The following is a 144179-nucleotide window of genomic DNA, read 5'->3' on the forward strand; positions in this document are numbered from 1 at the left end:
CACCAAGAGACAAGTCACCACACCAAGAGACATGTGACCTCACCAAGAGACATGTCACTATACCACACCAAGAGACATGTCACCACACCACACCAAGAGACATGTCACCACACTACACCAAGAGACATGTCACCACACCAAGAGACATGTCACTACACCACACCAATACACATGTCACCACACCACACCAAGAGACATGTCACCACACCAAGTGACATGCCACCACACCAAGAGACATATCACTACACTACACCAAGAGACATGTCACCACACCACACCAAGTGACATGCCACCACACCAAGAGACAAATCACTACACTACACCAAGAGACATGTCACCACACCAAGAGACATGTCACCACACTACACCAAGAGACATGTCACCACACCAAGAGACTTGTCACCACACAAAACCAAGAGACATGTGACCACACCAAGAGAAATGTCACCACACTACACCAAGAGACATGTCACCACACCAAGAGACTTGTCACCACACAACACCAAGAGACGTGTCACCACACATCACCACACCAAGAGACATGTCACCACACCAAGAGACATATCACTACACTACACCAAGAGACATGTCACCACACTACACCAAGAGACATGTCACTACACCAAGAGATATGTCACCACACCACACCACACCAAGAGACATGTCACCATACCAAGTGACATGCCACCACACCAATAGACATATCACTACACTACACCAAGAGACATGTCACCACACTACACCAAGAGACATGTCACCACACCAAGAGACATGTCACCACACTAAACCAAGAGACATGTCCCCACACCAAGAGACATGTCACCACACCAAGAGACATGTCACCACACTAAACCAGGTGACATGCCACCACACCAAGAGACATATCACTACACTACACCAAGAGACATGTCACCACACCAAGAGACATGTCACCACACTACACCAAGAGACATGTCACCACACTACACAAAGAGACATGTCCCCACACCAAGAGACTTGTCACCATACCAAGAGAAATGTCACCACACTACACCAAGATACATATCACCACACTACACCAAGAGACATGTCACCACACTACACCAAGAGACTTGTCACCACACTACACCAAGTGTCATGTCACCACATTACACCAAGAGACATGTCACCACACCAAGACACATGTCACCACACTACACCAAGAGACATGTCACCACACTACACCAAGAGACAAGTCACCACACCAAGACACATGTCACCACACTACACCAAGACACATGTCACCACACTACACCAAGAGACATGTCACTACACTACACCAACAGACATGTCACCACACTACACCAGGTGACATGCCACCACACCAAGAGACATATCACTACACAACACCAAGAGACATGTCACCACACCAAGAGACGTGTCACTACACCACACCAAGAGACATTTTACCAAACTACACCAAGAGAAATGTCACCACACCAAGAGGCATGTCACCACACCACACCAAGAGACATGTCACTACACCTCACCAAGAGACATGTCACCACACTACACCAAGAGACATGTCACCACCCCAAGAGACATGTCACTACACCACACCAAGAGACATGTCACCACACTACACCAAGAGACATGTCACCACACCAAGAGACATGTCACCACACTACACCAAGAGACATGTCACCACACTACACCAAGAGATATGTCACCACACTACACCAAGAGACATGTCCCCACACCAAGAGACTTGTCACCACACCAAGAGAAATGTCACCAAACTACACCAAGAGACATGTCACCACACTACACCAAGAGACATGTCACCACACTACACCAAGAGACATGTCACCACACTAAACCAAGAGACATGTCACCACACCAAGAGACATGTCACCACACCAAGAGACAAGCCACTACACCAAGAGACAAGTCACCACACTACACCAAGAGACATGTCACCACAATAAACCAAGAGACTTTTCACCACACCAAGAGACATGTCACCACACCAAGAGACATATCACCACACCAATAGACATGTCACCACACCAAGAGACATATCACCACACCAAGTGACATGCCACCACACCAAGAGACATATCACTACACTACACCAAGAGACTTGTCACCACACTACACCAAGAGACATGTCACCACACTACACCAAGAGACAAGTCACCACACCAAGAGACATGTCACCTAACTACACCAAGTGTCATGTCACCACATTACACCAAGAGACATGTCACCACACCAAGAGACATGTCACCACACTACACCAAGTGTAATGTCACCACACCAAGAAATGTGTCACCTCACCAAGAGACATTTCACCACACCAAGAGACAAGTCACCACACTACACCAAGTGTCATGTCACCACATTACACCAAGAGAAATGTCACCACACCAAGACACATGTCATCACACTACACCAAGAGACTTGTCACCACACTACACCAAGTGTCATGTCACCACATTACACAAAGAGACATGTCACCACACCAAGACACATGTCACCACACTACACAAAGAGACATGTCACCACACTACACCAAGAGACAAGTCACCACACCAAGACATATGTCACCACACTACACCAAGACACATGTCACGACACCAAGAGACGTGTCACCTCACCAAGAGACATGTCACCACACTACACCAAGAGACATGTCACCACACTACACCAAGAGACATGTCACCACACCAAGACACATGTCACCACACCAAGAGACGTGTCACCTCACCAAGAGACATGTCACCACACCACACCAAGAGACATGTCACCAAACTACACCAAGAGACATGTCACTACACCACACCAAGAGACATGTCACCACACTACACCAAGAGACATGTCACCACACCAAGAGACATGTCACTACACCACACCAAGAGACATGTCACCACACTACACCAAGAGACATGTCCCTACACCAAGAGACATGTCACCACACTACACCAAGAGACATGTGACCACACCAAGAAACATGTCACTACACCAAGAGACTTGTCACCACACTACACCAAGACACATGTCACTACACCAAGAGACTTGTCACCAAACTACACCAAGAGACATGTCACCACACTACACCAAGAGACATGTCCCCACACTACACCAAGAGACATGTCACCACACAACACCAAGAGACATGTCACTACACCAGGAGACAGATCACCACACCAGGAGACAGATCACCACACCAGGAGACAGATCACCAAACCAGGAGACAGATCACCACACCAGGAGACAGATCACCACACCAAGAGACAGATCACCACACCAGGAGACAGATCACCACACCAGGAGACAGATCACCACACCAGGAGACAGATCACCACACCAGGAGAGAGATCACAACACCAGGAGACAGATCACAACACCAAGAGACAGATCACCACACCACACCAGGAGACAGATCATCACACCAGGAGACAGATCACCACACCAGGAGACAGATCACCACACCAGGAGACAGATCACCACACCAAGAGACAGATCACCACACCAGGAGACAGATCACCACACCAGGAGACAGATCACAACAGCAGGAGACAGATCACAACACCAGGAGACAGATCACAACACCAAGAGACATGTCACCACACTACACCAAGAGACATGTCACCACACCAAGAGACATGTCACCACACCACACCAAGACACATGTCACCACACTACAACAAGAGACATGTCACCACACTACACCAAGAGACATGTCACCACACTACACCAAGAGACATGTCACCACACCAAGAGACATGTCACTACACCACACCAAGAGACATGTCACCACACTACACCAAGAGACATGTCACCACACCAAGAGACATGTCACTACACCACACCAAGAGACATGTCACCACACTACACCAAGAGACATGTCCCCACACCAAGAGACATGTCACCACACTACACCAAGAGACATGTCACCACACCAAGAAACATGTCACTACACCAAGAGACTTGTCACCACACTACACCAAGACACATGTCACTACACCAAGAGACTTGTCACCAAACTACACCAAGAGACATGTCACCACACTACACCAAGAGACATGTCCCCACACTAAACCAAGAGACATGTCCCCACACCAAGAGACGTGTCACCTCACCAAGAGACATGTCACCACACTACACCAAGAGACATGTCACCACACTACACCAAGAGACATGTCACCACACCAAGACACATGTCACCACACTAAACCAACACACATGTCACTACACCAAGAGACTTGTCACCAAACTACACCAAGAGACATGTCACCACACTACACCAAGAGACATGTCCCCACACTACACCAAGAGACATGTCACCACACCACACCAAGAGACATGTCACTACACCAAGAGACATGTCACCACACAACACCAAGAGACATGTCACCACACCAGGAGACAGATCACCACACCAGGAGACAGATCACCACACCAGGAGACAGATCACCACACCAGGAGACAGATCACCAAACCAGGAGACAGATCACCACACCAGGAGACAGATCACCACACCAAGAGACAGATCACCACACCAGGAGACAGATCACCACACCAGGAGACAGATCACCACACCAGGAGACAGATCACAACACCAGGAGACAGATAACAACACCAAGAGACAGATCACCACACCACACCAGGAGACATATCACCACACCAGGAGACAGATCACCACACCAGGAGACAGATCACCACACCAGGAGACATGTCACCACACTACACCAAGACACATGTCACCACACCAAGAGACGTGTCACCTCACCAAGAGACATGTCACCACACTACACCAAGAGACATGTCACCACACCAAGAGACATGTCACTACACCACACTAAGAGACATGTCACCACACCACACCAAGAGACATGTCACCTCACTACACCAAGTGTCATGTCACCACATTACACCAAGAGACATGTCACCACACCAAGACACATGTCACCACACTACACCAAGAGACATGTCACCACACTACACCAAGAGACAAGTCACCACACCAAGACACATGTCACCACACTACACCAAGATACATGTCACCACACCAAGAGACGTGTCACCTCACTACACCAAGAGACATGTCACCACACCAAGAGACATGTCACCACACCAAGAGACAAGCCACTACACCAAGAGACATATCACCACACCAAGTGACATGCCACCACACCAAGACACATATCACTACACTACACCAAGAGACTTGTCACCACACTACACCAAGAGACATGTCACCACACTACACCAAGTGTCATGTCACCACACCAAGAGACATGTCACCACACTACACCAAGTGTAATGTCACCACACCAAGAAATGTGTCACCTCACCAAGAGACATGTCACCACACCAAGAGACAAGTCACCACACTACACCAAGAGACAAGTCACCACACTACACCACGTGTCATGTCACCACATTACACCAAGACACATGTCACCACACTACACCAAGAGACATGTCACCACACTACACCAAGAGACAAGTCACCACACCAAGACATATGTCACCACACTACACCAAGACACATGTCACCACACCAAGAGACGTGTCACCTCACCAAGAGACATGTCACCACACTACACCAAGTGTAATGTCACCACACCAAGAGATGTGTCACCTCACCAAGAGACATGTCACCACACCAAGAGACAAGTCACCACACCACACCAAAAGACATGTCACCACACCAAGAGACATGTCACCACACTACACCAAGAGACAAGTCACCACACTACACCAAAAGACATGTCACCACACTACACCAAGAGACATGTCACCACACTACAACAAGAGACAAGTCACCACACCAAGAGACATGTCACCTCACTACACCAAGTGTCATGTCACCACATTATACCAGGAGACATGTCACCACACCAAGACACATGTCATCACACTACACCAAGAGACTTGTCACCACACTACACCAAGTGTCATGTCACCACATTACACCAAGAGACATGTCACCACACCAAGACACATGTCACCACACTACAACAAGAGACATGTCACCACACTACACCAAGAGACAAGTCACCACACCAAGACACATGTCACCACACTACACCAAGAGACATGTCACCACACCAAGAGACATGTCACCACACCACACCAAGACACATGTCACCACACTACAACAAGAGACATGTCACCACACTACACCAAGAGACATGTCACCACACTACACCAAGAGACATGTCACCACACCAAGAGACATGTCACTACACCACACCAAGAGACATGTCACCACACTGCACCAAGAGACATGTCACCACACCAAGAGACATGTCACTACACCACACCAAGAGACATGTCACCACACTACACCAAGAGACATGTCCCCACACCAAGAGACATGTCACCACACTACACCAAGAGACATGTCACCACACCAAGAAACATGTCACTACACCAAGAGACTTGTCACCACACTACACCAAGACACATGTCACTACACCAAGAGACTTGTCACCAAACTACACCAAGAGACATGTCACCACACTACACCAAGAGACATGTCCCCACACTAAACCAAGAGACATGTCCCCACACCAAGAGACATGTCACCACACCAAGAGACATGTCACCACACTACACCAAGAGACATGTCACCACACTACACCAAGAGACATGTCACCACACCAAGAGACATGTCACTACACCACACCAAGAGACATGTCACCACACTACACCAAGAGACATGTCACCACACCAAGAGACATGTCACTACACCACACCAAGAGACATGTCACCACACTACACCAAGAGACATGTCCCCACACCAAGAGACATGTCACCACACTACACCAAGAGACATGTCACCACACCAAGAAACATGTCACTACACCAAGAGACTTGTCACCACACTACACCAAGACACATGTCACTACACCAAGAGACTTGTCACCAAACTACACCTAGAGACATGTCACCACACTACACCAAGAGACATGTCCCCACACTTAACGAAGAGACATGTCCCCACACCAAGAGACATGTCACCACACCAAGAGACATGTCACCACACTACACCAAGAGACATGTCACCACACCAAGAGACATGTCACCACACCAAGAGACATGTCACCACACTACACCAAGAGACATGTCACCACACTACACCAAGAGACATGTCCCCACACCAAGAGACTTGTCACCACACCAAGAGAAATGTCACCACACTACACCAAGAGACATGTCACCACACTACACCAAGAGACATGTCACCACACTACACCAAGAGACATGTCACCACACTAAACCAAGAGACATGTCACCACACCAAGAGACATGTCACCACACCAAGAGACAAGCCACTACACCAAGAGACAAGTCACCACACTACACCAAGAGACATGTCACCACACTACACCAAGAGACATGTCACCACACCAAGAGACATGTCACCACACCACACCAAGACACATGTCACCACACTACAACAAGAGACATGTCACCACACTACACCAAGAGACATGTCACCACACTACACCAAGAGACATGTCACCACACCAAGAGACATGTCACTACACCACACCAAGAGACATGTCACCACACTGCACCAAGAGACATGTCACCACACCAAGAGACATGTCACTACACCACACCAAGAGACATGTCACCACACTACACCAAGAGACATGTCCCCACACCAAGAGACATGTCACAACACTACACAAAGAGACATGTCACCACACCAAGAAACATGTCACTACACCAAGAGACTTGTCACCACACTACACCAAGACACATGTCACTACACCAAGAGACTTGTCACCAAACTACACCAAGAGACATGTCACCACACTACACCAAGAGACATGTCCCCACACTAAACCAAGAGACATGTCCCCACACCAAGAGACGTGTCACCTCACCAAGAGACATGTCACCACACTACACCAAGAGACATGTCACCACACTACACCAAGAGACATGTCACCACACCAAGAGACATGTCACTACACCACACCAAGAGACATGTCACCACACTACACCAAGAGACATGTCACCACACCAAGAGACATGTCACTACACCACACCAAGAGACATGTCACCACACTACACCAAGAGACATGTCCCCACACCAAGAGACATGTCACCACACTACACCAAGAGACATGTCACCACACCAAGAAACATGTCACTACACCAAGAGACTTGTCACCACACTACACCAAGACACATGTCACTACACCAAGAGACTTGTCACCAAACTACACCTAGAGACATGTCACCACACTACACCAAGAGACATGTCCCCACACTTAACGAAGAGACATGTCCCCACACCAAGAGACATGTCACCACACCAAGAGACATGTCACCACACTACACCAAGAGACATGTCACCACACCAAGAGACATGTCACCACACCAAGAGACATGTCACCACACTACACCAAGAGACATGTCACCACACTACACCAAGAGACATGTCCCCACACCAAGAGACTTGTCACCACACCAAGAGAAATGTCACCACACTACACCAAGAGACATGTCACCACACTACACCAAGAGACATGTCACCACACTACACCAAGAGACATGTCACCACACTAAACCAAGAGACATGTCACCACACCAAGAGACATGTCACCACACCAAGAGACAAGCCACTACACCAAGAGACAAGTCACCACACTACACCAAGAGACATGTCACCACACTAAACCAAGAGACTTTTCACCACACCAATAGACATGTCACCACACCAAGAGACATATCACCACACCAATAGACATGTCACCACACCAAGAGACAAATCACCACACCAAGTGACATGCCACCACACCAAGAGACATATCACTACACTACACCAAGAGACTTGTCACCACACTACATCAAGAGACATGTCACCACACTACACCAAGTGTCATGTCACCACACCAAGAGACATGTCACCACACTACACCAAGTGTAATGTCACCACACCAAGAAATGTGTCACCTCACCAAGAGACATGTCACCACACCAAGAGACAAGTCACCACACTACACCAAGAGACAAGTCACCACACTACACCAAGTGTCATGTCACCACATTACACCAAGAGACATGTCAACACACCAAGACACATGTCATCACACTACACCAAGAGACTTGTCACCACACTACACCAGGTGTCATGTCACCACATTACACCAAGAGACATGTCACCACACCAAGACACATGTCACCACACTACACCAAGAGACATGTCACCACACTACACCAAGAGACAAGTCACCACACCAAGACATATGTCACCACACTACACCAAGACACATGTCACCACACCAAGAGACGTGTCACCTCACCAAGAGACATGTCACCACACTACACCAAGAGACATGTCACCACACCAAGACACATGTCACCACACCAAGAGACGTGTCACCTCACCAAGAGACATGTCACCACACCACACCAAGAGACATGTCACCAAACTACACCAAGAGACATGTCACTACACCACACCAAGAGACATGTCACCACACTACACCAAGAGACATGTCACCACACCAAGAGACATGTCACTACACCACACCAAGAGACATGTCACCACACTACACCAAGAGACATGTCCCCACACCAAGAGACATGTCACCACACTACACCAAGAGACATGTCACCACACCAAGAAACATGTCACTACACCAAGAGACTTGTCACCACACTACACCAAGACACATGTCACTACACCAAGAGACTTGTCACCTAACTACACCAAGAGACATGTCACCACACTACACCAAGAGACATGTCCCCACACTAAACCAAGAGACATGTCCCCACACCAAGAGACATGTCACCACACCAAGAGACATGTCACCACACTACACCAAGAGACATGTCACCACACCAAGAGACATGTCACCACACTACACCAAGAGACATGTCACCACACTACACCAAGAGACATGTCCCCACACTACACCAAGTGTCATGTCACCACACCAAGAGACATGTCACCACACTACACCAAGTGTAATGTCACCACACCAAGAAATGTGTCACCTCACCAAGAGACATGTCACCACACCAAGAGACAAGTCACCACACTACACCAAGAGACAAGTCACCACACTACACCAAGTGTCATGTCACCACATTACACCAAGAGACATGTCACCACACCAAGACACATGTCATCACACTACACCAAGAGACTTGTCACCACACTACACCAAGTGTCATGTCACCACATTACACCAAGAGACATGTCACCACACCAAGACACATGTCACCACACTACAACAAGAGACATGTCACCACACTACACCAAGAGACAAGTCACCACACCAAGACACATGTCACCACACTACACCAAGACACATGTCACCACACCAAGAGACGTGTCACCTCACCAAGAGACATGTCACCACACTACACCAAGAGACATGTCACCACACTACACCAAGAGACATGTCACCACACCAAGAGACATGTCACTACACCACACCAAGAGACATGTCACCAAACTACACCAAGAGACATGTCACCACACCAAGAGGCATGTCACCACACCACACCAAGAGACATGTCACCACACTACACCAAGAGACATGTCACCACACCAAGAGACATGTCACTACACCACAACAAGAGACATGTCACCACACTACACCAAGAGACATGTCCCCACACCAAGAGACATGTCACCACACTACACCAAGAGACATGTCACCACACCAAGAAACATGTCACTACACCAAGAGACTTGTCACCACACTACACCAAGACACATGTCACTACACCAAGAGACTTGTCACCAAACTACACCAAGAGACATGTCACCACACTACACCAAGAGACATGTCCCCACACTAAACCAAGAGACATGTCACCACACCAAGAGACATGTCACCACACTACACCAAGAGACATGTCACCACACCAAGAGACATGTCACCACACTACACCAAGAGACATGTCACCACACTACACCAAGAGATATGTCACCACACTACACCAAGAGACATGTCCCCACACCAAGAGACTTGTCACCACACCAAGAGAAATGTCACCACACTACACCAAGAGACATGTCACCACACTACACCAAGAGACATGTCACCACACTACACCAAGAGACATGTCACCACACTAAACCAAGAGACATGTCACCACACCAAGAGACATGTCACCACACCAAGAGACAAGCCACTACACCAAGAGACAAGTCACCACACTACACCAAGAGACATGTCACCACAATAAACCAAGAGACTTTTCACCACACCAATAGACATGTCACCACACCAAGAGACATATCACCACACCAATAGACATGTCACCACACCAAGAGACATATCACCACACCAAGTGACATGCCACCACACCAAGAGACATATCACTACACTACACCAAGAGACTTGTCACCACACTACACCAAGAGACATGTCACCACACTACACCAAGAGACAAGTCACCACACCAAGAGACATGTCACCTAACTACACCAAGTGTCATGTCACCACATTACACCAAGAGACATGTCACCACACCAAGAGACATGTCACCACACTACACCAAGTGTAATGTCACCACACCAAGAAATGTGTCACCTCACCAAGAGACATTTCACCACACCAAGAGACAAGTCACCACACTACACCAAGAGACAAGTCACCACACTACACCAAGTGTCATGTCACCACATTACACCAAGAGACATGTCACCACACGAAGACACATGTCATCACACTACACCAAGAGACTTGTCACCACACTACACCAAGTGTCATGTCACCACATTACACAAAGAGACATGTCACCACACCAAGACACATGTCACCACACTACACCAAGAGACATGTCACCACACTACACCAAGAGACAAGTCACCACACCAAGACATATGTCACCACACTACACCAAGACACATGTCACGACACCAAGAGACGTGTCACCTCACCAAGAGACATGTCACCACACTACACCAAGAGACATGTCACCACACTACACCAAGAGACATGTCACCACACCAAGACACATGTCACCACACCAACAGACGTGTCACCTCACCAAGAGACATGTCACCACACCACACCAAGAAACATGTCACCAAACTACACCAAGAGACATGTCACTACACCACACCAAGAGACATGTCACCACACTACACCAAGAGACATGTCACCACACCAAGAGACATGTCACTACACCACACCAAGAGACATGTCACCACACTACACCAAGAGACATGTCCCCACACCAAGAGACATGTCACCACACTACACCAAGAGACATGTCACCACACCAAGAAACATGTCACTACACCAAGAGACTTGTCACCACACTACACCAAGACACATGTCACTACACCAAGAGACTTGTCACCAAACTACACCAAGAGACATGTCACCACACTACACCAAGAGACATGTCCCCACACTACACCAAGAGACATGTCACCACACAACACCAAGAGACATGTCACTACACCAGGAGACAGATCACCACACCAGGAGACAGATCACCACACCAGGAGACAGATCACCAAACCAGGAGACAGATCACCACACCAGGAGACAGATCACCACACCAAGAGACAGATCACCACACCAGGAGACAGATCACCACACCAGGAGAGAGATCACCACACCAGGAGACAGATCACCACACCAGGATACAGATCACAACACCAGGAGACAGATCACAACACCAAGAGACAGATCACCACACCACACCAGGAGACAGATCACCACACCAGGAGACAGATCACCACACCAGGAGACAGATCACCACACCAGGAGACAGATCACCACACCAAGAGACAGATCACCACACCAGGAGACAGATCACCACACCAGGAGACAGATCACAACAGCAGGAGACAGATCACAACACCAGGAGACAGATCACAACACCAAGAGACATGTCACCACACTACACCAAGAGACAAGTCACCACACTACACCAAAATACATGTCACCACACTACACCAAGAGACAGATCACCACACCAGGAGACAGATCACCACACCAAGAGACATGTCACCACACCAGGAGACAGATCACAACACCAAGAGACAGATCACCACACCAGGAGACAGATCACAACACCAAGAGACAGATCACTACACTACACCACACCACACCACACCAGAAGACAGATCATCACTCCAAGAGACAGATCACCACATCACACCACACCAGGAGACAGATCACCACACCAGGAGACAGATCACCACACCACACCAGGAGACATATCACCACACCAGGAGATAGATCACCACACCAAGAGACAGATCACCACACCACACCAGGAGACAGATCACCGCACCAGGAGACAGATCACCAGACCAGGAGACAGATCACCACACCACACCAGGAGATAGATCACAACACCAGGAGACAGATCACCACACCAGGAGACATATCACCACACTAGGAGATAGATCACCACACCAAGAGACAGATCACCACACCACACCAGGAGACAGATCACCGCACCAGGAGACAGATCACCACTCCAAGAGACAGATCACCACTCCAAGAGACAGATCACCACACCAAGAGACAGATCACCACTCCAAGAGACAGATCACCACTCCAAGAGACAGATCACCACTCCAAGAGATAGTCAACTAGCTATGCCACCTACACACTATGGAAATATATTTTATGGCTTGATTCCATGATTGCTCAGTTTTGCATTTCTGTCCTGTAGAGAATTGCCTCAACTCAATAGTCATTTTAAAAGAGGCAGAGACTGTCACACACACATACTGTAACATGTACACACACACACACACACACACACACACACACACACACACACACACACACACACACACACACACACACACACACACACACACACACACACACACACACACACACATATATAATAGCATACAGGAAGCAAAAAGCACACAGACTTTTACATATGTGCATTATTTCACATTCCCATAGCTTTGTAATACAGCAGTAATTCAGTCTATGTGGGTGAATATCATTTAGCCCAACAGTGTGTAAGTTACTGTGTGTGTGTATCATCCCACCAGCTCACAGCCACAATGCCTGCCTCTTACCTCAGGCTTCACTGCCAGGGAATGCCATGAGTGGGAAGACAGAACACACACACATTCCTCTAGTGGGATGAACTGACACGCACGAACACACACACACACACACACACAGAGACACACACGCATGTACACACACACACGCATGTACACACACACGCACGCACGGACACACGCACATTCCTAGTGGGATGGAATGATATAAAGGAACAGTTATTTAGAAAAGAAAGGAGAGAAGAACCTCTGGAGAGAGAGAGAGGGTGTGTGTGTGTGTGTGTGTGTGTGTGTGTGTGTGTGTGTGTGTGTGTGTGCTGTTATCACCGTGACAACCCCTGCCCAGCAGCAGTGCTAGGGTCCAGAGAATGCCCAGTGAATGGGTCCTGTGTCTGCTGAGTTGGTAGGCTGGTACCAAGCACTGGGGACCAACCAACAGACAAAGGTTGTGATTTAGCCTTTAGGCCAGGGGATAGTGATGGTGATGGGGGAGTAGGAGGCTGTGAACGGCTGGGCTGTCACTGTGGCACTCCTGGAACGCTGGGGCAGAGGACTGGCATTATGGTTTACAATACAGGGAGGGGACTGAGTCAGAGAGGGGGATGGAGGGAGGGGATGGAGGGGGAGATGGAGAGATACAGAGAGGGAGAGAATACAGGGAGTGGTCTGTCAGAGAGCGAGAGGGGGGGTAGAGAGAGATGTAGAAGGTGGTAGTGGTATGGGTTATAACACAGGGATGTGTCTGTGTGTAATAGTAAGGGGGAAGAGAGAGGGAGGGGATAGAGAGAGAGAGAGAGAGAGAGAGGCAGAGGGTGGTAGTGGTATGGGTTATAAGACAGGGATGTGTCTGTGTGTAATAGTAAGTGGGAAGAGAGAGGGAGGGGATAGAGAGAGAGAGAGGTAGAAGGTGGTAGTGGTATGGGTTATAAGACAGGGATGTGTCTGTGTGTAATAGTAAGGGGGAAGAGAGAGGGAGGGGATAGAGAGAGAGAGAGGTAGAAGGTGGTAGTGGTATGGGTTATAACACAGGGATGTGTCTGTGTGTAATAGTAAGGGGGAAGAGAGAGGGAGGGGATAGAGAGAGAGAGAGGTAGAAGGTGGTAGTGGTATGGGTTATAAGACAGGGATGTGTCTGTGTGTAATAGTAAGGGGGAAGAGAGAGGGAGGGGGTAGAGAGAGAGAGAGGCAGAGGGTGGTAGTGGTATGGGTTATAACACAGGGATGTGTCTGTGTGTAATAGTAAGGGGGAAGAGAGAGGGAGGGGATAGAGAGAGAGAGAGGCAGAGGGTGGTAGTGGTATGGGTTATAACACAGGGATGTGTCTGTGTGTAATAGTAAGGGGGAAGAGAGAGGGAGGGGATAGAGAGAGAGAGGTAGTAACACGTGTTGATGTCACATGCACAACAAGTACAGTGAAATGTCTTTCTATCAAACTCAAAATCCAACAATGCACTAATCAATAGCAATGTAATACTAGAGAAAAACACACACAACATGGCACCAGGACCAACGTAGGAGGAGATGGGCAGGAGAGATGGACAGAGGGGTGGAGGATAGGGTGATGGACAGGAGGGGGAGGGGTAGTTGAGGTGTCTATGACAGAGACCTTTCTCTCTGCATCTCATAGAGCTGTGTGTGTGTGTGTGTGTGTGTGTGTGTGTGTGTGTGTGTGTGTGTGTGTGTGTGTGTGTGTGTGTGTGTGTGTGTGTGTGTGTGTGTGTGTGTGTGTGTGTGTGTGTGTGTGTGTGTGTGTGTGTGTGTGTGTGTGTGTGTGTGGAATGATTCTGCCAGTCCCAGTGACACACAGACAGAAGGCTATTATAATGTGTCTCTTATGTCACTGCTGCTCCTGAGGGAGAACAGTGTGCTGGCATGTCAGACAGTCAGTCAGTCAGACAGTTAGTCAGACAGTTAGTCAGACAGTCAGTCAGACAGACAGTCAGTCAGACAGACAGTCAGACAGACAGTCAGACAGACAGTCAGACAGTCAGTCAGTCAGACAGTCAGTCAGTCAGACAGTCAGTCAGTCAGTCAGACAGTCAGTCAGTCAGACAGTCAGACAGTCAGTCGGGCGACACACTACGGACCTGCCTGGCGGTCGGAGTCGGTTGGACACACAGACAGAGCCATGCGTGACCAGTGTACAGTGTATGCCAGCACACACCCAGTACGCTGTCTGGGTTTGGGAAAGGGAGAGAGATTGGAAGATTAGAAGAGGCGGTTGGTTGGACACACGGACAGAGAGAGAGAGATTCATGCCTGACCAGAACACATGGCGTTGCTGGCCACGGCGCTCAGAGAAGCAGAAGGAGAACATGTCTTCTAGAACCTCACAGAAAGACTCTAGAACCTCACAGAAAAACAGCAGAGCCTCACCAGACAACATCGGGACAGCAGAGGGACTGCTCTTCTGTCTTCTATGTTCCACATACAGAGAAGGACCCTGCTGGTTGAGATTCCTGCTATGCTGCTTCAGACAGAGCTGAGACCCAGTCTATAGAGGAGACAGAGCTGAGACCCAGTCTATAGAGGAGACAGAGCTGAGACCCAGTCTATAGAGGAGACAGAGCTGAGACCCAGTCTATAGAGGAGACAGAGCTGAGAACCAGTCTATAGAGGAGAGACAGAGCTGAGACCCAGTCTATAGAGGAGACAGAGCTGAGACCCAGTCTATAGAGGAGACAGAGCTGAGACCCAGTCTATAGAGGAGACAGAGCTGAAACCCAGTCTATAGAGGAGACAGAGCTGAGACCCAGTCTATAGAGGAGACAGAGCTGAGACCCAGTCTATAGAGGAGACAGAGCTGAGACCCAGTCTATAGAGGAGACAGAGCTGAGACCCAGTCTATAGAAGAGACAGAGCTGAGACCCAGTCTATAGAAGAGACAGAGCTGAGACCCAGTCTATAGAGGAGACAGAGCTGAGACCCAGTCTATAGAGGAGACAGAGCTGAGACCCAGTCTATAGAGGAGAGACAGAGCTGAGACCCAGTCTATAGAGGAGACAGAGCTGAGACCCAGTCTATAGAGGAGGGACAGAGCTGAAACCCAGTCTATAGAGGAGACAGAGCTGAGACTCAGTCTATAGAGGAGACAGAGCTGAGACCCAGTCTATAGAGGAGACAGAGCTGAGACCCAGTCTATAGAGGAGAGACAGAGCTGAGACCCAGTCTATAGAGGAGACAGAGCTGAAACCCAGTCTATTGAGGAGACAGAGCTGAGACCAAGTCTATAGAGGAGACAGAGCTGAGACCCAGTCTATAGAGGAGACAGAGCTGAGACCCAGTCTATAGAGGAGACAGAGCTGAGACCCAGTCTATAGAGGAGACAGAGCTGAGAACCAGTCTATAGAGGAGACCGAGCTGAGACCCAGTCTATAGAGGAGACAGAGCTGAGACCCAGTCTATAGAGGAGACAGAGCTGAGACCCAGTCTATAGAGGAGACAGAGCTGAGACCCAGTCTATAGAGGAGACAGAGCTGAGACCCAGTCTATAGAGGAGACAGAGCTGAGAACCAGTCTATAAAGGAGGGGAGACAGAGCTGAGACCCAGTCTATAGAGGAGACAGAGCTGAGAACCAGTCTATAGAGGAGACAGAGCTGAGAACCAGTCTATAGAGGAGACAGAGCTGAAACCCAGTCTATAGAGGAGACAGAGCTGAGAACCAGTCTATAGAGGAGAGGAGACAGTACAGTCTGTGTGACAGTTGGGAGGAAAGTTCATGGACGGGGTTCTGGAACATGTTTAGTTTTGGAACAGTGTGAGGACGATGCATTGTGATGAGGGAGAGAGGGAGAGAGAGAGAGGGATAGAGAGAGGGAGAGAGAGGGAGAGAGAGAGAGGGAGGGAGACATAGAGAGAGCGAGAGAGAGAGGGGGGGGAGCAGGCAGCTTGTTCAGCTGTGTGAGGGCTCGTAGGGTTAAACCCTGTGGAGGGTTGGCTGACGTGGCCGCAGCAGTCATGGGTTCTTCTCTTCTCTCACACACACACACACACACACACACACCGGGACTGGGGCCATGGACTCTCACACACACTTGCTGTGGCTGGTCTCTCATCACTTCTGTGGACGGGGAGAGGTTTTCTCCACACACTCATACCGTCCTCTCTGGGACCGGACCCATTCACCGCACACAGACCAGCACTGTACACACACACACGGTGCTCTACCTCAGGGTGGACGGCTGGCCGCTCCGCCACTCCAGCTACTCTATCTTCATCACCACCTTCATCATCTCTAAATTATGAGGATTCGTCAAGGTACTTGTTTTTAGTAATATGATGCTCTATTCTGTAGGAGTTGACAGATAGACAGACTGGGGTTATTTAAGAGGAGTTGACAGATAGACAGACTGGGGTTATTTAGGAGGAGTTGACAGATAGACAGACTGGGGTTATTTAAGAGGAGTTGACAGATAGACAGACTCTGGGGTTATTTAGGAGGAGTTGACAGATAGACAGACTGGGGTTATTTAGGAGGAGTTGACAGATAGACAGACTGGGGTTATTTAGGAGGAGTTGACAGATAGACAGACTGGGGTTATTTAGGAGGAGTTGACAGATAGACAGACTCTGGGGTTATTTAGGAGGAGTTGACAGATAGACAGACTCTGGGGTTATTTAAGAGGAGTTGACAGATATACAGACTGGGGTTATTTAGGAGGAGTTGACAGATAGACAGACTGGGGTTATTTAAGAGGAGTTGACAGATAGACAGACTCTGGGGTTATTTAAGAGGAGTTGACAGATAGACAGACTGGGGTTATTTAGGAGGAGTTGACAGATAGACAGACTCTGGGATTATTTAGGAGGAGTTGACAGATAGACAGACTCTGGGGTTATTTAGGAGGAGTTGACAGATAGACAGACTGGGGTTATTTAGGAGGAGTTGACAGATGGACAGACTCTGGGGTTATTTAGGAGGAGTTGACAGATAGACAGACTGGGGTTATTTAAGAGGAGTTGACAGATAGACAGACTCTGGGGTTATTTAGGAGGAGTTGACAGATAGACAGACTGGGGTTATTTAGGAGGAGTTGACAGATAGACAGACTCTGGGATTATTTAGGAGGAGTTGACAGATAGACAGACTGGGGTTATTTAGGAGGAGTTGACAGATAGACAGACTCTGGGGTTATTTAGGAGGAGTTGACAGATAGACAGACTCTGGGGTTATTTAGAAGGAGTTGACAGATAGACAGACTCTGGGGTTATTTAGGAGGAGTTGACAGATAGACAGACTCTGGGGTTATTTAGGAGGAGTTGACAGATAGACAGACTCTGGGGTTATTTAGAAGGAGTTGACAGATAGACAGACTCTGGGGTTATTTAGGAGGAGTTGACAGATAGACAGACTGGGGTTATTTAGGAGGAGTTGACAGAAAGACAGACTGGGGTTATTTAGAAGGAGTTGACAGATAGACAGACTCTGGGGTTATTTAAGAGGAGTTGACAGATAGACAGACTCTGGGGTTATTTAAGAGGAGTTGACAGATAGACAGACTCTGGGGTTATTTAGGAGGAGTTGAACCATGGCTCGAATCCCAAATGGCACCCTATTCCCTACTTAGTGCACTACTTTTGACCAGAGTCCCATGAGCCCTGGTCAAAATTAGTGCACTATATAGAGAATAGGGTGCCAGTTGGGACTAAGACCATGTTAGCTGACAGCATAGTGCCTTCAGAGGAGTTTCTGTCTCTTCAGTTTGTTTGAAGAGGATTATGTGTTTGTTTTCTCTGCTAAACTTTTAGAAGCAACATTTTACTTCCCTAGGAGATATCTCTTTATTATTACTGAGAGTAAGCGCATTTAACTGTATCTCCCTCTCTCTCTCTGATAGATTTTACTGTCTATCTTTATTACTGCCCCTCTCTCCCTCCGTCCCTGTCTCCCTCTCTTCCTGTCTCCCTCTCTCCCTGTCTCCATCTCTCCCTCACTTCCTCTCCCTCCCTCTCCCTCTCTTATGCTCTCCTCTCTCCCTCTCTCCTCCTCTCCCTCTCTTACTCTCCCTTTCTCCCCATCTTACTCATCCTCTCTCCCTCGCTTCCTCTCCCTCCCTCTCCCTCTCTTACGCTCTCCTCTCTCCTCTGTCCTCTCTCCCACTTTTACGCTCTCCTCTCCCTCTCTTACGCTCTCCTTCTCTCCTTTTCTTCCTCTCTTCCTCTGTCCCTCTCTCCCTCTCATCCTCTCTCCCTCTCTTGCTCTCTCATCTCCCTCTTTTCCTCTCTCCTCTCCTTCTCACCCTCTCTTCCTCTCATATTCTCTCCCTCTCTTCCTCTCCCCTTCTCTCTCCTCTCCCTCTCTTACTTCATCCTCTCTTAATTCTAACAATCTAGAAGTCTAACAATTGGAATGTGTCTGACTCTCCCTCTCCCCTCTCTCTCTGCAGTCCAGCTGTTGAAATCGTCAGAGCTGGGTCGCCACAGTCTACTATATGTGAAGGAGATAGGACATGGTTGGTTTGGCAAGGTGAGCTGCTCCCTGGATTATCTTCTTAACACATACTAATGACACAGAAACCACTCCTCCCAAAGTCTGTAGCTGGGTTCGGATTCGCTGCCCTTGTTCCTGAAGTATGCACAAGCTCACTTCCCCTCATGGATGTACAGTAAAGGCATTGTTTAAGCATGGACCAGTTAGAGAGAGGTTTCACCATGTATTATACCAGTCCATTCCTGTATTGTTTAAGCATGGACCAGTTAGAGAGAGGTTTCACCATGTATTATACCAGTCCATTCCTGTAATGTTTAAGCATGGACCAGTTAGAGAGAGGTTTCACCATGTATTATACCAGTCCATTCCTGTATTGTTTAAGCATGGACCAGTTAGAGAGAGGTTTCACCATGTATTATACCAGTCCATTCCTGTATTGTTTAAGCATGGACCAGTTAGAGAGAGGTTTCACCATGTATTATACCAGTCCATTCCTGTAATGTTTAAGCATGGACCAGTTAGAGAGAGGTTTCACCATGTATTATACCAGTCCATTCCTGTAATGTTTAAGCATGGACCAGTTAGAGAGAGGTTTCACCATGTATTATACCAGTCCATTCCTGTAATGTTTAAGCATGGACCAGTTAGAGAGAGGTTTCACCATGTATTATACCAGTCCATTCCTGTATTGTTTAAGCATGGACCAGTTAGAGAGAGGTTTCACCATGTATTATACCAGTCCATTCCTGTATTGTTTAAGCATGGACCAGTTAGAGAGAGGTTTCACCATGTATTATACCAGTCCATTCCTGTAATGTTTAAGCATGGACCAGTTAGAGAGAGGTTTCACCATGTATTATACCAGTCCATTCCTGTAATGTTTAAGCATGGACCAGTTAGAGAGAGGTTTCACCATGTATTATACCAGTCCATTCCTGTAATGTTTAAGCATGGACCAGTTAGAGGGAGGTTTCACCATGTATTATACCAGTCCATTCCTGTAATGTTTAAGCATGGACCAGTCGATCTGGATAAGATCGTCTGCTAAATGACAAAAACTGACAATGTAAAATGTTCTGAGGGTGAGTGAGAGAATGAGTGTACACTTTAGGGAGAATAAGGGTAAAGATTGGGACAAGATGGCAGCCTGTGTCTTTCCCCATGTCCTCCATGTTACTGTCAACATCCCAAATGGCACCATATTCCCTATATAGTGCATTACTTTGGGCCATAGCCTTATGGGCCCTGGTCAAACATGGTGCACTATATAGGGGATAGGGTGCCATTGGAGACACACTACTGTGTGCTGTGAAGTAGTGTGTGTGGAATGTGTGTGTAATGTGGTGTTGATCGTATTAGGGCCACGAGCTGACCTACAGCCTTGTCTGTCTGAGAGCTGGGACTATCTACACGTCACACTGAATTCCATTCCATCTGCATTGCTTCCTGAGACAAAGCTTTTTAGTTAGTGCTGAACTGTACGTTTTGCTCTTCTCCCTGTCTCTCTCTGTCTCTCTCTGTCTCTCCCTGTCTCTTCCTGTCTCTTCCTGTCTCGCTCTGTCTCTCTCGCTCTGTCTCTCTCGCTCTCCCTGTCTCTCCCTGTCTCTCCCTGTCTCTCCCTGTCTCTCCCTGTCTCTCCCTGTCTCTTCCTGTCTCTTCCTGTCTCGCTCTGTCTCTCTCGCTCTGTCTCTCTCGCTCTGTCTCTCTCTGTCTCTCTCTGTCTCTCCCTGTCTCTCCCTGTCTCTTCCTGTCTCTTCCTGTCTCGCTCTGTCTCTCTCGCTCTGTCTCTCTCGCTCTCCCTGTCTCTCCCTGTCTCTCCCTGTCTCTTCCTGTCTCGCTCTGTCTCTCTCGCTCTGTCTCTCTCGCTCTGTCTCTCTCGCTCTGTCTCTCTCGCTCTCCCTGTCTCTCCCTGTCTCTCCCTGTCTCTCCCTGTCTCTCCCTGTCTCTCCCTGTCTCTCCCTGTCTCTTCCTGTCTCTTCCTGTCTCGCTCTGTCTCTCTCGCTCTGTCTCTCTCGCTCTGTCTCTCTCTCTGTCTCTCTCTCTGTCTTTCTCTGTCTCCGTTGCCCCCTGTCTTTACCATGTTAACTACTGTAAATGGTTGTTTTTTTTGTGTGTGTGTCTGTCTGTGTCTCTGTGTGTGTGTGTTTGGGTCCTGTTTTAGGCTATCTTGGGGAACGTGAATGCAGGTCTCAGGTAGTGGTAAAGGAACTGATCTCTGTCTGTGTCTCTGTGGGTCCTGTATAGGTTCTCTTGGGGGAGGTGAATGCAGGTCTCAGCACCACCCAGGTGGTGGTCAAGGAGCTGAAGGCCAGTGCCAGTGTCCAGGACCAGATGCACTTCCTGGAAGAGGCACAGCCATACCGGTCAGAACCACAGCAATATGGATCTCATACCCTGTATACCCCACCCTTTGCATCCAGTACAATTAACTTATTAATTAATTAATCAATCAATTGGTGAATGAATGAATGAATGAATGCCTATACATGGTTACCCTGCTACCTCTTTCCATGTGATCTGACTGTATGTTCACTATAAACTATGACTGTAAACGTGACTGTTGAACTATGACCCATCTCCTCTACCTCCCCGTTCCCCCAGTGCCCTCCAGAACCCAGCCCTCCTGCAGTGCCTGGCACAGTGCTCAGAGGTTACACCCTACCTACTGGTCATGGAGTTCTGTCCTCTGGTGAGAGAAACCTCCCCTAGCCTCCTACCCCCTAAACCCTAACCCCTATCTCAGAGGTCACAACCACCTGCTATATGGAGTTCTCTGGTGAGATGGATACTTGCTCCCCCTGTTGGTGGAATACAGTATTGTTACAGCAGGGACAACCTGCTTTCTACACTTTCCTCTCTGGGTTTGCAGAAGGGTCTGAGCTTCCACCATATTGATAACACCCTTACAGATCAGAACTTCCACCATATTGATAACACCTTACAGATCAGAGCTTCCACCATACTGCTAACACCTTACAGATCAGAGCTTCCACCATACTGCTAACACCTTACAGATCAGAGCTTCCACCATACTGCTAACACCTTACAGATCAGAGCTTCCACCATACTGCTAACACCTTACAGATCAGAGCTTCCACCATACTGCTAACACCTTACAGATCAGAGCTCCCACCATATTGCTAACACCTTACAGATCAGAGCTTCCACCATACTGCTAACACCTTACAGATCAGAGCTTCCACCATACTGCTAACACCTTACAGATCAGAGCTTCCACCATACTGCTAACACCTTACAGATCAGAGCTTCCACCATACTGCTAACACCTTACAGATCAGAGCTTCCACCATACTGCTAACACCTTACAGATCAGAGCTTCCACCATACTGCTAACACCTTACAGATCAGAGCTTCCACCATACTGCTAACACCTTACAGATCAGAGCTTCCACCATACTGCTAACACCTTACAGATCAGAGCTTCCACCATATTGCTAACACCCTAACAGATCAGAGTTTCCACCATATTGCTAACACCTTACAGATCAGTTTCCACCATACTGCTAACACCCTTACAGATCAGTTTCCACCATACTGCTAACAGACATAAAAGGGGAAGTGTCTTCCCTGTGGCTCAGTTGGTAGAGCATGGTGTTTGCAACGCCAGCATGGTGTGTGCAACGCCAGGGTTGTGGGTTCGATTCCCACGGGGGGCCAGTACAACATATTTTTTTTTAAATGCATGAAATGAAATGTATGCATTCACTACTGTAAGTCGCTCTGGATAAGAGCGTCTGCTAAATGACTAAAATGTAAAGTGGATGAGAGCAAGTTGTGACGGGTTATTATACAGACATACATTACAAACATAGGTTTGTGTGTCCCAAATGGCATCCTATATTCATATCTACTGCACTACTTTTGACCATATTCCCTATATAGTGCACTAGGGAAAATGGTGATATAGAGTGCCAAATCATTTTATGACATCACTTCCTGTCCTGGTCATCAGGGCGACCTGAAGAGTTACCTACGCAGCTGTCGGGCGGCTGACTCCGTGACCCCTGATCCCCTGACCCTCCAGCGAATGGCGTGCGAGATCGCCTCGGGCCTGCTGCACCTGCACAAACACAACTTCATTCACAGGTGGGTTAGTGGACACCTTCACAAACACAACTTCATTCACAGGTGGGTTAGTGGACACCTTCACAAACACAACTTCATTCACAGGTGGGTTAGTGGACACCTTCACAAACACAACTTCATTCACAGGTGGGTTAGTGGACACCTTCATAAATACAACTTCATTCACAGGTGGGTTAGTGGACACCTTCACAAACACAACTTCACTCACAGGTGGGTTAGTGGACACCTGCACAAACACAACTTAATTCACAGGTGGGTTAGTGGACACCTGCACAAACACAACTTCACTCACAGGTGGGTTAGTGGACACCTGCACAAACACAACTTCACTCACAGGTGGGTTAGTGGACACCTGCACAAACACAACTTCATTCACAGGTGGGTTAGTGGACACCTGCACAAACACAACTTCCTTACGAACTCGAGTCCAAATGAAAGTCCTAGAACATATCAATCATTCCATAGCAATATGTTTCTGATATGTTGTAGTGAAGAGCAACGATACATACACTGTATGTACGGTAGCATACATGTTGTAGTGAAGAGTAACGATATATACACTGTATGTACGGTAGCATACATGTTGTAGTGAAGAGTAACGATACATACACTGTATGTACGGTAGCATACATGTTGTAGTGAAGAGTAACGATATATACACTGTATGTACGGTAGCATACATGTTGTAGTGAAGAGTAACGATATATACACTGTATGTACGGTAGCATACATGTTGTAGTGAAGAGTAACGATATATACACTGTATGTACGGTAGCATACATGTTGTAGTGAAGAGTAACGATATATACACTGTATGAACGATAGCATACATGTTGTAGTGAAGAGTAACGATATATACACTGTATGAACGGTAGCATACATGTTGTAGTGAAGAGTAACGATATATACACTGTATGAACGGTAGCATACATGTTGTAGTGAAGAGTAACGATATATACACTGTATGAACGGTAGCATACATGTTGTAGTGAAGAGTAACGATATATACACTGTATGAACGATAGCATAGATGTTGTAGTGAAGAGTAACGATATATACACTGTATGAACGGTAGCATACATGTTGTAGTGAAGAGTAACGATATATACACTGTATGAACGGTAGCATACATGTTGTAGTGAAGAGTAACGATATATACACTGTATGAACGATAGCATAGATGTTGTAGTGACATAAAACAGATAGAGGGAACTGAATCAGGATGATCTGGAGGATGTTGAAGGATCTGGTCTCACTCTGACACATCCCACCCTAGATACAACTGGGACTGTGCAGCACTGTCTCCAAATAAACATGATATTGAGGATATTATATACATCACAATCTGTTCTTAATTACCTTACCTGTTTAAATAAATGTTAAATACAAATATGGAAATATGTAAGGATATGACTGAAGCTGTGTTGCTCTGGAGCTCCCCCTGTTGGTCTGTCCCGGTAACAACATCCTGGTGCTGCCTGAGTGACTCTCACCAACTCCAGCATCAGTGATTTTGTTGCCGGGGGGAACCCTTCTCTCCTTGTTACCATGGTAGCAGCCAATCGATGTGCTGAGGAGCTGATGATAGGTAGAGTTAAGATCAACAAAATCTCGCTGCCTGTGTAGTAGTCAGAAATAGCTACAGAGAAAAATGAGAAATCCACGTAGCTACAGTACTTGTGCAGTCATACCAGTAAATTACACCCGTACTTTATGCTATTGAGCGGTAAATGTTGTGAAGCATCATGTTTTCCTGTGGTACAATACATTCAATAACAATGATTGAATGGAATTGGTTTCTTGTGATACGATGTTATTGCAGTCAGAGTAGTATTACATTACAGAGTAGTATTACAAAAATGACTAAAACATATGGTTTAGTCTGGTCTGGTGAATGAGTGGTAGGTAGCCTAGCGGTTAAGACCGTTAGGCCAGTAACTGAAAGGTCGCTGGTTCGAATCCCTGAGCAGACTAGGTGAAAAATCTGTCGATGTGCCCTTAAGCAAGGTACTTAACCCTAAGTGCTGCTGTAAGTCTCTCTGGATAACAGCGTCTGTTAAATGACTATAATGTAACAATGTGATGAACTGTTCCTCCCTCTCCTCTTTACAGTGACCTGGCCTTAAGGAACTGCCTTCTGACCTCAGAGATGACAGTAAAGATAGGAGACTATGGCCTCTCACACAGCAGATACAAGGTGAGCCTGCAGTTTTAACCAGTCTTGATGAGTCTACAGTAATTAACCAGTCTTGATGAGTCTACAGTAATTAACCAGTCTTGATGAGTCTACAGTAATTAACCAGTCTTGATGAGACTACAGTAATTAACCAGTCTTGATGAGTCTACAGTAATTAACCAGTCTTGATGAGTCTACAGTAATTAACCAGTCTTGGTGAATCAACAGTAATAAACCAGTCTTGGTGAATCTACAGTAATAAACCAGTCTTGGTTATATTTTATTGTGTATTTTTCTACATACTGAATAGGGGTGGGGCAGAAGAATAGTTTCCATTGTAACAGACAGACGATAAAGTAGTATTTCCATCAAATTATTCTGCTCTATTCTACTCTACTCTGTAGGATGACTATTTTGTGACTCCAGACCAGATCTGGGTGCCGCTGCGTTGGATCGCCCCAGAGCTCATAGACGAGGTGCATGGTAACCTACTAGTGGTGGACCAGACTAAGGACAGCAACGTCTGGTGAGCAGGGGGGAGGGGTCAGGGGTCAGGGTGTAGATATGAATGGTGTCAGGACCATACACTATGGTTGACTCAGCCCCTACAGTGTTATTGTTAAGGTCAACGATACAGCTCTTCAACCAAACCTAGCCTGGTCCCAGATTTGACTTATGGTGTTATTGATACAACTCTTCAACCAAACCTAGCCTGGTCCCAGATCAGTTTGTGCTCTTTCCAACTCCATAGCTCATTGTCAATCCAGATGTGACATGACAATGAGTGACAAGGAGTTGTCATGACAGCACAAACACACTGGGACTAAATAAAGGCTAATCAAAACCTGCTACATCTAATCAAACCTCTATTGAATAGGGCTCGGTGTTTTCCCTGCCTAAGAGAAACTCTGGGATCTGGTGTCCAGAGTTTTTCCTAGTCAGGCCACATGGTCAACTATGAAGTTCCTCATCGGAAGATGTTACTTCATGGGTTTGTCTCTGTTCTAGGTCTCTGGGAGTGACTATCTGAAGACGTCACTTCATGGGTTTGTCTCTGTTCTAGGTCTCTGGGAGTGACTATCTGAAGACGTCACTTCATGGGTTTGTCTCTGTTCTAGGTCTCTGGGAGTGACTATCTGAAGACGTCACTTCATGGGTTTGTCTCTGTTCTAGGTCTCTGGGAGTGACTATCTGAAGACGTCACTTCATGGGTTTGTCTGTTCTAGGTCTCTGGGAGTGACTATCTGAAGACGTTACTTCATGGGTTTGTCTCTGTTCTAGGTCTCTGGGAGTGACTATCTGAAGACGTTACTTCATGGGTTTGTCTCTGTTCTAGGTCTCTGGGAGTGACTATCTGGGAGTTGTTTGAGTTGGGGAACCAGCCGTACAGACACTACACTGACAGACAGGTCCTGACCTACGCTGTGAAGGAACAGCAGCTCAAACTAACCAGGCCCCGGCTCAAAGTACCCCTGGCTGAGCGCTGGTGAGTACACACACACAGACAAACACACACACACATGCACACATACACACACATATGCACGAATGCACTAATGCGCACGCACACACACTCGCACAAGTGTACAAACGCATGCGCACTCGGGCGCCTATGCAGGATACACCACAATCCTTTGGTCTGTAACCAATCATTAGTACTCCCTATCCTCATATCAACCAATCAATGCCTTTTATACTGGCGCACTAACCAACCATTAGTCTTCTTCTCCTGACATGGGTTGTAATCAATACCTCATTTACCTGGCTATGCGCCTCTCATTTTGTCAGGACCATATAATACATATTTCTGGCATCTCACACATACAGTACACAACACTTTTGTATTCATCCTTCTCTGGACGTCTGGCAAATAGTGTTCCTTTTATCAAGCATGTTACTCATTTACAACAACCTGAGTATTTAATGCTGACACACACAGGCACACACCTTCCTATATGCTAACCAATCTTTCCAATCACAGTTTCTGTATCTGGCTTGTATATATCCTTGTCAGATTGTAAGACTAGCGGCCAGTAACAGCTGGACAAAGGACTTCCTCATCATATTGCTGTTTCCTAAATCAATTCCATGGTAGCTGCCTCATTTCAGTGTGATACAGCAATTTTTAATAATAAATGGACTAACCTCCAGAATTACAGAGTAACACTTTTTCATCCCTTCCCCAACCCTCTTTTCTCTCTCTCTCTCTCTCTCTCTCTCTCTCTCTCTCTCCCTCCCTCCCTCCCTCCCTCGCTCCCCCTCCCTCCCTCCCTCCCTCGCTCTCCCTCCCTCCCTCCCTCCCTCTCTCTGTCTGTCGCTCCCTCCCACTCTCCCTCTCTCACTCCCTCCCTCTCGCTGTCTGTCGCTCTCTCCCCCTCTCCCTCTCTCACTCCCTCTGTCTGTCGCTCCCTCCCTCCGTCTGTCCGTCCGTCCGTCTGTCCCTCCCTCCCTCCCTCCTTATGTCTGTCGCTCCCTCCCCCCTCTTTCTTTCTCTCCTTCCCTCCCTCCCTCTCTGTCGCTCCCTCCTCCCTCCCACTCTCCCTCCCTCCGTCGCTCCCTCCCACTCTCCCTCTCTCACTCCCTCTGTCCCTTCCTCCCTCTGCTGTTGCTCCCTCTGTCTATCTATCTCCCTCCCTCTGTCTGTCGCTCCCTCCGTCCATCCGTCCCTCCCTCCCTCCCCCCCTCCTCCCTCTCTCCCTCCCACATCCCTCCCTCTCTCTGTTACACCCCCCCAGGTATGAAGTGATGCAGTTCTGCTGGCTGCAGCCAGAGCAGAGACCCAACAGTGAAGAGGTACACCTCCTCCTCACCTACCTGTGTGCCAAGGGGGCCAGTGCAGTCCAGGAGGACTTTGAACAGCGCTGGAACTCCCTGAGACCCAACCTGACTGGCAGCACCACCCACAGCCACACCGGCCCAGCCCCTCCACCACTAGCCCAGACCACTGTCGCTGCCCCAGCCCGACCACCTATCCCTGGGGACGTGGAGTTGGAGCCGGCCTCCACCTCCCGCAACTCCTTCCCCCTCCTAGAACACTTCTCCCAGGACAGCTTCCACTCCGACAGCGGTGATGACATCCTGACCGTGACAGAGACCAGCTATGGTGGGCTCAACTTTGAGTACAAGTGGGAGCAGGCGAGAACCGAGCAGCCATACTGTTCCTCATCCACCAGCGGGCCTCTGGGCCAGGGCAACCCTCACTACCAGGATGTATACTACCCCGTCGGGAACACCTCCACCTCAGGCAGCTGTAAAGGGGATGGAGGGGGTGGAGGGCTCGCTCTGGGGGTCTCCCCATCCTACTACGAGTCCGACCACTCCGGGTCGGGGTCAGGGTCGGGGGTAGGGGTGGTTCCGGTGTTGAGCGCTCACAGCCCTTCGGTCGGCAGTGAGTACTACATCCGTATTGAGGAGCCGGTGGTGTGTAATATCAACCTGGATGATAGTGTGGTTGACTACAGCCCCGGGTTGGAGGCTGAGGATGGCAGCCTCTCCTCAGGGAGCAGAACCCCACAGCCCCAGTCCCAGCCCAGTGCCTACTGGTCAGCAGCAGCAGGCGACAGCAGTGGGGGTAAACACAGTACCTATGACTCTGACAATAGCCCGGCCGTGTCCCTGACCATGGAGCCTCTCCTGAGACAGACAGCCAGTACAGCCAGTCCCGTGGAGCTGGGGCGGTCCCACCAGTACTTCTCACCCAATCAGAGACAGGCTTTCTACTGTGAACAGTCGCCCATTCGAGAGACATGTTGCCAATCACCAGAGGACACGCCCATAATGTCCCAGCTGAACCTGCATCATCCAATGGGGAGGCTGGAAACCCCTCTGGGGGTGGGGTCCTCCCACTCCCAGTGCCTGAGTAGCCCTAGTCTGGGACACTGTGACCCCTACCTGGAGGCTAGCCAAGGCTTCACCACCACAGCCAGGAGGACGGTTAGTGAAGGCTACTATGACATGATGGGTCCCCTCAGAAAGACTCTACCCATGGCTAACCATATTAGCATCGACGTGGAGACAGGGGACGGGGGACTTTTGGTGGGGGGCAGGAGGAGAGGAGAAAGTGACAATGGGGACATCGACGATGGTGATCTCTTCTCTGAGAGAGAAGCCACCAACTGGACCTCCAACCACTCGGCCAATAACAACAGCATGACTTTTGACCTTAGGCAGACGGGCCAATCACAGGACAGCTATCTGGACCTCCATTACAACAACACCACGACACACTCCTCTACTGTAACAGGCTTGTGTAACAGTAGCAACATGTGCCAGCAGCACAGCTCCAGAGCCTTCAGCTATATGGAGGCCACAGGGAGAGAGAGCGCTGTCTGCTCTTCCTCTAGCAGACCCAGTGAGGGCAATAGTGCTACTACATATAGTCACCTGTGTCACGGAGCTAGAGATAAACCTGTGTGTCTCTCAGACCACTCTACTCTAGATCATCTAAGAGGTGTTGCTGTTGACTCTCTCTCCAGCTCTTCTGTTGCTGTCAAGTGTGTTAACCTCAAAGGTGGTGTAAAGGACAGCGTCCCCACCACCAAAACTACAACTACGGTGTCTGTAGAGGGACACAGTAAAAACCCATCTCTGATTACAGGAGAGAGGCAATTCTCCCAACCCAAGATGATCCCAGAACCAGGCTATATCCAATCCCCATCCACATACATGGAGCTTGACACTGGCACAGGCCTCAACACTAAGGCAGCCCTGACAGAGAAACAGGGGGGTAATGTTTGGGAGATACCTTCACATGTTAAAGACATTAGAGGTCCAGCGGAGGTGATGTCTGGTGGTGTGGGGGACAGGAGGCTGGGGATGGGGTTGGCCCACCCTGAAGGGGTACTGCTGGAGCCGGTCGGGTCCTTGTTTGAGGCTAGCAGAGGGCTGGACAGTGGGTTGGAGATGGCCGGTCATTCCAGCATCAGCCTAGTGGACATCAGCAACTGTAGCTACGACGATGAGGACGATGACATAACAGATATCACTTCTGGAATCTTGGCCGACTACTCCCTGGACTATGCTGACGAGGTCGGAGACGATCTAAGCCCCGCCCACCACCCCCACGGACGCTCCCTGCAGAACCCAGTGGGAACCCCCGACTCCGTGGACACCCTGAACATGCTGTCGCTGTCATTGTCGGTTACCACCGCCAGCCCCTGTGAGGCCTTCAGCCTTGATGACGTCTTTCTCCATCCCTCCTCCTCCCTCTCCTCCTCTTTCACCTCCTCTTCTTTCACCTCCTCATCTCTCCTCCCCAAGTCCCTGGACAGTGGCTACGACACAGAGAACAATGAAAGCCCAGAGTTCATCCTAAAGGAGGGAGGTGGGAATGGGGAGTTCCTATTGGACTGCGAAGGAAACCACCAACAACACCCAGTCCTCGGTGGGAGCCACCCAGTCCGCGGTGGGGTTAGACTGGGGCCGAGGTCGGACCAGATGGTCCTTCAGCAGGTGGACCTGGGTGATGGGGTTGGGGTCTCTCTGTGTACCTCTTCCTCCTCTGGCTGCACTGAGCTGCAGCTAAAGGGACTAAGTGACAAGAATCCGTTCATGGACTCTGCCTACTTCTCTGACTACGACGCGGAGAACGAGAGGAGTCCCCCGGATGAAGGGAGTAACTTCTTCTCCAGTCCAGGAGATAAGAAGGACTTTGTGGGGCACACGGCCTCGAAACAGAGGATAAGGTCGGCGAGGAGAGATGAACTCCAACCACAGACGGAGAGAGAGGACGGTTATCGTGACCTGACAGACCTGACAGGAAACACAAACACAAATGGAGTGGTGGTGTTTGACACTACCACAGGTTCCTCTCCCTCCTCGGCCCCCGGCCCACGCCTCTCCATGCTGGCCCCCTTCCCCCCTCAGATGGGGGGCTGTCTGGCCAAAGAGTCCGCCCCTGATGATGCTGTAGGCCTGGAGTCTGAGCACAGCGGCGAGGAGCCGGCATCTGGGTGCAGCTCCACCATGGTGTCTGAGGGTTCCTCCACGGTGCAGGAGGCTTCAGCCAGACACCCCGACCAGGATAACCATCACAGGGCCTCAGAGGATGACTACTCCCCCATCCAGTCCCTGGGCTCCGACTCTACCATAGACTACAGAGAGGAGGTGATGAAAGAGAAGGAGGAGGACGGGGAGGGAGAGCAGGGATCTACTGAGGAGGACATGCCAGAGTTTAATCAGGTCGACGAGGATGGAGAGAATGGAGAGAGAGGAGGAGAAGAGGAGGAGTATGAGGAGTTAGAGGAGGAGAACGAAGAGGAGGAGAAGGCGGGCTACAGCAGACACCAGAACGGTCCTGTTGGCCTCCTCACCTCCTCTCCGTCGCTCCTCTCCTGCTCCCCCTCCCTCCAGGAGCTGTGTCGGGAGGTGGAGAGGCGAGCTCCTCTAACAGAGGGGGAGGAGTCAGACGACAGTGAGTCAGAGGAGGAGCTGCGGAGCTACAACCTGCAGGAGGAGCTGAGCGAGGAGGACAGTGAGGGGGAGGTTGGTTATATATTGGTTATATTCACGTTCCCCATTTTCCTACATGATTTTAATCTATTTTAAACCTGAGATCCGCAATAGGAGCAGCAGCTCCACTGGTCGCCCCAGGCACATTTCTTATCGTTTTAGTTCAGAGGAAATGAGCATCCAGCGTTGTGGTAAAACAGAATGGTAGTATATACTCTGCTGTTCTATCTGGCATGTAATGATGTGCAATGATGTCAGAGAGGTGTCAGAGATGTCAGAGTTTGTAGTATCACAAACCGGCCACAGGAGTCTGGTGTCACCTTAATTTGGGAGGACAGGCTCGTGGTAATGGCTGGAGCTAAATAAGTGGAATAGTATCAAATACATCAAACACATGATTCCATGTGTTTGGTGCCATTCCATTAGCTCCGTTTCAGACATTATTATGAGCCGTTCTCCCCTCAGCAGCCTCCTGTGAAACGGAGGTGGCCGTTTCACCGCTGTAGATTGGAGCTTTAATCATGTAAAGCAGTGTTTCCCAAACCTGAGGAACATTATGTGTTTCTGGCCAAGTACTAACACAGTTAATTCAACGAATCAACTCATCATGAAGAGTGGAATCAGGTGTGTTATAGGGTTAAAAACTACAATGTGCTCCACTCTGGGTCCCCAGGACCAGGATTAAGACACACTGATGTAAAGTGTGTTGTGACTGACTCACTTGACTTGACTAGGTGATGGGGGTGCCGGTGGTGGTGAGCGATAGTAGTGGGGCCAGAAACCTCCGCAGCCTCCTCAAGATGCCTACGCTCCTCACACAGTCCTTCTGTGACGAGCTGGACAGGAAGAAGAAAGCCGTGTCCTTCTTTGATGACGTCACCGTCTTCCTGTTCGACCAGGTCAGTCACTCTGCAAGCATAGTGACATCACTATGGTCAATCAATGACAATACTTCATTCTGGATGAAAAAGGCACCACGCATTATAGAGCATTCATAGTCTTTATAACCGCTGCATAGATGCATCACAAATCATTTACAAGCAGTCACACAACATAAAAGTGGTGTTTAAAGTTGGGCCAGTTGAATTATTTTTTTCTGGACTAGTAGATGTATTTGAGACTTTCTAACTGATTTCACTTTCACCTCCAGGAGAGCCCCACAGGAGAGCTGGCTGACTTCACGTTTCCCCCAGGAGCAGAGTCCAGCGGTCAGGCCTCGGGCGGGGAGAACCCCCAACCGGACCTCCAGCCCCACCCCACCATGGGCCACCACTACCACCCCACCATGGGCCACCACCTCCACCCCCCGGACAGGGCACCACACGCCTCAGAGGACTCTGATGGCAACATGTCAGAAGAAGGTAAGAGTGAAAAATACTTTCAGTTACAAGAACAGTTAGAGACCAAGAAGGTTAAGAATGGATCCCTGAGGGATACAAGAACAGTAAGAGACCAAGAGGGTTAAGAATGGATCCCTGAGGGATACAAGAACAGTAAGAGACCAAGAGGGTTAAGAATGGATCCCTGAGGGATACAAGAACAGTAAGAGACCAAGAGGGTTAAGAATGGATCCCTGAGGGAATCCACAAGCTATAGTCAGGTATACTGTATCAGTTCTAAACCCCCTCTCCTCTGTGTGTGTTTGTGTGTGTGTCGTGTGTGTGTGTGTGTGTGTGCACGCATATTCAGGTGGAGGGTTTGAGTGGGAGGATGACATCCCATTGATGACCAGCCCGTTGTCCAGCCCATCTACAGCTGAGCCACCGGTCTCCGATCCCATCCCGGTCCCTGCTGCCAAGCCTCCCGATGACAAGCCGGTAGCAGTAACAGCAGCATCACAGTTCTCCCGTTTCAGCGTGTCCCGCTCCCGCTTCTCCATCACACATGTCCCCAATCCAGACATGAACTCAGCTGGAGGTCAGTCCTGGTGAACACTCCCCTGGTACTGTAGTACTGTAGTAGTCACTAGTGTCCTGTTAAACACTCCCCTGGTACTGTAGTACTGTAGTAGTCACTAGTGTCCTGTTAAACACTCCCCTGGGACTGTAGTACTGTAGTAGTCACTAGTGTCCTGTTAAACACACCCCTGGTACTGTAGTACTGTAGTAGTCACTAGTGTCCTGTTAAACACTCCCCTGGTACTGTAGTAGTCACTAGTGTCCTGTTAAACCTCCCCTGGTACTGTAGTACTGTAGTAGTCACTAGTGTCCTGTTAAACACTCCCCTGGTACTGTAGTACTGTAGTAGTCACTAGTGTCCTGTTAAACACTCCCCTGGTACTGTAGTACTGTAGTAGTCACTAGTGTCCTGTTAAACACACCCCTGGTACTGTAGTACTGTAGTAGTCACTAGTGTCCTGTTAAACACTCCCCTGGTACTGTAGTAGTAACTAGTGTCCTGTTAAACACTCCCCTGGTACTGTAGTAGTCACTAGTGTTCTGTTATACACTCCCCTGGTACTGTAGTACTCTAGTAGTCACTAGTGTCCTGTTAAACACTCCCCTGGTACTGTAGTACTGTAGTAGTCACTAGTGTCCTGTTAAACACACCCCTGGTACTGTAGTACTGTAGTAGTCACTAGTGTCCTGTTAAACACTCCACTGGTACTGTAGTAGTCACTTGTGTCCTGTTAAACACTCCCCTGGTACTGTAGTACTGTAGTAGTCACTAGTGTCTTGTTAAACACACCTCTGGTACTGTAGTACTGTAGTAGTCACTAGTGTCCTGTTAAACACTCCCCTGGTACTGTAGTAGTCACTAGTGTTCTGTTATACACTCCCCTGGTACTGTAGTACTGTAGTAGTCACTAGTGTTCTGCTATACACTCCCCTGGTACTGTAGTACTGTAGTAGTCACTAATGTCCTGTTAAACACTCCCCTGGTTCTGTAGTACTGTAGTAGTCACTAGTGTCCTGTTAAACACTCCCCTGGTACTGTAGTACTGTAGTAGTCACTAGTGTCCTGTTAAACACTCCCCTGGTACTGTAGTACTGTAGTAGTCACTAGTGTCCAGTTAAACACTCCCCTGGTACTGTAGTAGTCACTAGTGTCCTGTTAAACAGTCCCCTGGTACTGTAGTACTGTAGTAGTCACTAGTGTCCTGTTAAACACTCCCCTGGTACTGTAGTACTGTAGTAGTCACTAGTGTCCTGTTAAACACTCCCCTGGTACTGTAGTACTGTAGTAGTCACTAGTGTCCTGTTAAACACACCCCTGGTACTGTAGTACTGTAGTAGTCACTAGTGTCCAGTTAAACACTCCCCTGGTACTGTAGTAGTCACTAGTGTCATGTTAAACACTCCCCTGGTACTGTAGTAGTCACTAGTGTTCTGTTATAGACTCCCCTGGTACTGTAGTACTGTAGTAGTCACTAGTGTCCAGTTAAACACTCCCCTGGTACTGTAGTAGTCACTAGTGTTCTGTTACACACTCCCCTGGTACTGTAGTAGTCACTAGTGTCCTGTTAAACAGTCCCCTGGTACTGTACTACTGTAGTAGTCACTAGTGTCCTGTTAAACACTCCCCTGGTACTGTAGTACTGTAGTAGTCACTAGTGTCCTGTTAAACACACCCCTGGTACTGTAGTACTGTAGTAGTCACTAGTGTCCTGTTAAACACTCCACTGGTACTGTAGTAGTCACTAGTGTCCAGTTAAACACTCCCCTGGTACTGTAGTAGTCACTAGTGTCCTGTTAAACACTCCCCTGGTACTGTAGTAGTCACTAGTGTCCTGTTAAACACTCCCCTGGTACTGTAGTACTGTAGTAGTCACTAGTGTTCTGTTATACACTCCCCTGGTACTGTAGTACTGTAGTAGTCACTAGTGTCCAGTTAAACACTCCCCTGGTACTGTAGTAGTCACTAGTGTCCTGTTAAACACTCCCCTGGTACTGTAGTACTGTAGTAGTCACTAGTGTCCTGTTAAACCCTCCCCTGGTACTGTAGTACTGTAGTAGTCACTAGTGTCCTGTTAAACACTCCCCTGGTACTGTAGTACTGTAGTAGTCACTAGTGTCCTGTTAAACACTCCCCTGGTACTGTAGTACTGTAGTAGTCACTAGTGTCCAGTTAAACACTCCCCTGGTACTGTAGTAGTCACTAGTGTCCTGTTAAACAGTCCCCTGGTACTGTAGTACTGTAGTAGTCACTAGTGTCCTGTTAAACACTCCCCTGGTACTGTAGTACTGTAGTAGTCACTAGTGTCCTGTTAAACACACCCCTGGTACTGTAGTACTGTCGTAGTCACTAGTGTCCTGTTAAACACTCCCCTGGTACTGTAGTAGTCACTAGTGTCCTGTTAAACACTCCCCTGGTACTGTAGTTGTCACTAGTGTTCTGTTATACACTCCCCTGGTACTGTAGTACTGTAGTAGTCACTAGTGTCCAGTTAAACACTCCCCAGGTACTGTAGTAGTCACTAGTGTTCTGTTACACACTCCTCTGGTACTGTAGTACTGTAGTAGTCACTAGTGTCCTGTTAAACACACCCCTGGTACTGTAGTACTGTAGTAGTCACTAGTGTCCTGTTAAACACTCCACTGGTACTGTAGTAGTCACTAGTGTCCAGTTAAACACTCCCCTGGTACTGTAGTAGTCACTAGTGTCCTGTTAAACACTCCCCTGGTACTGTAGTACTGTAGTAGTCACTAGTGTCCTGTTAAACACTCCTCTGGTACTGTAGTACTGTAGTAGTCACTAGTGTCCTGTTAAACACTCCCCTGGTATGTAGTACTGTAGTAGTCACTAGTGTCCAGTTAAACACTCCCCTGGTACTGTAGTAGTCACTAGTGTCCTGTTAAACACTCCCCTGGTACTGTAGTACTGTAGTAGTCACTAGTGTCCTGTTAAACACTCCACTGGTACTGTAGTACTGTAGTAGTCACTAGTGTCCAGTTAAACACTCCCCTGGTACTGTAGTAGTCACTAGTGTCCTGTTAAACACTCCCCTGGTACTGTAGTACTGTAGTAGTCACTAGTGTCCTGTTAAACACACCTCTGGTACTGTAGTACTGTAGTAGTCACTAGTGTCCTGTTAAACACTCCCCTGGTACTGTAGTAGTCACTAGTGTCCTCTTAAACACTCCCCTGGTACTGTAGTACTGTAGTAGTCACTAGTGTCCTGTTAAACACTCCCCTGGTACTGTAGTACTGTAGTAGTCACTAGTGTCCTGTTAAACACTCCCCTGGTACTGTAGTACTGTAGTAGCCACTAGTGTCCTGTTAAACACTCCACTGGTACTGTAGTACTGTAGTAGTCACTAGTGTCCAGTTAAACACTCCCCTGGTACTGTAGTAGTCACTAGTGTCCTGATAAACACTCCCCTGGTACTGTAGTAGTCACTAGTGTCCTCTTAAACACTCCCCTGGTACTGTAGTACTGTAGTAGTCACTAGTGTCATGTTAAACACTCCCTTGGTATCGTAGTACTGTAGTAGTCACTAGTGTCCTGTTAAAGACTCCCCTGGTACTTTAGTAGTCACTAGTGTCCTGTTGAACACTCCCCTTGTACTGTAGTAGTCATTAGTGTCCTGTTAAACACTCCCCTGGTACTGTAGTACTTTAGTAGTCACTAGTGTCCTGTTAAACACTCCCCTGGTACTGTAGTACTGTAGTAGTCACTAGTGTCCAGTTAAACACTCCCCTGGTACTGTAGTAGTCACTAGTGTCCTGTTAAACACATCCCTGGTATTGTAGTACTAGAGTAGTCACTAGTGTCCTGTTAAACACTCCACTGGTACTGTAGTAGTCAATAGTGTCCTGTTAAACACACCCCTGGTACTGTAGTACTGTAGTAGTCACTAGTGTCCTGTTAAACACTCCCCTGGTACTGTAGTACTGTAGTAGTCACTAGTGTCCTGTTAAACACTCCCCTGGTACTGTAGTACTGTAGTAGTCACTAGTGTCCTGTTAAACACACCCCTGGTACTGTAGTACTGTAGTAGTCACTAGTGTCCAGTTAAACACTCCCCTGGTACTGTAGTAGTTACTAGTGTCCTGTTAAACACTCCCCTGGTACTGTAGTAGTCACTAGTGTTCTGTTATAGACTCCCCTGGTACTGTAGTACTGTAGTAGTCACTAGTGTCCAGTTAAACACTCCCCTGGTACTGTAGTAGTCACTAGTGTTCTGTTACACACTCCCCTGGTACTGTAGTAGTCACTAGTGTCCTGTTAAACAGTCCCCTGGTACTGTAGTACTGTAGTAGTAACTAGTGTCCTGTTAAACACTCCCCTGGTACTGTAGTACTGTAGTAGTCACTAGTGTCCTGTTAAACACACCCCTGGTACTGTAGTACTGTAGTAGTCACTAGTGTCCTGTTAAACACTCCACTGGTACTGTAGTAGTCACTAGTGTCCAGTTAAACACTCCCCTGGTACTGTAGTAGTCACTAGTGTCCTGTTAAACACTCCCCTGGTACTGTAGTAGTCACTAGTGTCCTGTTAAACACTCCCCTGGTACTGTAGTACTGTAGTAGTCACTAGTGTTCTGTTATACACTCCCCTGGTACTGTAGTACTGTAGTAGTCACTAGTGTCCAGTTAAACACTCCCCTGGTACTGTAGTAGTCACTAGTGTCCTGTTAAACACTCCCCTGGTACTGTAGTACTGTAGTAGTCACTAGTGTCCTGTTAAACCCTCCCCTGGTACTGTAGTACTGTAGTAGTCACTAGTGTCCTGTTAAACACTCCCCTGGTACTGTAGTACTGTAGTAGTCACTAGTGTCCTGTTAAACACTCCCCTGGTACTGTAGTACAGTAGTAGTCACTAGTGTCCAGTTAAACACTCCCCTGGTACTGTAGTAGTCACTAGTGTCCTGTAAAACAGTCCCCTGGTACTGTAGTACTGTAGTAGTCACTAGTGTCCTGTTAAACACTCCCCTGGTACTGTAGTACTGTAGTAGTCACTAGTGTCCTGTTAAACACACCACTGGTACTGTAGTACTGTCGTAGTCACTAGTGTCCTGTTAAACACTCCCCTGGTACTGTAGTAGTCACTAGTGTCCTGTTAAACACTCCCCTGGTACTGTAGTTGTCACTAGTGTTCTGTTATACACTCCCCTGGTACTGTAGTACTGTAGTAGTCACTAGTGTCCAGTTAAACACTCCCCAGGTACTGTAGTAGTCACTAGTGTTCTGTTACACACTCCTCTGGTACTGTAGTACTGTAGTAGTCACTAGTGTCCTGTTAAACACTCCCCTGGTACTGTAGTAGTCACTAGTGTCCTGTTAAACAGTCCCCTGGTACTGTAGTACTGTAGTAGTCACTAGTGTCCTGTTAAACACTCCCCTGGTACTGTAGTACTGTAGTAGTCACTAGTGTCCTGTTAAACACACCCCTGGTACTGTAGTACTGTCGTAGTCACTAGTGTCCTGTTAAACACTCCCCTGGTACTGTAGTAGTCACTAGTGTCCTGTTAAACACTCCCCTGGTACTGTAGTTGTCACTAGTGTTCTGTTATACACTCCCCTGGTACTGTAGTACTGTAGTAGTCACTAGTGTCCAGTTAAACACTCCCCAGGTACTGTAGTAGTCACTAGTGTTCTGTTACACACTCCTCTGGTACTGTAGTACTGTAGTAGTCACTAGTGTCCTGTTAAACACACCCCTGGTACTGTAGTACTGTAGTAGTCACTAGTGTCCTGTTAAACACTCCACTGGTACTGTAGTAGTCACTAGTGTCCAGTTAAACACTCCCCTGGTACTGTAGTAGTCACTAGTGTCCTGTTAAACACTCCCCTGGTACTGTAGTACTGTAGTAGTCACTAGTGTCCTGTTAAACACTCCTCTGGTACTGTAGTACTGTAGTAGTCACTAGTGTCCTGTTAAACACTCCCCTGGTATGTAGTACTGTAGTAGTCACTAGTGTCCAGTTAAACACTCCCCTGGTACTGTAGTAGTCACTAGTGTCCTGTTAAACACTCCCCTGGTACTGTAGTACTGTAGTAGTCACTAGTGTCCTGTTAAACACTCCACTGGTACTGTAGTACTGTAGTAGTCACTAGTGTCCAGTTAAACACTCCCCTGGTACTGTAGTAGTCACTAGTGTCCTGTTAAACACTCCCCTGGTACTGTAGTACTGTAGTAGTCACTAGTGTCCTGTTAAACACACCTCTGGTACTGTAGTACTGTAGTAGTCACTAGTGTCCTGTTAAACACTCCCCTGGTACTGTAGTAGTCACTAGTGTCCTCTTAAACACTCCCCTGGTACTGTAGTACTGTAGTAGTCACTAGTGTCCTGTTAAACACTCCCCTGGTACTGTAGTACTGTAGTAGTCACTAGTGTCCTGTTAAACACTCCCCTGGTACTGTAGTACTGTAGTAGCCACTAGTGTCCTGTTAAACACTCCACTGGTACTGTAGTACTGTAGTAGTCACTAGTGTCCAGTTAAACACTCCCCTGGTACTGTAGTAGTCACTAGTGTCCTGATAAACACTCCCCTGGTACTGTAGTAGTCACTAGTGTCCTCTTAAACACTCCCCTGGTACTGTAGTACTGTAGTAGTCACTAGTGTCATGTTAAACACTCCCTTGGTATCGTAGTACTGTAGTAGTCACTAGTGTCCTGTTAAAGACTCCCCTGGTACTTTAGTAGTCACTAGTGTCCTGTTGAACACTCCCCTTGTACTGTAGTAGTCATTAGTGTCCTGTTAAACACTCCCCTGGTACTGTAGTACTTTAGTAGTCACTAGTGTCCTGTTAAACACTCCCCTGGTACTGTAGTACTGTAGTAGTCACTAGTGTCCAGTTAAACACTCCCCTGGTACTGTAGTAGTCACTAGTGTCCTGTTAAACACATCCCTGGTATTGTAGTACTAGAGTAGTCACTAGTGTCCTGTTAAACACTCCACTGGTACTGTAGTAGTCAATAGTGTCCTGTTAAACACACCCCTGGTACTGTAGTACTGTAGTAGTCACTAGTGTCCTGTTAAACACTCCCCTGGTACTGTAGTACTGTAGTAGTCACTAGTGTCCTGTTAAACACTCCCCTGGTACTGTAGTACTGTAGTAGTCACTAGTGTCCTGTTAAACACACCCCTGGTACTGTAGTACTGTAGTAGTCACTAGTGTCCAGTTAAACACTCCCCTGGTACTGTAGTAGTCACTAGTGTCCTGTTAAACACTCCCCTGGTACTGTAGTAGTCACTAGTGTTCTGTTATAGACTCCCCTGGTACTGTAGTACTGTAGTAGTCACTAGTGTCCAGTTAAACACTCCCCTGGTACTGTAGTAGTCACTAGTGTTCTGTTACACACTCCCCTGGTACTGTAGTAGTCACTAGTGTCCTGTTAAACAGTCCCCTGGTACTGTAGTACTGTAGTAGTAACTAGTGTCCTGTTAAACACTCCCCTGGTACTGTAGTACTGTAGTAGTCACTAGTGTCCTGTTAAACACACCCCTGGTACTGTAGTACTGTAGTAGTCACTAGTGTCCTGTTAAACACTCCACTGGTACTGTAGTAGTCACTAGTGTCCAGTTAAACACTCCCCTGGTACTGTAGTAGTCACTAGTGTCCTGTTAAACACTCCCCTGGTACTGTAGTAGTCACTAGTGTCCTGTTAAACACTCCCCTGGTACTGTAGTACTGTAGTAGTCACTAGTGTTCTGTTATACACTCCCCTGGTACTGTAGTACTGTAGTAGTCACTAGTGTCCAGTTAAACACTCCCCTGGTACTGTAGTAGTCACTAGTGTCCTGTTAAACACTCCCCTGGTACTGTAGTACTGTAGTAGTCACTAGTGTCCTGTTAAACCCTCCCCTGGTACTGTAGTACTGTAGTAGTCACTAGTGTCCTGTTAAACACTCCCCTGGTACTGTAGTACTGTAGTAGTCACTAGTGTCCTGTTAAACACTCCCCTGGTACTGTAGTACAGTAGTAGTCACTAGTGTCCAGTTAAACACTCCCCTGGTACTGTAGTAGTCACTAGTGTCCTGTAAAACAGTCCCCTGGTACTGTAGTACTGTAGTAGTCACTAGTGTCCTGTTAAACACTCCCCTGGTACTGTAGTACTGTAGTAGTCACTAGTGTCCTGTTAAACACACCACTGGTACTGTAGTACTGTCGTAGTCACTAGTGTCCTGTTAAACACTCCCCTGGTACTGTAGTAGTCACTAGTGTCCTGTTAAACACTCCCCTGGTACTGTAGTTGTCACTAGTGTTCTGTTATACACTCCCCTGGTACTGTAGTACTGTAGTAGTCACTAGTGTCCAGTTAAACACTCCCCAGGTACTGTAGTAGTCACTAGTGTTCTGTTACACACTCCTCTGGTACTGTAGTACTGTAGTAGTCACTAGTGTCCTGTTAAACACACCCCTGGTACTGTAGTACTGTAGTAGTCACTAGTGTCCTGTTAAACACTCCACTGGTACTGTAGTAGTCACTAGTGTCCAGTTAAACACTCCCCTGGTACTGTAGTAGTCACTAGTGTCCTGTTAAACACTCCCCTGGTACTGTAGTACTGTAGTAGTCACTAGTGTCCTGTTAAACACTCCTCTGGTACTGTAGTAGTCACTAGTGTCCTGTTAAACACTCCCCTGGTATGTAGTACTGTAGTAGTCACTAGTGTCCAGTTAAACACTCCGCTGGTGCTGTAGTAGTCACTAGTGTTCTGTTAAACACTCCCATGGTACTGTTGTACTGTAGTAGTCACTAGTGTCCTGTTAAACACTCCACTGGTACTGTAGTACTGTAGTAGTCACTAGTGTCCAGTTAAACACTCCCCTGGTACTGTAGTAGTCACTAGTGTCCTGTTAAACACTCCCCTGGTACTGTAGTACTGTAGTAGTCACTAGTGTCCTGTTAAACACTCCCCTGGTACTGTAGTACTGTAGTAGTCACTAGTGTCCTGTTAATCACTCCCCTGGTACTGTAGTACTGTAGTAGTCACTAGTGTCCTGTTAAACACACCTCTGGTACTGTAGTACTGTAGTAGTCACTAGTGTCCTGTTAAACACTCCCCTGGTACTGTAGTAGTCACTAGTGTCCTCTTAAACACTCCCCTGGTACTGTAGTACTGTAGTAGTCACTAGTGTCCTGTTAAACACTCCCCTGGTACTGTAGTACTGTAGTAGTCACTAGTGTCCTGTTAAACACTCCCCTGGTACTGTAGTACTGTAGTAGTCACTAGTGTCCTGTTAAACACTCCACTGGTACTGTAGTACTGTAGTAGTCACTAGTGTCCAGTTAAACACTCCCCTGGTACTGTAGTAGTCACTAGTGTCCTGATAAACACTCCCCTGGTACTGTAGTAGTCACTAGTGTCCTCTTAAACACTCCCCTGGTACTGTAGTACTGTAGTAGTCACTAGTGTCATGTTAAACACTCCCTTGGTATCGTAGTACTGTAGTAGTCACTAGTGTCCTGTTAAAGACTCCCCTGGTACTTTAGTAGTCACTAGTGTCCTGTTGAACACTCCCCTTGTACTGTAGTAGGCATTAGTGTCCTGTTAAACACTCCCCTGGTACTGTAGTACTTTAGTAGTCACTAGTGTCCTGTTAAACACTCCCCTGGTACTGTAGTACTGTAGTAGTCACTAGTGTCCAGTTAAACACTCCCCTGGTACTGTAGTAGTCACTAGTGTCCTGTTAAACACACCCCTGGTATTGTAGTACTAGAGTAGTCACTAGTGTCCTGTTAAACACTCCACTGGTACTGTAGTAGTCAATAGTGTCCTGTTAAACACACCCCTGGTACTGTAGTACTGTAGTAGTCACTAGTGTCCTGTTAAACACACCCCTGGTACTGTAGTAGTCACTAGTGTCATGTTAAACACTCCCCTGGCACTGTAGTAGTCACTAGTGTTCTGTTATACACTCCCCTGGTACTGTAGTACTGTAGTAGTCACTAGTGTTCTGTTATACACTCCCCTGGTACTGTAGTACTGTAGTAGTCACTAGTGTCCAGTTAAACACTCCCCTGGTACTGTAGTAGTCACTAGTGTTCTGTTAAACACTCCCCTGGTACTGTAGTACTGTAGTAGTCACTAGTGTCCTGTTAAACACTCCCCTGGTACTGTAGTAGTCACTAGTGTTCTGTTATACACTCCCCTTGTACTGTAGTACTGTAGTAGTCACTAATGTTCTGTTATACACTTCCCTGGTACTGTAGTACTGTAGTAGTCACTAGTGTCCTGTTAAACACTCCCCTGGTACTGTAGTACTGTAGTAGTCACTAGTGTCTTGTTAAACACTCCCCTGGTACTGTAGTACTGTAGTAGTCACTAGTGTCCTGTTAAACACTCCCCTGGTACTGTAGTACTGTAGTAGTCACTAGTGTCCAGTTAAACACTCCCCTGTTACTGTAGTAGTCACTAGTGTCCTGTTAAACACTCCCCTGGTACTGTAGTACTGTAGTAGTCACTAGTGTCCTGTTAAACACTCCCCTGGTACTGTAGTACTGTATTAGTCACTAGTGTCCTGTTAATCACTCCCCTGGTACTGTAGTACTGTAGTAGTCACTAGTGTTCTGTTATACACTCCCCTGGTACTGTAGTACTGTAGTGGTAACTAGTGTCCAGTTAAACACTCCCCTGGTACTGTAGTAGTCACTAGTGTTCTGTTACACACTCCCCTGGTACTGTAGTACTGTAGTAGTCACTAGTGTCCTGTTAAACACTCCCCTGGTACTGTAGTAGTCACTAGTGTTCTGTTATACACTCCCCTGGTACTGTAGTAGTCACTAGTGTTCTGTTATACACTTCCCTGGTACTGTAGTACTGTAGTAGTCACTAGTGTCCTGTTAAACACTCCCCTGGTACTGTAGTACTGTAGTAGTCACTAGTGTCTTGTTTAACACTCCCCTGGTACTGTAGTACTGTAGTAGTCACTAGTGTCCTGTTAAACACTCCCTTGGTACTGTAGTACTGTAGTAGTCACTAGTGTCCAGTTAAACACTCCCCTGGTACTGTAGTAGTCACTAGTGTCCTGTTAAACACTCCCCTGGTACTGTAGTACTGTAGTAGTCACTAGTGTCCAGTTAAACACACCTCTGGTACTGTAGTAGTCACTAGTGTCCTGTTAAACACTCCCCTGGTACTGTAGTACTGTAGTAGTCACTAGTGTCCTGTTAAACCCTCCCCTGGTACTGTAGTACTGTAGTAGTCACTAGTGTCCTGTTAAAGACTCACCTGGTACTGTAGTAGACACTAGTGTCCTGTTGAACACTCCCTTTGTACTGTAGTAGTCACTAGTGTCCTGTTAAACACTCCCCTGGTCCTGTAGTACTGTAGTAGTCACTAGTGTCCTGTTAAACACACCCCTGGTACTGTAGTACTGTAGTAGTCACTAGTGTCCTATTAAACACTCCCCTGGTACTGTAGTAGTCACTAGTGTCCTCTTAAACACTCCCCTGGTACTGTAGTACTGTAGTAGTCACTAGTGTCATGTTAAACACTCCCTTGGTATCGTAGTACTGTAGTAGTCACTAGTGTCCTGTTAAAGACTCCCCTGGTACTTTAGTAGTCACTAGTGTCCTGTTGAACACTCCCCTTGTACTGTAGTAGTCACTAGTGTCCTGTTAAACACTCCCCTGGTACTGTAGTACTGTAGTAGTCACTAGTGTCATGTTAAACACTCCCTTGGTATCGTAGTACTGTAGTAGTCACTAGTGTCCTGTTAAAGACTCCCCTGGTACTGTAGTAGTCACTAGTGTTCTGTTATACACTCCCCTGGTACTGTAGTAGTCACTAGTGTCCTGTTAAACACTCTCCTGGTACTGTAGTACTGTAGTAGTCACTAGTGTCCTGTTATACAGTCCCCTGGTACTGTAGTACTGTAGTAGTCACTAGTGTCCTGTTAAACACTCCCCTGGTACTGTAGTAGTGACTAGTGTCCTGTTAAACACTCCCCTGGTACTGTAGTAGTCACTAGTGTCCTGTTCACAATACTGAGCCCAGCCTATCTGTACTGGCCTGGTTACGTGGTGCCCTGTTCACAATACTGAGCCCAGCCTATCTGTACTGGCCTGGTTACGTGGTGCCCTGTTCACAATACTGAGCCCAGCCTAGCTGTACTGGCCTGGTTACGTGGTGCCCTGTTCACAATACTGAGCCCAGCCTAGCTGTACTGGCCTGGTTACGTGGTGCCCTGTTCACAATACTGAGCCCAGCCTAGCTGTACTGGCCTGGTTACGTGGTGCGCTGTTCACAATACTGAGCCCAGCCTATCTGGACTGGCCTGGTTACGTGGTGCCCTGTTCACAATACTGAGCCCAGCCTATCTGTACTGGCATGGTCACATTGTGCCCTGCTCACAATACTGTGCCCAGCCTGGCTGTACTGGCCTGGTTACTGGTGCCCTGCTCACAATACTGAGCCCAGCCTAGCTGTACTGGGCTGACCTGGTTATGTAGTGCCCTGTTCACAATACTGAGCCCAAGCTAGCTTTACTGGGCTGGTGTGGTTATGCATCCACCATAGTTGCTGGAGTGGACAATGTACTGTCAAAAGAAAGGGCAGTACAGTACAGTTTAGGTCGACACGATAGTGTGAAAAGGGAAATGTCACATCTGCGCTAACGAATCCTCTTCTCTTGTCTCACAGGGACCAGTGAAGACGGAGAGAGGCAGTGAAAGAAGGATGGAGGGGGCTTCTCCATGACAGGAGGGTGTATACCTCTCCTAGTATGACTACCAGGTGTTCAGACCTGGGATCTCCAGCACCTGATGACCTTGTATGAGCCAATGCCTCATATTGTAGTGACACAACATCTACATCCCAAATGACAGCCTATTCCCTATGTGCCCTGGTCAACAATAGTGGAAAACATAGGGAACAGGGTGCCATTTGGGATGCAGACAAACACCTTAAATGGTTCCTTCTCTTACTTTGTATTATTACTCCAGAGAGAGACAGAGAGATAGCTGTAGGAATATGACAGAGTCCCGAGAGGACCACAACCAAGCAGAATGTGACTGATAATATAGATGTATTAGAGATATATAACATCTACACTTATGACAATTATTAATAACTTATTTGCTCAAATCACCATTGACGTTCATTAGCGACAAGTCATTTGGGGAAAGGAAAAAGAGACAAGAAAGATGACAGACTTGGTCTCATTGCTGCTCTCTCATTGGCTGCTTTGGTCCTCCATCGGCTTGCTCATTGGCTGATTGGATCTTCTAGAACAGTGTTACAGTGCTTCCCTGGAGCCATTGAATGACGTCTGATGACCGCCCCACAGGAAGCTGCTGTCTGTGGGGGTTCAAAGATGAAGATAAACCCCCGCCCTTTAAAAATGACAGGGGAATAGGAGTGGGGGTGCTGCGAAACTTACTGTGCCCCCTTGACAAAGCCACAGGAATGTGGACGGTCTTGCTGATGTTTTAGTTCAGGGATAAAAAAAGGTATTATTATGATGTTATACCATAGCATTGTTGAATATGTGTTTCTGATTGGCTTGAAGGTCATTCTAGAGCGTGCATTATTTCCGTATAACGCACGGTAGAAAGACTATAGTTCGTTCTTACATATTATATGTTTGAGCTGCTTTTGAAAGCAAAAGTTCAATTTAAAACATTATTGGCATGTTTGAATTCGATTTTCATGATGGCGAGCTAGGACTGATGGTTTGGTTAGCTAAACTAGCAAGTCTGTTTGTTTGGTTACCAAGGCAACCACTGTCGCTGTCTAGTAAACTTGCTAGCTACTTCAGTGGATGTTAAACACATTTCTACTTGCAAATTAACACATTTCTAGCAGCAAATGTGTTAAATTATAGCCCTGGTATAAAAGGGATAATCAACTTGGGGCTCTATGCATACTCTGGAAAAGTTGAAGGTCAGCTGGAACACACCTTCCACATCGTTCATTATTTTCCATAGAACGCATGGCCTCTGGTTGATTATCCCTTACATAACAGATCATTAGAACCAGAGCCCTGTTGAAATGTATGTATGTTATAATATATATGGCTCTGCTTACAACTTGGTAACACTGTTATGTGTCTGTTTCACAGTTCTTTGTAACGTTAGTTACTCCTCCCCTTACAAAAAAAGGTTGCCGTTTTGAAACTGCAGTACAAGTGCAGTAACTGCAGTCAACTGTGGTATTTTGGATGCAGTAATTGCAGAATAACTGCAGTTACACTGCCAAATGACTGCAGTAAAAAAAAAGGTTATTTTGGACACAGTATTTGCAGCAAACTGCAGTTATACTGCACTCTAATGGCAATATTTTTTGGTAAGGGTCCTCTCTCTGGTCAATGAAGACCTCCACATCTGTTCAAAATGCACTTCCTCTATTCGAATTATTAGGCCAGTTGAGAAGCTCTAAAGTAGATATATTTAGGGTAGAAGCGTGAAAATTGGAACACATTTTATGGTACTGAACAAAACCTGATAAGAGTGCCATTTCAGCCGAGCGTTGTAGGAGCCTGTTAGTAGCACCACCTATAGATCAATGTTGAAAATACATCAACTGTACCTGCATTTACGTTTCAGGTCACCCCTGTGTTGGGTCTACATGACTAAAATATAAGGTGGAGAACACTGTTTGTAATGTTAATGTAATGGATCTGTTACAGCATAGATCCATGAGGGTCGTATTCATTAGGTATGACTAGGGGGGTAAAGTACTGAAATGAGGGTGAGACTATCTGGACTTTAAAATGCTATATATATTTAACTAGGCAAGTCAGTTAAGAACAAATTCTTATTTACAATGAAAGCCTAGCGAGGAACTACCTTGTTCAGGGGCAGAACGACAGATTTTACCTTATCAGCTCGGGGATTCGATCCAGCAACCTTTCGGTTACTGACTCTACTGGCTCTACCTGCCGCCCACTTGTCCAATAAGACACACTCATTAACGTTTTTCATTGCATAACCTTTTCCGTTAAGTGCCCTAATGAACGTGACCCAGGATCCCTGTTTGTGTCTGTCCCTGGAAACTCAAGGGTCATTTGGTAACAAAACATTATTAGTTTACTATAATGCATTATAAAGGACGCTATAAAGTATTATACATTACTGTCTAGCCCATGTAATGATTCATACAGTAGCTTTGCTCACGTTTCATTTAACCAGCGATACAATGTGTGTAATGTGACGGAGGGAGAGAAAAAAGGGATGAATAGAAGAGATTTGCATCCTAAAATGGCACCCTATTCCCTTTATAGTGCACTACTTTTGACCAGAACCCAATGGGCCCTTTATAGTAGACTACTTTCGACCAGGGCCCATAGAGCATTTGGGACCCCACCCAGGTGAAGCCACAGCCACACTGGTTTGGTCATAATATCTCTTCTGGACGGTTTTCCTGGACACAGATGAATCGTAGTCCTGGACTAACAAACACTTTCAATAGAGAATCACCATTAAAATAGGTTTTGAGACCAGGACTTATTCTGTGTCTGGGAAACCAGCCCTGTATGATTAAATGCAAGAGCGCCTTTCAATTCAACTACATGTCTATACTATATCTGTCATGAAGCTGTGATTGTCACCGGTCTACCTACACCATCTAATGCAGGTCTATTTTATTACATGTAAGAGATGGTTATCTGTACAGGTGTTCAAGGTGTACAGACATTGCAACAGGACGGTTACAGATTGACACATCTCACATAGTAGTGTATGAATGTTATCAACATGTTTCAAGATCATTTGGCTTGGTTTTACTACTGCTGTACCCTCTCCTCTCCTTCCGGGGCCATGTATCAAGCGTGTCAAAGCAGGAGTGCTGACTTAGGATCAGTTTGGCCTTTTAGATCGCAATAAATAAGATCACACAGGCAGGACCTGATCTTAGATCAGTACTCATTCTCTGAGACACTTGATACATTCACCCCCCTGATTCTCCTGAGTCACTAAAAGGGCCAATTCTATTTTCTCTCTGCCTGCCTTTTAAGTTTTTCACATTCTGCAAGGAGAGAGACTTTCCCCCTAGTATTTCTTATCTACCAATATGAGTTTGTTTCTGAAATGGAATTATATTCTCTGTATAGTGCAAAAAGAAAAATACAAATATTTGTGCACTATATAGGGAATAGGGGCCATTTCAGACACAACTTTAACCTATACGGGATCGTGTGTGTCCTCCCACGGGACAGTTGCACTAACGTGCACTAATGTGATTAGCATGACATTTTAAGTAATAAGAAAATTTCCCAGGACATAGACGTATCTGATATGGGCAGAAAGCTTAAATTCTTGTTAATCTAACTGCACTGTCCAATTTACAGTAACAGTGAAAGAATACTATACTATTCTTTGAGGAGAATATCAATAAAATGTATCAATAAACCAATTAGGCACATTTGGGCAGACTTGGTACAACATTTTGAACAGTAATGCAATGGTTTATTGGGTCAGTCTAAAACTTTGCACCTACACTGCTGCCATCGTATTTCAGACACCACTTTAAAGAAATCCACTGCAGCCAGATTGTGGAGTTACTTACCCGCTCCTCTTCGCTCTCTGTGGAGCATAAGTCCTAAACCAGTCCATGCCGGCTTGTCTAAATAGTGGCTGTGCGTAAAGATTGCACTTACCACAAAGTCCTCGTTTCCCTGTGTTCGCCGTATTGTCATTAGCACAATATACATGATCCCGCTTTTAGCTTCATTGCGGCGGCCATTTTCAAAATCCTAAAAGGTAGATTGTGCTGATTTAATGGCACACTAAAACATGTCGCGCGCCATAGTTTTCAAACACAGTGGATAGTGCTAAAACAATTATGTCATATCTGAATTCTGCCATCTTTATGCACGTCGGCCATTTGCCAAAGAGAAAGGACAACAATAACCAATGGCTAAGCTAAATAGACAATTGATATTAGTTGAGATTTGAGTAGGTGAGATGGGTTGGTCCGTACACCAGTAGTAACACCATCATGGACCCCAGGAAGAGTAGCTGCTGCTTCTAATAAAATACCAAATACCAAATCATCATCACTCTATAGATCCATTCTAGCTTGGTCCCAGATCTGCTTGTGCTCTTTCCAACTCATTGTCAAGCCAAACATTTGACATAGCAATTCCACAAGGTGTTGGTAAGAGAGCAGAAACCGACTGGCATCCAGGCTAGTTCCATTCCTCAAGGCCTATGTCTCAGTTTCATGGCTGTCGTGCTAAAGTATAATTCAAGACAAATAAATCAAGCCAGTTTTTTTCCCTCTTTTGTCTGTCACATTTATTGCTTTGTTTACTGTAATTAATTAATGTGAGCATAGGCACCTGAGCAATTGAGCAAATTAATCAGCTGCATTCCCACTTTGAAAATAGGGTTGCAAATGTATGTTTTTGCACCCCCACATTTTTAGACCAGAAAAGTATCATGACTCATTGGGTAATTTGTCATCACGCTTGTAGTCTTTAGCAACCTGGGAATCAGTGAAACACTCCTTGACCAGAGGCCCCAGGTGATCAGCACATTGTCCTCATAGAGAAAATAAATGAACTTCATCCTTGCTACTGTTCTTTGATGAAGAGTCTCTCCCTTCTCATATAAAGTTAGGATTCATGAGATAACCTGTAAGAGCTTTAGTGCACAAGCCCCTTCAGTGTCATAAATGCAAAATATTTGGTAATGTGTCAAGTGTGTGCAGAAGGGAAGAGTATCTTATGCCAGATTAATGGAAATGCTGCAACTGTGGAGGTGAACATGCGCCTGAATTCCTGGAGTGCCCTGTTAGGGTGAAGGAGAATGAGGTGGCAAGGGTAAGTAGTGTCCAGTGTGTCTCCTATCTGGAGGCTGTGAGAAAATTGGAAGGAACGAGTGATGGGGAATAAACAATGGTAGTAGAGCGACCACGACCAGTGAAGGGTTCTCATCAACCGAGGAATAGTGAAATGCTACATGGTAAAAAGGGGGACTTTGTATTATTTATTGCAATGGTCATAAACTGTACAACACAAGCGGAGAAGAAATCTAAGAACATTGGAATCATTGTGAATGCCTCAGAACGTTTTTGGGGGGCTGTGCCGAGTCTGTGCAAGAAATCCTGTCAGTGAATGTACTGCCATCACAGAACCCTGAGCCTGTGTAGGGATGTATTTTGGAGTGGACTGTGATTGAATAAGTGGGATTGGTTCTTAGTTGACGTGTTTTATTTGGTATGATGTCGTTTATCCTATGTCCCACGTTTTTTTTTTCAATACCCCTACTAGCTGGTAGCGATAATGCGCCATTAACATTGGATTCCAACCGCCGTTAAACCCCATCGAAGAAGAAGAAGAGTACGTTGTGTTCCAAGTGGCTCTTGGGTAAAAGTAGGAGGTAGCAGACAACAGGATTCTTGAAAAGGGTGTTGTTGAACGTTTTCTTGGCTTTTATAGATCAGGTGAACTCTTTGCAAATCATTTTTCTGAAGAAAGGTCAGCCTACATGAGACGTTTATTTGTCACAATTTAAATCGTGTTCTGATATTTAATTAGATGTTTGATTGCTCTGGTATAATCTTTATCTGAACGCTATGACAAAGGAATAACTGTTGCCTACACATTTCTTGTCATGTGAAGAAACAGTAGCTTCCTTGATGGATTTGGTAAGTGTGGTTGCCTTTTAACAGTAGTGAATAGCTCAACTGTATACAATTATACGTTCAGTTAACTTTTAACATTATATCTCTGCTGTGTGGCATAAAAGGGTGAGTTTGGTAAACTAACAGTAGCCTATAGCTCTACTGTATAAAATGTCTTGGTCTAGTTTTCATAATCTTTGATCTTCCACATCAATGCGTTACATCTGAACAGCTGGACAAAATAAACCATGGCGTTAATTAACTTGTTGGGATATTTTGTCCTTCAACAAAGTAACCTTCTAGCCTATCGCACACAAACCCTTACACAAAATGATTGCTGTTTTGAAACTGCAGTAAAATTGCAGTAACTGCAGTCGACTGTGGTATTCTGGACGCAGTAATTGCAGAATAACTGCGGTGTACTGCACTGTAACTGCAAAATTACTGCAGTAAAAAAACGTATTTTGGACACAGTATTTGAAAGATACTGCAGTTGCACTCTGAATGCAATGTTTTTTTGTAAGGGGATTGATACAAGTCAGTGCGCAACGAGCAGGTAAAGTCAAAACCATGGAGAAATAATTACACCTAGCCTACACCTTGTTCTTTAGAATAGCCGGACAGTGAAACGAAAATCACTTCAATCGTGTAAGTTCAGGTAGACAGTGGTCTACAACATAAGTAGCAGACACCACAGCAATTTGATATTGCTTTTTGTCAGGTACAAGGAACTGCATGGGCACGTTAGGTTATAGCACACATTCAACCTCCCAAAATAGCCTGCTCACCAAACAGATGTCTGTCATGGGGTAAAACGTCATTAAGGCGCAATCATTCAAATCATTGTGAAATGTTTAATCCATTAGGAAATCTCAGGCAGAACCAATCAAATCGTCTAATAGAAAATAATAGGTCCTAAGGTTTATTACACTGAAATAATTGTCTTTAAAAATTCAGCGCATTTAGGCCCTTTTCAAATTATTACTCTTTTGGAGAAGTAACTGAAATGCGCACTGGCAATTATTATTTTCTATTTTTGTTAAATTCCATTTTATTATAGACGCACAGAATATGTATTCGTTGAAGCCCATTGTAAATTCAAATCTCCCTACCGTCATATCTAAACCAATATGACACCAATGTCGATGAAAATTCCCAAATCAATATGATTGGAGGTACAGAACACACTCCCCACCTCTCTCGTCATGAGCTGTTCAGACATTACGAATAATTCTAGACCGGTTTTCTAACAGGGTCCTTAGCAATTTTGTTTTTAGAGTATTTTCTGTGCCTACCTAGCTCAAATTATTGATGTCGGAATAAAACGAGACTATAGTTTGCATTAAGTGACCATTGGATTAAAACAATGTATTGACTAAGTTTGTAGGTGCAACAGTTTTTATTAAATGTATAATGTATCGCTCTCACGTGCACATTTCTGTCCATTAAGAACCAACGATGTGCGACCCTTTTGTAGCATTTCTGACAATGCTAACATCTTTTCAACCAAATCTCAGTTGCTCGGCAACTATACAGCTGCTATTAGCTAACATTAGCTTGCTTGTCCAAAGTCCAGCAGCTAGCCTCTGTAGCTAGCTAACACCAGTCAGCTGAAAGTTATCTATCTAGCTAACCAACAGGCAAAGGAATGGTAACCAGCTATTTGTTTATGGAAGGTTTGTTACACAAATGACTTCAGCTATTAGCTAGTTAGAGCCAGACAACAACAGCTGAACTCGACATAGAAGCTAGCTAATGATAGATAGTTCACGTCCAAATGCCAGTTGTATATTTTTCCACAAAGCCTAGTTAGCTAGCTACATTAGTTCAAAACCAACACCAAACTTTGGGCAAACTGTCCAAGCGACAGTAAGAGCTAGCCATATTTCACTGTCAGACAGGACACAACTCAAACTAGTTGAGAAAAGAAATGCACATGTAAACAGCATGTTGTGCACGGCAGTGAGCATATGTATGCTTGCTAATATCAGGACAAACTCACCAGTTTGGAACATCCAGAATAGATTCCAGTATGCTCCTTCCCTTGTCTTGACATTATCAAAATCTGTGCTGATCAACAGTGGCCAAACTAACAACTCTGCCATTAGACTGGCTTCATTGTATTTACAGCTCCGATCTGGATGCTGGGCTAGCCAACCCCTGATTATATAAATGTATAGGATGCATAGCTGCAATGCTTTAGGCTAAAAACAAGCTGTAAAAGGCACCAGAAAGACGTGTCTCTAGTGTGCATGGGGATTTCTTTGTTTAGTTTCTATGGCTACGTTATGCAACCTTCAAGAATACAACTTTTAAGTCAATGACTTAAAACCATTTTCCTTGACTTTGCTTTCAATGGGACTTGAGTCATATTTTACAATGCAAGACTGTCACAATTAATTGAGCTATTCACCTTCTGAAAGCTGCAGACGATTACCTTTGACTATCCATGGTCAATTCTAAACATACTTTAATAGTTAGTTCAAAACGGATTTGAGCTATTAGAGGGCAACATCTAGCAGACCAGGGTTTAAACCAGAAACCGTGGCAGTTATGCAAGGACACCACCTGTGCCATTAAGACCTAGGCCTTTTGGCAGAGGCCAAATTAAAGTTTACAGTAGCACTGCCAATGGCAGACTTGGTTAATGTAATGAAATGTTGTATAATGCACCTTTTTAAAATAAAATCACCTTCCAGTGTAAAAACCAGGGAATCTCAAAACAAAAAACAAAGTTAAGTTAGAAGTAGGCATTGGTCTGAAGCTGGAAAAATAAAGGAAATTCACAAGGTTTGAATCCTAAGCAACCTGCATACAAATTGTTCAAAATACAATAGACCAACAAAGCTACTGTAGTAGAGCAATACTGTGGGCTGTAAAACCTTGGTAGAGCATGGGTGGAGTAGGCATTGTGGTGCTCGTGAATTTCCTATCTTTTTCGGCTTCAGACCAATACCTACTTCTTACGTCAAACAATTTCGTTTTTAATTCTTACTATAAAATAGATGTCTTGACAAGGGAACATAAGTGTCTTGTCTACTAAATTGCATAGCCACTGTAAAATAGGCTACATTAAAGTAGACTCAGCAAAATGACGCCACAAGCAGCAAATATTGCAATGAGTGAGATGCAAGACTTTGCTCTCGCACAGTCACACAATGTATCTGTGCATGTATGTGCACGGGTACGCTTCACGCTGTTCCAGCATGGTTGCCACAAGACCAAAACAGTTGGGAAGTTTAGCCTCGCGCTTCAACGCTCTGGGTTATTGCGGCAATTGACCCACTATGCTGTTTACTTTGTGCTTCTAGCCTACGTCATATCGCGGCGTCTACCTTTAAACTCAGAATATGCTATTCTGTTATTTTGACTCTTTGAATGTTTTTCTTTTACTAATGTTTCTTAATTCCTGCCTAAATATTTATTAGACTGTTTGTATAGGCCTACCTCAAGTCCCGGCAGTGTGTCAAGGCCTGTATCTTGAGAGGGTGGAGCACCTCATTGTAGCATCTCCTAATTTCTCCTAACACATATGAACCCAGAACTTTGTTGAGCAGCTGACCAATTACGTGAGACTTTAGTTCTGGGTTAATCAAGATTAGCTCAGGGGTGAAAGATGTGTTCAACTCCAATGAATGTTTACAAGTGTTATCAGTTTTGATATTTGTACTAAGAGTAAAAAAATATATACCACTTCCAAAGTGCTGAAATTATTTTCTATGTACAATACCTCCTGTGTTCACCAGGACAGAGCTAGCTCGTCCCCCTCCACCCTGCCTGAGTGCCCGGGTTGTAACTCTCCCAGTAGCGCCTTACTGCTAAATCTGAAGAGGGTGTCTGTGCGGCTGGTCGACTGCAGGAAAACACCAGGGAAGAGTGGAACTTCGAGAGGGGGACACGAGAAGGAGGGAGATGGAGATTTGATTTCATCAAGTAAGAACAATGGTGTGTGTGGATTAGACTACAATCTGCTTCTGCAACTTCTGTTAATTGATAGATACAAAATATACTGAATATTTCTGATAATATTTGTTTAGGGACCCATATTTCCAAAACCTAGTTATTCAATGTCTTTGTTTCACAGGGGACACCCCTAACCGTCGTTCTCTCAGTGGGGGGGACTTATCATCTGGGGAGCCTCAACAACATCATGATGCTGACGAGACAGAGAATAATCTCAAGAAACCCCAGCAGAGACGTACAGGGAATAAACCTCACCACTACTGCTCTGACTTTGGGAAGAGGTTCACTACACAAAGGTCCTTAATTCACCAGCGGAGTCACACCGGAGGGAAACCATACTGCTGCCCTCAATGTGGGAACTCTTTTGCTGCATCTAACACCTTAAAATATCATCTAAGAATCCATACAGGAGAGAAACCGTACTACTGCTCTCAGTGTGGAAAGAGGTTTGCTGCATCTAACACTTTAAAATCTCATCTGAGAATCCATACAGGAGAGAAACCGTATAGCTGCTCTAAGTGTGGGAAGAGTTTCACGTGTCCAGGGGGTCTTAAAGTACACAGAAGAAGCCATACAGGAGAGAAACTTTACAGATGCTCACAGTGTGGGAAGAGTTTCACTGCTTCTCACACCTTTAAATTTAATCTGAGAATTCATACAGGGGAGAAGCCATACCCCTGCCTTGATTGTGGGAAAGGTTTTGTTAGTGCAGGAGCCCTAACCATACACCAGCGTATACACACTGGAGAGAAGCCTTATAGCTGTCATCAGTGTGGAAAGAGCTTTTCTGTTTCAGAAAAACTAACTACACACCAGCGCATACACAGTGGAGAGAAACCTTATAGCTGTGATCAGTGTGGGAAATGCTTTGCTCGGTCAGGAGAGCTGACTACACACCAGATAACACACACAGGAGAAAAACCTTACAGCTGTTATCATTGTGGGAAGAGCTGTGCTCGAGCTTCCTCCCTGACTAGACACCATCGAACACACACTGGAGAGAGAACTTATGTTTGTCTATGTGGAAAGAGCTTTGCTCTAGCTTCCACCCTGAATAGACACCAGCGAACACACACTGGAGAGAAGCCTTACAGCTATGATCAGTGTGGGAAGAGCTTTGCTCGAGCTTCCTCCCTGAATAGACACCAGCGAACACACACTGGAGAGAAGCCTTATAGCTGTGATCAGTGTGGGAAGAGCTTTGCTCTATCAGAACACCTGAATAGACACCTGCGAACACACACAGGAGAGAAGCCTTATAGCTGTGATCAGTGTGGGAAGAGCTTTGCTCTAACTGACAGCCTGACTACACACCAGCGAACACACACTGGAGAGAAGCCTTATAGCTGTGATCAGTGTGGGAAGAGATTCAGTCAATCAGGGACACTGAATTCACACCAGCGAACACACACTGGAGAGAAACCTTATGTCTGTCTTTGTGGAAAGAGTTTTTCTCATTTAGGGCCAATGAAAAAACACCAGAAAGCAACAATGTGCCATATTTCATCTCCCTCCTATCCAGTTCCAGATCCCTAAATATATGTGAAATAGAAAACATCTAGTCAACAGTCATATCCATCTACCATTCTTAAACAGTTGACTTAGTCTGATCACCATGGTAACCTTTGGAGCATAATATGCAGGTCTGATCTAGGACCAGGTCTCCCCTGTGTCTATGTAATATCACACATTGTGTTTTTAAATGGATCATTGTCATCATAGAAGATGTCATAATGAACCTGTGTGTGGGAGGGTGGGGGTTGATAATTGTCTTCTTTCATATACTCATAATACTATTATTATTATTATTATTGTTATTAAATCAAGTCCCAAGTGGCGCAGTGGTCTAAGACCATCTCAGTCTTCAACCACAAGGCATCACTATGGACAACCTGGTTCAAATCCAGACTGTATCACAACCGGCTGTGATTGAGAGTCCCATAGGGCGGTGCACAATTGGCCAAGCGTTGTCTGAGTTTGGCCGGTGTAAGTCGTCATTGTAAATAAGAATTTGTTCTTAACTGACTTGCCTAGTTAAATAAAATAAATGTAGAATAATGTTTCAACAGTTGTAGGTGTGTATTCAATTGATCAATAAATTCAATCCATTATCTTCTGAACAATGTCGGCTTATTTTTAATAAATGATCCCAGAAATGTTACATGCGCGCACATAATTTTTGTGCACAAATATGTTTACATGCCTATCAGTGAGCATTTCTCCTTTGCCAAGATAGTGCATCCACCTGACAGGTGTGTCAGATCAAGAAGCTGATTAACCTACTTGAGAATGCTGTTCATTGACTAGAGCTCAGTGTTCAACACCATAGTGCCCTACAAGCTCAACACTAAGCTAAGGACCCTGGGATTGAACACCTCCCTCTGCAACTGGATTCTGGACGTCCCGACGGGCCGCCCCCAGGTGGCGAGGGTAGGCTCCCGAGTGGCGCAGCGGTCTAAGTCACTGCATCTCAGTGCTAGAGGCGTCACTATAGACCCTGGTTCGAATCCAGGCTGTATCACAACTGGCCGTGATTGGGAGTCCCATAGGGTGGCACACAATTGGTCCAGCGTTGTCTGGGTTTGGCCAGTGTAGGCTGTAATTGTAAATAAGAATTTGGTCTTTACTGACTTGCCTGGTTAAATAAAGGTTAAATACAAATGTAATAAATAAACAAAACATCTGGCATGCCGACCCTCAACACGGGAGCTCCTCATGGGTGTGTGCTCAGTCCCCTCCTGTACTCTGTTCACCCATGACTGAGTGGCTGTGCACGACTCCAACACCATCATTAAGTTTACAGATGACACAACGGTGGTAGAGCTTTTCTTTTCTCTCGACAACCTATAGGGAAGAGGTCAGAGACCTGGCAGTGTGATGCCAAGACAACAACCACTCCCTCAACGTGGCCAAGACAAAGAAGTTTATTGTGGGCTACAGGAAACTGAGGGCCGAACGCATTAACGGGGCTGTAGTGGAGCGGGTCGAAAGCTTCAAGTTCCTCAGTCGTGAAGAGGGCACAACAACGCCTCTTACCCCTCAGGAGGCTGAAAAGATTTGTCACGGGCCCTCAGATCCTCAAAGTTGTACAGCTGCTCCATTGAGAGCATCTTGACAGGCTACATCCCCGCTTGGTATGGCAACTGCTTAGCATGCATCCGCAAGGCGCTACAGAGTGTCATGACGTTGGCCTGTGGGTAAGGTTTATGACCCCCCATAAATACCTTTCTCCCTTCCCCTCTCTCTCTGACCCTACTGAAGGACTTTTGAATAGCCTTTGTTAAATATAGAGAGTCTGGGAACATCAAACAAGTGGGGGAAAGGAACCATATTTCGGTAATAGAACCAGTTGGAAATATGCGTTGGAACTTAATGAGTATGGATGTCAGTTCGGTTGTCATCTGAGACATTATGACTGATGACAGGACGACATAAACTGTACCTGGGAAAGTCTACACATTCTAGTTATCAGATTCACATGGAATTGTTGTGCAATTTAAATATTTGATATTGAAACTGTTTGTTAGAAGATTAAATGTAATTTTAGCTTCCAAATGAGAGAATTGGGTTTTCATAAGGAAAGTGCCCTGCTTAATCAGTGGCCCGCCCCTGTGAAGAGACAGGGGTTATAAACAATGAAACACACCCTTCTCCCTCTCCACTATATAAGCCTTTGACGAAAAGGTAACCAGCTGTTCCGGGTACGTGAGGTCTGTAGCCTCTGCGTTAAAAGGACTCACATATAAGATACAGAACTAAGCCAACCTCGGCGTGAGCTTTGGTTGCGAATGGTATGAACTTGGAACTCTTATTCACTACAGAAGTGATACTTCCTAGCCGTTGAGTTAGCAGCGGCCGCTGTAAACGTGGGCTAGGAAAGGACGGACGACGGATCCAGTCTAACACACAACGAAGATACTACAACGTATCCAATTTACCACCAGAGACATTCTTCCGAGGACAGGAAGATCTCTGTTGGCCAACCCGGCCAGCATCTACGACCAACCTACCGAAGCGCAGCTCAGAGTAAATATTTATTGCATTTTCCTTTTCCAAATGGGCGGTAATTTAGAATGCATAAGATTCTGTATTTACGATAGCACAGCTTCTCCCTTTGTTACTCAGGCTTCCCGCTCTTTCATTCAAGCCCAACCCCCTCTCTTTGTGTAACAAGCCTCATACAGGTTCTGTCCACCAGGGACGTTTTCTGTATGACATAATTTGTATTCTGTGTATATGTAATTCTATGTGATTAGTTTAGGTATTTGGTAAATAAATAATTAAACCCAATTTTGTATTACTGATTCAGCTTGTTAGCCAGGGTTCGTGAAGATAACCAAGAATTTACAACTTTCATATGAGACTGAAAATAAGGTGACGATTAATGTGGACTGATATTGATGTAAAAGATTACTAGGTCTTTAAGAGTTTATTCGGAAGATAACAGCTCTATAAACGTTCTTCCGTGGTGCCCCAACTTTCTAGTTAATTACATTTACATAATTAGCTCAATCGGGTGATATTAATTACAGAGAAAGGATTTTATAGAATAGCATGTCATATCACTTAATCCGGCATAGCCGAAGACACGACAAGAGGGTAATACATACGGCACAGTACATCATTAGGGCCGAACTCCCTGCCATCCAGGACCTCTATACCAGGCCATGTCAGAGGAAGGCCTTAAAAATGGTCAGGCTCCAGCCACCAAAGTCATACTGTTCCCTCTGCTACCTCACGGCAAGCGGTTCCGGAGCACCAAGTCTGGGACCAAAAGGTTCCTGAACAGCTTCTACCCCCAAGCCATAAGACTGCCAAACAGTTAATCAAGTAGCTACCCAGACTATTTACAGTGCATTCGGAAAGTATTCAGACCCCTTGACTTTTTCCACATTTTGTTACAGTGAGGGAAAGTAGTATTTGCTGATTTTGTATGTTTGCCCATTGACAAAGAAATGATCAGTCTATAATTTTAATGGTAGGTTTATTTGAACAGTGAGAGACAGAATAACAACAAAAATATCCAGAAAAACGCATGTCAAAAATGTTATAAAATGATTTGCATTTAAATGGGGGAAATAAGTATTTGACCCCTCTGCAAAACATGACTTAGTACTTGGTGGCAAAACCCTTGTTGGCAATCACAGAGGTCAGACGTTTCTTGTAGTTGGCCACCAGGTTTGCACACATCTCAGGAGGGATTTTGTCCCACTCCTCTTTGCAGATCTTCTCCAAGTCATTAAGGTTTCGAGGCTGACGTTTGGCAACTCGAACCTTCAGCTCCCTCCACAGATTTTCTATGGGATTAAGGTCTGGAGACTGACTAGGCCACTCCAGGACCTTAATGTGCTTCTTCTTGAGCCACTCCTTTGTTGCCTTGGCCGTGTGTTTTGGGTCATTGTCATCCTGGAATACCCATCCACGACCCATTTTCAATGCCCTGGCTGAGGGAAGGAGGTTCTCACCCAAGATTTGACGGTACATGGCCCCATCCATCGTCCCTTTGATGCAGTGAAGTTGTCCGGTCCCCTTAGCAGAAAAACACCCCCAAAGCATAATGTTTCCACCTCAATGTTTGACGGTGGGGATGGTGTTCTTGGGGTCGTAGGCAGCATTCCTCCTCCTCCAAACACGGCGAGTTGAGTTGATGCCAAAGAGCTCCATTTTGGTCTCATCTGACCACAACACTTTCACCCAGTTGTCCTCTGAATCATTCAGATGTTCATTGGCAAACTTCAGACGGGCATGTATATGTGCTTTCTTGAGCAGGGGGACCTTGCGGGGGTTGCAGGATTTCAGTCCTTCGCGGCGTAGTGTGTTACCAATTGTTTTCTTGGTGACTATGGTCCCAGCTGCCTTGAGATCATTGACAAGATCCTCCCGTGTAGTTCTGGGCTGATTTCTCATCATTCTCATGATCATTGCAACTCTGTATTTTATACAGGTAACAAGTAGAGGTCGACCGATTAATCGGAATGGCCGATTAATTATGGCCGATTTCAAGTTTTCATAACAATCGGAAATCGGTATTTTGGGACGCCGATTTGGGCGATTTAAAAATATATATATATATTTTTTAGACCTTTATTTAACTAGGCAAGTTAGTTAGGAACACATTCTTATTTTCAATGACGGCCTAGGAATGGTGGGTTAACTGCCTTGTTCAGGGGCAGAACGACAGATTTTTACCTTGTCAGCTCGAGGATTCAATCTTGCAACCTTAAGGTTAACTAGTCCAACGCTCTAACCACCTGCTTTACATTGCACTCCACGAGGAGCCTGCCTGTTACGCGAATGCAGTAAGAAGCCAAGGTAAGTTGCTAGCTAGCATTAAACTTATCTTATAAAAAACAATCAGTCAATCATAATCACTAGTTAACTACACATGATTGATGATATTACTAGTTTATCTAGCCTGTCCTGCGTTGCATATAATCGCTTAGGTATACGTTGCTCCAACCATAAACATCAATGCCTTTCTTAAAATCAATACACAAGTATATATTTTTAAACCTGCATATTTAGTTAATATTGCCTGCTAACATGAATTTCTTTTAACTAGGGAAAATGTGTCACTTCTCTTGGAAACAGAGTCAGGGTATATGCAGCAGTTTGGGCCGCTGCGAACTGTGAAGACTATTTCTTCCTAACAAAGACAGCCGACTTCGCCAAACGGGGATGATTTCACAAAAGCGCATTTGCAAAAAAAGCACAATCGTTGCACCAATGTACCTAACTATAAACATCAATGCCTTTCTTAAAATCAATACACAGAAGTATATATTTTTAAACCTGCATATTTAGCTAAAGGAAATCCAGGTTAGCAGGCAATATTAACCAGGTGAAAGTGTGTCATTTTGCGTTAATTGCACGCAGTCAGGGTATATGCAACAGTTTGGGCCGCCTGGCTCGTTGCGAACTAATATGCCAGAATTTTACGTAATTATGACATAACATTGAAGGTTGTTCAATGTAACAGGAATATTTAGACTTAGAGATGCCACCAGTTAGATACAATACGGAACGGTTCCGTATTGCACTGACAGGAAAAACATTTTGTTTTCGAGATGATAGTTTCCGGATTCGACCGTATTAATGACCTAAGGCTCATATTTCTGTGTGTTATTATGTTATAATTAAGTCTATAATTTGATATAGCAGTCTGACTGAGCGATGGTAGGCAGCAGCAGGCTCGTAAGCGTTCATACAAACAGCAATTTTTTTGCATTTGCTAGCAGCCCTTCGCAATGCATTGCCCTGTTTATGACTTCAAGCCTGTCAACTCCCAAGATTAGGCTGGTGTAACCGATGTGAAATGGCTAGCTAGTTAGCGGGTGCGCGCTAATAGCGTTTCAAACGTCACTCGCTCTGAGACTTGGAGTAGTTGTTTACCTTCCTCTACATGGGTAACGCTGCTTCGAGGGTGGCTGTTGTCAATGTGTTCCTGGTTTGAGCCCAGGTAGGAGCGAGGAGAGGGACGGAAGCTATACTGTTACACTGGCAATACTAAAGTGCCTATAAGAACATCCAATAGTCAAAGGTATATGAAATACAAATCGTATAGAGAGAAATAGTCCTATAATTCCTATAATAACTACAACCTAAAACTTCTTACATGGGAATATTGAAGACTCATGTTAAAAGGAACCACCAGGAACCATCATGTTCTGAGCAAGGAACTTAAACGTTAGCTTTTTTTACATGGCACATAGTGCACTTTTACTTTCTTCTCCAACACTTTGTTTTTGCATTATTTAAACCAAATTGAACATGTTTCATTATTTATTTGAGGCTAAATTGATTTTATTGATGTATTATATTAAGTTAAAATAAGTGTTCATTCAGTATTGTTGTAATTGTCATTTTTACAAAAAAATAAAAAATAAATAATCGGCCGATTAATCGGTACCGGCTTTTTTTGGGGCAGAAGTCATGCTGGATTGACAGCATGGCCAATATATTGAACATTTTCTGGCCCATGATGTTGTATGTGAATGTTTATCCTTTTAAGCTTGGAAAAGAGACCTTAAACCCAGACTTGGACCACACATCCTCTCCACTGAATAGTAGGCTAGTGATTGCTTTACACTGATTCCTTTCAAACCATTCATTGTTGAATTTGCGATTTTCAAGTTGTTGTGTAATGTTTATGTACAATTGCTGATGAGCACTGATACGTATTATCTATAATTTATCTTCACTCTGCGGTCCGACTCATCCCAAACCATCTCAATTTGGTTGAGGTCTGGGGATTGTGGATGCCAGGTCATCTGATGCAGCACTCCACCACTCTCCTTTTTAGTAAAATAGCCCTTACACAGCCTGGAGGTTTGTTGGGTCATTGTCCTGTTGAAAAACAAATGATAGTCCCACTAAGCCCAATCCAGATGGGATGGCATACCGCTGCAGAATGCGGTGGTAGCCATGCTGGTTAAGTGTGCCTTGAATTCGAAATAAATCACAGTGTCACCAGCAAAGCACCCCCACACCATAACACCTCCTCCTCCATGCGTCACAGTGGGAAATACACATGCAGAGATGTTTTAATCAATTACTTTGTAACGTGATTATATTTAGTATAGTTTCATCTAAAAAGGATAACTTCAATGTTTTATCATTTAAATGTTTATGAAAAATCACTGAGGATGGTCCTCCCCTTCCTCCGGAGGAGCCTCCACTGATACACACCCCCAACAGACACCAGTTAGTCACCCAGATAATCCCCTCCTTTCTAATACCTAACGAGTTCAAAAAGTAACAAATCACATAGCCAAATAACAGATGGCTATTTACATTGATATGCTTTGGAATGTCTAGCCAGCGTATCAGGAAAGCAAGTTCGATTTTGGTTTAGATATACAAATGTAGTTTACTAGCTAGTTAGGTTGTTAGCGACCTTACATCAGATTGTCCTCTTTTCTGCTGCTCTGGTGTTGGCTGACTGGATGCCTTCATCTTTGAAATGAAGGGGAAAAAATAGGGAAAAAAGAATTTGATAGAATAGCATCACTTCTCAACGTCCGACGATATGGCAACCACATGAGTTGAGACTTTAGTTCCATTTCAAAATCCTCTGGTTCAAAGTTGTGGCTACAAACAAACAGTTTGATATTTCTCACATCAACTGGATTCACCTTCACGGGGCGGTCCTCCAAGTCCTGAAATCGCTATGAATTCTGGATATTGTGATTTGCTTACAACCAGAAAATGTAGCAAGCCCGTTTCTACAAGTGAGATACAGAAACGTTCATATTTACATGTAGTGAGGAACTTCAACATTTTTATGACACAATATATTCATAACATATTAATGGACATACACTGAGTGGACAAAACATTATGATCACCTGCTCTTTCCATTACATAGACTGAACAGGTGAATCCAAGTGAAAGCTGTGATCACTTACTGATGTCACTTGATAGTCACTTCAAATCAATGTAGATGAAGGGGAGGAGACAGGTTAAAAAGGGATTTTTAAGCCTTGAGACAATTGAGACATGGATTGTGTATGTGTGCCATTGATGTTGAATGTGCAAGAAAAAAATATTGAAGTGCCTTTAAACAGAGTATGGTAGTAGGTGCCAGGAGCTCCAGTTTGTCTCAAGAACTGCAACCTAAAGGACATCCAGCAAACTTGACAAAACTGTGGGAAGCATTGAGTCAACGTGGGCCAGCATCCCTGTGGAACACTTTTGACACCTTGTAGAGTCCATGCACCAACAAATTGAGGCTGTTCTGAGGGAAAAGGGGGGTGGGGGTAACTCAACATTAGGAAAGTGTTCTTAATATTTTGTGCACTCAGTGTATACAGGTAAGTCTGTATTCTTGAGGTCGAAGATCAAAGTTCTGTCAATCTAAACATTCTGAAGATGTGTCTGATGGATAGCTATGAATCTAATATTTCCAATGATATATGATTAAAGGGTAAAAATGCGCAATAACCTGATGTACTGTATCTGACGTTGTCATAGGGTTAAACCTCTATGGGAAAACTAAATGGGATGGAGGGATGAATAGAAATAGTAATAACACATAGAAAGCTACCATTGCTGCAATGATAGAACACATTTAACTCCAGGGACAGATCTTAAAAAAACCCACTATGAGACATTTTCACCCCAAGTGAGACAACCGAGCACCCTGGCTCATTGACTATAAGGGCTACAGATTCATTCTGTTGATTTTTTATCATTGTGTCTGTGTGTGTGTGTATATAAATATATATATATAGAAAATTCTACAGGCGTGTATATTTCAATAATCACGTTATTTTACTTTTAGAAGTGTGTGTATTGTTGTATTTTGTTAGATATTACTGCACTGTTGGAGCTAGGAACACAAGCATTTCTACACCCGCAATAACATCTGCTAAATATGTGTATGTGACAAATACAATTTGAAGATTAGAGTGTGTGTTTGTGTATGAGTACAAGTGCATAGGATTGTGTGTGTGGGTTTGCAATTGGTGGAGCGTGGTATATGCATTAAGATTAGTGAAGTAACACATAAAACATTGGTTTAGGTGTTATTACATAATCGGTTGAAGTTATTATGTTATTCATTAAAGTTGTTACTCACCTGACTGATAACGTAACTTATTACATTAAATGGTAAAAGTTATGATAACAATTCAATATTTTATCATATTAACCAACAAGATATTACATTTACTGGTTTTATTACATTATAAATGTAAAAGTTATTACATTAACCGTTGTTACAAGACACAACATACATAGTTCTTACCTTGACCTCATGAATATTATTATTCAATGCGTCATTGATTAGTTTTAGGATCCTTTTAATGAATGTAGATATTTTTTTTTAAATGAAAGTGATAAATTCTTGTTAAGAAGATAATTTATTTAATATATTGATCAATTGAATAAATGAATATACACCTATTGTTGAAACATTATTCTACATAATGACATGTAATAATAATAGTATCATGAGTATATGAAAGAATATACAATTATCAACACCCCCCCACACACAGGTTCATTATGACATTTTCCATGATAACATTTATTCATTTAGATCCCAATGTGTGATATTACATAGACACAGGGGAGACCTGATCCTAGATCAGAGCTGCATATTATGCTCCACAGAGGTTACCATGGTGATCAGACTAAGGCAACTGTTTAACAATGGGAGATGGATATGACTGTTCACTAGATGTTTTCTATTGATCTTTTATTTATGGATCTGGAACCGGTGCTGGAGAGGAGGGAGATGAAATACGGCATGTTTTTGTTTTCTGGTGGGGTTTTTTCTTCCATTGGACCTAAATAAACAAAGCTTTTCCCACCTAGACAGACATAAGGTTCCTTCTCCAGTGTGTGTTCACTGACGTGAATAAAGGGTCCCTGACTGACTGAAGCGCTTCCCACACTGATCACAGATATAAGGCTTCTTTCTCTCCAGTGTGTGTTAGCTTGTGTTTAGTCAGGGAGAAAGTTTGAGAAAAGCTCTTTCCACACTGATCACAGCTATAAGGTTTTTCTCCAGTGTGTGTTCGCTGGTGTCTAGTCAGGGTGGAAGCTCGAGCAAAGCTTTTTCCACATAGACAGACATAAGGTCTCTCTCCAGTGTGTGTTAGCTTGTGTGTAGTCAGCTCCCCTGACTGATTGAATCTCTTACCACACTGATCACAGCTATAAGGCCTCTGTCCAGTGTGTGTTCGCTGGTGTGTAGTCAGCTCCCCTGACTGATTGAATCTCTTCCCACACTGATCACAGCTATAAGGCCTCTCTCCAGTGTGTGTTCGCTGGTGTGTAGTCAGGTGTCCTGACTGATTGAAGCTCTTCCTACACTGTTCACAGCTATAAGGTTTCTCTCCAGTGTGTAAACGCTTGTGTATGGTCAGGCCTCCTGAATTAGCAAAGCTTTTCCCACAATCAAGGCAGGGGTAAGGCCTCTCCCCTGTATGAATTTTCAGATGATATTTTAAGGCATTAGATGCCGTAAAACCCCTCCCACACTGAGAGCAGCAGAACAGTTTCTCTCCAGTGTGAATCTTCTGGTGAATTAAGGACCTCAGTCTAGTAAAACTCTTCCCAAAGTCAGAGTAACAGTGGTGAGGTTCCTTCACTGTACTTCTCTGCTGGTTTTTCTTGAGGTGATCTGATCTGGAGAGACTCTTCTCTGCCTCTTCAGCAACATGATGTTGTTCAGGCTCCCCAGATGATAAGTCCCTTCCACTGAAAGAGCGATGGTTATGGGAGTCCCCTTTGAAACAAAAGACATTGAGTTGCTAGGTTTTGGAAATATGGGTCCATAAATAAATATTATACAAATAATATAGCAACATACACTCAGCGGACAGTTTATTCGGTCCACCCCCTTTCACAAAAATTGATCGCTCCTACATACAGTGGGTCACGTGGCTGTGAGTCCATTGACCCATCCAGCCTGGTGTCAACGGTACAGGCTAGTCGAGGTGGTGATCTGGTGTGGAGAATGTTTTCCAGGCACACGTTATGTCCCTTGATACCAATTGAGCATCGATTGAATGCTACAACGTATCTGAACATTGTTGCTGACCAAACCCAATAAGAGTATCTTTGGGATGAGATGAAACGGGTTGTTAGCTGCATGAATGTGCAGCCGTCCAATCTGCAGCAACTGCGTAATGCCATCACGTTAGAATGGACCAACATCCCTGGGGAACGTTTGACACCTTGTAGAATCAATGCACCAAAGAATTCAGGTTGTTCTGGAGGCAAAGGAGGGTCCGACCCAGTACTAGATGGGTGTACCTAATAATCTGGTAACTGAGTGTATATTTTTATCAAATCAACAGAAGTTGCAGAAGCAGATTGTAGTCTAATCCACCCCCCCATTGTTCTTACTTGATGAAATCAAATCTCCATCTCCCTCCTCGTGTTCTTCTCTCACAGTTCCACTCTGCCCTGGTGTTTTCCTGCAGTCGACCAGCCGCACAGACACCCTCTTCAGACCCAACAGTAAAGCGCTACCGGGAGAGTTGTGACCAGGGGACTCCGGCAGAGTGGAGGGGGATGGACTAGCTCTGTCCTGGTGACCACAGGAAGTATTGTACATAGAATATCATTAGACCAAACATTTTATTACTTTAGTCTAAATCTCTGATTGACAGGAGGTATTATAAGGATGGACCATTCTCCTGAAGTGTGCAATCGTTCACTACTTTAAACATATGTAGTTTCTCAATCACGTCGGCCAATTTTTCAAATGGAAGTGGTATATATTTTTGTAATATCCAGTCTTATGTTCAGAACCTTTGATTCAACATTCAGTGGAGTTGAACACATCTTTCACCCTGAGTTAATCTTGGTTAACACAGAATTTAAGTGTCATGTAATTGGTTAGTCACTGGATTAAGTTCTGGGTTCATACATATTGGGAGAGATTAGGAGATGCTAAAACGAGGAGCAGAACCGGAATGAGAAGCTCCCCCGTCTCTCAAGATACGGGCCGAATGTCCTCTCCCCTTCCGAAATTTGAAAGACGGTAACACCTGCTAAATCATGATTTCTTCAAATAACCAGTGACGCAAAACCTAAAACACCAGAACTATTGCTGCTAGTTATCCCAGTTGGAGCATGTTGAGAAAAATGTCAGTCTTATAGTTTCAGTATCCTTATACAGTACATACGTAGAAGAAACCATTAGATATAGGGGTATTGTGGAATGTAGCAGAAACCTACAGTAAAAAGCCATTGGTGTAGCCTGGTGCAATTTCTGCCCCATGCAACATTGCTCAAGATCCACTTGTCTATGTGACTTGTTACTGTAACAGCAGCCACATCTAAAAATCAACAGCTTACAGTGTATCAACAACATTCAGATAATGAATGGAATAAACAAATTTATTTCAGTACTTTTTAAAAAACTACACACTATATAATTCTGGTTTCGTAGTTCAGTTTTTAGCAGTTTAAAAACAAATGACAGAAAAATATTTTCAAAACGAATCAATTGAAAATGTGCTAAGTTTGAAACAGATTTTTGTGCTTAAAAAGTTGTGAAAATGTACCACATACTTGTGAAAATTGTACCAAAGAGAAACATAATTAGATTGATGGAGTCATGGGCTAGTGGGTGTATCCACCATATGTTTTATACGTCATTTTATTTCCAATCAGTGAAGGGAAGTGAATAAGTGAACACTTTGGAAGAACAGAAAGACAATTAGGGATTTGTTAACATAGTATCTAGGCAGAAGTGGAGCTAGCGTGAGGGCCATGGGTTTGATGTTAGCCTACCATTATTCAACCCTATAAAACATTATTTAAAAATATAAAACATGGTCAATTTAAATGATTAAATTAAATCCTGAAATTGGTCTAGGCGGTTGTTGCTTATTTTATAAAGCAATGTACCCTACAGCTGTCTGTCAGTATACCTCCTTGAGGGGTCCCCTGGGACTGGTAGCTGCACTGCTGGTGGTGGAAGGACCAGGGTCTTCAAAATTATTAATTTATTTAGTAAGTTATTTATCAAGTTAATAGTTTAAATTAAGTTAACACACTGCTGGGACTTGAGGTAGGCCTATACAAGAAGAATCCAACAATGATGCATGTTGTCTACATTTTAAAAAGTCTAATACATCTGAAGGCAGGAATTAAGAAACATTAGGAAACGGAAAACATTCCAAAGAACAGGATAGCATATTCTGAGTTTGAACATACTCAGCGATATGATGTAGGCTATATGCACAAAGTAAACAGCTACATTTCAGCAATCACCAAAAACGTTGAAGTGCGAGACTAAACTAGCTAGCTTGCTTTCAGCTGACTGGTGTTAGCTAGCTACAGAGGCTAGCTGCTGGACTTTGGACAAGCAAGCTAATGTTAGCTATGAGCAGCTGTATTGTTGCCAAGATGCTGACCCGTTCAGATAGAACTCTGAGATTTGCCTGAAAAGAAATGAGCATTATCAGAAAAGCTACAAAAGGGTCGCACATCGTTGGTTCTTAATGGACAGAAATGTGCACGTGAGAGCGATACATTATACATTTAATAAAAACTGTTGCAGATACAAAGTTAAACATTTAAGTCCAATGGTCACGTTATGGAAGCTATGGTGCTGTTTTAATCCGATGAAAGAATTTCAGCTAAATAGACACAGGAAATAATGAAAACTCACGACTATAAAATAATTGAATATAACACAAAATATGAAATAATAATTGTCCAAATGAAATGTTTTACCAGTGCATAGCGAGATGCGCATCTCAGTTACTTCTCAGGAAGAGTAATCATTTCAAAATTGGTTATTAACTAGCTGGCCTGGCGCATCCTTGACTATGAATGGAAATTAGGCTAGCGAGCAAGCATTTTAGCCAGGTAGCCTAGGACAACAAAAACTAAAAGCGTGACAGTCATAGACCGTTCAGGGAACATGAAAGAGGAGGATGGCATTAGCGTTTCTCTACAAATTGGGTGCGTGAACATGGTTTTTTTTCTACTTGCACTCACACACAGATATCAGTACCATGGATAGACATATTTAGCTTAGGTTTATCGGACTAAATCGTTTTTGGTATCTTTTAGTTGTGAATTTAGTAGACTAAGCATTGGTGATTAGATGTTGTTGAAGTTGAAATGGTGTTTAAATAGTCCCTGTTTTCTTTGCGACTTGAGGTAACTCTAAATCAATTGTTGTTTAGAAGTCCGATTTTTTTTTTTTTTTTTTTTTTTTTTAACTAGGCAAGTAAATTACATGCAAAATGTTTTGTGCTCTCCGTCTTTGTCTTGTATCGGCTGTGTCAAGTTATATGAACTAACAGCATCAAACAACACAATCACAACACATAGGTTGTAATGTATTTTTTTCTGGATTGGCTTCCATGTAAAAACAACATTCTGGCTTATTTCTCCATGGTTCTGACTTTACCTGCTCGTTGCCTTGTATCAAACTGTGTGCTTTAGGCTAGTAGGCTACTTTGCTGAAGGACATAATATCCCTGGTTTTTATTACCATCAATGTTTATTTTGTCCAGCTGTTCAAATGGAATGAATGGATATGGAATATCAAAGATGATAACTAGGCCAATACATTTTATACTATTAATAAAAGTAAACCAAACGTACCCGATCCATCGTCGAAGATATTATTTCATCAGCGTTTCTTTAAATAAAAAAACATGAAAGTTAATGTGTACCGCACTCTAGTTATTCTTTGTCACAGAATTAATAGAAAGAACAGCTAGACCAGAGCAATCAAACGTAATTGTAAATATCACAACTCGACATAAATTGTGACAAATAAATGTCTGATGTAGGCTAATCTTACTTCAGAAAGATCCTGGATAAGATTGTACATGATCTATTAGAGTCAATAAAACGTTCAACACCCGTTTCACCAAGAATCATGTTATCGTCTTACTCTACCAGAGTCTGTTGGAACAACGTCCTCTTCAAGAGTCCAGATAGTTGTAATTCTCTAAGGACCAGTAAGGGAAGCCTATAAAATACCAGACTGATTACAGCAGAGCTATACGTGCAGCAAACCAGTAAAACCCGATGTATGTTCAATCCGACCTCTGCAGTGGCCATGCAGCATTTACAGCATTTCAACCTCCGCAGTTGTCAGTGCATTCATACTTCTTCCGCTTCACGAAAGCTGTGGTGAAGGAAGTGGTCTTCTTCTTCTTTGGTATTATGGTGGTCCGCATACAATTGTTATAGATGCATGCCGCTGCCTACTGTATTGGCTGTGTATCAGCCTACTGCTCTCTGTAGTCTGAATTCATTACGCTTTGGGGAAAATCAACTAATGCTGCACGGCGGTGGAAAAAATACCTAATCGTCATACTTGAGTAAAAGTAAAGATATCTTAATAGAAAATGACTAAAGTAAAAGTTGAAGTCAACCAGTAAAATACAATTTAAGTAAAAGTCTTTAGTTTTAAATATACTTAAGTATCAAAAGTAAGTGTAATTGCTCACATTACATTAAGTATCAAAAGTAAAACTATGAATCATTTCAAATGCCTTCTATTAAGTAAACCAGACAGCTCAATTATTTATTTTACAGATAGCCAGTGGCACACAACACAATTTACAAACAAATAATTTGTATTTCATGAGTCTGCTTGATCAGAGGCAGTAGGGATGACCTCTTGATTAGTGCTTGAGTTGAACCATTTTCCTGTCCTGCTTAGCATTCCAAATGTAATGAGTTATTTTGGGTGTCAGGGAAAATGTATGGAGTAAAAAGTACATTATTTTCTTTAGGAATGTAGTGAAGTAAAAGTTGTCAAAAATTAAAATAGTTAAGTACAGATAACCCCAAAAAACAACTTAAGTAGTACTTTAAAGTATTGATACTTAAGTATTTTACACCACTGACCCTACACCCATTAAATCCTCATCATTATTCCACTACTTTGGCCCTCTGATCCTACACCAGGCCAGCAGCTTGGAGGACGGGACCTTATCGTTCAAAACACCTTGTAACTCTTCTGCAGTAAAATCTCATACTCCCAAGTACTTCTCTGCAGCTGCCACCACAACATCTATGCGCTGTGATTTACGTTCTATTGCTGCGGTACAATTGACAACTATGGCCATGAACGCGAAAAATAAAACATAAAAAAAAAAATACAAAAAACTTTGTGAAGCATGTTATTCTTATCACTCTCTATTGACCTCGGCCTAATCACAGAGATCTTCTCAGAATCCTTCACCCTGGACCCATCTTCCTCTAGTACTCTCTTCACTGCCTCAGCATACAACACCTTCTGCACTACTGTGATCCTGGTAACCTCAACCTGTCTTTCTCTCACCGGACACATCTGATCTCCAGCATCATGGTACCCCTACAGTTTACACACACAACTTGTTCCATCAATACTACACATTCCTTTCTTTCAGGTCCTCCTGCACACGTCTCACATCTAGGAATCTCCCTGATACACACTGCTGAAAGGAAGTAGTCAAGGAAGGGAGTTTGTGTTTATACAGGAAGTACCGCCCCCACTTACCGTCAACCAATCATGTCAGTGTGGTGCTACAGTGGCCAGAAAAAGTATGTGAACCTTTTGGAATTACCTGTATTTCTGCATAAATTGGTCATACAATTTGATCTGATCTTCATCTAAGTCACAACAATATACAGTCTGCTTAAACTAATAACACAAACAGTTATACGTTTTCATGTCTTTATTGAACACACCATGTAAACGTTCACAGTACAGGGTGGGAAATGTATGTGAACCCTTGGATTTAATAACTGGTTGACCCTCCTTTGGCAGTAATAACCTCAACCAAACGTTTTCTGTAGTTGTAGATCAGACCAGCACAACGGTCAGGAGCAATTTTGGACCATTCCTCTTTACAAAACTGTTTCAGCTCAGCAATATTCTTTGGATGGCTGGTGTGAACCGCTCTCGAGGTCATGCCACAGCATCTCAATCGGGTTCAGGTCAGGACTCTGACTGGGCCACTCCAGAAAGCATATTTTCTTCTGTTGAAGCCATTCTGTTGTTCATTTACTTCTGTTTTGGGTCATTGTCCTGTTGCGTCACCCAACTTCTGTTGAGCTTCAATTGGCTGACAGAGCATTACATTCTCCTGCAAAATGTCTTGATAAAATGAATTCCCAAGTTTTCCGTTGATGATAGCAAGCTGTCCAGGCCCTGAGGCAACAAAGCAGCCCCAAACCATGCTGCTCCCTCCAAATCAAATGAGTTTGTCACATGCGCCGAATACAACAGGTGTAGACCTTACAGTGAAATGCTTACTAACCAACAGTGCAATTAAAAAATCAATAAAAAGGGATTAGATGAACAATAGGTAAAGACATAAAAACAGTAAAAAGACAGTGAAAAATAACAGTAGCAAGGCTATATACAGTAGTGAGGCTATATACAGACACCGGTTAGTCAGGCTGATTGAGGTAGTATGTACATGTAGATATGGTTAAAGTGACTATGCATATATGATAAACAGAGAGTAGCAGTTACAGTTAAGATGAGGTTTTGATGTTGGTGTGCTGTGCCTTTTTTTTCTCTACAGAGTGTTGTGTGTTCCTTCCAACAACTTAACTGTAGTTTCATCTGTCCACAGAATATTTTGTCAGTAGCGCTGTGGAACATCAAGGGGCACTTTTGCGAACTTCAGATGTGCAGCAATGTTTTTTTTGGACAGCAGAGGCTTCTTCTGTGGTGTCCTCCCACGGATGCCTTTCTTGTTTAGTTTTTTACGTATCGTAGACTCGTCAGAGATGTTAGCATGATCAGAGATTTCTGTAAGTCTTTAGCTGACACTCTAGGATTCTTCTTAACCTCATTGAGTATTCTGCGCTGTGCTCTCGCAGTCATCTTTGCAGGACGGCCACTCCTAGGGAGAGTGGAAACAGTGCTCTACTTTCTCCATTTATAGACAATTTGTCTTACAGTGGACTGATGAATATCAAGGCTTTTAAAGATACTTCTGTAACACTTTCCAGCTTTATGCCAGTCAACAATTCTTAATCTTAGGTCTTCTGAGATCTCTTTTGTTCGAGGCATGGATCACATTAGGCAATGCTTCTTGTGAATAGCAAACTCAAATTGTGTTTGTTTTTTATAGGGCAGGGCAGCTCTAACCAACATCTCCAATCTGGTCTCATTGATTGGTCTCCAATTAGCTTTTGGAGAAGTGATTAGCCTAGTGGTTCACACACCTTTTCCAACTTACATTGTGAATGTTTAAATGTGTTCAATAAAGACATGAAAACATATAATTGTTTGTGTGTTATTAGTTTAGGCAGACTGTTTGTCTATTCTTGTGACTTAGATGAAGAACCGATCAAATTGTATTACCAAGTTATGCAGAAATCCAGGTAATTCCAAAGGGTTCACATACTTTTTCTGGCCACTGTATACGGCGCTATAGAGCATGCCAGCCTGTAGTCCTAAATCCCAGAAATGAGTTACCTTGTTATAGGTTTTGTTCTATGAGATAGTTAATGAGTTATGAAACCTTAAAAAAAAGCTATTACATAAATCCTTAAAAATTCACAAAAAGTTACATTAGCTGATAAAGACTCTCAGAACAAAACGTATAACATCTCCTAAACCTGTTTCCCACAGACCTTATTTTTGGCATTTATCCAAAAACGCAATTCATTTTCCCCATGGCTTTGTCCAAAGAACCATGGCAAAATTAGTGCCTATAAAAAGATGGCATTACTACTTCTCTCTATAGAGCCCGACCATGGGCGTGTCATAATACCCGTAAAACCTATTGGTCAAGCAGGGAAATGGTTCCAATAGTTTTTCCACCATTACATTTTTCCCATAGGGGATTTTAGAAACACTTAAAATAAGGTCTGTGTTTCGTGTAGGCTTACCCTGGCGAGACATGTAAAATCACTCTCAGACAAGGTGACTTTTAATCAATATAATATAACATTTATCGATTTAGATCAATGTGTGATATTGCATGGACACAGGGGAAACCTGCTCCTAGATCAGAGCTGCATATTATAGATGCGGTAAAGGAGTCAATGGAACGAAGACCGTTCAACAAATCTGATCTAACAAAGTGGATATTTGTCAAATCGTCATGATTTACAGTGCATCCGGAAAGTAATCAGACTACGGCTATCCCGACAAAAAAAAAAATCTGTAGACCGAAATGTATCTGTTCTTTTAACCAATCCATTTGATCTAAATGTTTCAATGTGTATTTTTCAATTTATAGCGTTAATGTGTTTTAATAAAATCAACTATATGCACTGAGCTTGTCTGATGCTTTAAGCTTCGGTTTGATGAAATAAGGCAAATGCCTCAAGGGCACCAGAGATCTAGATAACCAGAAGAAGGAAAAACGTAACCTGACAACTATTCTCCTCCCGCTCTTGGGTCCGACCCGAAACTTGTGCTAGCGAACTTGCAACACTTTATAAAATCAGTTTCCTGTTCCAATGAGCTCTGGACAGACAGCTGTAGACTATTTGTGCAAGGGATAAGAAACTTGGGCAGGAGCTCAACGGAGCTGGGTACTGGCACCGCAAATGTTTGTCTTGTAGAATATTAGCTCCAAAGTATTGTGGAGTTTCTGCACCAAAATATAAACAGTACCAGCACCCAAAATGAGTACCGGAACCTGTTTCAGTCCAAGTCAAGCAATGATAAGTTTGACGTTTCCACTGGATCAGAGCATCACATTTTTCCCTTTCACACTATGTGGTTATTGAAAAAGGGAGATCGCTGGAAAGATTTTTCAAATACAAATGAGTAACTATTTTAATTCTCAACGGATGTAAAAACAGACTTTGTTTGCTTGCCGTTTGAGGTGAAGAAAACATTACTTTGAGAAGATCAACAGGTCATTAGTGATGGTGTGTTAAGCCAATCAGAAATACTCTCCCCAAAATGGGCACATTTATATACAAATTTGCCCGCAGGCCAGGTAGCCTATAGGCCTACTTCTATGCATGCACATTCCTTACTCAACATTGACAGGAGCGCTCCAAACAAAAGACTGACTAAATTGACAAAACTCATAAATGGAATGAAATAAAGAAAAACTTGTTTCTCTCAAGTATAGCATAGGTTGTGCGGTCTGCAAACAACGTGTTGACTCCGACAATATTACTGGGAAGACTGGAATAATTATATTGAATGCATTAACAGAAATTACTGTAACCAAAGTAACAAACATTGTATATTAGAAATTACAGGAATTAATGTTAGAATGTACTATTGGTGATATGTAATGGGGAAGTGATATCAAATGCAAACAATTCACACGATGAAGTTATGAAACAATGAATGTGCACAAATTGGCAGGAGATAGCACATTCTGGAAAGAGAAGGGCATTGTGCATCTGGGCACTGCATGGTCAATCCGACATCTGCATTGGCCATGCAGCATTTATTGTGATACGACCTCAGTAGAAGTCAGGGAATTCATACTTCTTGCGCTTCGCAAAGCAGTGCAGAGCGGTTTGTGTTTTCTACAGGATGTACCCCCCCACACACACATTTTTACATTACAGCCTTATTCTGAAATGGAATAGTCTTGGTGGTTCCAAACTTCTTCCATTTCAGAATGATGGAGGCCACTGTGTCCTTGGGGACCATCAATGCTGCAGACATGTTTTGGTTCCTTCCTCAGATCTGTGCCTTGACACAATCCTGCCTCGGAGCTCTACGGACAATTCCTTCGACCTCATGGCTTGGTTTTTGCTCTGACATGAACTGCCAACTGTGGGACCTTATATAGACCGCTGTGTGCCTTTCCTAATCATGTCCAATCAACTGAATTTACCACAGGTAGACTCCAAACAAGTTGTAGAAACATCTCAATGGAAACAGGATGCACCTGAGCTCAAATTTGAGTCTCATAGCAACGGGTCTGAATACTTATTTACATAAGGTATGCATCTTCTTTTTTTGAATACATTTGCTAAAATTCCTAAACTTTTCGCTTTGTCATTATTGGGTATTGTGTGTAGATTGAGAGGGGAAAAAGTATTTAATACATTTTAGAATAAGGCTGTAACGTAACAAAATGGAAAATAGTCAAGGGGTATGAATACTTTCCGAATGCACTGTATGTATTGTAACAGCCTCACAATTTGGTTACTTAAGTCCGATTTGGATATATTTGGCTGTTTTCGCAGGTAACATTTAAAAGTTGAGAAGTGACTTCTAAAATGCTAACTCCAGTTAGTATAAACTGGTTAGCATAGCTAGCATACAGACATCGGTGGTGGTAGTCAATTATTTTTAACTGTAATGCAGTTGATTGGTGAAATTAACATTTATTGTTAGGGTTGACATCCATACAAGCATTATACTCTGATTTTACCTCAATATATTGTGACATACACATATAAACAATAGTCTAAACGTAGGCTAATTTTGCTGGGGGGCAATGAAGAGATTCAGGATTATTCCCACATGGCCCTTTTCTCCCACACATTTCCATGGCAATTCCATTGTTTTGCTCAAGTTCAATTGACTTCTTTACCGCATCTATGTTCCAAACAGGTTACCGTGGTGATCAGACTAAGTCAACTGTTTAAGAATGAGAGATGGATATGACTGTTCACTAGATGTTTTCTATCGATTCATTATTGAGGGATCTGGAACCGGATCGGAGAGAGTTGAAAGACGGCACGTTTGTGCTTTCTGGTGTTTTTTCATTGGCCCTAAATGAACAAATATCTTTCCACATACACAGATATAAGGGTTCTCTCCAGTGTGTGTTCGCTGGTGTCTAGTCAGGTTCCCTGATTGACTAAAACTCTTCCCACACTGATCACAGCTATAAAGCCTCTGTCCAGTGTGTATTCGCTGGTGTCTAATTAGGTTCCCTGACTGACTAAAACTCTTCCCACACTGATCACAACTATAAGGCCGCTTTCCAGTGTGTGTTCGCTGGTGTGTAATCAGATCTCTTGATTGACTAAAACTCTTACCACACTGATCACAGCTGTAAGGTGTCTCTCCAGTGTGTGTTCGCTGGTGTGTAGTCAGGTTGGATGCTCGAGCAAAGCTCTTCCCACACTGATCACAGCTATAAGGCTTCTCTCCAGTGTGTGTTCGCTGGTGTCTAGTCAGGGACGAAGCCAGAGCAAAGCTCTTCCCACATTGATCACAGCTATAAGGCTTCTCTCCAGTGTGTGTTCGCTGGTGTGTAGTCAGGTCTCCTGACTGAGTGAAGCTCTTCCCACACTGATAACAGACATAAGGTTTCTCTCCAGTGTGTATGCGCCGGTGTATAGTTAGATTTTCGGAAAGAGAAAAGCTCTTTCCACACTGATCACAGCTATAAGGCTTCTCTCCAGTGTGTACACGCTTGTGTATGGTTAGGGTTCCTGCATTAGCAAAGCTTTTCCCACAATCAAGGCAGGGATAAGGCTTCTCCCCTGTATGAATTCTCAGATGAGATTTTAAGGTGTTAGAAGCAGCGAAACTCTTCCCACACTGTGAACATCTATACGGATTCTCTCCTGTATGGATTCTTTGGTGTAACTTAAGACCTCCTGGACAGGTGAAACTCTTCCCACATTGAGAGCAGCAGTACGGTTTCTCTCCAGTGTGAATCCGCTGGTGAATAATGAAGCCACTCCGTCTAGTGAAACTCTTCCCACAGTCAGAGCAGCAGTGGTGAGGTTTCTTCCCTAAACCTCTCTGCTGGGGTTTGAGTTGTTCTGATCTGTAGAGACTCTTCTTTGCCTCGTCAGCAACATGATGTTGAGGCTCCCCAGATGATAAGCCCCTCCCACTGAGAGAATGACAGTTAGGGGTGTCCCCTGTGAAGCAAAGACATTGAATAACTAGGTTTTGCAATCCATAAACAATTATGACCATCAATATAAACATAACTGCCAAAATAAAGGAAACACTTGAGGAAATTAGGGTTCTGGCGGCTCTTATGGTGTTGGGTTAATTTTCCTGGCATGGTTTAGGTCAACCTATGGTTGATGACAATGCCCCCCCATCCACAGGGCATGAGTGTTCACTGAATGATTTAATGAGCATAAAAAACAGTTATTACCTTAACTACTGTTCCCTGAAGGAGGGAAACAAGGTACAGCTATAGGGAGTTCACGCACTAGCGCCCTCTACTGAGGAACATTAGAATCACGCTTGACAAGGCCAATGAACACCGTGCCACACCAGAAGTCCCACCTTCTCAGGTGATAAAACCAAGGTACCCGAGTCATTCCTTCAATTCAGTACCGCTCTTAAATCTGAACATGGTGGTGTGAGGCCCAACAACTGTTGTACTTTGTTTGCCTCTTTCATTGAACATTAGTTCTAGTCATAACTGTATGTTCCCTTTTAGTCAGGAAACTCAGGGGATCTGAAATCACGACCCAACACCAAATGAAATGGCCCACGGCAGACCACCTAGGGTTCCAACCCAACAACAAACCTGTGGCATCTGGGTATATTGCACTGCCTTTCAACGACCCTCTCCCGTCCCAGCTATAAGAACATTGTGGGATACGCTGGGGCAATGACATCCAAGCGATAAAACCTCACAAAAGTGTGTGGTGATGCACAACTGGCCACAGCACAAATATCCCTCGCCCATGCGTTGGAGGTGAACCAAACACATGGGCGATTGGTTCTGAACTTGTAGACCTTAAGATGCCTGTTAAAGGGATGCAGGTCTAAAATGGGACAAAGTCCCACCCCTCTTGGGAACCAGGAAATACTGGCTGTACCAGCCATCCTGAGAGAAACTGCTTGCTTCTGGAGAAGAGATTTCCTCCCTCAAAATGGGCGCTTAGGCCTCAGGAAAACGCAACGTGATGGCGCCGCAAAAAAGCCGGGGACTTGGAGACTATACTGCGACGTCACTGTTTGCATAATCCAGGGTGACACTAAGCCTGCACACCATTGGTCGACACAGACAGCAAGTCTCCTGTAAAGTGCAATCTGAAGGGGCAAAATGGAAACTTGTGGACTGGGAGAATGTTTATTTTTCATGCCTCTTGACAACCCGAGTGTCTGACCGTGGGGAAGAGGCTCTTTATTAAGCTCACATCTGGAAGAAAACACTCTTGATACCCATGAACACCACAGAACTTAGGTGTTTGAGTTTCGAAGTCTGCCTGAAGCACAGTCTACTCTGGGTTCGCGGGGGGGGTTCAGTGACCAGTGACCCACCCAGATTGGACGTGCCACTTGAGGGGTACCGCTTTCACAATGATCATCTTGGGATGTTTCTCCCTCTCATCGTGATATGTGCGAGGGAGCTGCTGCTTTCCCCGCTCCGCAGAGGGACCAGCTTTCACTTTACCTTTAGGAGTAAAATGGAGCCTGTGCCAAGCAGACTGACGCTGGGGGAACAGGAGCAGACTTGGGTGTAGACCCGGAAGTCAGGGCAGCCAGCTTACTGCCGGGCCTTTGTCTGCAAATCCTCTCGAAGACAGTCCTGCCTTGGCAGAAAAATACTTAAGAGGAAGGAAGCCGTGAAGCGCCGTCTCCTGCATAGATGCCAAGGCCGAGCCGAACAACCCCGTAGGAGAAAGTGTCTCTGCCTGTCCAGCTGGTCTCTCTCCGGCACCTAAGACAAAGTCAACCAGAGGTGGCGCTCTTCCACCACTGAAGCCCCCATGCTTCTCCCGAATGCTGAGACAGTGCAACGGAACATGCACAACACGAAATCAGCCGTAGAAGGAATCTCATCTAGGTGCTCTGTGTGGGGATCCACACAAGCTGCAACCCCGAAAAATAACAATACTTATTTGGGAGGAACGTGTTGGAATTAACCATCCCTTTGTTAGCCAATGAGGCTAGGTAGACAGCTAGCTTCCCATCCAATGGAGGCATTGTGACAAGCCCCGCCCACTCCATAACCATGAAGTGTGAATACCCATGCAGCATAAGCTTGGCTGAATGCAGCTGAGTCTGAGGGGTATCCTACGAAGAAGGGTGGAGGTTCTGGTGACGCAACGCAATGCACTTCCACGCTGTTGCCGTACTGCTGTATTGTTTGTTGCTTCTTGGCTACCTGACAAACTTTTTTGCTTCTTAATAACTATTTAAATCAAAGTCTGTATTTAAACAAGTTTACCAAGGTCTTAGTTTTGTCCTCACACAACTTTTATCTGGACATAGATCTGCAGGACCTTGTCCGCCCCCCCCCCAAAAAAAGTTAAGTAACGTTATGCCTTCTTTTGCAGTCATTGTACTCTTAATATAAAGGATAACTATTGCCTTATGGTGACAATAGCCGAGCTTGCAACTTGGCTTCGGACGCAATCGTTGGGCAAGTGTGGGAATTAATGATACACCGTCTGTGCCACCAGTAAATACAAGTAGTAGTGTTAAACCCCCTTCACAGTCCCCGCAGCCGAACTATTTTCTCATGGCTTCTGGGGAAAAAAATATTTTGGCATGCTCAACCGGTGTTGCGCATTCAGCCGATAGAAACTTTCATCTGGTTTTCCCCACTAAGCAACGAGTCGGAGTTAGAGCCTTCTCAGGTCTCTCCTCCAACCGTTACAGGGTCTGAGCCGCCGAAGCATCCCATCATTAGCTCTGACAAATGGAAAACCCTAGTCCTTGATGACTCCATTACCCACAATATCAGACTTAAAAAGAATCATCCAGCGATCATACATTGTTCACCAGGGGGCAGGGCTACCGACGTAAAGGCTAATCTGAATATGGTGCTGGCTGAGGCTAAAACTGGCAAGTGTAGATGGTAAAGGCATCAACGATGGTAACCAGACTGTTTCATCCTAACAAGTGTAACATAACTTCAGCGTGCAACTTAGCTAAAAATATGTGTTGGCATCAAGTAATTGTCTCTGGCCCCCTCCCAGAACCAGCCAGACACCACGTCGTCAACCAAACAGGAGCCCTGCACGATGCCGAAAGAGAGATCAGCTGGCTCTACATCACTATGCTGGGAGGATAGCTCCATCTGATCCCACCACGAGCCCAGGTCCACCCCTGCATCCCGCAACTCAGACTCCGCCAAGGTACAGGCGCCCTGGGGAGGAAAATCACATTCGGTACCACAAAGCATTCTATGGAAGACGACACGTTTCTCTAGAGTGCTTAAACGCAGCCGGCAACAGTGGTCCCATGAGCCAGATCGATCCAGGGCAGCCCGAGCAGCCATCCAGCAGAGACATACAAGACTAAACTCGTGAGTATTATTCAAAGACATGGTGAAACCACATGATTGTGGGCAAGGTCGTGAACTCAAACCAGGCTTAACAGCCTTCATAGACTCATTCGTACTAGCCATCTTCCTTACAACCAGTTAGCCACTCTAAAAAGCCACAAGAATAACTAGCAAACATTTTGGTCGGAAACTTCATGAAACTAGTTACCAAACTTTAACGCACAACTTCCAGAAGGATGAGCATGCCCTAGTTAGTGGGACAGTTAAGTTGGAATAAAGTCTGAAATTGCATTCCAATCTTTGTTTAGAAGAAATGTGTGAGATTGTTCTGCTCAGATCAAGAAGTATTCGGTCCGGAGCGAGCAGTCGCACTTCGCTTCACTCCACAGGTAATATTACACTTCTTTACATTACAACGGTTTGGTTTGTTTGATCTGAGCAATTTTTCTTAGCTATCAAAGATAATTGTGTAGTTTAGAGTAATTACAGTAATTATCGAGGATAGCTATTTTTTCGTCCTCCTAACGTAGTCAACACTGCTAGCTGCTAGCTAGTCAACACTGCTAGCTAGCCAACCTCTACCGACTAGCAGCACTGTAGAAACTATTACATTACAACGGAACGACTTGATTGGTGTAGTGTTAGTTAGCTAGCTACATAGTTGTCTTTACATCTAAGATAATTGTGTAGTTTAGAGTAATTATCGAGGTTAGCTAGCCAGCCGCGACGCGACGCCTTGTCCAGACTCCAGACTTAGTCAACACACCTAGTCATCAAACCCACTGCTAGCTAGTGGGTTTGCTAGCTAGCCAACCGTTACCGACTAGCAGCGCTGTAGATACTAATACATTACAACGGAACGATTTGACTAGTGCAGTGTTAGCTAGCTAGCTACATAGTTGTCTTTGTCATTGCTTGATAATTGTGTAGTTTAGTAATTATCGAGGTTAGCTAGCCAGCTATTTCCGTCCCCCGCGACGCCATTGTTCCATACCTAGCCAACTATTACCGACGAGCAGCATTGTAGAAACTAAATACATTACAAAGGAACGACTTGATTAGTGTAGTGTTAGTGTTAGTTAGCTAGCATTTGTCATTTTAGTCAATAAGATTTTCGCAACGTAAGCTTAACTTTCTGAACATTCGAGACGTGTAGTCCACTTGTCATTCCAATCTCCTTTGCATTAGCGTAGCCTCTTCTGTAGCTTGTCAACTATGTGTCTGTCTATCCCTGTTCTCCCCCCTCTGCACAGGCCATACAAACGCTTCACACCGCGTGGCCGCTGCCACTCTAACCTGGTGGTCCCAGCGCGCACGACCCACGTGGAGTTCCAGGTCTCCGGCAGCCTCTGGAACTGCCGGTCTGCGGCCAACAAGGCTGAGTTCATCTCAGCCTATGCTACCCTCCAGTCCCTAGACTTCCTGGCGCTGACAGAAACATGGATTACCACAGATAACACTGCTACTCCCACTGCTCTCTCCTCGTCTGCCCACGTGTTCTCGCATACCCCTAGAGCATTGAGCCAGCGGGGTGGTGGCACTGGAATCCTCATCTCTCCCAAGTGGACATTCTATCTTTCTCCCCTGACCCATCTGTCTATCTCCTCATTTGAATTCCATGCTGTCACAGTTACCAGCCCTTTCAAGCTTAACATCCTTATCATTTATCGCCCTCCAGGTTCCCTTGGAGAGTTCATCAATGAGCTTGACGCCTTGATAAGTTCCTTTCCTGAGGATGGCTCACCTCTCACAGTTCTGGGTGACTTTAACCTCCCCACGTCTACCTTTGACTCATTCCTCTCTGCCTCCTTCTTTCCACTCCTCTCCTCTTTTGACCTCACCCTCTCACCTTCCCCCCCTACTCACAAGGCAGGCAATACGCTTGACCTCATCTTTACTAGATGCTGTTCTTCCACTAATCTCATTGCAACTCCCCTCCAAGTCTCCGACCACTACCTTGTATCCTTTTCCCTCTCGCTCTCATCCAACACTTCTCACTCTGCCCCTACTCAGATGGTATTGCGCCGTCCCAACCTTCGCTCTCTCTCTCCCGCTACTCTCTCCTCTTCCATCCTATCATCTCTTCCCTCTGCTCAAACCTTCCCTCTGCTCAAACCTTCCCTCTGCTCAAACCTTCCCTCTGCTCAAACCTTCCCTCTGCTCAAACCTTCCCTCTGCTCAAACCTTCTCCATTCTGCCTCCTCAACCCTCCTCTCCTCCCTTTCTGCATCCTTTGATTTTCTCTGTCCCCTATCCTCCAGGCCGGCTCGGTCCTCACCTCCTGATCCGTGGCTCGACGACTCACTGCGAGCTCACAGAACAGGGCTCCGGGCAGCCGAGCGGAACTGGAGGAAAACTCGCCTCCCTGCGGACCTGGCATCCTTTCACTCCCTCCTCTCTACATTTTCCTCTTCTGTCTCTGCTGCTAAAGCCACTTTCTACCACTCTAAATTCCAAGCATCTGCCTCTAACCCTAGGAAGCTCTTTGCTACCTTCTCCTCCCTCCTGAATCCTCCTCTCCCTCCTCCCTCTCTGTGGATGACTTCGTCAACCATTTTGAAAAGAAGGTTGATGACATCCGATCCTCGTTTGCTAAGTCAAACGACACCGCTGGTCCTGCTCACACTGCCCTACACTGTGCTTTGACCTCTTTCTCCCCTCTCTCTCCAGATGAAATCTCGCGTCTTGTGACGGCCGGCCGCCCAACAACCTGCCCACTTGACCCTATCCCCTCCTCTCTTCTCCAGACCATTTCCGGAGACCTTCTCCCCTACCTCACCTCGCTCATCAACTCATCCTTGACCGCTGGCTACGTCCCTTCCGTCTTCAAGAGAGCGAGAGTTGCACCCCTTCTGAAAAAAACCTCCACTCGATCCCTCCAATGTCAACAACTACAGACCAGTATCCCTTCTTTCTTTTCTCTCCAAAACTCTTGAACGTGCCGTCCTTGGCCAGCTCTCCTGCTATCTCTCTCTCAGAATGACCTTCTTGATCCTAATCAGTCAGGTTTCAAGACTGGGCATTCAACTGAGACTGCTCTTCTCTGTGTCACGGAGGCTCTCCGCACTGCTAAAGCTAACTCTCTCTCCTCTGCACTCATCCTTCTAGACCTATCTGCTGCCTTTGATATCCTCTCCACCCTCTCCGAGCTGGGCATCTCCGGCGCGGCCCACGCTTGGATTGCGTCCTACCTGACAGGTCGCTCCTACCAGGTGGCGTGGCGAGAATCTGTCTCCGCACCACGTGCTCTCACCACTGGTGTCCCCCAGGGCTCTGTTCTAGGCCCTCTCCTATTCTCACTATACACCAAGTCACTTGGCTCTGTCATGTCCTCACATGGTCTCTCCTATCATTGCTATGCAGACGACACACAATTAATCTTCTCCTTTCCCCCTTCTGATAACCAGGTGGCGAATCGCATCTCTGCATGTCTGGCAGACATATCAGTGTGGATGACGGATCACCACCTCAAGCTGAACCTCGGCAAGACGGAGCTGCTCTTCCTCCCGGGGAAGGACTGCCCGTTCCATGATCTCACCATCACGGTTGACAACTCCCTTGTGTCCTCCTCCCAGAGTGCTAAGAACCTTGGCGTGACCCTGGACAACACCCTGTCGTTCTCCACTAACATCAAGGCGGTGACCCGATCCTGTAGGTTCATGCTCTACAACATTCGCAGAGTACGACCCTGCCTCACACAGGAAGCGGCGCAGGTCCTAGTCCAGGCACTTGTCATCTCCCGTCTGGATTACTGCAACTCGCTGTTGGCTGGGCTCCCTGCCTGTGCCATTAAACCCCTACAACTCATCCAGAACGCCGCAGCCCGTCTGGTGTTCAACCTTCCCAAGTTCTCTCACGTCACCCCGCTCCTCCGCTCTCTCCACTGGCTTCCAGTTGAAGCTCGCATCCGCTACAAGTCCATGGTGCTTGCCTATGGAGCTGTGAGGGGAACGGCACCTCCGTACCTTCAGGCTCTGATCAGGCCCTACACCCAAACAAGGGCACTGCGTTCATCCACCTCTGGCCTGCTCGCCTCCCTACCTCTGAGGAAGCACAGTTCCCGCTCAGCCCAGTCAAAACTGTTCGCTGCTCTGGCACCCCAATGGTGGAACAAGCTCCCTCACGACGCCAGGACAGCGGAGTCAATCACCACCTTCCGGAGACACCTGAAACCCCACCTCTTTAAGGAATACCTGGGATAGGATAAAGTAATCCTTCTAACCCCCCCCTAAAAGATTTAGATGCACTATTGTAAAGTGGTTGTTCCACTGGATATCATAATGTGAATGCACCAATTTGTAAGTCGCTCTGGATAAGAGCGTCTGCTAAATGACTTAAATGTAAATGTAAGATGAAGACCGGAAGAAATTGAAGGAATGACTCCGTGCCTTGGTAGGCGGGGATTCCGCTGAAGCACAGGGTATATTGGCCTTGTCAGGCGTGACTAATGTTCTTCATTTGAGTGCGCTAGCGCTCAAACTGCCCACAGCTGTATTGGGCCGAGTTTCCTGACTGAAAGGGAACGATCCAAATCATACGCCATGGCCGTCTGTTACCAGATCTCAACCTAATGGAACAGATTTTGGAGCGGCACCTCAGACAGCGTTTTCCACCACCATCAAAAAAACACCAAATCGTTGAATTTCTCATGGAAGAATGGTGTCCCATCCCTCCGATAGAGTTAGACACTTGTAGAATCTATGCCAAGCCACATTTAAGCTGTTCTGGTCTATTAAGGCACTATGTTGGTGTTTATTTTGGCAGTTACATATACACACACACACACACACACACACACACACACACACACACACACACACACACACACACACACACACACACATACATAAACTATATATATATATATCAATCAATGAGCAGTTAGAGAAGCAGATTGTAGTTTAATCAACACACATTGTTCTTACTTGATGAAATCAAATCTCCATCTTCTTCCTTCTCATCCTCCTCGTGTCCTTCTCTCACAGTTCCACTCTGCCCTGGTGTTTTCCTGCAGTCGACCAGCCTCACAGACACCCTCTTCAGACCCAACAGTAAAGCGCTACCGGAAGAGTTGCGACCCGGGGACTCTGGCAGGGTGGAGGGGGACGGACTAGCTCTGTCCTGGAGACCACAGGAAGTATTGTACATAGAATATCATTAGACCAAACATTTGATAAATTTAGTGTTTAGTCTAAATCTCTCTACAACATTGTTCCAAAAATGCAATTGAGAAAAACTGTAATGGCACTTACTAATGAAGTTTATAGTATTGACTGTCCCCAGAAGACATTTTACCACTATAGCTGAGTTTACCATAGTCAAATCAAATTGTATTGGTCATATGCGACGAATACAACAGGTGTACCTTACAGTGAAATGCTTACAGTTGAAGTCAGAAGTTAACATAAACAAGTTTTAATGACTCCAACCTAAGTGTTCAACCATTCCACACATTTCTTGTCAACAAACTATAGTTTTGGCAAGTCGGTCATCTACTTTGTGCATGACACAAGTCATTTTTCCAACAATTGTTTACAGACAGATTATTTCACTTATAATTCTCTGTATAACAATTCCAGTGGGTCAAAAGTTTACATACACTAAGTTGACTGTGCCTTTAAACAGCTTGGAAAATTCCAGAAAATTGTCATGGCTTTAGAAGCTTCTGCTAATTGACATCATTTGAGTCAATTGGAGGTGTGCCTGTGGATGTATTTCAAGGCCTACCTTCAAACTCAGTGCCTCGTTGCTTGACATCATGGGAAAATCAGAAGAAATCAATTGTAGACCTCCACAAGTCTGGTTCATCCTTGGGAGCAATTTCCAATTGAAGGTACCACGTTCATCGGAACAAACAATAGTATGCAAGTCTAAACACCATGGGACCACGCAGCAGTCATACCGCACAGGAAGGAGACGTGTTCGGTCTCCTAGAGATGAACGTACTTTGGTGCAAAAAGTGCAAATCAATCCCAGAGCAACAGCAAAGGACCTTGTGAAGATGCTGGAGGAAACAGGTACAAAAGTATCTATGTCCACAGTAAAACGAGTCCTAGATCGACAGAACCTGAAAGGCTGCTCAGCAAGGAAGAAGCCACTGCTCCAAAACCACCATAAAAAAGCCAGACTACAGATTGCAACTGCACATGGGGACAAATATACTTTTTGGAGAAATGTCCTCTGGTCTGATGAAACAAAAATAGAACTGTTTGGCCATAATGACCATCATTATGTTTGGAGGAAAAAGGGTGAGGCTTGCAAGCCGAAGAACACCATTCCAACCGTGAAGCACGGGGGTGGTGGCATCATGTTGTGGGGGTGCTTTGCTGTAGGAGGGACTGGTGCACTTCATTAAATAGATGGCATCATGAGGTAGGAAAATTATGTGGATATATTGAAGCAACATCTCAAGACATCAGTCAGGAAGTTAAAGCTTGGTCGAAAATGGGTCTTCCAAATGGACAATGACCCCAAGCATACTTCCAAAGTTGTGGCAAAATGGCTTAAGGACAACAAAGTCAAGATATTGGAGTGGCCATCACAAAGCCCTGACCTCAATCCTATAGAAAGTTTGTGGGCAGAACTGAAAAAGCATGTGCGAGCAAGGAGGCCTACAAACCTGACTCAGTTACACCAGCTCTGTCAGGAGGAATGGGCCAAAATTCACCCAACTTATTGTGGGAAGCTTGTGGAAGGCTACCCGAAACGTTTGTCCCAAGTTAAACAATTTAAAGGCAATGCTACCAAATACTAATTGAGTATGTAAACTTCTGACCCACTGGGAATGTGATGAAAGAAAAGCTGAAATAAATCACTCACATTCTTAAAATAAAGTGGTGATCCTAACTCACCTAAGACAGGGAATTTTGACTAGGATTACGTCAGGAATTGTGAAAAACTGAGTTTAAATGTAATTGGCTAAGGTGTATGTAAACTTCCGACTTCAACTGTACTTACAAGCCCCTAACCAACAATGCAGTTTAAAAAATACGAATAAAAAATAAAAGTAACAAGTAACTGAAGAGCAGCATTAAAATAACAATAGTGAGACTATATACAGGGGGTACCGGTACAGGGTCAATGTGCGGGGGCACCGGTTTATTCGAGGTAATATGTACATGTAGGTAGAGTTATTAAAGTGACTATGCAGAGATAATAACAGAGTAGCAGCGGCATAAAAGGGGGGGGGGGGGGGGGGGGGGGGGAGTGCAAATAGTCTGGGTAGCCATTTGATTAGATGTTCAGGAGTCTTATGGCTTGGGGGAAGAAGCTGTTTAGAAGCCTCTTGGACCTAGACTTGGTGCTCCGGCACCGCTTGCCGTGCGGTAGCAGAGAGAACAGTTGATTACTAGGGTGGCTGGAGCCTTGTTTTGGGTCTTTCTCTGACACCGCCTGGTATAGAGGTCCTGGATGGCAGGAAGCTTGGCCCCAGTGACGTACTAGGCCGTACGCACTACCCTCCGTAGTGCCTTGCTGTCGGAGGTCAAGCAGTTGCCATACTAGGCAGTGATGCAACCAGTCAGGATGCTCTCGATGGTGCAGCTGTAGAACCTTTTGAGGATTTGAGGAACCATGCCAAATTTTTTTAGTTTCCTGAGGGGGAATAGGTTTTGTTGTGCCCACTTCACGACTGTCTTGGTTTGCTTGGACCATGTTAGTTTGTTGGTGATGTGGGCACCAAGGAACTTGAAGCTCTCATCCTGCTCCACTACAGCCCTGTCGATGAGAATGGGGGCGTGCTCGGTCCTCCATTTCCTGTAGCCCACAATCATCTCCTTTGTTTTGATTATGTTGAGGGAGAGGTTGTTGTCCTGGCACCACACAGCCAGGTCTTTGACCTCCGCCCTATAGGCTGTCTCGTCATTGTCGGTGATCAGACCTACCACTGTTGTGTCGTCGGCAAAGTTAATGATGGTGTTGGAGTCGTGCCTGGCCGTGCAGTCATGAGTGAACAGGGAGTACAGGAGAGGACTGAGCACGCACCCGAGGGGCCCGTGTTGAGGATTAGCGTGGCGGATGTGTTGTTATCTACCCTTACCACCTGGGGGCAGTCCGTCAGAAAGTCCAGGATCCAGTTGCAGAGGGATGTGTTTAGTCTCAGGGTCCTTAGCTTATTGATGAGCTTTGAGGGCACTATGGTGTTGAACACTGAGCTGTGGTCAATGAATAGCATTCTCACATAGGTGTTCCTTTTGTCCAGGTGGGAAAGGGCAGTGTGGAGTGCAATAGAGATCGCATCATCTGTGGATTTATTAGGGCGGTATGCAAATTGGAGTGGGTCTAGGGTTTCTGGGATAATGGTGTTGTGAGCCATGACCAGCCTTTCAAAGCACTTCATGGCTACAGACGTGAGTGCTACAGGTTGATAGTCATTTAGGCAGGTTACCTTAGTGTTCTTGGGCACAGGCACTATGTTGGTCTGCTTAAAACATGTTGGTATTACAGACTCGGACAGGGAGAGGTTGAAAATGTCAGTGAAGACACTTGCCAGTTGGTCAGCGCATGCTCGCAGTACACGTCCTGGTAATCTGTCTGGCCCTGCGGGCTTGTGAATGTTGACCTGTTAAAAGGTCTTACTCACATCGGAGGCGGAGGGCGTGATCACACAGTCGTCCAGAACTGCTGGTGCGGTCATGTATGTTTCAGTGTTATTTGCCTCGAAGCGAGCATAGAAGTAGTTTAGCTCGCCTGGAAGACTTGTGTCACTGGGCAGCTCTCGGCTGTGCTTCCCTTTGTAGTCTGTAATGGTTTGCAAGCCCTGCCACATCCAACGAGCGTCAGAGCCAGTGTAGTACGATTAGATCTTAGTCCTATATTGATGCTTTGCCTGTTTGATGGTTTGTCGGAGAGCATACTGGGATTTCTTATAAGGTTCTGGGTTAGAGTCCCACTCCTTGAAAGCGGCAGCTCTAGCCTTTAGCTCAGTGCGGACGTTGCCTGTAATCCATGGCTTCTGGTTGGGGTATGAACGTAGTCACTGTGGGGACGACGTCGTCGATGCACTTATTGATGAAGACAATGACTGACGTGGTGTACTCCTCAATGCCATCGGAAGAATCCTGGAACATATTCCAGTCTGTGCTAGCAAAATAGTCATGTAGCTTAGCATCTGCTTCATCTAAACACTTTTTTATTGACTGAGTCACTGGTGCTTCCTGCTTTCATTTTTGCTTGTAAGCAGGAATCAGGAGGATAGAATTATGGTCAGATTTTCCAAATGGAGGGCAAGGGAGAGCTTTGTCTCTGTGTGTGGAGTAAAGGTGGTCAAGAATTTTTTTCCCCTCTGGTTGCACATTTAACATGCTGATGGAAATTGGTAAAACAGATTTCAATTTCCCTGCATTAAAGTGCCTGGCCACTAGGAGCGCCGCCCCTGGATGAGCATTTTCCTGTTTGCTTATGGCGGAATACAGCTCATTGAGTGCGGTCTTAGTGCCAGCATTGGTCTGTGGTGGTATGTAGACATCTACCAAAAATACAGATGAAAACTAGGTAGAGTGTGGTCTACAGCATATCATGAAATTAGAGGTCGACCGATTAAATCGGAATGGCCGATTAATTAGGGCCGATTTCAAGTTTTCATAATCAAAAATCTGTATTTTTGGACACAGATTTGGCCGATAAAAAAAAAAAATGTTTAGACCTTTATTTAACTAGGCAAGTCAGTTAAGAACACATTCTTATTTTCAATGACGGCCTAGGAACGGTGGGTTAACTGCCTTGTTCAGGGGCAGAACGACAGATTTTTACCTTGTCAGCTCGGGGATTCAATCTTGCAACCTTACGGTTAACTAGTCCAACGCTCTAACCACCTGCTTTACATTGCACTCCACGAGGAGCCTGCCTGTTACGCGAATGCAGTTAGAAGCCAAGGTAAGTTGCTAGCTAGCATTAAACTCATCTTATAAAAAAACAAATCAATCAATCATAATCACTAGTTAACTACACATGGTTGATGATATTACTAGTTTATCTAGCCTGTCCTGCGTTGCATATAATCGCTTAGGTACACGTTGCTCCAACCATAAACATCAATGCCTTCCTTAAAATCAATACACAAGTATATATTTTTAAACCTGCATATTAAGTTAATATTGCCTGCTAACGTGAATTTATTTTAACTAGAGAAAATGTGTCACTTCTCTTGCAAACAGAGACAGGGTATATGCAGCAGTTTGGGCCGCCTGGCTCGTTGCGAACTAATTTGCCAGAATCTTACGTAATTATGACACAACACTGAAGGTTGTTCAATGTAACAGGAATATTTAGACTTAGGGATGCCACCCGTTAGATAAAATACAGAACTGTTCCGTATTTCACTGACAGGAAAAACTTTTGGTTTTCGAGATGATAGTTTCCGGATTCGACCATATTAATGACCAAAGGCTCGTATTTCTGCGTGTTATTATGTTATAATTAAGTCTATGATTTGATAGAGCAGTCTGACTGGGCGATGGTAGGCAGCAGCAGGCTTGTAAGCGTTCCAACAGCACTTTCGTGCGTTTGCCAGCAGCCCTTCGCAATGCATTGCGCTGTTTATGACTTCAAGCCTGTCAACTCCCAAGATCAGGCTGGTGTAACCGATGTGAAATGGCTAGCTAGTTTGCCGGGTGCACGCTAATAGCGTTTCAAATGTCACTCGCTCTGAGACTTGGAGTAGTTTTTCCCCTTGCTCTACATGGGTAACGCTGCTTCGAGGGTGGCTGTTGGCGATGTGTTCCTGGTTCGAGCCCAGGTAGGAGCGAGGAGAGGGACAGAAGCTATACTGTTACACTGGCAATACTAAAGTGCCTATAAGAACATCCAATAGTCAAAGGTATATGAAATACAAATCGTATAGAGAGAAATAGTCCTATAATTCCTATAATAACTACAACCTAAAACTTCTTACCTGGGAATATTGAAGACTCATATTTAAAGGAACCACCAGCTTCCATATGTTCTCATGTTCTGAGCAAGGAACTTAAACGTTAGCTTTTTTACATGGCACATATTGCACTTTTATTTTCTTCTCCAACACTTTGTTTTTGCATTATTTAAACCAAATTGAACATGTTTCATTATTTATTTGAGGCTAAATTGATTTTATTGATGTATTATATTAAGTTAAAATAAGTGTTCATTCAGTATTGTTGTAATTGTCATTATTAGAAATAAATAAAAAATGTTAAAAATCAGCCGATTAATCGGTATCGGCTTTTTGGTCCTCCAATAAATCGGTATCGGCGTTGAAAAATCATAGTCGGTCGACCTCTACATGAAATACGGCTTCCTTAGATATCGTGCACCAGCTGTTGTTTACAAATATACATAGTCCGTCACCCCTTGTCTTACCAGACGCCGCTGTCCTATCCTGCTGATACAGCATATAACCAGCCAGCTGTATGTTGATAATGTCGTCATTCAGCTACGACTCCATGAAGCATAAGATATTAGTTTTGAATGTCCCGTTGGTAGTTTAATCTTCCTCGTAGGTCGTTGATTTTATTTTCCAATGATTGCACGTTAGCTAGTAGAACGGAAGGCAGAGGGGGTTTATTCGATCGCCTACGAATTCTCAGAAGGCAACCCACTTTTTCCTCTGTCTTCTTTTCACGCAAATGACAGGGATTTGGGCAAGTTCCCAGGATAGCAGTATGTCCTTCATGTCGGGCTCATCGGACTCTAAAGAGTCTTTAAAAAAGCTAATAATCACTGTTCTGATGTCCAGAAGGTATTTATTTTCGGTCAAAAGAGACGGTAGCAGCAACATTATGTACACAATAAGTCAAACAAATAGTTCAACTGTAATGGCACATACTATAGAAGTTTGCAGTATTAACTGTCCCATAAGACATTGTACCACTATAGCCTAGTTACAAATAAATATATGTGTACTATAATAACTTTGGAAATAATGGCATGTTTTTATCCATATTACTGTAGGGGAGAGTGTTGAGCCGGCCTTGTTTCTAGGAAACCATACACAAAATTAATACATTTGACCAAATATTTAGTAAGAGGTCATCATTTCATGGAGTCTTTGAAGAAAGAAAACACATGAAAAAAAAGTGGTAAGCAAGTTAGGTCCAAAAAACGGACTTTGACTTAGAGGTTTCATGGTGCTTGTATCTTAACCAAAGTTGACCATTTTAAGATTGATGTATAGAACAGTTGGGGTCTTTATAAGCGTCAATATGAGGTCCTAAACCTAGCATGAAAATGCATCCTTGTAGCTGTGTGGGCTAATATAGTCAAAATGTTTGCCTTGGGTAAGACTACTTTAAAAAGTGTGGGAGAGTGGGTTAAGTTTAGCAATGTTTTACATTCAGCATCACTACTTCAAGGGAAATAGTATTCTTTCTATATTTTTCAGCATTTATTACGGTATAGCCAATTTTGACTTTTATGGTTGTCATTAGTTACCACAGCCACAAATGACCTCTTCCCACATATTTGGTCACACAATTTTGTGCAAAGTTTCCTATAAACAAGGGGTGGCTCAACTTTACAATTATATTTCACAATTTTTACTCCAGTAATTTATAAATAAAATAATGTACTTTTTACTCAATACATTTTCCCTGACACCCAAATGTACTAGTTACATTTCGAATGCTTAGCAGGACAGTATATTTAAAACCAAATACTTTTACTCCAGTAATATTTTACTGGGTGACTTTCACTTTTAGTCGAGTCATTTCTACTAAGATATCTTTACTCAAGTATGACTATTTAGTACATTTTTCACCACTGTCTAGCTAACGTTAGCTGGTCAAATGGAACGCATGGAAGTGGACGATCAAATGTGAAAACTAGGCCTAGACATTTCAAACACCACATTGACCACAGTAGGCCTACATTGCTAACAAATGGCAACCAAACTTACCTGATCCATTGTGGACGCTATTCTTTCTTCAACGTTTCTTCAAGAAATGTGTACGCTATAGCTACGTTGTTTGTCACAGCGTTCAGATAACTATTATGGCATTGTCGCAGGCAATTCAAGTCTACAACTGAAACAGCTAGATCAGAGCAATCAAACGTCTATTTAAATATCAAAACTGGATTCAAATTCATGTAGGCTAATCTTACTTCAGTAAAATCCTGGATAAGATGTTACCTAAGCTATAAAAGTCAAGAAAACATTAAACAACATCCCATTCACCAATAATCCTGTTCTCTGCTATTGTCTACCTGAAAGCCACTTGGATCAGATCTCTTCGAGAGTCCAGCCACAGATAGAACAATGACATTCATATTTCACTGGAGGTATAATGTGAAGCATCCGGTTGGTGTTTCCACTCACTACCAAATATGGTGGTGAGAGGAAGCCCAGTGGCTGGCAGTGGGAGAAGATGGAACGAGATGGATTTGGCAGACATTTTTCTCATTTTCTAATCGATGAGACATTTGATCCCAATGCAGTTTTTTGTTTCCAAAACTAAAATATTTTACGAACAGGGAGGACTAACTTTGGTAGACTTTACCGTTTGCGAAAGTTTTTAAAAACGTGTAAAAGTGCGTTGTTTAGGAGTGCATCGAATTGAGTTATTGCACACGCGCACTTAAGAGTAGGCGTTCCCTAACGGAAATATGCAAATACATGCTAGAACCAGCCAATGTTAGCTTGTGCTAGGCTCTGCCCACCTCTTGCTTGTTCTATTTGCTCACATTGGAAACGACAGGCTGTGGTCTATCTTGGGTTAGTTATAAAAACCATTGGTCCAGCGTGAAGTCCTTCTTCAATAGTATTTATGGCGGTCAGCAAACAAACGTTAGAGGTGCATGTTGCCACCTACTGTACAATCCATTATACTTGGTGATAGAAAAAATACCTGCCAATTTAACCCTCATGAAAAACAGAACACTCCCAGCAATTCTTCTGCAGTAAAATCATGTAATCCCAAGTACTTCTCTGCAGCTGCCACCACAACATATTTTATGTGACTTAAATTCAATTTCTGCGGTACAGTTGATAGCAATGGTTATGAACACTAAGAAACCAACCTTACTGAAGCACATATTATTCCTATCACTCTCGAGGATCCCTTGCCCTGTACCCATCCTCCTCTACTACTCAAATCACATTTTATTGGTCACGTGCTCCAAATAGAAAAGGTGTAGACTTTACAGTGAAATGCTTACTTACGAGCCCATTCCTAACAATGAAGGGTTAAAAAAAAGTAAGATAAATATTTGCTAAATAAAAAAGGAGACACACTTTCACACTCTTCAAATATGCTGCTGCTACTCTGTTTATTATGTCCTGATGGCCTAGTCCCTTTTACCCCTACTACATGTACATAATGCATTACCTCAATCACCTGTACCCCTGCATATTGCCTCGGTACTGCTACTCCTTGTATATAGCCTTATTATTGTGTTACTATGTGTGGGGCCCATTTGCATGTGTGTTTTTTGTGTGTGTGAGCGAATGTAGTGTGTGTGTTGGCGTGAGTGTGTGGGTAGTCTAGTGAGTGTGCATAGAGTCAGTACAATTTTGTTGTTGTTGATATAAATAATTAAGGAGGTCGACTTTCAGTGCCTTCAGAAATTATTCAGACCCCTTGACTTTTTCCACTTCGTTACGTAACAGCCTTATTCTAAAATTGATTAAATACATTTTCCCCCTCATCAATCTACACAAAATACCGCATAATGGCAAAGTGAAAACAGGTTTTAATTTATTTTTACAAATGTAATAAAAATATACAACAGAAATACCTTATTTACATAAGTATTCAGCAACTTTACTCTGAGACTCAAAATTGAGTTCAGGTGCATCCCGTATCCATTGATCATCCTTGAGATGTTTCTAGAACTTGATTGGAGTCCACCTGTGGTAAATTCAATTGATTGGACATGATTTGGAAAGGCAGACTCTGTAGATCTCTGAAACAGGATTGTGTGGAGCCACAGATCTGGGGAAGGGTACCAAAACATTTCTGCAGCATTGAAGATACCCAAAAACACAGTGGATGGAAGAAGTCTGGAACCACCAAGACTCTTTTTTTTTTAAAGGCCTTCCTCTTGAAACTGACCAATCAGGGGAGAAGGGCCTTGGTCAGGGAGGTGACCAAGAACCAGACGGTCACAAACAGAACTTCAGAGTTCCTCTGTGGAGATGGGAGAACCTTCCAGAAGGACAACCATCTCTGCAGCACTCCACCAATCAGGCCTGTATGGTAGAGTGGCCAGACGGAAGCCATTCCTCAGCAAAAGCCACATGACAGCCCGCTTGGACTTTGCCAAAAAGGCACCTTAAGGAATCTTAGACCATGAGAAACAAGATTCTCTGGTCTGATGAAACCAAGATTGAACTCTTTGCCCTGAATGCTAAGCGTCACATCTGGAGGAAACCTGACACCATCCCTACGGTGATGTGTTGTTTTGGCAGCATCATGCTGTGGGGATGTTTTTCAGTGGCAGGGCCTGGGAGACTAGTCAGGATCGAGGGAAAGATGAACGGAGTAAAGTACAGAGAGAACCTTGATGAAAATCTTCTCCAGAGTGCTCAGGACCTCAGACTGGGGCGAAGGTTCACCTTCCAACAGGACAACAACCCTAAGCACACAGCCAAGACAAAACAGGAGTGGCTTCGGGACAAGTCTCAATGTCCTTGAGTGGCCAGAGCTCGGACTTGAACCCGATTTAACATCTCTGGAGAGACCTGAAAATAGCTGTGCAGCGACGCTCCCCATCCAACCTGACAGAGCTTGAGAGGATCTGCAGAGAAGAATGGGAGAAACTCCCCAAATACAGGTGTGCCAAGCTTGTAGCATCATACCCAAGAAGACTCGAGGCTGTTATTGCTGCCAAAGGTGCTTCAACAAAGTACTGAGTAAAGGGTCTGAATACTTATGTAAATGTAATATTATTTGAAAAAGTTTTTGCTTTGTCATTATAAGGTATTGTGTGTAGATTGACATTTTAGAATAAGGCTGTAATGTACAGTCAGGGAAAAAAGTATTTGATCCCCTGCTGATTTTGTACGTTTGTCCACTGATAAAAAAATGATCAGTCTATAATTTTAATGGTAGATTTATTTGAACAGTGAGAGACAGAATAACAACAAAAATCCAGAAAAACGCATGTCAAAAATGTTATAAATTGATTTGTATTTTAATGAGGGAAATAAGTATTTGACCCCCTCTCAATCAGAAAGATTTCTGGCTCCCAGGTGTCTTTTATACAGGTAACGAGCTGAGATTAGGAGCACACTCTTAAAGGGAGTGCTAATCTCAGCTTGTTACTAGAGGTCGACAGATTATGATTTTTCAACGCCGATACCGATTATTGGGGGGCCAAAAAAGGCCGATGCCGATTAATCGGCCGATTTTTTTCCCCCTATTTTTATTTATTTGTAATAATGACAATTATAACAATACTGAATGAACACTTATTTTAACTTAATATAATACATCAATAAAATCAATTTAGCCTCAAATAAATAATGAAACATGTTCAAATTGGTTTAAATAATGCAAAAACAAAGTGTTGGAGAAGAAAGTAAAAGTGCACTATGTGCCATGTAAAAAAAGCTAACGTTTAAGTTCCTTGCTCAGAACATGAGAACATATGAAAGCTGGTGGTTCCTTTTAACATGAGTCTTCAATATTCCCAGGTAAGAAGTTTTAGGTTGTAGTTATTATAGGAATTATAGGACTATTTCTCTCTATACGATTTGTATTTCATATACCTTTGACTATTGGATGTTCTTATAGGCACTTTAGTATTGCCAGTGTAACAGTATAGCTTCCGTCCCTCTCCTCGCTCCCACCTGGGCTCGAACCAGGAACACATCGACAACAGCCACCCTTGAAGCAGCGTTACCCATGTAGAGGAAGGGAAACAACTACTCCAAGTCTCAGAGCAAGTGACGTTTGAAACGCTATTAGCGCGCACCCGCTAACTAGCTAGCCATTTCACATCGGTTACACCAGCCTAATCTTGGGAGTTGACAGGCTTGAAGTCATAAACAGCCCAATGCATTGCGAAGGGCTGCTAGCAAACACAGAAAAGTGCTGTTTGTATGAACGCTTACGAGCCTGCTGCTGCCTACCACCGCTCAGTCAGACTGCTATATCAAATCATAGACTTAATTGTGACATAATAACACACAGAAATACGAGCCTTAGGTCAAAATATGGTAGAATCCGGAAACTATCATCTCGAAAACAAAACTTTTTTCCTTTCAGTGCAATACGGAACCGTTCCGTATTTTATCTAACTGGTGGCATCCCTAAGTCTAAATATTCCTGTTACGTTGAACAACTTTCAATGTTATGTCATAATTACGTACAATTCTGGCATATTAGTTCGCAACGAGCCAGGCGGCCCAAACTGTTGCATATACCCTGACTGCGTGCAATGAACGCAAAATGACACAATTTCACCTGGTTAATATTGCCTGCTAACCTGGGTTTCTTTTAGCTAAATATGCAGGTTTAAAAATATATACTTCTGTGTATTGATTTAAGAAAGGCATTGATGTTTATGGTTAGGTACAGTTGTGCAACGATTGTGCTTTTTTCGCAAATGCGCTTCTGTGTCTTTTAGTTTTGTCTGTCTGTTCCGCACCTGTTTTGTGTATGTCATTAGTGGGGGCTTATTTAATGTGTGTTTTCAGTTGGGATTTTGTGCGGGATTGTTTATTGTCTACGTTGTGTTACCGACAGTTTTGTCGAGGGATTTACCGGGCTGCGCTCCTTGCCTTTTTGCGCCTTGGAATTATATTTTGTGTTTTATGGGCGCAGTTAAAAATACGTGAACTTTGTATAGCGCCCTGTGCTTTTCGGCGTTTGTGTGTGTCAGTTGTATTAAAAGACACTCACCTCCAGCACCTCTGTCTCCTGCATTTGATTCCGCCTATCCGCCAGTCCAAATCAGACGTGACAGAATCCCGCACCTAAACTTATGGAGTCAGCAGGAGCAGAAGCGCCATCCATGGCTGAGCAGGTCTCCCAACATGCCGGCCTCCTCCACCGCCTAGGCTCGGCCATGGATCAGGTGTTGGCCCGGTTGGAGAGATGGGAGAGAGGTGCCTCCCCAGCCGGACCAGCTCCGGTCCCTCATCCTGCGCCCCTACCCACATCCACTGAAGCGGGTGCCAGCGGGATCCGGATTTCACCTCCCAGGGAGTTCGATGGGACGGCTGCTGGGTGCAAGGGGTTCCTCCTCCAACTGGAACTGTACCTGGCGACCGTCCGCCCCCCACCCCTCCGACGAAGAGAGGGTGAGCGTCCTCGTCTCGTGTCTCACGGGTCGAGCCCTGGAATGGGCCAATGCTGTCTGGGATGGTCCAGACTCGGCCCGGGGTGACTACCCTGAGTTCACCCACCGCTTCCGGGCGGTTTTTGATCATCCCCTGGAGGGCAGGGCGGCGGGTGAGCTACTATTCCATTTGAGACAGGAGACGAGGACCGCTCAGGAACGAGCGGGCCCTGATAGACCACTATAGGTGCAGCCTTCGCGAGGACGTCCGCCGGGAGCTGGCATGTAGGGACAACACCTCCACTCTGGACCAACTGGTGGATTTGTCCATTAGATTGGACAACCTGCTGGCTGCCCGGGGACGTTCCAGTCGGGGCCTGTTCGTTCCGCCTCCCAGTCCTCCCGCTCCACAGCCCATGGAGATAGGGGGGGCTGCATCGAGGAGGACCGGAGGGGGGGGTCTCTCCTGCACCCGATGTGGACGCAGAGGACACACTGTGGACCGGTGCTGGAGAGGTCCCTCCGGGAGTTCGGAGGGCAGGCAGAGCACTGCTTCAACCCCCCAGGTGAGTCCGCACCAGCCACACCCAGAGCCCCCTGTCGACCACTTGTACACCTCCGTTTGTTTTCCTAATTTTTCCCCTCACTTCCAGTATAAGGCGCTAGTCGATTCAGGTGCAGCTGGGAGTTTTATGGACCATGGGTTAGCTAAGAGGTTAGGGATTCCCCGGGTTCAGCTGGACCACCCCTTCCCCGTGCACGCCCTAGATAGTCGACCGCTAGGGTCAGGCCAAGTAGGGGAGGTCACCATGCCACTGGTTATGCAGACGTGGGGGGGTCATGTGGAGCGTATCAGCCTGTTCATCATTGACTCCCCAGCGTTTCCAGTGGTACTGGGAATCCCCTGGCTAGCCACACACAACCCCCAGATTTCGTGGGGGCAGAGGGCTCTAACGGGGTGGTCGAGGGAGTGCTCAGGTAGGTGCATAGGAGTTTCCATCGGTGCGACTACGGTGGAGAGTCCAGACCAAGTCTCCACCGTGCACATTCCCTCAGAGTATGCCGATTTGGCTATCGCTTTCAGTAAGACGAAGGCGACTCTATTACCACCCCATCGACGAGGGGATTGTGCAATAAACCTCCAGGCTGACGCGGTTCTTCCTAGGAGTCACGTGTATCCTCTGTCTCAGGAGGAGACAGTGGCTATGGATACATACGTCGCTGAGTCCTTGAGACAGGGATACATTCGGCCCTCTAAATCCCCCATCTCCTCGAGCTTCTTTTTTGTGAAGAAGAATGAGGGAGGTCTGCGCCCGTGCATTGACTATAGAGGTCTAAATGCTATCACAGTGGGTTTCAGTTACCCGCTACCTCTCATTGCTACGGCAGTGGAGTCATTTCACGGGGCGCGCTTCTTCACGAAATTGGATCTCAGGAGTGCGTATAACTTGGTGCGTATCCGAGATGGAGACGAGTGGAAAACCGCATTTAGTACCACATCGGGCCATTATGAGTACCTCGTCATGCCGTATGGGTTAAAGAATGCTCCCGCTGCCTTCCAATCCTTTGTGGACGAGGTCCTTAGGGACATGCTCGGGCAGGGTGTGGTGGTGTACATCGATGACATCCTGATCTGCTCCGCCACACGCGCCGAGCATATGTCCCTGGTGCGTAAAGTGCTTGGGCGGCTGCTGGAGCATAACCTATACGTCAAGGCTGAGAAATGTGAGTTCTTCAAAAGAGTCGTCTCATTTCTAGGATATCGCATTTCCACCTCGGGGGTGGAGGTGGAGGGTGACCACGTGACGGCTGTGCGTAATTGGCCAACCCCAGCCACTGTGAAGGAGGTGCAGCGGTTCTTGGGGTTCGCTAATTATTATCGGAGGTTTATCCGGGGTTTTGGCCAGGAGGCAGCTCCCATTACCTCACTGATGAAGCGGGGGCCGGTGCGGCTACGATGGTCAGCAGAGGCGGACAGAGCCTTCCATCGTCTGAAGGTTCTGTTTACCAATGCACCTGTCCTGACGCATCCGGACCCCTCTTTGCCATTCATAGTGGAGGTGGACGCGTCCGAGGCTGGGGTAGGAGCTGTGCTATCGCAGCGCTCGGGCGTTCCTCCGAAGCTCCGCCCATGCGCGTTCTTTTCTAAGAAGCTGAGCCCGGCGGAGCGCAACTATGATGTGGGGGACCGGGAGCTGTTAGCCGTGGTCAGGGCTTTGACGGTGTGGAGACATTGGCTTGAGGGGGCACGTCACCCTTTTCTCATCTGGACCGACCACCGTAACCTGGAGTATATTCGGGCAGCGAGGAGGCTTAATCCCCATCAGCCAAGGTGGGCCATGTTTTTTACGAGGTTTAACTTCACTCTCTCGTACATTCCAGGTTCCCGGAACCGGAAGGCTGACGCACTGTCGCGTCTCTACGACACCGAGGAGCGGACCATCGATCCTACTCCCATACTTCCCACCTCCTGTCTGGTGGCACCGGTGGTATGGGAGGTGGATGCGGACATCGAGCGGGCGGGTCGGTCAGAACCCACTCCACCGCAGTGTCCCGTGGGCCTGAAATACGTTCCGCTTGGTGTTCGCGATCGCCTGATCCGATGGTCCCATACTCTACCTTCCTCGGGTCATCCTGGGGTGGAACGGACAGTGCGGGGCCTGAAGGGAAGGTACTGGTGGCCCACCTTGGCTGAGGATGTTCGGCGTTGTGTCTCTTCCTGTTCAGTATGCGCTCAGTGTAAGGCTCCTAGGCACCTACCTCGAGGGAAATTACAGCCCCTCCCCGTTCCACAGCGGCCCTGGACTCACCTCTCGGTGGATTTCCTTACGGATCTCCCGCCGTCTCAGGGGAACACGGCGATCCTGGTCGTTGTGGACAGGTTCTCTAAGTCCTGCCGTCTGCTCCCTTTGCCCGGTCTTCCTACGGCCCTGCAGACCGCGGAGGCCCTGTTCACCCACGTCTTCCGGCACTATGGGGTGCCCGAGGACATCGTATCTGATCGGGGTCCCCGGTTTACGTCCAGGGTATGGAAATCGTTTATGGAGAGGCTGGAGGTCTCGGTCAGCCTGACCTCGGGGTTCCACCCCGAGAGTAATGGGCAGGTAGAGCGCATTAACCAGGATGTGGGCAGGTTCCTGCGGTCGTATTGCCAGGACCGGCCAGGGGAGTGGGCGCAGTTCGTGCCATGGGCCGAGATGGCCCAGAACTCTCAGCGCCACTCCTCCACTAACCTGTCACCCTTCCAGGTGGTGCTGGGGTATCAGCCGGTCCTGGTGCCATGGCAACAGAGCCAGACAGAGGCTCCTGCGGTGGAGGCATGGGTCAAGCGCTCTCAGGAGACCTGGAACGCGGTCCAGGATTGTTTTAGGAGGGCGAGCGAACGACACAAGGAGAGCGCTGACCGCCACCGCAGTGAGGCCCCCGTGTATAACCCAGGGGATAGAGTCTGGCTCTCGACCCGGAACCTGCCTCTCCGCCTGCCCTGCCGGAAGCTGGGTCTGCGGTTTGTGGGGCCGTTTAAAGTCCTGAGGAGGATAAACGAGGTGTGTTACAGGTTACAACTTCCTTCGTATTACCGCATTAACCCCTCGTTTCATGTGTCTCTCCTCAGGCCGGTGGTAGCTGGTCCGCTGCAGGACAGTGAGGTGCTGGAGGCCCCCCCGCCCCCCCGGACATCGGGGGGAGTCCGGCGTACACAGTCCGAGCCATCCTGGACTCCCGACGTCGGGTAGGGGGCCTGCAGTACCTCGTGGACTGGGAGGGGTACGGTCCGGAGGAGAGGTGCTGGGTTCCGGCGGCGGACGTTCTGGACCCCTCTATGCTGCTGGACTTCCACCGCCGCCGACCGGATCGGCCGGCGCCTCGCCCTCCGGGCCGTCCCCGAGGCCGGCGTCGGCGCGCGGCTCACAGGATCCAACGAAAGTGGCGCCCCTCCTCGGTCGGGCGACGCTTGGCAGTCGTCGTCGCCGGCCTATTAGCTGCCACCGATCGTTGTTTCTGTGTCTTTTAGTTTTGTCTGTCTGTTCCGCACCTGTTTTGTGTATGTCATTAGTGGGGGCTTATTTAATGTGTGTTTTCAGTTGGGATTTTGTGCGGGATTGTTTATTGTCTATGTTGTGTTACCGACAGTTTTGTCGAGGGATTTACTGGGCTGCGCTCCTTGCCTTTTTGCGCCTTGGAATTATATTTTGTGTTTTATGGGCGCAGTTAAAAATACGTGAACTTTGTATAGCGCCCTGTGCTTTTCAGCGTTTGTGTGTGTCAGTTGTATTAAAAGACACTCACCTCCAGCACCTCTGTCTCCTGCATTTGATTCCGCCTATCCGCCAGTCCAAATCAGACGTGACACTGACTCTGTTTGCAAGAGAAGTGACACATTTTCCCTAGATAAAAGAAATTCATGTTAGCAGGCAATATTAACTAAATATGCAGGTTTAAATGAAAACTTGAAATCGGCCCTAATTAATCGGCCATTCCGATTAATCGATCGACCTCTAGCTAAGACACACTGGTGTGAAGCCTTATAGCTGTGACTAGTGTGGAAAGCGCTTCAGTCAATCAGGGATTCACACCAGCGAACACACACTCGAGAGAAACCCTATGTCTGTCTATGTGGAAAGAGCTTTACTCATTTAGGGCCAATGAAAAAAACACCAGAAAACAAAAACGTGCCATTTTTCATCTCCATCCTATAACCGACAGTGGTTATAGATCCCTAAATTAAAGGCTCTATAGAAAACATATCCATCTCCCATTCTTAAACAGTTGCCTTAGTCTTATCACCATGGTAACCTCTGTGCAGCATAATATGCAGCTCTGATCTAGGTTCAGGTCTCCCCTGTGTCTATGTAATATCACACATTGGGATCTAAATGGATAAATGTTATCATAGAAAATGTCACAGTGAATCTATGTGGGGGGGTGTTGATAATTGTATCTTCTTTCATATACTCATGATACTGTTGTTATTAAATGTCATGAGGAATAATGTTTCAACAATAGGTGTATACTCATGTATTCAATTGATCAATAAATTAAATCCATTATCTTCTTAACAAGAAGTTATCACTAATTTAATATTTTTATAATAATATCTAAATTGATTAAAATGACAAACAACTAATCCATAATGCATTGAATAATAATAGCGGTGAGGTCAAGGAAAGAACTATGTATGCTGTCTTGTAACAACGGTTAATGTAATAACTTTTAGATGTATAATGTTATAAAACCGGTAAATGTAATATCTTGTTGGTTAATATGATAAAATATTGAATTGTTATCATAATAACTTTTACCATTTAATGTAATAAGTTACGTTATCAGTCAGGTGAGTAACAACTTTAATGAATAATGTAATAACTTCAACCGATCATGTAGTAACACCTGAACCAATGTTTTATGTTACTTCACTAATCTTAATGCTCATACCACGCTCCACCAATTGCAAACCCACACACACAATCCTATGCACTTGTATTAGTACACTAACACACACTCTAATCATCAAATTGTATTGGTCGCATACACATTTTTATCAGATATTGCGGGTGTAGAAATGCTTGTGTTCCTAGCTCCAACAGTGCAGTAATATCTAGCAATAAACACCAATACACACATTGAAAAGTACAAGAAGGGAATTATTGAAATATACACACCTGTACAATCACACACACACACACACTGAAACAATAAACTGAATTCATCTGTAGGTCTCATAGTCAATGAGTCAGGGGGCTCGGTGGGGCTCACTTGGGGTGAAAATGTCTCATAGTGATTTATTTTTTTGGGTCCATGTCCCTATAGTTGAAAAGGTCTTCTATCACTGCAGCAATGGTAGCTTTCTGTGTTTTATCACTATTTCTATTCATCCCTCCATCCCATTCAGTTTTCCCATAGAGGTTTTACCCTATGACAACGTCAGCATACAGTACATCAGGTTATTACTCATGTTTACCCTTTAATCATTTATCATTGGAAATATTAGATTCATAGCTATCCATCAGACACATTTTCAGAATGTTCAGATCGATAGAAATGTGATCTTCAAACTCTTGGATACATATCAGAAGTTGTTCTGAAACGTAATAAAAATTACCTTTAACTTACATCTAGACGTTCCGCTAGCGGAACACCTGCTCCAATATCCAATGATAGGCGTGGCGCGAATTACAAATTCCTCAAAAATCCAAAAACTTCAATTTTTCAAACATATTACTATTTTACACCATTTTAAAGACAAGACTCTCCTTTATCTAACCACACTGTCCGATTTCAAAAAGGCTTTACAGCGAAAGCAAAACATTAGATTATGTCAGCAGAGTACCCAGCCAGAAATAATCAGACACCCATTTTTCAAGCTAGCATATAATGTCACAAAAAACAAAACCACAGCTAAATGCAGCACTAACCTTTGATGATCTTCATCAGATGACACTCCTAGGACATTATGTTATACAATACATGCATGTTTGTTCAATCAAGTTCATATTTATATCAAAAAACAGCTTTTTACATTAGCATGTGACGTTCAGAACTAGCATTCCCACCGAACACTTCCGGTGAATTTACTAAATTACTCACGATAAACGTTCACAAAAAACATAACAATTATTTTAAGAATTATAGATACAGAACTCCTTTATGCAATCGCTATGTCCGATTTTAAAATAGCTTTTCAGTGAAAGCACATTTTGCAATATTCTGAGTAGATAGCCTGGCCATCATGGCTAGCTATTTTGACACCCACCAAGTTTAGCCCTCACCAAACTCCGATTTACTATAATAAAAATTGGATTACCTTTGCTGATCTTCGTCAGAATGCACTCCCGGGACTTCTACTTCAATAACAAATGTTGGTTTGGTTCCAAATAATCCATAGTTATATCCAAATAGCGGCGTTTTGTTGTGCGTTCAAGACACTATCCGAAGGGTGACGAAGGGTTACGCGCCCAACGCGTTTCGTGACAAAAAAAATCTAAATATTCCATTACCGTACTTCGAACATGTCAAACGCTGTTTAAAATCTATTTTTATGCGATTTTTCTCGTAAAAAAGCGATAATATTCCAACCGGGAGTCGTTGTTTTCATTCAAAGACGAAAGAATAAAAACATGGTGTCGCCTCGTGCACACGCCTCCAGTCTCATTGTTCTCTGATCGACCACTATCCAAATGCGCTACTGTTTTTCAGCCAGGGGCTCCAAAGGCATCATTCACTGTTTTGCCGCCTTCTGAGAGCCTATGGGAGCCGTAGGAAGTGTCACGTTACAGCAGAGATCCTCAGTTTTCAATAAAGAGAGTGTAGAAGGCCAAGAAATGGTCAGAGAGGGCACTTCCTGTAAGGAATCTTCTCAGGTTTTGGCCTGCCAAATGCGTTCTGTTATACTCACAGACACCATTCAAACAGTTTTAGAAACTTTGGAGTGTTTTCTATCCAAAGCTAATAATTATATGCATATTCTAGTTTCTGGGCAGGAGTAATAATAAAATTAAATCAGGTACGTTTTTTTATCCGTCCATGAAAATACTGCCCCCTATCCATAACAGGTTAAAAAGTAGCCAGGCCTCGGGAGGGGAGAACCCCCAATCGGACCCTCACCCCATAATGGGCTACCACCTCCACCCCGACCACCACTCCTTGAAGAGGTCACTACACACCTCAGAGGACTGATGTCAATGTCTTGAAGACGGTAAGAGTGAAACTTATTTTCAGATTGAAACATAAAATAGACAAACATACTTTGATAATGTAATGTATTGCTGGACGAAACAGGACCAAAATACACATTTGGAAAAGGTGAAGATTATCGACGCAAATTAATAAGAGTAAGAGATCAAGTATGGACCGTTGCCAGAAGAAGGTGAAGAGTAAAGAATATTTTGACTGACTCCCAATATTATGTGAATGCTATACGCCCATAATTGTATCAATGAATCTAGCCTCTACAGGATCGGTGTGTGTGTGTCCGTCCCGCGGAGCTAACGTAGGCTAATGTGATTAGCATGAGGTTGCAAGTAACAAGAAAATGTCCCAGGACATAGACATATCTGACATGGGCAGAAACTTAAATTCTTGTTAATCTAACTGCACTGTCCAATTTACAGTAGCTATTACAGGGAAAGAATGCCATGCTATTGTTTGAGGAGAGTGCACAGTTATGATCTTGAAATTGTATTAATAAACAAATTTGGCTCATTTGGGCAGTCTTGATACAACATTTTGAACAGAAATGCAATTGTTAATTGATTCAGTCTAAAACGTTGCACATACACTACCTCCATCTATTGGCCAAAATGAAATTGCGCTTTCTCTTTTATTTCAAAGATGATGGAACACAAAAAAAGCATATTTATTTATTTGTATTATCTTTTACCAGATCTAATGTGTTATATTCTACTTCATTCATTTCACATTTACACAAACTTCAAAGTGTTTCCTTTGAAATGGTATCAAGAATATGCATATCCTTGCTTCAGGTCCTGAGCTACAGACAGTTAGATTATGTCATTTTAGGCAATGTTTTGTTTTTGTTTTAAAGGGTCTGATCCATAAGAGGCTAGCCAAGGTAGCGAGTCTTGAGTCACCACTCGGAACACTATGAGATGCAACTATCTAGGTTTACTGTTATGAATTTATTAAAAGGCTAAGTGACGAGCTAATATCCTGCAATCAATGATCTAGCATTAAACGTAAGCATCTCTGGATTAACTATCTAATGTTAGCTAAATGTAGTATTGAATAAATTGGCTGCATTTCTTTAAATTGACAATTCTGTGACCTGTAATGGGCAAGTTTTAAAATTACACAATAGGTGTCAGCTAGAGATGTCCAGGAGCTTGCAGGGATTTGTACTCTTGCATGACGTCTGCTTTTATGCTAATTAGCATTTGCGAAATTTGAGAGTAAATAGAGCCGACTATATTGATAAAAGTCACCTTGTCTGAGAGAGATTTACACAGTTATCAAAATGTCTCGTCAGGGTAAGCCTATGGGAAATCACCTATGGGGGAAAAATGAATGTTGGAAAACAATTGGAACCATTTCCGTTTGGCCACTAGGTTTTATGGGTATTATGAACGTCCACAGTGTGGCTCTATAGAGAGAAATAGTAATGCCATCTTTTTATAGGTGCTAATTTTGCCATGGCTCGCTGGACAAAGCCTATGGGGAAAATGAATGGCGTGTTTGGATGAATGCCGAAAATAAGGTCTGTTGTAAACACAGGTTTAGATGTTGTATGTTTTGTTATACAATCTATCTGCGAACGTCACTTCTTGTGAATTTTGACGTATTTATGTAATTTAAAAAAGCACATCACAAAGGCTTCATAATTCATAAAGGTCATATTAACTGACTGCTATTATCTCATAGAACAAAACATATAAGATCTTCTTAGCCTGTGCTAACCGTATTTTCTGTGTTTATTCCAAAATCCAAATTTTTCCCCATTCATTTTTCCCATTGGGATGGCTGAACGAGCCAAAAGTAACTCATTTCCGAGTTTTAAAACTACAAGCTGGCGAGATCTAAAGCTCTATATAGCTCAACATTGACATGATTGGTTGATGGTAAGTGTATCGGTGCTACCTGTATAAACACAAACTCCCTTCCTTGACTACTTCCTTCCAGCAGTGTGTATCAGGGAGATTCCTAGATGTGAGACGTGTGCAGGAAGACCTGAAAGAAAGGAATGTGTAGTATTGATGTAAAAAGTTTCCTTCCAGAAATGAGAGGGATTTAGGTGACAAAGACACTGGGCCCAGACAAGTGAAGCTGAATAGCTACCCACACTAAAGTTTTGGTACACAGAAAAGGGCATTTCAGCACTGCTGGTTTGAGTACTCTGTCCACAAAAACACAGCTTTCTGCTTTCCATGTAGAGTTTTTGGCAAAAACATTCAATTAGATTATTTTGTCAGTAATGGCTACAAAAATTGGAAAAAAAGCTTTGTTTATCTGCGGTAACATGAAATGGCACAAACACACAGACAGTGTTGTGGCATGGCAAAGCTACCAGGCAACTAGCAGTCATGGGAACATTGCTCAAATTTTAACATCTGCCCATGCTAGTGATATTGCAGAAAGAAGGGAGTTGTGAGTTCTGAGGAGAATTGTTGCGGTCACCTCAATGTTAGGAAGACAGGGACTCTCTTTCCGTGCCAAAGATGAATCTAGTGAAAGCACAAATAGAGGGAACTTTTTTGAATGTATCGAGCTTTTGAAGGAGTTTTACCCTTTCCTGCAAATGTACAATACTCCATCAAATGCGACGTATGTCTCTCCAGAATCTCAGAATGATATGATTGAATGCTGTGCTCAAGAGATTATGGACACCATGGTCTCTGAGATGTCAAAGTCTGGAATGTATGCCATTATGGCAGATGAGGCCAGGGATGGGCAGTCTGAACAGTTGGCTCTGTGTGTTAGGAATGTGACGGAGGGGACAGTTAAGGAGCCTTTACTAGCACTAGCAGAAATCAAGTCATTTGATGCCCAATCAATAGCAAATGAGTTGCGAAAGCAGCTCCAAATGAGAGGAGAATCAGGCCTAAAGTGCGTTGCACAGACCTATGATGGCGCAGCTGTCATGAGTGGGTCCAAAGGAGGTGTGCAAGCACATTTCAGAGTGCTGCATCCGGAGGCAATTTATGTACATTGCTATGCTCATGAGCTTAATTTGGTTTTGTGTCATACTTGCAGGGCTATTCCAGAGGCTGCTGAGTTTTCCAGTTTCTTGGAGAATGTGTATTCGTTTTTCAGTACATCCCTAGTTAACCACCACAAGTTCAAAGAAGCTCAGTCCAAACTTGGAATAGCATCAGCTGAACTTGTACAGCTCTCAAACTCTCGCTGGGCATGCCAGCTGCGGTACATAAATGCATTCCTGGACACTTTAACTGCTATTTTTGATTGTCTATCTGCCATTGGATCCCCCGTGGCTGTTGGTCTGAGAGCAAAGCTTCATAAGTTCACCACCGTGTATATGCTACTGATGTTTCAGTCCCTTCTTTCTATAACTGAGGGACTACATAAATTCCTCCAGAAAGAGATGAGACCTGGCAGAAGCTTGTTTCGGCAAACAAGCTGTATGTGTGACACTGATAGGAAAACGCACAGATGCATTTGCCACAGAACTTTATGACAGAACCAAAGCACTCTGTGAAATTCACAATATTCCAGAGGCAGATACAGCAAGAAAGCGCAAATGGAAAATGGGAGATTTTGTGGTGGACACCTCCTTGGGTTTAGGCACAGAATTGTCATGTTCCCAAACAATGAAACAGAGTTGTTGCTCCCCTGTTTGGACAGGATGGTTTGTGAGCTTAACCAGCGATTCTCGACTGTAGATGCAGGTCTGCTCAAAGGCATGCAGCCCCAACTCAAAAAACTTCCTAGATACATCATGCTGAACTGAGTTTGCCAAGCACTACAGTATTGATGTTAAAACAGAAGAGATGTTGGTGGCCAAAAAACTTTCTTGCCTGGAAAAGAGAGGCTGGATGTCCTCCCAAAGATATGCTTGCTGTGCATAACCTGGATGATGATATGTTTCCTTCTCTGAAGGAAATCATTCAGGTTGCCCTCACAATTCCTGTGATCAGCTGCACCTGTGAAAGGTCCTTTAGTGCACTGCGCCAGCTGCACTCCTGGTTGCGTAAGACAATGGGTCAGAAAAGGCTTGCAAGTCTTGCACCATTGTCCATCTTGGGTGAAGTGCTTGGGCCACTAAGCCACAATAGTGTTATTGTCCGCTTTGTCACCTTTAAAAATAGGAGGTACACTTTGATGTGTCCACCCACAAAATAAGCATCAAAAGAGAGAAGCACGTTCTCTAAGATAGGTTGTAATATTTGTTTGGGATCTTACTTTTTTATCAGATTTTATTACTAATTATTTTTCAGTTTTTAAAATCGTATTTAGCTCATTAGTTGAATTTAGTTTTCCCCATTGTGGATGATAGTGTTTAAGATGTTCCATGTGTCTGAATTATTGGGTTAATTTTGAGCAACAAATTTAAGTAAAGATATTTTTCTAATGGTATAATATGACCTGCATGTCTTCACATTTCTCTCGCTCGCACGCTCTCTCTCGCTCGCAAAATAACATCCAAAAAGTATTTTGGCTAGATAGTACAGCCATTTTTGTGCCTTTTGTTGGTGTTGGATGGATGGGGACAGAGAGGACTTTAATTGCTTTATTTGGATACAATTTAAGTAAGTCAACCTTGACCAAAAATAACCTTATTTTGATCGATTTTACACCCGTTGTTACTCTAAAAATATGTGATGAAAATACGTTTTTGGGGCTGGTGTAGGGTTAATTGGTTGGGCAATTTTTTCACAGTGTAAGGAATTCATACTACAGAATAGTACTACAAAATAGTAAGCTGATAAAAAGACAAATCAGTAGGTGGCGACATGCACCTATAACAATTGTATGCGAACCGCCATAATACCAAAGCAGAAGAAGACCGTTTCCTTCCTTCTCAACAGCTCTGCTCCTTGAATCGCAGGAAGTCTTAACTTCTCCCACTGTTGCATTGCTGTAAATGGCCACTGCAGACGTCGGATTGAACATACATCGGTGAACGCTGAAGAAAGAATAGCTTCCATGATGGATCGGGTAAGTTTGATTTACTTTTATTAACAGTATGCCTACTGTGGTGTATAACATATCTAGGCCTAGTTATCATCTTTGATCTTCCATATCCATTCGTTCCAATAAAAACCAGGGATGTTTTGTCCTTCAGCAAAGTAGCCTACTAGCCTAAAGCACAGATTGAAACAAGGCAATGAGCAGGTTACGTCAGAACCATGGAGAAATAATGAGGCTAAAGCTACACCTTCCAGTACCGGTACGTGGGTAAAATCACCGGGAAGCCAAGGCAGAAAAATAGCCATATTACAACCTGTGTTGTGATAATTGCGTTGTTTGCTCTATAACCTGTTAGTTTATATGACTTGACACAGCCGAGACAAAAAGACAGTGGCAGAATAAATTCAACCACACCTTTTGTTCAATCATAAAACCGGAGAGCAACAAATGTTCTGTGAAGTAAACAAAGCATTGTGCATGTCACAAACAGTTACATGACCTACAGCATGGTCAAGCCAGTTCATTTTTCCGACATTTTCGAACTACTAAATAACTATTGGTTTAGTTACCGCAAGTCGCAAAGAAAACGGGCTGCCTCCACTATTCCAGCACTACCTCAGGTGCACATTTCCGTCCATTAAGTACCAATGATGTCAAATCAAGTTTATTTGTCACGTGCGCCGAATACATCAGGTGTAGACCTTAGTGAAATGCTTACTTACAGGCTCTAACCAATAGTGCAAAAACATATTAGGTGAACAATGGGTAAGTAAAGAAATAAAACAGTAAAAAGACAGTTGAAAATAAGTAGCGAGGCTATATACAGACACCGGTTAGTCAGGCTGATTGAGGTAGTATGTAGATATGGTTAAAGTGACTATGCATATATGATAAACAGAGAGTAGCTGTAACGTAAAAGAGGGGTTGGCGGGTGGTGGGTGGGACACAATGCCGATACCCCGGTTAGCCAATGTGCAGGAGCATTGGTTGGTTGGCCCAATTGAGGTAGTATGTGCATGAATGTATAGTTAAAGTGACTATGCATATATGATAAACAGAGAGTAGCAGCAGCATAAAAGAGGGGTTGGGGGCACACAATACAAATAGTCCGGGTAACCATTTGATTACCTGTTCAGGAGTCTTATGGCTTTTGGGTAAAAACTGTTGAGAAGCCTTTTTGTCCAAGACTTAGCACTCTGGTACCGCTTGCCATGCGGTAGTAGAGAGAACAGTATGGCTGGGGTCTTTGACAATTTTTGGGGCCTTCCTCTGACACCGCCTGGTGTAAAGTTCCTGGATGGCAGGCAGCTTTGCCCCAGTGGTGTACTGGGCCGTACGCACTACCCTCTGTATGCCTTGAGGTCGGAGGCCGAGCAGTTGCCGTACCAGGCAGTGATGCAACCATCAAGATGCTCTCGACGTTGCAGCTGTAGAACCTTTTGAGGATCTCAGGACCCATGCCAAATCTTTTTAGTTTCCTGAGGGGGAATAGGCTTTGTCGTGCCCTCTTCACGACTGTCTTGGTGTGCTTGGACCATTCTAGTTTGTTGTTTATGTGGACACCAAGAAACTTGAAGCTCTCAACCTGCTCCACTACAGCCCCGTCGATGAGAATGGGGACGTGCTCGGTCCTCCTTTTCCTGTAGTCCACAATCATCTCCTTAGTCTTGGTTACGTTGTGCAACCTTTTTTGTAGCATTTCTGATATTACTCATTTATTTTCAGCTACATCTCAGTTCTATCTAAACGGGTCAGCAACTCAGTTGCTTGGGAACAATATAGCTGCTATTAGCTAACGTTGGCTTGTTTGTCCAAAGTCCAGCAGCTAACCTATGTAGCTAGCTAATGAACAGGCAAAGAAAGGCGTAATTGTTTATGGAAGGTTTGTTATACAAATACCTTAAGCCATTAGTTAGCTAGCAGACAAGAACAGCTGACAACAATAGCTAGTTCATGTCCAAACGGCAGTCCTACATGTTTCCACAAAACATAGTTAGCTAGCTACATCAGTTAAACCAAATTGTCACGCTGCTACCTTATGACGCATGCAATGGACTTTTGGAACGTGTCATGGTAATTATTCTAATCAAAGGAGAAGCTTTTATATTTCTACAAAACCATCAAACTGTATTAATAATTACTGCAGTAATGGAGCGTTAACGGTCACCCAGTGGTGTAGAGTTAAAAGCCCAAAATAAGCAGTGTTAGGTTACAACTTTGTATAGTCCTGGCCCTGGCAGACAGAACAAAGTTTGACACAGACACTAATCATGCAGTGGAATGTAGTCTTTAGGGCTTATCACCAAGGCATCGTAAATCAACTGCCAGCATTAAGCCTCAGAGGCTCTTCTCAGGCCAACACAGTGTGTAAGTACTATTTGAAGAATATTCTAATATAAAAGGTACATTGAATAACAATGTTGTTATTTCTACCACAAATGCTAGCTAGCTACTCCATAGTCCAAGCTACAGTAAGAGCTAGCCATTTTTAACTGTCAGACAGGACACAACTCAAACTAGCTGAGAAAAAAAATCTGATTGTATTGGTCGCATACACATACTTAGCAGATCTTATTACAGGTGTAGCGAAATGCTTGTGTTCCTAGTTCCAACACTGCAGTAATATCTAACAATTCACAACAATAACGCTACACATTAATCTTAAAGTAAAATAATGGAATTAAGAAATATATAAATATTAGGACGAGCAATGTCAGTCCAGAGTGTATATATACAGTACATTCATAAGTATGTGGACACCCCTTCAAATGATTGGATTTGGCTATTTCAGCCACACCCACACCAATACAGTTAAAAATGGCAATAGGCAAACTTGCAAGCAACCTCCCTTTTAACTAAAATGTCAACCCAAATACATCTAACAGGGCAATAATAGTCCAGCGACACTGAACATCAAAGGGAAGCGCATTGAACAAAAGAAAGTCTGCTGCTGTGAAAAGCACTGGAGAATAGAGGAGTCTTTGTGCAACTGCAAGCCTGAAGTCTACAGCTGTCTGTCCGTCTGATGGTTTGTATGTCAAAGCTTTGCAGCAATGTTGCTACTAATCCATGCGATCAATAACTGGTGCGGTCCCAAAAGATAACGACCTAGAGCGGTAACACCGATGATCGAGTTAAACACCAGTGAAGGGAGTTCTTAATGCTATAACATACAATGACATTCTAGACGATTCTGCTCTTTGTGGCAACAGTTTGGGGAAGGCCCTTTCCTGTTTCAGCATGATAATGCCCCCGTGCACAAAGCGAGGTCCATACAGAAATGGTTTGTCGAGATTGGTGTGGAAGAACTTCACTGGCCCGCACAGAGCCCTAACCTCAACCCCATCGAGCACCTTCGGAATGAATTGTAACGCTGACCGCGAGCCAGGCCTAATCGGTCAACATCAGTGCCTAGACCTCACTAATGCTCTTGAGGCTGAATTGAAGCAAGTCCCCGCAGCAATGTTCCTACATCTAGTGGAAAGCTCTCCCAGCAGAGTGGAGGCTGTTATAGCAGCAAAGGGGGACCAACTCTATATTAACGCCTGCGATTTTGGAATGAGATGTTCGACGAGCAGGTGTCCCTATACTTTTGGTAATGTAGTCCCCAATTTCGTGGTATCCAATTGGTAGTTAGTCTTGTCTCATTGCTGCAACTCCCGTACGGACTCAGGAGAGGCAAAGTTCGAGAGCCGTGCGTCCTCCGAAAAACACACCCCAGCCAAGCCGCACTGCTTTTTGACACAATGCCCACTTAACCCGGAAGCCAGCCGCACCAACGTGTTGGAGGAAACACCGTACTCCTGGTGACCGTGTCAGCGTGGCCCGCCTCAGGAGTCGCTGGTGCGCGATGGGACAAGGACATCCCTGCCAGCAAACCCTCCCCTAACCCGGATGACGCTGGGCCAATTGTGCCCTGCCCCATCGGTCTCCTGGCTGCGACAGAGCCTGGACTCGAACCCAGAATCTCTAGTGGCACAGCTAGCACTGTGTCGTGTCTTTGGCTATGCCGGATTAAGTGATATGACATGCTAACTTATAAAATTATTTCTCTGTAATTAATATTACCTGATTAAGCTAATCATGTAAATGTAATTAACTAGAAAGTCGGGGCACCACGGAAGAACGTTTATAGAGCTGTTATCTTCCGAATAAACTCTTAAAATACTTAGTAATATTTTACATCGATAGCAGTCAATATTAACCCATATCTTATTTTCAGTCTCATAATGAAAGTTGTAAATTCTTGGTTATCTTCACGAACCCTGGCTAACAAGTTGAATCAGCAATACAAAATTGGGTTTAATTATTTATTTACTAAATACCTAACTAATCACATACAATTACAAATACACAGAATACATATGATGTCATACAGAAAACGTCCTGGTGGACGGAACCTGTATCATGGCTGGTTACACAAAGGAAAGGGGGTTGGGCTTGAATGAAAGGGCGGGAAGACTTAGGAACAAAGAAACAGCAGCTATGCTATCGTAAATACATTATCTTATGCATTCTAAATTACCGCCCATTTGGAAAAGGAAAATGCAATAAATATTTACTCTGAGCTGCGCTTCGGTAGATTGGTCGTAGATGCTGGCCGGGTTGGCCAACAGATCTTCCTGTAGTGGAAGAATGTCAATGGTGGTAAATTGGATACGTGGTGGTATCTTCGTCTGGTTGTTAGACTGGATCCGTCGTCCGTCCTTTCCTAGCCCACGTTAGCAGCGGCTAACTCAACGGCTAGGAAGTATCACTTCTGTAGTGAATAAGCTCAAAGTTCATACCAGTTCATACCATAGCTCATGCCGAGGTTGGCTTAGTTGTCATGTGTGTCCTTCTAACGTGGAGGCTGCAGCCCTCCCGTACTGGAACTGGTGAATGTCTTTTCGTCAAAGGCGTATATAGTGGAGAGGGGGGAAGGAGGTGTTTCATCGTTTATAACCCCTGTCTCTTCACAGGGTTGGACCACTGATCGAGCAGGGCACTTTCCTTATGAAAACCCAATTCTTTCATTTGGAAGCTAAAATTACATTTAATCTCCTAACAAACAATTTCAATATCAAACATTTCAATTGCATAACAATTCCATGTGACTCTGATAACTAGAGGGTGTATACTTTCTCAGGTACAGTTTATGTCGTCCTGTCATCAATCATAATGTCCCAGATAACAACGAACCTGACATGCATACTCATTACGTTATCAAGCATATTTCCAACTGGTTTTATTATGTAAATATGGTTCCTTTTCCCATTTGTTTGATGTTCCCAGACTCTCTATATTTAACAGGACAGCAGTCCTTCAGTAGGGTCAGTAAGAGAGGGGAAGGGAGAAAGGTATTTATGGGGGGGGGTCATAAACCTTACCCACAGGCCAACGTCATGACAACTGCGATGCAGTGCCTTAGACCACTGTGCCACTCAGGAGGCCCGTCATGTAAATTCTACAGGGTAGGGTTGTAAACTTTCTGGTAAATGTTTCTGGAAATTTTCCATGGGAAGTTAGTCCCTGGAATTTGGGGAATATTACTTAAATTCATCAAAGTTAGCTCATAACAGTGAGCATTTTTTTGTGGGATACACAAGGCAATTCTAGGTCTTGTGGCATATTTTGGTTAAACTATCCCCAATGGAATTGCAACCCTCTGCATGCACAGTGCATTCTTAGTAAATAGTAGCCTGTAGCAAAGTGTGTTTTAAATCATTTCTAACTTGTTAACAATTTCTGCTAGTTAGTTTTTGCTACCATGTGGGTTTTAGCTTGCTTGAGCCTGCTAACTGAGGAGTGTTAATTCACCTGTTTCCATACATGTTTCATTTTAAAACATGTATCTTACAAAGGTGTTGTTTAATCTAACTGTTTAACTATTTATCTGTATTTGGTTTTTTTTAACACTTTTTTTCCCTAATCTTTACAGGAAAATGCCACTATCTGATGTGTGGAGACATTTCACTGCAGCTAATGTAGAAAGAAAAGCTGTGTACATTTATAAATACTGTGCCAAATCATATGTGAAGAATGCAACAAAGATGCAGAATCATCTGGCCAAGTGCATAAAGGTTCCTCAGTGCTCACAACAAGCAACCTCTGATAAAAGTCCCTGTACTTCTATTCAAGGTGAAAATTATGAATCAGACTCCTTATCAATAGCAACAGCTCATGGTCCTCCTGGAATCACAAGTTTTTTTGGACTCAATGGAGGAACATAGTCAGAGAAATGCTGATGAATGTCTTGCTCGAGCTATGTATGCAACTTGTTCACCTCTGATGCTCACAGGCAATGTGTATTGGAAGAGACGAATGAATGTTCTTTGCCCAGCATACACCCCTCCAACCAGACATGCTTTATGTACTCATTTGCTTGATGCAGAGTTTAACAGAGTTCAAGTGAAGGTCAAGCAAATCATAGAGAAAGCTGTATTGCAATCATCTCTGATGGGTGGTCGAATGTTCGTGGGCAAGGAATAATTAACTACATCATCTCCACCCCTCAACCACTATTCTACAAGAGCACAGACACAAGGGACAACAGACACACCGGTCTCTACATTGCAGATGAGCTGAAGGCATTTATCAATGAGCTTTAACCACAGAAGGTAATTGCACTGGTGACAGACAATGCTGCGAACATGAAGACTGCTTGGTTTAAAGTGGAGGAGTCCTACCCTCACATCACACCCATTGGCTGTGCTGCTCATGCATTGAATCTGCTCCTCAAGGACATCATGACACTGAAAACAATGGATACACTCTACAAGAGAGCCAAGGAAATGGTTAGGTATGTCAAGGGTCATCAAGTTATAGCAGCAATCTACCACACCAAGCTTAGTGAGAAGAATAAGAGCACCACATTGAAGCTGCCCAGCAACACTCGTTGGGGTGGTGTTGTCGTCATGTTTGACAGTCTCCTGGAGGGGAAGGAGTCTCTCCAAGAAATGGCCATATCACAGTCTTCCGATATGGACAGCCCCATCAAGAGGATCCTCCTGGATTATGTATTTTGGGAGAGAGTGGTAAGCAGCCTGAAACTCCTGAAACCTATAGCAGTAGCCATTGCACGGATTGAGGGAGACAATGCCATCCTGTCTGATGTTCGAACTCTGCTTGCAGATGCCCTGCCCACTTCACTGTTGCTCCAAGCAGAGGAAACTAGTTCTGAAATGCATCAAAAAGCGTGAAGACTTCTGCCTGAAGCCCATACATGCTGCAGCATACATGTTGGACCCCAAGTATGCTGGCAAGAGCATCCTGTCTGGTGCAGAGATCAGCAAGGCCCATGGTGTCATCACTACAGTGTCTCGCCACCTTGGCCTGGATGAGGGCAAGGTTCTTGGCAGTCTGGCGAAGTACACTTCCAAGCAAGGGCTTTGGGATGGAGATGCAATATGGCAGTCGTGCCAACATATCTCATCAGCCACCTGGAGGAAGGGACTTTGTGGATCTGAGGCTCTTTCCCCTGTTGCCTCCATCATCCTCCAAATGCCACCAACATCAGCCGCCTCAGAGCGCAGCTGGTCCTTGTTTGGGAACACACACACCAAAGCACACAACATGCTGACCAATACAAGGATTGAAAATTTGGTGCCCATCCTGGCAAATTTTAGGCTTTTTGAGCCTGACAATGAGCCATCTTCAACAAGGTTGGAAAGTGACAGTGAAGATGAGGCCTCGGAGTCTGATGTTCAAGAGGTGGACATTGAGGAGGTCCAGGGAGAAGACATGGCAGCCTGAGAGGAAGACAACCAAAGCTTTAGTTTCTAGACTTCATTTTACAGATAGATGTATGTTGAAACGTTTTTGGGAGATGCGATGGATCATTGGGGATCATTCAATATTCCCTTTATTTTGTTGTTCAGTGAAATTATCCCATGTGAAGAGTTAACTCAATTAAAGTTAAATTCGTAACTAAATTGTTTTTTTTATTTCTATTGGAAGGATTTAATCATTTGCAATATGTCTATGATGTTTGTTTCTGTCTCCATATGATATGGTAAATATATCCAATGTAAAGAACAATTACATTTAAATTGTATTAATATTAATTTGAATATTTCTGTTAATTCCTGTTAATTCCCATGGAAAGTTTCCACCTCAGAATATTCCCCAAAATGTATAACCCTACTACAGGGACACTCGAAGTCAATCTTAAATGAATCATTGTTTATTACCAGCATGCTCTAGAGGTCAAACTTAAGATGCATAAAGTACCATTCTGAAGGTAGCTCCCTCGGGGCAATCCCGTTAGATCTCTTATATACTGGTTACAGACAGGTTACATGTTAATAGGGTTGGTTCTGGCCCTGTCTCCTGTCTTAACTTCTAGAACTTATTCTGGAGGTTCTACCAAATGGTCCTGAGGAGGGGGTCATGTTGCCTCCATTTCTTTACCATTCACAGGCAGGAAACAAGGATTACTTATGACACGAAGACAAAGTTAACATTTTCAAGGCTACTCTTCACATAATACACTGCTCAAAAAAATAAAGGGAACACTTAAACAACACATCCTAGAACTGAATGAAATAAATAATCTTATTAAATACTTTCTTCTTTACATAGTTGAATGTGCTGACAACAGAATCACACAAAAATAATCAATAGAAATCCAATTTATCAACACATGGAGGCCTGGATTTGGAGTCACACTCAAAATTAAAGTGGAAAACCACACTACAGGCTGATCCAACTTTGATGTAATGTCCTTTAAAACAAGTCAAAATGAGGCTCAGTAGTGTGTGTGGCCTCCACGTGCCTGTATGACCTCCCTACAACGCCTGGGCATGCTCCTGATGAGGTGGCAGATGGTCTCCTGAGGGATCTCCTCCCAGACCTGGACTAAAGCATCCGCCAACTCCTGGACAGTCTGGTGCAACGTGGCATTCGTGGATGGAGAGAGACATGATGTCCAAGATGTGCTCAATTAGATTCAGGTCTGGGGAACGGCGGGCCAGTCCATAGCATCAATGCCTTCCTCCTGCAGGAACTGCTGACACACTCTAGCCACATGAGGTCTAGCATTGTCTTGCATTAGGAGGAACCCAGGGCCAACCGCACCAGCATATGGTCTCACAAGGGGTCTGAGGATCTCATCTCGGTACCTAATGGCAGTCAGGCTACCTCTGGCGAGCACATGGAGGGCTGTGCGGCCCCCCAAAGAAATGCCACCCCACACCATGACTGACCCACCGCCAAACCGGTCATGCTGGAGGATGTTGCAGGCAGCAGAACGTTCTCCACGGCGTCTCCAGACTCTGTCACGTGCTCAGTGTGAACCTGCTTTCATCTGTGAAGAGCACAGGGCGCCAGTGGCGAATTTGCCAATCTTGGTGTTCTCTGGCAAATGCCAAACGTCCTGCACGGTGTTGGGCTGTAAGCACAACCCCCACCTGTGGACGTCGGGCCCTCATACCACCCTCATGGAGTCTGTTTCTGACCGTTTGAGCAGACACATGCACATTTGTGGCCTGCTGGAGGTCATTTTGCAGGGCTCTGGCAGTGCTCCTCCTGCTCCTCCTTGCACGAAGGCGGAGGTAGCGGTCCTGCTGCTGGGTTGCTGCCCTCCTACGGCCTCCTCCACGTCTCCTGATGTACTGGCCTGTCTCCTGGTAGCGCCTCCATGCTCTGGACACTACGCTGACAGACACAGCAAACTTTCTTGCCACAGCTCGCATTGATGTGCCGTCCTGGATGAGCTGCTGAGCCACTTGTGTGGGTTGTAGACTCCGTCTCATGCTACCACTAGAGTGAAAGCACCGCCAGCATTCAAAAGTGACCAAAACATCAGCCAGGAAGCATAGGAACTGAGAAGTGGTCTGTGGTCTTCACCTGCAGAACCACTCCTTTATTGGGGGTGTCTTGCTTATTGCCTATAATTTCCACCTGTTGTCTATTCCATTTGCACAACAGCATGTGAAATCTATTGTCAATCAGTGTTGCTTCCTAAGTGGACAGTTTGATTTCACAGAAGTGTGATTGACTTGGAGTTACATTGTTGTTTAAGTGTTCCCTTTATTTTTTTGAGCAGTATATTTTCCATCACAGGATGTAGACATTATGGACAGTATGTGGATAGAATATTTAGTGTATCTGTAGCATTGAATAGTGTATATACAGTAATAATTGAATATAGTGGCCTTGACTAGAATACACTATATATACATATTAAGTGCTTAAAACAGTATGTAAACATTAAAGTGAACAGTGTTCCATGTCTGTGTTCATAGGGCAGCCTCTAAGGTGCATGGTAGAGAAACTGGGTCATAGTCAGCTAGTGACAGTGACTTTGTCCAGTTCAATATCCTTTGACATTGGGTGTTGTAGATGTCCTTGAGGGCAGGCATTGTGCCCTGGTGATGTGTTGGGCAGACCGCACCACCCTCTGGAGAGCCCTGAAGTTGCGAACGGTGCAGCTGCCATACCAGGTGGTGATACAGCCCGACAGGATGCTCTCAATGGTGCATCTGTAAAAGTTTGTGTGTTTTAGGGGCCAAGCTGAATTTCTTCAGCCTCCTGAGGTTGAAGAGGCGCTGTTGAGCCTTCTTCACCACATTGTCTGTGTGTGTGGACCATTTCAGATTATCAGTGATGTTTACACAAAGGAACTTGACCGGCCCTGTGGATGGGCAGATAGGAGTTGTAATCTGATATGCCAAAGGGAGGGCAAATACACATGTAAACAGCACATTGTCCACTGCGGTGAGCAAATACATGCTGGCTAGCATCAGAGAAACTCACTTGTTTCAAACATCCAGAATAGATTCCAGTATGCTCCTTCTTCTGTCTTGACATTTTTATCCAAATCTGTGGTGATCAACAGTGCCAAACTAACAACTCTGCTATTAGACAGGCTTGATTGTATTTACAGCTCTGATCTGGATGGTAGACTAGCCCATGTGTTGGATATTTGTCAACGGCCATTCCAGTGGTGTGGTGCTTGGGGTGGGAGAGGGGGCTAATGGCCCCCAAACCCTGATTATATAAATGCACAAGGTGCATAACTCTGCAATGCTTTAGACTAGAAACAAGCTGTAAAAGGCACCAGAAAGACGTGGCTCTATTGTACATAGGGATAACTGTATAAATTGACATTCATTTAGTTTAGGGTGGAAGGCAATACCAAATAATTGATGGATTTGGCTCTAAATACTACATCATAATGAGCAGCAGTAGTTCAGGTGTTCATGTTTTCCCTCACTGGTTATTTGGACAAATGACAATTTCGCAGGTGTTGGTGCCCTGCCCTTTTGGAAAGGGGAGGGGACATTCGGGCCCGTATCTTGAAAGAGAGGGTGGAGCTCCTCGTTCCAGCATCTCTTAAGCTCACCTAACACGTATGAACCCAGAACTAAATAGAGCGGCTGACCAATTACGTGAGACATTAGTTCTGGGTTAACCAAGATTAACTCAGGGGTGAAAGATGTGTTCAACTCTAATGAATGCTCAATCAAAGGTTCTGAACATAAGACGGGGCATTATAAGTGGTTTTTACATTTGAAAAAATATACCACTAACATCTGAAAAATTTGCTAAATTATTTTTAAAAACTAGACATTTGTGGAAAGTAGTGAACAATTATGCACTTCAGGAGAAAGGAGGTATTATAAGGATGCACCAATTTGAGATTTAGACTAAATTAATCAAATGTTTGTGCTAATGATATTCCATGTACAATACTTTGTGTGGTCACCAGGTCAGAGCTAGTCCGTCCCCCTCCACTCTGCCGGAGTCCCCTGGTCACAACTCTCCCGGTAGCTCCTTACTGCTGGATCTGAAGAGGGTGTCTGTGTGGCTGGTCGACTGCAGGAAAACACCAGGGCAGAGTGGAACTGTGAGAGAAGGAAACGAGGAAGGAGATTTGATTTTATCAAGTAAGAACAATGGTGTGGATGAGACCACAATCTGCTTCTGCAACTTCTGTAAGTTGATTGATAAACAGTATACACTCAGTGGCCAGTAAATTGTCTATCCAGGTTCGTGAATATATATGGGGGGGGGGAGAAATCTGTTGGTGCCCTTGAGCAAGGTATTTAACCCTAAATGCTCCTGTAAGTTCCTCTGCTAAATGACAAACAATTTTTAAAATAATTATAGTACTTATGGACCCATATTTCCAAAACCTAGTTATTCAATGTCTTTGTTTAACAGGGGACACACCTAACCGTAGTTCTCTCAGTGGGAGGGACTTATCATCTGGGGAGCCTCAACAACATCATGTTGCTGACGAGACAGAGAAGAGTGTTTCCAGATCAGAACATCCCAAGAAACACCAGCAGAGACGTACAGGGAAGAAACCTCATCACTGCTGCTCTGACTGTGGGAAGAGTTTCACAAGCCAGAGTGGCTTCATTATTCACTGTGATCAGTGTGGGAAGAGTTTTGCTGCATCTAACACCTTCAAATCTAATGTAAGAATTCATACAGGGAAGAAGCCTTACCCCTGCCTTGATTGTGGGAAAAGCTTTGTTAGTGCAGGAGCCCTAACCATACACCAGCGTGTACATACTGGAGAGAAGCCTTATAGCTGTGATCAGTGTGGGAAGAGCTTTGCTGTAGCTTCCACCCTGACTACACACCAGCGAACACATACTGGAGAGAAGCCTTATAGCTGTGGTCAGTGTGGGAAGAGCTTTGCTATATCAGCAAAGCTAACTATACACCAGCGCATACACACAGGAGAGAAGCCTTATAGCTGTGATCAGTGTGGGAAGAGCTTTGCTGTAGCTTCCACCCTGAATACACACCAGGTAACACACACAGGAGAGAGAACTTATGTTTGTCTATGTGGGAAGAGCTTTGCTCTAGCTTCCACCCTGACTGTACATCAGCGAACACACACTGGAGAGAAGCCTTATAGCTGTGGTCAGTGTGGGAAGAGCTTTGCTGTATCAGAAAAACGAACTATACATCAGCGAATACACACAGGAGAGAAGCCTTATAGCTGTGATCAGTGTGGGAAGAGCTTTGCTGTATCAGAAAAACTAACTAGACACCAGCGAATACACACAGGAGAGAAGCCTTATAGCTGTGATCAGTGTGGGAAGAGCTTCAATCAGTCAGGGACCCTGATTTCACACCAGCGAACACACACTAGAGAGAAACCCTATGTCTGTCTATGTGGAAAGAGCTTTGCTCATTTAGGGCCAATGAAAAAACACCAGAAAACAGAAATGTGTCATATTTCATCTCCCTCCTATCTGACACCGGTTCCAGATCCATAAATAAAGGTTCAATAGAAAACATTTAGTGAATAGTCATATCCATCTCCCATTGTTAAACAGTTGACTTAGTCTGATCACCATGGTTACCTCTGGAGCATAATATGCAGTTCTGATCTAGGATCAGGCCTAAATGGATAAATGTTATCATTGATAGAAAATGTCATAGTGAACCTGTTTGTGTGGGGGGGTGTTGATAATTGTATCTTTCATATACTCATGATACTATTATTATTACATGTCATTATGTAGAATAATGTTTCAACAATAGGTGTATATTCATGTATTCAATTGATCAATACATTCAATCCATTATCTTCTAAACAAAACTTTATCACTTAAGTTGTGTATTTTATATATCTATATTGATTAGAATGTTCCTAAAACGAATCAATAATTCATTGGATAATAATATCCATGAGGTCAAGGCAAGAACTATGCATACTGTGTCTTGTAACAACAATTAATGTAGTAACTTAGATTTATAATGTAATAAAACTGGTAAATGTAATATCTTGTTGGTTAATATGATAAAATGGTGAATTGTTATAGTAATAACCTATCCATTTAATGTAATAAGTTACTTTATCAGGTGAGTAACAACTTGTTTAATGAATAATGTAATAACTTCAACCGATCATGTAATAACACCTGAACCAATGTTTTATGTTTTACTTCACTAATGTTAATGCACATGCCACCCTCCACCAATTGCAAACCGACACACAAACCTATGCACCTGTACTCACACACAAACACACACTCTAATCTTCAAATTCTATTTGTCACATACACATATTTAGAAGATGTTATTGCAGGTGTAGAAATGCTTGTGTTCCTAGCTCCAACAGTAGAGTAATATCTAGCAATAAACACCAATACACACATCAAAAATAAAATTGAATTATTGAAATATACACACCTGTACAATCATATATATATATATACACACACACATGCATTGATAAACAATAAACTGAATTGTTCTGTAGGCCTTATAGTCAAAGAGCCAGGGGGCTCAGTGGGGCTCACTTCGGGTGAAAATGTCTCATAGTAAAACAGAAATGAAGGTCTATGTCCCTACAGTTGAAAATGTGTTCTGTCATTGAACTGTGTAAAAAGTGAAAAATATGTGTAAAAGTGTAATATCGTTGCAGCAATGGTAGCTTTCTGTGTTTTATCACCATTTCTATTCATCCCTCCAGCCCATTCAGTTTTCCCATAGAGGTTTTACCCTATAACAACGTCAGCATACAGTACATCAGGTTATTACTCATGTTTACCCTTTAATCATATATCATTGGAAATATTAGATTCATAGCTATCCATCAGACACATTTTCAGAATGTTCAGATTGACAGAAATGTGATATTCAAACTCTTGGATACAATCAGAAGTGGTTCTGAAACGTAATAAAAATGACCTTTAAAAAGTAGCCAGGCCTCGGGAGGGGAGAACCCCCGACCGGACCCTCACCCCATAATGGGCTACCACCTCCACCCCGACCACCACTCCTTGGAGAGGTCACTACACACCTCAGAGGACTGATGTCAACGTCTTGAAGACGGTAAGAGTGAAACTTATTTTCAGATAGAAACATAAAATAGACAAACATACTTTGATAATGTAATGTGTTGTCAGTTGGATGAAACAGGACCAAAATACACATTTCGAAAAGGTGAAGATTATTGATAATTATTAATAAGAGTAAGGGACCAAGTATGGGCCGTTGCCAGAAGAAGCTGAAGAGTAAAGAATATTTTGACTCACTTCAATATTGTGTGAAGTGACAACAGCTAATATCTTGCAATCAATGATTAATTAAAGGTAAGAATCTCTGGATTAACTATCTAATGTTAGCTTATTTTATTTATTTTATTTTTTATATAGCCTTTCGTACATCAGCTGAAATCTCAAAGTGCTGTACAGAAACCCAGCCTAAAACCCCAAACAGCAAGCAATGCATGTGAAAGAAGCACGGTGGCTGGGAAAAACTCCCTAGGAAAAACTCCTGAGAAAGGCCAAAAACCTAGGAAGAAACCTAGAGAGGAACCAGGCTATGAGGGGTGGCCAGTCCTCTTCTGGCTGTGCCGGGTGGATATTATAACAGAACATGGTCAAGATGTTAAAATGTTCGTAAATGACCAGCATGGTCAAATAATAATAATCATAGTAATTGTTGAGGGTGCAACAAGCACGTCCGGTGAACAGGTCAGGGTTCCGTAGCCGCAGGCAGAACAGTTGAAACTGGAGCAGCAGCATGGCCAGGTGGACTGGGGACAGCAAGGAGTCATCATGCCAGGTAGTCCTGAGGCATGGTCCTAGGGCTCAGGTCCTCCGAGAGAAAGAAAGAAAGAGAGAATTAGAGAGAGCATATTTACATTCACACAGGACACCGGATAAGACAAGAGAATACTCCAGATGTAACAGACTGACCCTAGCCCCCCGACACATAAACTACTGCAGCATAAATACTGGAGGCTGAGACAGGAGGGATCAGAAGACACTGTGGCCCCATCCGATGATACCCCCGGACAGGGCCAAACAGGCAGGATATAACCCCACCCACTTTGCCAAAGCACAGCCCCCACACCACTAGCTAAATGTAGTAATGAATAAATTGGCTGCATTTCTTTAAATTGACAATTCTGTGACCTGTCATGGGCAAGTTTTATAATTACACAATAGCTGTTAGCAAAAGTGTCAGCTAGAGATGAAGTCCAGGAGCTTGCAGGGATTTGTACTCTTGCATGATGTCTACTTTTATGCTAATTAGCATGAGCAAAATTTGACACTAAATAGAGCCAACTATATTGATAAAAATGGGAAATCACCTCTTGCCAGGGTAAGCCTATGGAAAATCCCCTATGGAAAAAATGAATGGTGGAAAACAATTGGAACCATTTCCCTGTTTGGCCACTAGGTTTTATGGGTATAATGACTCGGCAACTGTGGGACTCTATAGAGAGAAATAGTAATAGCATCTTTTTATAGGCACTAATTTTGCCATGGTTCATTAGACAAAGCCTATGTGGGAAATTAATGGCATTTTTGTAAGGTGTTTGGATAAATGCCGAAAATAAGGACTGTTGTAAACAGTTGAGATCTTATATGTTTTATACAATCTTTATAAACTAATGTCACTTATTGTGAATTTTGAAGAATTTATGTAATAAAAAGCACATCACAAAGGCTTCATAATTCATAAAGGTCATATTAACTGACTGCTATTATCTCATAGAACAAAACGTATAATAACTCCTTAGCCTGTGCTTAATCTTATTTTCGGTATTTATTCCAAAACCAAAATTTTACCCCATTCATTTTTCCCATTGGGATGGCTGAATGAGCCAACGGTAACTAATGTCCGAGTTTTAAAACAACAAGCTGGCAAGCTTTAAAGCTCTGTATAGATCGACATTGACATGATTGGTAAGTGTGTGTGGGGGGGGGGGGGGGGGGGGGGACTTCCTGTATAAACACAAACTCCCTTCCTTGACTACTTCCTTCCAGCAGTGTATCAGGGAGATTCCTAGATGTGAGACGTGTGCAGGAGGACCTGAAAGAAAGGAATGTGTAGTATTGATGTAAAAAGTTGTGTGTGTAAACTGTAGGGGTACCATGATGCTGGAGATCAGACGTGTCCGGTGAGAGAAAGACAGGTTGAGGTTACCAGGATCACAATAGTGCAGAAGGTGTTGTATGCTGAGGCAGTGAAGAGAGTACTAGAGGAAGATGGGTCCAGGGTGAAGGATCCTGAGAGGATCTCTGTGATTAGGCCGAGGTCAATAGAGAGTGATAGGAATAACATGCTTCACTAAGATTCATTTTTTTTGAGTTCATGGCCATGGTTGTCAACTGTACCACAGGAATAGAATGTAATACACAGTGGATAGATGTTGTGGTGGCAGCTGCAGAGAAGTACTTGGGTGTACAATATTTTACTGCAGAGTTACAAGGTGTTTTGAACGATAATATCCCGTCCTTTCAGGCTGCTGGCCTGGTGTAGAATCAGAGAGCCAAAGTTGTGGAATATTGATGAGGTTGTAATGGGTGTAGGGTTAGTTGGTTTTTCACAGTGTTAAGAATTAATACTACAGAATAGTAGGCTGATACACAGCCAATACACTAGGTGGGGGCGTGCACCTATAGTATTTGCGGACCGCCATAATAGCGAAGAAGAAGACCACTTCCTTCTCAACGGCGCTGATTCTGGTCTGCTCCGTGAAGCGGAAGAATTATGAATCAAATGAAATGTTATTGGTCACATACATATTTTATTGCTGGTGTAGCGAAATGCTTGTAATGCACTGACTACTGCGGAGGTTGCATTGTTGTAAATGCTGCATGGACACTGCAGACGTCGGATTGAACATCAGGTTTTTCTGGTTCGCTGCACGTATAGCGCTGCTGTAATCAGTCTGGTATTTTATAGGCTTCCCTTACTGGGCCTCAGACAATTAAAACTATCTGGACTCTCGAAGAGGACGTCGTTTCAACAGACTCGTGTAGAGGTGGAGGATAACAGACATCAGTATTCTTGGCGAATAGGGTGTTGGACGTTTTCTTGACTTTAATACATTAAAATCTTATCCAGGATCTTTCTGAAGTAAGGTTAGCCTACATCAGACATTTATTTGTCACAATTTAAATCGAGTTTTGATATTTAAAAGGACGTTTGATTGCTCTGGTCTAGCTGTTTATCCGAATGCTGTGACAAAGAAAGTAACTGTCACGTTTTTTTATTTGAATAAACGCTGAAGAAAGAATAGCTTCAACGATGGATCGGGTAAGTTTGATTTACTTTTATTAACAATATGCCTACTGTGGTGTATAACATGTCTAGGCCTAGTTTTAACAATAGTTGATCTTCCATATCCCTTCGCTCCCTTTGAACTGCTGGACAAAATAAACAATGGTGGTAATAAAAACATGTCATATTTTGTCCTTCAGCAAAGTAGCCTACTAGCCTAAAGCACACAGTTGAATACAAGGCAACGAGAAGCTAAAGTCAGAACCATGGAGAAATAATGAGGCCAAGGAAAAGTTGGTTTTATATTCACACATTCGGACATTCAACAGACATTCGCCAAAAGCCATTTAAAATTGTAAAAATCAATAATTAATTCACCGTTTGTCACATAAACATCAAACTAGGTATGATTTATTCAATAAATGTCTAGCATACTTTCACAACCGTTGCTTTGAGTAGAAATTCCAGTTTTGATATGCTAGAAATCTAAATTTGATAGACTACATGCCCTCTATCAAATCAAAATTGGAATTGTTCCTCAAAACAAAGGTTGTAAAAGTATGCTAAACATTTATAGAATAAATCATATCTAGTTTGATGTTTCTGTGACAAACGGTGAATTAGTTATTGATTTATACCACTTAAATGGCTTTTGGCAAATGTCTGTTGAATGTCCGAATGTGTGAATATAAAACCAACTTTACCTTGGTGAAATAATGAGCTTACACCTTGCAGAAGCTAGTGTGTGGGTAAAATCACCAGGGAAGCCAAGCCAGAAAAATAGCCGTATTACATGTTGTGGTAATTGCGTTGTTATAACCTGTTAGTTTCTATGCCTTGACACTGCCGAGACAAGAAAACAGTGGCAGAATACATTCAACCACACCTTTTTGTTAAATCATACAACTAGAGAGCAACATCTGTCCTGTTAAGTTCACCAAAAATGTTGCATGTAACAGTTACATGACCTTCAGAATGGTCAAGCAAGTGAATGTTTCTGACATTTCGGAATACTAAACAACTATTGATTTAGAGTTACCGCAAGTCGAAAAGAAAACAGGCGCTGCCTCCACTATTCTAGAACCATTTCAACTTCAACATCATCTAATCACCTATGCTTAGTCTACTACAGTTACAACTAAAATATACCAAAAACCAGGGGCGGAACTTTCACTGGGGATGTAGTGAACATGTCCCCACCACATTCTGAAATTGCATTTTTGGCCCCCCTAGTTTTATCATTGGAATGTGATACTAAATGTGTAAATGGTGTGCTTTAGGACCATGCGTACGCCTCCAAGAGGTCGAGTAGGCTGTTTGGAGTGTTTATACGACTGGATAAAAAATCTATAATAATAATGCCCCCCCCCACTTGTAAACCAAAGATGCGCCCCTGCCAAAAATGATTTAGTCCGATCAACCTAAGCTTAATATGATGCGTCTATCCATAGTACTAATTTCTGTGTGTGCATAAAGTAGAAGAAAAAAAACGTCTCACCCAACTTGTAGAGAAATGCATTTACATTACATTTTAGTCATTTAGCAGACGCTCTTATCCAGAGCGACTTACAGTAGTGAAGGCATACATTTCCATACATAGTTTTTTTTTTGTTGCCATCCCCCTCTTTCATGTTTCCTGAACGGTCTCATACAAGCTTTTAGTTTTTTTTATTGTCCTAGGCTACCTGGCTAAGATGCTTACTCCTAGCCTAGTAATTTCCATTCACGGGCAACGATGCGCCAGGCCAGCTAGTTAATGGCCCCTTTTCAAATTCTTACTATTTTTGAGATTTAATCGTGAGATGCTCATCTCACACACAGCCAAAAACAATTATATTTGGAAAATTATTAGTTTCTATTTTATTGTTTTAGATTCCATTATATTCTAGTTTTGAGCGTTCAATATTTTCTGTGCCTACATAGCAAAAAGCTTAGCTTGCATAAAGTGACCATAGGACTTAAATGTTTGACTAACTTTGTAGATGCAACTATTTTTTATTACATTTATAATTTATCACTCTCGCGTGCACATTTCTGTCCATTAAGAACCAACGATGTGCTACATTTTTGTAGCATTTCTGACAATGCTAACATCTTTTCAACCAAATCTAAGAATTCTATCTAACCTGGTCAGCAACTTGGATGCTTGGCAACAATAAAGCTGCTCATAGCTAACATTAGCTTGCTTGTCCACAGTTCAGCTAGCCTCTGTAGCTAGCTAACACCAGTCAGCTGAAAGTTTCTAGCTAGCTAACCTACAGGCAACGAAAGGTAGCTAGCTGTAATTGTTTATAGAAGAGTTGTTACACAAATAACTTCAGCCATTAGCTAGCTAGCTAGTTAGAACCAGACAACAAAAGCTGACATCAACACAGAAGCTGGCTAACGATAGCTAGTTCACATCCAAATGCCAGTCCTACATTTTTGCACAAAACATAGCTGCATCCGTTCAAAACCAAATTGTCACGCTGCTACCTTACAATGCTTGCAATGCAATGGACTTTTGCAACGCTAGCTAGCTAGCTACTCCATAGACCAAGCTATGTTAATTAAGAGCTAACCATTTTTCACTGTCAGACAGGACACATCTCTAACTGTAGTTGAGAAAACAAATAAACACGTAAACAGCACGTTGTGCACTGCAGTGAGCAAATGCATGCTGGCTAGCATCAGGACAAACTCACCAATTTCAAACATTCAGAATACATTCCAGTATGCTTCTTCTCCTGTCTTCTTGAACTTTTATCCAAATCTGTTTAGATCAACAGTGGCCAAACTAACAACTCTGCCAGTTGACTGGCTTCATTGACCGTCTTGATTATTTTTACAGCTCCGATCTGGATATTTGTCAACAACTCGGCCATGCACGGCCATTCCAGTGGTGCGGTGCTAGGGGTGTAGGCTAATGCCGGCAAGAAAATATGTTATGTATTGGGGAGGCACGTAGCCTAGTGGTTAGAGCCTTGGGCCGGTACCCGAAAGGTTGCTGGATCGAATCCCCGAGCTGACATGGTAAAAATATGTCGTTCACGGCAACAAGGCAGTTATCCCACCGTTCCCGGTAGGCCATCATTGTAAATAAGAATTTGTTATTAACATACTTTCCTAGTTAAATAAAGTAAAATTGCTTAAACAAAGATTTAAGGAAATACAGGCAGGCACCACATTACACATTACTACTACAAAACCATTCGGTCAATTAATCATGATGGTCTTGTAAAGCTATACACTGAATAAAAATATAAATGTAACATGTAAAGTGTTGGTCACATGTTTCATGAGCTGAAATAAAAGATCCAGAAATGTTCCATATGCTCAGAAAGCTTATTTCTATAAAATGTTTTGTACAAATTTGCAAGACTTCGCTCTCACACAGTATATGCGCATGTGCAAAGGGTATGCTTCATGGGACCAAAACAGTGGAGAAGTTTAGCCTCGCGGTTATTCCGGAAATAAAATAAAATAACATTTTATTGGTCACATACACATGGTTAGCAGATGTTAATGCGAGTGTAGCGAAGTGCTTGTGCTTCAAATTTCGACAATTGTACAAATTTTGACAAGATAATCCATCCACCTGACAGGTATGGCATATCAAGAAGCTGATTAAACAGCATGTGCTGGGGACAATTAATTGGCCACTCTAAAATTTGCAGTTTTGTCACACAACACAATGCCACATATGTCTCCAAGTTTTTAGGGATGCTGAATACAACAATTTATTGTTCATTAGCTAGCGTGAGGTCCATTTATTGTTCATTTCTCTACCATATGCCGACTCCAACTACATTTTAGAGAGTTTGGCAGTACGTCCAACCAGGCCTCACAATCGCAGACCATGTGTATGGTATTGAGTGGGTGAGCAGTTTGCTCGTTTGTGAACAGAGTGCCTCATGGTGGCGGTGGGGTTATGGTATGGGCAGGCATAAGCTACGGACAACAAACACCATTTTATCGATTGGCAATTTGAAATCACAAAATTTCCGCAACGAAATCTTGAGGCCCTTTTTTTTAAGGTAGCTGTAACTAACAGATGCATATCTGTATTCCCAGTTATGTGAAATCCATAGATCCTAATGAAGTTTTTTCAATTGATTGATTTCCTCATATGAAGAAAAATATATTCAATTGTTTCATGTTGCATTTTATATTTTTGTTCAGTATAATAAAAAATAAAGCTTCAAAAGTTAGTGGAATGGGATTAATGTGGTGTGTGACGAATTCTTGTAGGCGGTAAAAATCACATTGTGGGGAGCACCTCCTAAGAGTCTGAATTGGGCTCTTTGAGAATGTTTGGCTCATAAGCAACCTGCATAATCATTGTTTGAAGTACAATAGACCAACATAGGTACTGTAGTAGTTCAAAGCTGTGTGCTGGAAAACCTTGGTAGAGCATGGGTGGAGTAGGGATTGTGCTGCTCATGGGAATACATTTTTTCAGCTTCAAACCAATGCCTACTTTTCACTTAAAATGTTGTTTTTTGTTTTTCATTCTTACTATAAGAATGAATACTAAATTGCATAGTGACTGTAAAATAAGCTACATTAAAGGTAGACTCAGCAACATGATGGCACAAGCAGCACCGCAGATATTGCAATAAGCGAGATGCAAGACTTCGCTCTCACACAGTTACACACAGTATCTGCGCATGTGCAAAGGGTATGCTTCATGTTGTTCCAGCATGGTAGCCATGGGACCAAAACAGTGGAGAAGTTTAGCCTCGCGGTTCAACGTTCTTGGTTATTCCGGAAATAAAATAACATTTTATTGGTCACATACACATGGTTAGCAGATGTTAATGCGAGTGTAGCGAAGTGCTTGTGCTTCAAATTTCGACAATGCAGTAATATCTAACAAGTAATCTAACAAATTCACAACAACTACCTTATACACACAAATGTAAAGGGATGAATAAGAATATGTACATATAAATATATGGATGAGCGATGGCCGAACGGCATAGGCAAGATGCAGTAGATGGTATAGAATACAGTATATACAAATGAGATGAGTAATGAAAGATATGTAAACATTATTAAAGCGGCGTTATTTAAAGTAACTAGTTATACCTTTACTAAGTCCATGAAATTGACTCACTATGCTGTTTACTTTGTGCATATAGCCTACGTCATATCACTGAGACTACCTTTAAACTCAGAATATGCTATTCTGTTCTTTTGAATGTTTTTTGTTTCCTAATTCCTGCCTAAAGATATATTAGACTATGTAAAATTACTAAAATTACAAAACTACAAAATGTGTCATTGTTGGATTCTTCTAGTGTAGGCCTACCTCAAGTCCCGGCAGTGTGTTAACTTAATTTAAACTATTACTTACTAAATTACTTACTAAATAATAAATTACTTACTTACTAATAAATGACTTACTAAATAAATACCCTGGTCCTTCCCCCACCAGCAGCCAACTAGCAGTGCAGCTACCAGTCCCAGGGGACCCCTCAAGGAGGTATACTGACAGACATCTGTGTTAAATAATGCTTATAGTGTTAAATAATGGTATGTCTACATCATTTTTCTTTGTATTTTATTGATTCATCTGCAGGAACAATCGCACCCATGGCCCTCACGCTAGCTCCGCCTCTGCCTAGATACTATTTTAAGGAATCCCTAATTATCTTTCCGTCCTCCCTAAGTGTGCACTTGTTCACTTTTCTTCACTCCCACTAGCCCATGACTAGCCCAATCCAATGGTACATTTTCACAACTCGAAGCACAAAAATATGTTTCAAAACACTTAGGCCATTTTCAATTGATTACTTTTGAAAAGATTTCCTGTCATTTGTTAATACATTTAACTATAATTTAATCAAATTGCTAAAAACTGAACTACAGAACTAAAATTATAAAGTGTCAAGTTTACGTACAGTATATATGAAAATGAAATTTGAAATGATGGTGTAGTGTACAATGTACTGCTGAAATACTTGGGTGTTAAATTACAGTTTAATCCACTCATTATCTGAATGTTGTTGATACGCTGTAAACCAACAATTTTAGATGAGGATGCTGTTACAGTAACAAGTCACATAGAAAAGTGGATCTGAGCAATGTTGCATGGGGCAGAAATTGCACCAGGCTACACATACCTTTTTACTGTAGGTTTCTACTACATGCCACAATACCCCATATCTGATGGTTTCTTCTATTTATATACTGCAGTAGGATACTGAAACTATAAGACTGACATTTTTCTCAACATGCTCCAAGAGTGGGATAATGATCAGCAATAGTTCTGGTGTTTAGGTTTTGTGTCACTGGTTATTTGAACCATCATGATTTCACAGGTGTTACCGTCTTTCACATGTTGGAAGGGGAGGGGACATTCGGCCGTTATCTTGAAAGAGGGGGTGGAGCTTCTCATTCCGGTTCTTCTCCTTCTCCATCTCTTAATCTCTCCACTTATGAACCCAGAACTTAAGCGAGCAGTTGACTAATTACTTGACACTTAACCCAGAATTTAACTCGGGTGAAAGATGTTCAACTCCAATGAATGCTCAATCAAACATTCTGAACATAAGACGGGGCATTACAAGTGTTATCAGTTTTGACATTTGTAAAAAAAAATATATACCACTTCCATCTGAAAGATTTGGCAAAGTGATTGAAAATGTTGTGGAAAGTAGTGATCAGTGACACACTTCAGGAGAAAGGAGGTATTATAAGGATGCACCAATCAATCAGAGATTTAGACTAAAGTAATCAAATGTTTGGTCTAATGATATTCTATGTACAATACTTTCTGTGGTCTCCAGGACAGAGCTAGTCCATCCCCCTCCACTCTGCTGGAGTCCCCTGGTCACAACTCTCCCGGTAGCTCCTTACTGCTGGATCTGAAGAGGGTGTCTGTGAGGCTGGTCGACTGCAGGAAAACACCAGGGCAGAGTGGAACTGTGAGAGAAGGACACGAGGAGGAAGATTTGATTTCATCAAGTAAGAACAATGGGGGGGTGGATGAGACTACAATCTGTTTCTGTAACTTCTGTTAATTGATTGATAAGCAGTATACATACACTCAGTGGCCAGCAAATTGTCTATCCAGTTTCGTGAACGAGGGGAGTGTACTTAATAAACTGGCCTCTAAGTGTATATTGATAAGGACAGCAGGTAGGTTAGTGGTTAAGAGCGTTGAGCCGCTAATAAAGGTTGCTGGTACGAATCGCTGAGCCAACTAGGTGAAAAATCTGTCTGTGCCCTTGAGCAAGCTACTTAACCCTGATTGCTCCTGTAAGTTGCGCTGGAGAAGAGAGTCTGCTAAATAACACATTTTTTAAAAATATATAGTATTTGTTTATGGACCTATATTTCCAAAACATAGTTATTCAATGTCTTTGTTTCACAGGGGACAGCACTAACCATTCTCTCAGTTGGAGGGGCTTGTCATCTGCGGAGCCTCAACAACATTGTGTTGCTGACGAGACAGAGAAGTGTCTCTATAGATCAGAACACCTCAAGAAACACCAGCAGAGACATATAGGGAAGAAACCTCAACACTGCTGCTCTGACTGTGGGAAGAGTTTCACTAGCAGGAGTGACTTCATTATTCACCAGTGGATTCACACCCGAGAGAAACCGTACTGCTGCTCTCAGTGCGGGAAGAGTTTCACTGCTTCTAACGCCTTCCAATCTCATCTGCAAATTCATGCAGGGGAGAGGCCTTATCCTTGCCTTGATTGTGGAAAGAGCTTCAATCAGTCAAGCAACCTGACTACACACCAGCTAACACAAACTGGAGTGAAGCCTTATAGCTGTGATCAGTGTGGAAAGAGCTTTGCTGTAGCTTCCACCCTGAGTAGACACCAGGTTACACACACTGGAGAGAAGCCTTATAGCTGTGATCAGTGTGGGAAAAGCTTTGCTGTAGTTTCCTCCCTGATTAGACACCATCGAACACACACTGGAGAGAAGCCTTATAGCTGTGTTCAGTGTGGAAAGAGCTTTGCTGTATCAGAAAAACTAACTATACACCAGCGAACACACACAGGAGAGAAGCCTTATAGCTGTGATCAGTGTGGGAAGAGCTTTGCTGTAGTTTCCTCCCTGATTAGACACCATCGAACACACACTGGAGAGAAGCCTTATAGCTGTTATCAGTGTGGAAAGAGCTTTGCTCTATCAGAAAAACTAACTATACACCAGCGAACACACACAGGTGAGAAGCCTTATAGCTGTGATCAGTGTGGGAAGAGCTTTGCTGTAGCTTCCACCCTGAATAGACACCAGCTAACACACAGTGGAGAGAAGCCTTATAGCTGTGATCAGTGTGGGAAAAGCTTTGCTGTAGTTTCCTCCCTGATTAGACACCATCAAACACACACTGGGGAGAAAACTTTTGTCTGTCTATGTGGGAAGAGCTTTGCTCTAGCTTCCACCCTGACTACACACCAGCGAACACACACAGGAGAGAAGCCCTATAGCTGTTATCAGTGTGGCAAGAGCTTTAGTCAATCAGTACACCTGAATACACACCAGCGAACACACACAGGAGAGAAGCCTTACAGATGTGATCATTGTGGAAAGAGCTTCAGTCAATCAGTACACCTGAATACACACCAGCGAACACACACAGGAGAGAAGCCTTACAGCTGTGATCATTGTGGAAAGAGCTTCAGTCAATCATTAAACCTGAAAACACACCAGCTAACACACACTGGAGAGAAACATTAGATAGACATACAGTACCAGTCAAAAGTTTGGACACACCTACACATTCCAGGGTTTTCCTTAATTTTTTGTATTTTCTACATTGTAGAATAATAGTGAAGACATCAAAACTATTGACATAACACATATGGAATCATGTAGTAACCAAGAAAAGTGTTAAATATTTCAAAATATATTTTATATTTAAGTTTCTTCAAAGTAGCCACCCTTTGCCTTGATGACAGCTTTGCACACTCTTGGCATTCTCTCAACCAGCTTCATGAGGTAGTCACCTGGAATGCATTTCAATTAACAGGTGTGCCTTGTTAGAAGTTAATTTGTGGTATTTCTTTCCTTCTTAATGCCATTGAGCCAATCAGTTGTGTTGTGACAAGGTAGGGGTGGTATTCAGGATGGCCCTATTTGGTAAAATACCAAGTCCATATTATGGCAAGAACAGCTCAAATAAGAAAAGTGTATACGGTCAGTCGCAAAAACCATCAAGCACTATGATGAGCGCTCTCATGAGGACCGCCACAGGAAGTCCCAGAGTGACGTCTGCTGCAGAGTATAAGCTCATTAGTTACCAGCCTCAGAAATTATAGCCCAAATAAATGCTTCACAGAGTTCAAGTAACAGACACATCTCAACATCAACTGTTTTTGTATTTGTATTTTTTATTTAAACCTTTAATTGAACCTTCTCTGTTCAGAGGAGACTGCGTGAAATCAGGCCTTCATAGTCGAAATGCTGCAAAGAAACCACTAATAAAGGACACCAATAGGATGAACAGACTTGCTTGGGCCAAGAAACACAAGCAATGGACATTAGACCAGTCGAAATCAATCAATTTCAGATTTAAGCGTAAGTTTTTGCGAACTTTCAAAGTTCTTGAAATATTCCATATTGACTGACCATGTCTTAAAGTAATGATGTACTGTTGTTTCTCTTTGCTTATTTGAGCTATTCTTGCCCTAATATGGACTTGGTCTTTTACCAAATAGGGCTGTCTTCTGTATACCACCCCTACCTTGTCACAGCACAACTGGTTGGCTCAAATGCATCCAGGTGACTACCTCATGAACCTGGTTGAGAGAATGCCAAGAGTGTGCAAAGCTTTCATCAAGGCAAAGGGTTGCTACTTTGAAGAATCTCAAATATGTTTTGATTTGTTTAACACTTTTTTTGATTACTACATGATTCTATATGTGTTAATTCATAGTTTTGATGTCTTCTTGTTAACATGGCGCCGATTAGGATGGCTGACGTTTTACATGCCCGTAACCAATTGTGCTATTTTGTTATTTTTTTGCATTGTTTGTAACTTATTTTTTAACTTATTTTGTACATAATGTTGCTGCTATCGTCTCTTATGACCAAAAAATTACTTCTGGACATCAGAACTGGGATTACTCACCATGAACTGGAAGAAGCTTTTTCCTTTAACGAGTCACACAAGAAAGATATACTGCTCTCCCGGGAACAGGCCCAGATCCCCGTCTTTTGTGTGAAGAAAAGACTGAGGAAAAGAGGACGCATAACGGGGTGCCTTTTGAGAATCTGTAGGGAAACGAGTAAAC

The 144179-nt window shown here is 44.2% G+C and overlaps 5 protein-coding genes and 1 pseudogene across 11 annotated transcripts; 4 read left to right on the top strand and 2 right to left on the bottom strand.

Moving 5' to 3' along the window:
• Positions 1–17979: 17979 nt before the first annotated feature.
• Positions 17980–52278, top strand: LOC115207863 (serine/threonine-protein kinase LMTK1-like). Its single transcript, XM_029775379.1, has 13 exons — positions 17980–18260; positions 20390–20469; positions 22678–22796; positions 23035–23122; positions 24407–24540; positions 26653–26737; positions 27121–27242; positions 28053–28202; positions 29452–33199; positions 33901–34065; positions 34317–34527; positions 34856–35083; positions 47702–52278. The coding sequence occupies exons 1-13, from the start codon at positions 18245–18247 to the stop codon at positions 47728–47730; spliced, it is 5175 nt and encodes a 1724-aa protein (XP_029631239.1). The 5' UTR covers positions 17980–18244; the 3' UTR covers positions 47731–52278.
• A 918-nt stretch (positions 52279–53196) lies between these two features.
• Positions 53197–59709, top strand: LOC115207867 (zinc finger protein OZF-like). 2 transcript variants are annotated; one of them, XM_029775393.1, is made up of 3 exons: positions 53197–53650; positions 57373–57571; positions 57711–59709. In XM_029775393.1, exons 1-3 carry the CDS (start codon positions 53642–53644, stop codon positions 59123–59125), a joined length of 1623 nt encoding a protein of 540 aa, XP_029631253.1. In that variant the 5' UTR covers positions 53197–53641; the 3' UTR covers positions 59126–59709. The 2 variants fall into 2 exon arrangements, with proteins under 2 accessions (XP_029631253.1, XP_029631261.1); XM_029775401.1 differs by having other exon boundaries at positions 57373–57559.
• Positions 59710–68251: 8542 nt separating this feature from the next.
• Positions 68252–74098, bottom strand: LOC115207981 (zinc finger protein 239-like; annotated as a pseudogene).
• Positions 74099–80318: 6220 nt separating this feature from the next.
• On the bottom strand, positions 80319–98548 carry LOC115207920 (zinc finger protein 501). 2 transcript variants are annotated; one of them, XM_029775512.1, is made up of 3 exons: positions 98350–98548; positions 90099–90294; positions 80319–81835 (listed from the first exon to the last, which is right to left on the bottom strand). In XM_029775512.1, exons 1-3 carry the CDS (start codon positions 98410–98412, stop codon positions 80640–80642), a joined length of 1455 nt encoding a protein of 484 aa, XP_029631372.1. In that variant the 5' UTR covers positions 98413–98548; the 3' UTR covers positions 80319–80639. The 2 variants fall into 2 exon arrangements, with proteins under 2 accessions (XP_029631372.1, XP_029631380.1); XM_029775520.1 differs by having other exon boundaries at positions 98042–98413.
• Positions 98549–115841: 17293 nt separating this feature from the next.
• On the top strand, positions 115842–129696 carry LOC115207943 (zinc finger protein 501). Of its 2 annotated transcripts, none has more exons than XM_029775585.1 (3): positions 115842–115995; positions 127661–127886; positions 128116–129696. In XM_029775585.1, the coding sequence occupies exons 1-3, from the start codon at positions 115984–115986 to the stop codon at positions 129186–129188; spliced, it is 1311 nt and encodes a 436-aa protein (XP_029631445.1). In that variant the 5' UTR covers positions 115842–115983; the 3' UTR covers positions 129189–129696. The 2 variants fall into 2 exon arrangements, with proteins under 2 accessions (XP_029631445.1, XP_029631452.1); XM_029775592.1 differs by having other exon boundaries at positions 127661–127838.
• Positions 129697–132716: 3020 nt separating this feature from the next.
• Positions 132717–142667, top strand: LOC115207878 (zinc finger protein 2 homolog). 4 transcript variants are annotated; one of them, XM_029775414.1, is made up of 5 exons: positions 132717–133799; positions 133949–133974; positions 139358–139405; positions 140712–140889; positions 141299–142667. In XM_029775414.1, exons 2-5 carry the CDS (start codon positions 133966–133968, stop codon positions 142621–142623), a joined length of 1560 nt encoding a protein of 519 aa, XP_029631274.1. In that variant the 5' UTR covers positions 132717–133799; positions 133949–133965; the 3' UTR covers positions 142624–142667. The 4 variants fall into 4 exon arrangements, with proteins under 4 accessions (XP_029631274.1, XP_029631283.1, XP_029631298.1 ...); XM_029775423.1 differs by having other exon boundaries at positions 132717–133974; positions 139361–139405; XM_029775438.1 differs by lacking the exon at positions 139358–139405 and having other exon boundaries at positions 132717–133794.
• The last annotated feature ends 1512 nt before the right edge of the window (positions 142668–144179 follow it).

This window comes from Salmo trutta, chromosome 1 (genome assembly GCF_901001165.1).
Source record: "Salmo trutta chromosome 1, fSalTru1.1, whole genome shotgun sequence".
NCBI classification, from domain to species: Eukaryota; Metazoa; Chordata; class Actinopteri; order Salmoniformes; family Salmonidae; genus Salmo; species Salmo trutta.

Bases quoted from the DNA above. Each gene is read 5' to 3' on its own strand.
- LOC115207878 (XM_029775414.1), top strand. The intron at 139,406-140,711 runs GTATACTGACAG...TGTGGTCTCCAG, and splicing joins CCAGGGGACCCCTCAAGGAG to GACAGAGCTAGTCCATCCCC. The intron at 140,890-141,298 runs GTAAGAACAATG...TTTGTTTCACAG, and splicing joins GGAAGATTTGATTTCATCAA to GGGACAGCACTAACCATTCT.
- LOC115207943 (XM_029775585.1), top strand. The intron at 127,887-128,115 runs GTAAGTTGATTG...TTTGTTTAACAG, and splicing joins AATCTGCTTCTGCAACTTCT to GGGACACACCTAACCGTAGT.
- LOC115207863 (XM_029775379.1), top strand. The intron at 20,470-22,677 runs GTGAGCTGCTCC...GGTCCTGTATAG, and splicing joins GACATGGTTGGTTTGGCAAG to GTTCTCTTGGGGGAGGTGAA. The intron at 27,243-28,052 runs GTGAGCAGGGGG...TCTCTGTTCTAG, and splicing joins ACTAAGGACAGCAACGTCTG to GTCTCTGGGAGTGACTATCT.
- LOC115207920 (XM_029775512.1), bottom strand. From the start codon at position 98,412: ATGAATGTCATTGTTCTATCTGTGGCTGGACTCTCGAAGAGATCTGAT. The intron at 90,295-98,349 runs GTAGACAATAGC...TGTGGTCTCCAG, and splicing joins CTGATCCAAGTGGCTTTCAG to GACAGAGCTAGTCCGTCCCC. The intron at 81,836-90,098 runs GTAAGAACAATG...TTTGCTTCACAG, and splicing joins TGGAGATTTGATTTCATCAA to GGGACACCCCTAACTGTCAT.
- LOC115207867 (XM_029775393.1), top strand. The intron at 57,572-57,710 runs GTGTGTGTGGAT...TTTGTTTCACAG, and splicing joins TTCATCAAGTAAGAACAATG to GGGACACCCCTAACCGTCGT.